Source organism: Melanerpes formicivorus, unplaced genomic scaffold (assembly GCF_026170545.1).
Source record: "Melanerpes formicivorus ecotype bairdi unplaced genomic scaffold, bMelFor1.0.p_v2 SCAF_75, whole genome shotgun sequence".
NCBI classification, from domain to species: domain Eukaryota; kingdom Metazoa; phylum Chordata; class Aves; order Piciformes; family Picidae; genus Melanerpes; species Melanerpes formicivorus.
In genome coordinates this window covers 79,354-201,249 of record NW_027142427.1, presented here as the reverse complement: position 1 = coordinate 201,249, position 121,896 = coordinate 79,354, and the positions used below count along the sequence as shown (strand labels likewise).

The 121,896-nt window shown below is 49.2% G+C and overlaps 2 protein-coding genes across 15 annotated transcripts; both read left to right on the top strand.

Moving 5' to 3' along the window:
• The first annotated feature begins 1,953 nt into the window (after positions 1-1,953).
• MOB3C (MOB kinase activator 3C) lies at positions 1,954-39,113 on the top strand. 7 transcript variants are annotated; one of them, XR_010990521.1, is made up of 6 exons: positions 1,961-2,493; positions 2,997-3,167; positions 13,488-13,976; positions 29,027-29,229; positions 35,579-35,872; positions 38,602-39,113. XR_010990521.1 is itself a non-coding variant. In XM_068163829.1 (5 exons), the coding sequence occupies exons 3-5, from the start codon at positions 13,559-13,561 to the stop codon at positions 35,606-35,608; spliced, it is 651 nt and encodes a 216-aa protein (XP_068019930.1). In that variant the 5' UTR covers positions 1,961-2,493; positions 3,004-3,167; positions 13,488-13,558; the 3' UTR covers positions 35,609-36,966. The 7 variants fall into 7 exon arrangements, 6 of the variants coding, with proteins under 6 accessions (XP_068019933.1, XP_068019930.1, XP_068019932.1 ...); XM_068163829.1 differs by lacking the exon at positions 38,602-39,113 and having other exon boundaries at positions 3,004-3,167; positions 35,579-36,966; XM_068163831.1 differs by lacking the exon at positions 38,602-39,113 and having other exon boundaries at positions 13,491-13,976; positions 35,579-36,966.
• An 8,165-nt stretch (positions 39,114-47,278) lies between these two features.
• Positions 47,279-80,598, top strand: MKNK1 (MAPK interacting serine/threonine kinase 1). 8 transcript variants are annotated; one of them, XM_068163890.1, is made up of 14 exons: positions 47,310-47,345; positions 48,335-48,399; positions 54,441-54,535; positions 59,174-59,272; positions 61,938-62,035; positions 65,053-65,132; positions 67,206-67,279; positions 68,653-68,757; positions 72,827-72,882; positions 73,471-73,566; positions 74,073-74,267; positions 75,515-75,679; positions 76,323-76,366; positions 78,519-80,598. In XM_068163890.1, the coding sequence occupies exons 4-14, from the start codon at positions 59,176-59,178 to the stop codon at positions 78,742-78,744; spliced, it is 1,236 nt and encodes a 411-aa protein (XP_068019991.1). In that variant the 5' UTR covers positions 47,310-47,345; positions 48,335-48,399; positions 54,441-54,535; positions 59,174-59,175; the 3' UTR covers positions 78,745-80,598. The 8 variants fall into 8 exon arrangements, with proteins under 8 accessions (XP_068019989.1, XP_068019986.1, XP_068019985.1 ...); XM_068163887.1 differs by having other exon boundaries at positions 59,150-59,272; XM_068163888.1 differs by lacking the exon at positions 48,335-48,399 and having other exon boundaries at positions 47,279-47,345; positions 59,150-59,272.
• The last annotated feature ends 41,298 nt before the right edge of the window (positions 80,599-121,896 follow it).

Here is a 121,896-nt window from a genome sequence, read left to right as displayed (position 1 = left end):
CTTTGCTCTGTAACCAAGCCCCCTCAGTTTTGGGCTTGTGTCCATTTTATTGTAGAGGTTTCAGTTGAAAGTTTCCTCCTGGCTCTTGCATTAGCTGTTGAGAATGAGGTCTTCTTCATAGAGCTCTGCCTCCTGCTCATGAGGTCAGGATATGTTGTGGTTTCCTGCATCTCCTGGGGAGGGGGGTGGACATTGGTGCCTACCTGGGGCCCCAGGATGGAGGTCAGCAGCATTGTTCAGCCTCTGCCTGGACTCAGGGTAGCTGTCCAGTCCAAGCAGGGAGCATCCAGTGTTAGGGACATTCCCCTGGGTGCTCCAAAAAGTGCGGTGGAGGTGCTGTCATCTCCTGAACCTGCCAGAGCAAGGCCTGGGGGCTGGTTTGTCAGCAGCCAAGAAGAGCCTGCTGGGCTTCTTGAGCTGGATCCTGTTACTTAGACCTGAGCCTGTCTGCAATGACTGGGAGGGCAAGGCTGCTATGGAGAAGGCTCTCCCTCCATAAAGCAGCTTGCAGGTCCTGGGGTGGACGTACATGCAGAGCAGAGCTTTCAGGGTTACAGCTGTTAGACTGACCTAGCTGATGAGCGTGGTGGGAAGTGGCCAGAGCTGATTTGGGCAGCTCATGCTCCCCTCCTGCCCCAGGAGCTGAGTGTGCAGGGTGCTCTGCCCCCAGGTTTTACCTTCTCTACAGAAAGATGCTGCAGGTGTGAAACGTCTCAGCCATCTCATGCCGAGCGTGGGTGAATCCTGCACGTCCTCGGTGTGTCCTTCTCCCACCCCCTGGCCCAGGACCTGCCCTTCAGTGAACATCCCAAATGAGAACAGGCCCTGAAGCAAGGAGCTGCTGGGGTGGTGCAAGCCCCAGTTCTCTCCAGCTCTGACCAAAAAGCTATCCACAAGCAGCTGCTGTCCAATGCTATGGGCCCTTCGATGTCATCTTTGCTCCTGCTAAGATGCTGCCTCAGGTGACAGTTGTTATCACACCTGCACAAAAGCAGTGCTGTGCTGGGCTTTGCACCAGCACAGAGAGAGGGAGAAGAGGAGAGCAGATGCCTTGTAGGGCCCTGGGCTGAGCTGGGCTTGTGGCTTCCTGCTCTGGGTGGCTGCAGGATAATCAGCTTCGGTTGACTGTCTCAACTTCAGACAACTTCTGCCTCAAGGGCAAGGCCTGGCATCTTCTGTAGCTAAAAAACCCATTCAGGAGGAAGGAGGCCAGATCCTGCAGAGATGCATCCCACTGGATGCACAGTCTGAATGGAGTCAGAGAGTAAATCCATGGCAGCAGAAGCAGGGGGAGCCAGGTGTGGTTCATGAAGGCAAACATTCTCAGCCTTCCTGCCTCATACAAAGGTACCCAGCAGCTGGATCTTTCTGCCATCTCAGGCTGCTGGCTTTGTGGTTTCCTTTCTCACATCCCTGCTGATTCTTATCCCCACCCTGCCCTGAGGTCCCCACCCCATCACCTACAACTGCTTGGCTGAACCTGAGTTTAACACACATTGAAGGAATGCCTAGAAACCTTTCCCTCAGTGGAACTGTCCTGGTGCCAAGCAATCAGGAGATGTTTTCAGCAGCATCTGCATCTCATCTCCCCATGACTAAGCCAGGTTGCTCCCCTGGGAAAGGCACACTGCTGTGCCAAGGAGGAGACCATGAGTGCCAAGGCTGCTCTGCTGCCTCCCTCCTCCCCCACTGCAACATCCATGAGTACCATACTTGGGGTGAACCACCAGTTTTACATCTCCACCTGGGGAGTCTGTCCCCCAGGCAGAATCCAGACCTCCACCAAGCCATCCCACGCTGGCTGGCTGCTCCTTCTCAGTGCTGAGCATGCCAGTGCAGGCTTGCTTTTGCTGAGCAGCCTCTCAACACTGCAGCCTGCTTCAGTCTCCCCCACCTCTGACTGACACAAAGTGAGTCTGCTCCCTGCAGCCGAAGTCTTTCTGGCCTTTTCCTTGCCCTCTCCCCGGCTTTTCTGTTGGGGATGGCATCCAGCTTGGCCTGGCACTGAAACCTCCAGCTGAGTTTTCTGTGTGTGTGCAGGGGGAAAGAATGAAAGCAAAAGGACTGTGCAAAAGCTGGAGGGGGAGGACACTGCAGGGTTTAGTCTCATTTCCTCGGCGTGATGCCGTCCTGTGAAATCTGGGAGCGCACCAAAAAGACCTCAGCCCCCAGGAATGGTGTGGGGAGGCCAGCGGGCCAGCTTCCCAGTGGGTTTTCCAGGGACAACTGGAGCTGCCGGCAGGGTCAGGATGTGACATCACGGCCCGGAGAAAAACGCTGGGCCCCGCGTTTCTCTAATGAAACTGCAGCGAGCGGCGGAGCGCAGCGTCTCTCCCTGCCTCTGCCAGCCCCGAGACGCCGACAGCCCCGGCGGGGAGCCTGGCTTGGGCTTTTTCTTCTTATTCCCCCCACCACACACACTGTTCCCTCGATAAGAGCAGAAAGTGCCTCGGAGGGATTTGGGGCTGGAAGCAGACAGTGCTGGGAGATGAGGTGAGTCCCGGGGGTGGAAAGAAAAGCGCCAGTGCTGCACGCTGAGGATGTTCCTGGCTGCTTTTAAGCACAGGTTGGGCAAGAGCCGGTTGGAGTTAGCCTGGGAAGGAGCGATCTTTCACCCAGCTGGCGCATGGACGCCTCTAGAAGGCTCTTCCCCTTCCTCCAGCATGTCTGGGCTCAGCTGCCAGAGTGTAAATACCCTCGGAGGCTGTTTCAGGATGCGAGAGGGTCGAGGAGCAGCGACGCTGGGGCAGGGATTAGTGCAGATGGCTGGTGGTGTGCAGAGGAACCGGGGCGGGGAGGGATGGGGGGAACCTGCCGGGGATGGAAGCACACAGTGCGGGCAGACACCACGCTCCTCTGGTGGGACAGTCCCGGCAGCAGCTCTGCCAGTGTCGGAGGGAGGGCGGAAAGCTGTGGGCGGGGGCGACTGGGAGAGAGCAAGCGGCGGAGATGGGTTTTCAGCAGCTGGCTTATCTCCTTTCGTCTCTTTCCTTGAGCTCGCAGGCCTGGAGCTCCCAGTGTCTGGGATTACGGCTCTGATGGCAGGGTAATCACCCTCGGGACTGAAGCCGGGCAGTCGGACACCGTGAAGGCCATCGGACGCGTCTTTGAAGGGCTCCCAGCAAGTCATTAGTGGCAGCAGTGAGATCCCAGCCCCCAGGAATGAGGTATTCCACAACTCCCCTGGTCCCACCGTGTGTCACTGAATGGTGAATGAACTGGGCACGCTGCCTCTAACCTGGGGAGATGGGGCTTTGCTTGGAGGCATCTTGGGCGACTCAGGCAAAAGTGTTTTGGTGCCTTTGGCGGTGGCTGCCAGGGAGCTGTTGCTTTGCTAGTGGTGGGGCAGGGAGGTAGAGCAAGGAGCAGGACCAAGGAGGGGCCAGCAGGGCAGCAAGCCAAGGTGTGTGGTGGTCCCATTCCTTGAAGCCACGTTGGGTTTGCTTCGCACAAGCTGGGGATTTCCGAGGGCCAGGCGAGCCGGGGGAAGCACCAGCACAACTTCCCTGCCGGTAGCTGCCCCGGCTGGGGACAGGGGGATGAGTCCTGCTGGTGCTCCAGGGGTGGCTGCTCTGGAGATGGGCACCTGGTGGCTGGCTCGCAGAACGCTCACACCGCTTGGGAGTCTCCGCGGCCCCGGTGGGGTTTGCACAAGGGAGGTTTGGCAGCGAGAAGATGCTGCTGAGAGCTCAGAGCTTCTCTGCAGCTCCCCCAAACCACGTGCTGGGCCTTGACCCCCCTCCCAGCATCTTGTCTTGGCTTGTTTCCTGGAATTTTCCATCATTTGGGTTATATTTGGGATCAGCAGCCAATAGCCCCGTTTCTCACAGGCAGCCCAGCTGGGCCTTGGCTCTGTCAAGAAGCACAGAAGAAGCAGGGCCAGCACCCCAAGACTTTGCTCACCAGCATCCTCCCTCTGCAGCCCCTATTTCTTAGGATGATTAAAACCAGACATAGCTATCACAAATTCTGGAAAAGAGAGGATCCATTTCTTTCCCTGAGGAAGCCCCTGCCTCAGTGGGGGTGGCTGGAGCTCAAGAATTGCTCAGGAGAAGCAGCCTTGGTCTTTGGGGTGCAAGTCCACCAAGAGGAAGCCCCGGTTCCAAAGATGTTCTAGGACAGGTTGAAGAGTAAATTTTGCACCAAGCCTTCTCTGGAGCTTGAAGGAAAGCTCAGAGACAGGCTGTTGAGTCAGCAGCCAGACAGCAGCACTTCCTAGAGCAGCAGAAAGCCAGCCGAGCCCCAGGGCCAGCTGGTTTCTGGTCAGACTGTCCATCTGGAGGCTGGCTGGCTGTTTTGGGGCTCTGGCAGATGGTGACTGAGCTGATGCCTGCCTTGCCCCTCTGCCAGGAATGGGGAAGGATAGGACTTTTGTGCTGCCAGTGGTGGGGATAAGGCATAAAGCATGGAAGCAGCTGACATCTGGGCAGCTGGAGGCAAGATGCCCTGGAGAAGCCCATGGGGCATGTGCAGGGCTGGTAGTATTTAACCTACACTTTGCTCTGTGGTACCTGAAGCTGTGTGGATCTGCACTTTTCCCCTGAAGCCTTTGGTTTTGCAGCCTCTAATATAAAGGCAGCCTGAGGAGGGAGATGAGTTTTGAAACTGGGGAGACTGAGGCAGGGAACAAACACCAGACCATGCCTGGTGCCCATCACTCTGCAGACTGGTGGTGTGTCTGACAGATTCTCCCTGCTGGGTTTCTGACAGAAGCTTATTTGGGGTCAAACCCAGGAGTTTTCTTTGGTGAACTTGCCTCAAGCCTGCAGGACCTGGTGGGGAGGCAGCTACCCTCCTGTCACTCTGCCTGCTTTCCCCTTTTGTTTCACCAGTTTCTAACAGACCTCTCAAAGTTACTTTCAATTTACAACAAAGCCTTTGTCTTGCCTTCCTCTGTGGTTTTTCAATGACAGAAAAAGCATGGAAAAAAAAACTCCAACCCCAAAAAGCTGTAGTAAAACCCAACCCTCAAACCTGAAATTAGTGGCTTAGTTTGACCCTGAGCTCACACAGAACCACAGAATGCATCAGGCTGGAAGGGACCTTCAAAGGTCATCTTGTCCAACCTCCCCCTGCAGTGAGCAGGAACATCTTTAACTAGATCAGGTTGCTCAGGGCCCCGTGAAGTTTGACCTTGAATGTCTCCAGGGAAGGGGCCTCCACCTCCACCCCCAGTGCTGAAGAGTGATGAAGTGGAGGTTTGAAGGTCTGCACATCTTTAGTTCTTACAAATTCCAAGAAAACTCAAAAAGAAATAGTAATTGGCAACCTCCAACTGCTCAGCCTGAAACTTTGCCATCACCACTGCTCTCCCCTCCTACTTGAGCAAGGACCCAAGAGCATTCGCTCTTGGTTTCATCTTTCTCTCTATCACTTCCACTTTCTGTTCTGCCTGGGAGCCTCCTATGATGCACAAGGCCCCACCACCCAGTTAATTCCCTTTCATCTCTGGACCTGCCAGCAATCCAGGAAATGAGTTTTTCACATGTCTCTCTCGGCTCCATCCCCAGCAGTGGTTCTGCAAAGCTTAACCTTGCTAAACCCAACTGAGTTTTGCTTCTGCTGCCGCCGGTGAGAACAGGGACAGGCCTTCACGGATGTGGATGGGGTCTTGGGGCCACTCAGCTGGTTCTGTAGCAAGCTCTCTGCAAAGCCCAGGCTATTTTCACTGGAGGTGTTCAGGAGGAGACTTGATGGGGTGCTTGGTTGCATGGTTTAGTTGATTAGGTGGTGTTGGATGATAGGTTGGACGTGATGATCTTGAAGGTCTCTTCCAACCTGGTCTGGTCTGGTCTGGTCTGGTCTATTCTATTCTATTCTATTCTATTCTATTCTATTCTATTCTATTCTATTCTATTCCATTCCATTCCATTCCATTCCATTCCATCCCATTCCATTCCATTCCATTCCATCCCATTCCATTCCATTCCATTCCATTCCATTCCATTCCATTCCATCCTATCCTATCCTATCCTATCCTATCCTATCCTATCCTATCCTATCCTATCCTATCCTATCCTATCCTATCCTATCCTATGAGATGGGGCTGAGCACCAAGTGTGCCATTGTGTGGCTGTCCCATGAGAAGTGGGTTCCTCTTTCCAGCCAGCAGCTCCTCTCCTCCTCTTCCTGACTGTCCTTGGCAGGGACAGAGGGTGACAGCAGGGAAAGTCTCCAGCTCCACGGCCGCCTGCTTCGTTCCCTGCCTAGTTGGATGAGGTTTGATTTGGGGCTTTGCAGATGCTTCAGAAAGGGATGTGTGAGCCTCTGGGGCGCTGGCACCACCCTGTGATGGGAACTGTGGTGTGGTGAATTGTGGTTGCAGCCTTTGCCAAGGCTCCTCTCAGGGAAGCTTTGATTTTGCACGTGGGAACCAAAGGCAGAGAGCTGCAGGCTGCCACCAGGGCACCGGTCCAGGCCTCACCAGCATGAACTGGCAGCAGGATGTGTATGGTCATGTTGTAGGAAGCTGCTGTCTAAGCTTGTAGAATGGCAGGTCTCCCTTCAGATTTCCCACCACAGGCAGTGTGAGCAGCAAGCTGGACTTGTGTGGGTCTTCTGTCCTACCCCAAGCCTCGGCAGATCCCAGCCTGATTTCCAGGAACGTGACAGCCCTGAACATTAAGCTTGGTTGAACTGCATGCTGAAGTGAAACCTTGGAACATCTCCCATTTTCCATCTCTTTGCATGGATCTGTCCCAAATACTTGGCAAGTGATGGAAGAGCACTGGTGGACGCTGGAAAAATCTGGTCTTGTGTTTGCTGCTGCTGCTCTTTTCCACCAGTTTAGACTCATGATGTGCCTGAGCCTGCTCCCAAAGGATTTTGCTTTTCTTCCCAGAAAGCAGGGGTGAGTGCTGGATCCCTGTGTGAGGAGAAACTGAGGCTTTGGTGAACTTCCAGAGCCTGTTTGCTCCAAGCTGGTATGTCCCATCTCAGCACTCACAGCTGTAAGGGCCGCAGCTATTCCAAGCCCTGGTCCTGCAGGGCCTCTGTGTAGCTCCCTCCCTGTGCTGCTCACATCCTTCCATGCCCATTGATCTCTCTGGTCAGTGAAAAGCTTTGGGGCAAAGAGGAGAACAACTCTGTTCTTTGGCACAGTGCCTCTCTCTGCTTCTTCAGATCGTAAATCCCAGGATGTGTTCTTGGCTTTGTGTTAAATTAAGTCTCTGGAGAGCATTTTTCTCCAGTAAAGTTTCACAAGGCCTTTTAATGACTTGGTAATTTGGTAGCAATGCTGGCAAGGGTCCTAAAAGCTGAACCTCTCATTGCTCCAGGGTGAGCTGCTGCCCAGGGAGCAGAGAGGCTGCGCTGGCAATCTGTGGGCTCAGGAGACAGGACTGGTGGTGAGACCCCACCTGGAGTACTGTATCCAGTTCTGGAGCCTCTATTACAGGAAGGATCTGGAGGTTGCTGGAACATGTCCAGAGTAGGGCCATGAGGATGATTAGAGGGCTGGAGCTCCTCTTCTGTGAGGTCAGACTGAGGGAGTTGGGGCTGTTCAGTCTGGAGAAGAGAAGGCTCCAAGGAAACCTTATTGTGGCATTCCAGTGTCTGAAAGGGGCTACAAGAAAGCTGGGGAGGGACTTTTTAGGATGTCAGGGAGTGATAGGACTGGGGGGAATGGAACAAAAATAGAAATTGGTAGATTGAGATTGGATATTAGGAAGAATTTCTTCCCCATGAAGGTGGTGAGACACTGGAACAGGTTGCCCAGGGAGGTGGTGGAAGCCTCATCCCTGGAGGTGTTTGCAGCCAGGCTGGATGTGGCTCTGAGCAACCTGCTGTAGTGTGAAGGGTCCCTGCCATGGGGTTGGAAGTGGATGATCCTTGAGGTCCCTTCCAACCCTAACAATTCTATGATTCTGTTCTATGATTCTGTGATTTGATGGGACACCACTTGCCAGGGTGGCACTTCACCACCCCCAAACAACCTGGTCTCTGCATGGAAAAGCCTACAAATACCTCCTGGAGCAGAGTGAATGGAGCTGAGGCCAGCAGAAATGGCAATACCGAGAGTGGTCTGTTGGCATGACTTGCCTTGCTGAGATCCCAGGGAAACCTCTGAGGTTAGATTCCAGTCCTTGTCTCTAGGGATATTAACCCAGAGGGACTGTTTGACCTCGTGGGATTGGTCCAGGCTAACATGGGAATATCTGAGTGGTTCATCCTCCATTTACCCAGCAAGGAAATGGAAGGCACAGGCTTGGCATGGTGCCTCGTGATGCCCGTCCAGCCTTGTGAGGTAGCAGGCACTGGGTGTTATGTGGGTGCTGGGCAAAGGGGCTGCTCAGCTTTGTTGGGGGTTGTGAAGTGGCTGGAGGCAGGGATGAAGGAGCTGCAGGATTCGTGGGGGCTGTGTTCATTCTGTCCTGGGGAGCTGCCAAGTGTCAGATGGGGAAATCCTGACTTCTTCTTGGAGGCACAGTTGTTTAGTTCTGCTTATTTTGATGGCTTTGTGTTTCAGCCAGAGCCTCAGCACTGGTTAGGCCACACCTTGAGTCCTGTGTCCAGTTCTGGGCCACTCAGTTTAGGAAAGATGTTGAGTTGCTGAAATGTGTCCAGAGAAGGGCAACAAAGCTGGGGAGAGGTGTGGAGCACAATCCCTATGAGGAGAGGCTGAGGGAGCTGGGGTTGCTTAGCCTGGAGAAGAGGAGGCTCAGGGGAGACCTTCTTGCTCTCTGCAACTATCTGAAGGGAGGTTGTAGCCAGGTGGGGGTTGGTCTCTTCTCCCAGGCAGCCAGCACCAGAACAAGAGGACACAGTCTAGAGCTGTGCCAGGGAAGGTTTAGGCTGGATGTTAGGAAGAAATTGTTCACAGAGAGAGTGATTGGCCATTGGAATGTGCTGTCCAGGGAGGTGGTGGAGTCACCATCCCTGGAGGTGTTTAGGAAGAGACTGGATGAGTCACTTAGTGCCATAGTTTAATGGATTAGATGGTGTTGGGTGATAGGTTGGACTCGGTGATCTCAAAGGTCTTTTCCAACCTGGTCTGGTCTATTCTATTCTATTCCTATTTCTATTCTATTCTATTCTATTCTATTCTATTCTATTCTATTCTATTCTATTCTATTCTATTCTATTCTATTCTATTCTATTCTATTCTATTCCTATTCCTATTTCTATTTCTATTTCTATTTCTATTTCTATTTCTATTTCTATTTCTATTTCTATTTCCACTCCATTCCACTCCATTCCACTCCACTCCATTCCATTCCATTCCATTCCATTCCATTCCATTCCATTCCATTCCATTCCATTCCATTCCATTCCGCTGGTGGCAGGAGAGGCAGAGATGAGGATAACAATCTCTGTATGAGGCTACAAACAGCAGGGAGGAAGAGGACCACTCCACATCCTGTTTCAGTGGTGGCAGCTCCACGTCCTGGTGTGGCAGCAGCCTCAGTTAATGACAAGTGCTTTGGGGGCTGTGTGAAAGCATCAGAGCTGCTGCTTCCCCCTTCCCTCCCACGCTGGCTGCCGAGCTGGGCACTGCTCAGCCTCATCAGGGCCAGACCCTGCTGATACCTCATCCCCAAGGGTTTCACAGCACTTTATATGTTACTGGATGAGGATTCCCATTCCAGTAGTGCTGTACAAGTATGTATGCATGCATATCTGCATATTCTAGAAGCTGTTATGCTAGCAAACTCCCTGGAAGGCTTTTTTTAGAGATGCTATCAACAGGATGTGTCTTGAATGTGGCAGCTGGGTGGGAGGACCCGGCTAAGGACTTTCTTTACTGCCTTGCTGTGCCCACAGTCTCCTGGCCTCTTCTGGGCTCTCTCAGGGCTGACTTATCAGAGATCCTTCCCCTCAGGATGGTTAGGATTCAGGATGTGATGCCAGGTCTCTCCATCAGTTGGCACTTTGAAAAGCTTGTGATCTTTTGGTTTTCTGAAGTAGAGAACGAGTTCTTTGACATGGTTGGAGGCAGCTGCTTGGGGCAGAGGAGGGAAAAGCATCCAGGAAATATCCCCCAGTCATTGCCCTTCGGTGATGAATGAGGACCACAGGGCTGGAGCTGTTAAAATCCCACCCAGCCACGTGAGCTGGGGAAAGTTTGGATGCTCCAATATTGAAGTCCTACTGCATAACATACCATGATGTCTGTGACCCCCTCTGGGGGGGTTAAAAAGCACCTCAAACCATACAGTTTCAGGTGTGGTTGTACCTGGGTTCAGCAGAGCATGGCAGGGTTTGATACCACCCTGCTGTCACCTATGTAATGGTGGCAAAGCAACACTCCAGCCTGTGGGAAAGGCTGTGGTTAGTGCACTAGCAGCATCCTGCACACTGGCCACAACAACCCCATGCAGTGCTACAGGCTGGGGTCAGAGTGGCTGGAGAGCAGCCAGGCAGAAAGGGACCTGGGGATGCCGGTCGATGGTAGGCTGAACATGAGCCTGCAGTGTGCCCAGGCAGCCAAGAGGGCCAATGTCCTCCTGGCCTGCATCAGGAACAGTGTGGCCAGCAGGAGCAGGGAGGTCATTCTGCCCCTGTACACTGCACTGGTTAGGCCACACCTCGAGTACTGTGTCCAGTTCTGGGCTCCTCAGTTTAGGAAGGAGGTTGACTTGCTGGAACGAGTCCAGAGAAGGGCAACGAAGTTGGTGAGGGATTTGGAACACAAGCCCTGTGAGGAGAGACTGAGGGAGCTGGGGTTGCTTAGCCTGGAGAAGAGGAGACTCAGGGGTGACCTTATCACTTTCTACAACTACCTGAAGGGAGGTTGTAGACAGGTGGATGTTGGTCTCTTCTTCCAGGCAGCCAGTACCAGGACAAGAGGACACAGTCTCAGGCTGTGCCAGGGGAGGTTTAGGTTGGATGTTAGGAAGAAATTCTATACAGAGAGAGTGATTGCCCATTGGAATGGGCTGACTGGGGACGTGTTGGAGTCACCATCATTGGAGGTGTTCAGGAGGAGACTTGATGGGGTGTTTGGTGCCATGGGTTAGTTGTTTAGGTGGGTTGGATTGGTTGATGGGTTGGACGTGATGATCTTGAAGGTCTCTTCCAACCTGGTCTGGTCTGGTCTGGTCTATTCTATTCTATTCTATTCTATTCTATTCTATTCTATTCTATTCTATTCTGTTCTATTCTATTCACACTGGGATTTGCACCTACACTAGGGTCTTCTCAGGGTTTTCTTCTCACAGCCTGTGGTGTAGAAATCCCTGCTGGGCATGTCCTGCTGATGTTGGGGACTTGCTGCCTCCCAGTGATGTCCACATGGGTGGAGTTTGAGGGGAGCACAGACTTTCTCTCGCTATTGAGCTGGTCTGCTGGGCAAAATAGGATCTGCACACAGCTCAGGACTAAGGTTAGAAAACATTTCATGTAGCAAGCTTCTGGCTGATAGCTGCCTTTTAAATGATGAACATGCATCCAGGTTTTGCTTGGGCACCTTTCAGTCCTGTGACTTTGGGTAGAATAGAATAGGATAGGGATAGGATAGGATAGGATAGGGATAGGATAGGATAGGGATAGGTTAGGATAGGATAGGATAGGATAGGATAGGATAGGATAGGATAGGATAGGATAGGATAGGATAGGATAGGATAGGGATAGGATAGGATAGGATAGGATAGACCAGGTTGGAAGAGGCCTTCAAGGTCATCGTGTCCAACCCATCAACCAATCCACCCCACCTAATCAACTAACCCATGGCACCAAGCACCCTATCAAGTAAATCAGTCCAGTTCCAGTGCCTGACCACTTTTGAAGGTTGAACTCGAGGATCTTAGAGGTCTTTTCCAATCCAAACAACTCTCTGATCTATATTGCTGCCTGACAGAACAAACTTCCCCTTTCTGTGAATCTTATCTATTTTTTTATCTATTTATTAACTCTTTCTCCTCCTCCCATCAGGGAGAGGCTGTTGGAGACTTTCCCTTCCCTAAGCCTCAGCAAAGCATTTAGGTCAAGGGGGCCTGGATCTCACGTTGCCTCCACTAGCAATGAGTGCAGGTAACAAAAGGCACAAGCTCAGCCTGTTCAAGACAGCTTGGAGTGGATGGGACTGCCGCCGGAGCTTCAGAGAGGAAAAGGAGGGGGGGGAAACAACAAAGGAAATACTGCAGCCCTCCTCTGTGCTGCTAAGCTCGGGCAGGAAGGGGAGAGCTCGGTGCTTTGCTGAGCCGTGACTTCCAGCCCGAGTCACCCAGAGCATCGAGCACCCCTAAAAGCTCCTGGCTGCATTGTGTGCACGCCTGGAGGGCTGGCCGCATCCTGGCACGTCACATTGTTGTGCTGGGCTCCCGTTTCCCTTCTTCGGATGCGGGTTTTGTTCCTTTGGACAAACACACGGGGCACAACAACAAAAATAATTCCCCCCCCCCCCCCCCCCCCCCCGCCGCCCTCCCTCTCCCCTTTTCCCACCGATCTCGGCGCTGGGGCTGTGTGAACCGGCAGCCAGCTGCGGTCGCAGCGCAGTCCCTGAGGCATCGCTCGCCGGCCGCCACGGCAGGGTCGAGGGTTATTTATACTGAGAAATCCCTGGGAATGAGGCACTTCCCCTTTGCCAGAAGGAAAACCGGCCGCTGGGCTGGGGTTGCCCGGGGTGGTGAACTCTGCTGGGTCTCATTGTATTGCAGGACTTCTTCATAAAAGTCCTGGAGGCAGGAGGCTGGCCCGGTGAGATCCTGGCACGCTCAGGAGGGCTTTGTTTGCCATCGAGCATGTGTGGCAGTGCTCGCCCTCTCCAGTGCCGGGAGCTCCTGTGTGAGGTGGCAGCAGCGGTAGCGGTAGCAGCAGCTCCAGTTCACCCTGGTGTGGAGGGGCCAGGGTCTTGTCCCAAATGTCTATCCTCATGTGCTGCAGGGCAGTGGGGCCAGCCAGCATCCTTCTGCAAACTCAGTCCTGTGAGCACATCCACGTGTGCAGCTGGCTTCATAGAATCAGAGAATTAACCAGGTTGGAAAAGACCTCAGAGATCATCAAGTCCAACCTATCACCTAACACCTCATGACTAACTAAACCATGGCTGCAAGGGCCACATCCAATCCTTTTGTTCAACATCTCCAGGGACAGGGAGTCTACCACCTCCCTGGGCAGTACATTCCACTGGCAAATAATTCTTTCTGGGAAAAACTTTCTCCTCACCTCAAGCCAAAACCTACCTTGATGCAACTTGAGACTGTGTCCTCTTGTTCTGGTGTTGGTGGCCTGGGAGAGGAGACCAACCCCCACCTGGCCACAACCTCCTTTCAGGTAGTTGTAGAGAGCAATAAGGTCTCCCCTGAGCCTCCTCTTCTCCAGGCTAAACAACCCTCAGACTCTCCTCATAGGGCTTGTGCTCCAGACCTCTCTCCAGCCTCGTTGCCCTTCTCTGGACACGTTCAAGTGTCTCAATGTCCTTCTTGAGGGGCCCAGAACTGGACACAGGACTCAAGGTGTGGCCTAACCAGTGCTGAGTACAGGGGCAGAATGGCTTCCCTGCTCCTGCTGGCCACACTATTTCAAACTTTGTCTTTCTCTCCTCCCAGAAGGCTCCACCCCTGAAGCCCCCAGCCTTGGATTTCACGTTGCAGCGAGCCCCTGGCCGGCAGCGCCCGCGATGGCCTTGTGTCTCAAGCAAGTCTTCAACAAAGACAAAACCTTTCGTCCCCGGAAGAAGTTTGAGCCGGGCACCCAGCGCTTCGAGCTGTACAAGAAAGCCCAGGCCTCCCTCAAGTCTGGGCTGGACCTGAAAGCGGTGGTGCAGCTGCCTCCCGGCGAGAGCATCAACGACTGGATCGCCGTGCACGTGGTGGACTTCTTCAACCGCATCAACCTCATCTACGGCACCATGTCGGAGTACTGCACGGAGAAGAGCTGCCCCATCATGTCTGGGGGACTCAAGTACGAGTACAGGTGGCAGGACGATAACAAATACAAGAAGCCAACCAAGCTGTCAGCTCCAAAGTACATGTGCATGCTGATGGACTGGATTGAGATGCTCATTAACAATGAGGACATCTTTCCCACGAGGATTGGTGAGTGTGCTCTGATTCCCCCAGGGATCAGTGCTGGGCCCCATCCTGTTCAATATCTTTATTGATGGTGTGGATGAGCGGATTGAGTCCACCATTAGTAAAAGTGCAGATGACACCAAGCTGGGGGCAGGTGTTGAACTGTTAGAGGGTGGGAGGGCTCTGCAGAGGGACCTTGACAGGTTGGACAGATGGGCAGAGTCCAAGGACAAGGGATTTAACACATCCAAGTGCCAGGTTCTACGTATTTGCCACAACAACCCCAAGCAGTGCTGCAGGCTGGGGTCAGAGTGGCTGGAGAGCAGCCAGGCAGAGAGGGACCTGGGGGTACTGGTTGGTAGTAGGCTGAACATGAGCCAGCAGTGTGCCCAGCTGGCCAAGAAGGCCAATGGCATCCTGGCCTGCATCAGGAACAGTGTGGCCAGCAGGAGCAGGGAAGTCATTGTGGTCCTGTACTCAGCACTGGTTAGGCCACACCTTGAGTCCTGTGTCCAGTTCTGGGGCTCTCAGTTTAAGAAGGACATTGAGACTCTTGAACGTGTCCAGAGAAGGGCAACAAGGCTGGGGAGAGGTCTGGAGCACAGCCTTGTGAGGAGAGGCTGAGGGAGCTGGGGTTGTTCAGTCTGGAGGAGGCTCAGGGGAGACCTGATTGCTGTCTACAACTACCTGAAGGGAGGTTGTGCCAGGTAGGGGTTGGTCTCCTCTCCCAGGTCACCAACACCAGAACAAGAGGACACAGTCTCAAGCTGTGCCAGGGGAAGTTTAGGCTGGGTGTTAGGAAGAAATTCTTCATAGAAAGAGAGATTGGCCATTGGAATGTGCTGCCCAGGGAGGTGGTGGAGTCCCTGTCCCTGGGGGTGTTGAAAAAAGGATTGGACATGGCACTTCAAGCCATGGTTTAGTCATCACAAGGTGTTAGGTATTAGGTAATAGGTTGGACTTGATCATCTCTAAGGTCTTTGCATGATGTCTGGGGTTGTAACCAGTGTGGGTTCCCCAGCCACTGGTGCACCTGAGGGTTGGTATTGCTGAACTTTGCAATGCCAAGGAGTGTGGCTTTTCCTGTTCCAGGTGTTCCTCAATGTCTGTTGCCCACAGCATTGTGGCAGATTGGGCTCATCCTGCTCCTCAAGGATGTGGAAAACAATGCTGTCCTTTTCTGTGCTTGAATGTATTCCAAGCTATTCTGCACTTGTGAGAATTGAGGGCTGATAGGTCATCAGCTTCATTGCCCTGCCTCAAGGAGTTGAAACACAGGGCTGGTTAGAAATGGTCACCACATCCCTGCAGCTCACTCTTCCCTTGACTAACCAAGTCAGTTTCATGGGATCATAGATTCATTAAGGTTGGAAAAGACCTCTAAAATCATCAGGTCCAACCATCAACCCAACACTGCCATGGCCACTAAACCATGTCCTCAAGTGCCATGTCTGGACATTGTGTGAACACCTCCAGGGATGGTGACTCCACCACCTCCCTGGGCAGCCTGTTCCAGTGCCTGATCATGCTTTCAGTAAAGAAATTTTTCCTCATATCCCACCTAAACCTCCCTTGGCACAACTTGAGGCTGTTTTCCTCTTGTCCTACCGCTAATTAATGGGGAGGAGAGACCAACTCCCACCTCACTACAACCTCTGTTCAGGTAGCTGTAGAGAGCAATAAGATCTGCACTCAGCCTCTTCTCCAGGCTAAATAATCCCAGTTCCCTCATCTGCTTCTCATCAGACTGGATCTTCAGACCCTTCACCAGCTTCATTGCCCTTCTCTGGACATGCTCCAGCACTTCAGTGTCTTTCTTGCAGAGAGGCCCCAAACTGAACACAGTATATGAGGTGCAGCCTCACCAGTGCTGAGTACAGGGGCATGATCACTTCTCTACTCCTTCTGGCCAAACTATTCCTGATGCAGACCAGGTAGATTCATGGTCCCAAGGTCTAACCCTCATCCCACCTTGCTGCTTCATTTCCCATCTTCTGTCTATGTCAGCCCTGATGTGAATATAATCACATCTTGCTGTTTATCTGAGGCACTGCCTGAGCAGAGACCTCTCTCTCTGGGATCCAGCTGCCAACTCCCAGGCTGCACAATGCATCCCTTCAAAAAACTTGGCCTTAGGAGGCTGCAGCAGCTGCCAAAGGCAAGCAGCTTGCAAATTAACCCCTCTGCTGCTAACCTGAAGCGCTTGGCAGCTGCCAGGGCTGATGTTAATCCTGCTACTGAGCTGCTTGCTTGCTGTGTGAGGAGATGAATTCAAGGCTTGGAGCTGATGCATTGGCTGGTGGGAGTGCCAGAGCCTCAGGTCATGCCTGTAAGCAGTTACTTTGCAGATGAAACTCAAGACTACTTGAATGTAAAAGAAGGTTTCAGGTGCTTCACAGGGGAAAGACATGGCTTTGCAAGTCTGCTTGACCTATTTTGTTTCCCTGGCAGAGATGAATGAAATCAGTGCAGTTCAGGCTCAGGATTTTCATTAATATGCTGGGAAACACTGAAGAAAATGGTCTGTGTGGGATTACTGACATCCACTAACTGATGTGCCCCCATTTGACTGTGCTGCTGGGGTTGCTTAGCCTGGAGAAGAGGAGGCTCAGGGGAGACCTTATTGCTGTCTACAACTACCTGAAGGGAGGTTGTAGCCAGGTGGGGGTTGGTCTCTTCTCCCAGGCCACCAGCACCAGAACAAGAGGACACAGTCTCAAGCTGCACCAGGGGAGGTTTAGGCTGGATGTTAGGAAGAAATTCTTCCCAGAAAGAGAGATTGGCCATTGGAATGTGCTGCCCAGGGAGGTGGTGGAGTCACCATCACTGGAGGTGTTTAGGAAGAGACTGGATGGGGTGCTTGGTGCCATGGTTTAGTAGTCGTGAGGTGTTGGGTGACATGCTGGACTTGATGATCTTTGAAGTGTTTTCCAACCTTATTGATTCTATGATTCCATGGATAGGGTTGGCTGATGCCTCTGGTTTCCACTTCTTTCATTTTGCCCTGGGGGCAGTTCTGGCTGAGGCCCAGGCTGGCTGTGGGCATTCAGGGGCCAACCCCCTTTTTTTAGTTTTGTTTGTTTGTTTTTCTTCTAAAGCCATTCCCAGGGTGCCCCTTAAAAGTCCCTTTGCTGCAGGGACCTCTGTATCTTCATTCTTCTCACAGGCATGTCTTGATGGTTCTAGCCTCACACGTGCATCAGGGAACTTAGCCCAGGATCCCACTTTCACATGCATGAAAGGCAGGGGAGGGAGCTGTTGACACTTTGTCATCAGTGTGTCCCCAATTAACTGTCTTTCACTGGCCTGCCTTGTGTGCTGGGTAATTGCTTGGCAGCTCTGGCATTTCAGAAGATGGAGCTGTTTGGCCAAAGGGAAATGTCACATCTGCTCGTTCCCAGAGGGCTTCTCCTCGTCGACAGGCAGGATGACAGCGGAGGGTGGGGGATGCACAGCAGGGAGGGCTGCAGGGCTCAGGTGAGCAAACAGAGATGCTCAGGTGAACAAACAGAGATGCTCAGCCTCCCTCCTTAAGGGCCAGCCCTTGGAAAAAGACCCAGGACAGAAAGCCAATCAGATCCTGGGCTGCATCAGGAGAAGTGTGGCCAGCAGGGCAAGGGAGGTGATCCTCCCCCTCTGCTCAGCCCTGGTGAAACCCCACCTGGAGTACTGCCTCCAGTTCTGGAGCCCCTATATGGAGGTGCTGGAAGGTGTCCAGAGAAGGGCCACAAGGATGATCAGAGGGCTGGAGCACCTCTCCTATGAGGACAGACTGAAGGAGCTGGGGCTGTTCAGTCTGCAGAAGAGAAGGCTCCCAGGTGACCTAATTGTGGCCTTCCAGTATCTGAAGGGGGCCTACAGGGAGGCTGGGGAGGGACTGCTCAGGCTCTCAGGTAGTGATAGGACTAGGGGGAATGGAATGAAGCTGGAGGTGGGGAGATTCAGGCTGGAGGTGAGGAGGAAGTTCTTCCGCATGAGAGTGGTGAAGCCCTGGAATGGGTTGTCCAGGGAGGTGGTTGGGGCCCTGTCCCTGGATGTGTTTAAGCCCAGGCTGGATGAGGCTGTGGCCAGCCTGATCTAGTGTGGGGTGTCCCTGCCCATGGCAGGGGGGTTGGAACTAGCTGATCCTTGTGGTCCCTTCCAACCCTGAATGATACTGTGATACTATGACAAAGGGAATAAGGTGCTGAAGTGGACACTGGGGAGATGTGAGCTGTTTTAAAGAGGGGAAAGGAACCTGATGAGGTGGTGGGGGAAGTTATTAACTTCTTGCTTTGGAGTCGTGGTGAAGCTTTGCAATATTAGCTGCAAAGCTTTGTTGCACTCCTGCTTGTGTCAGAGAAGTGCACTGGCAATGCTGACCACTGTTTCAGCTGGTGTTTCATGACCTGTGTGCATCTCAGCTTTCCCTCCTGGCCCCTCTCTGCCACGTGCAATGAAACTGTCCCATCACAAAGATTTCCCTGGCTAAGGCCACCTGACTGCAGGCAAAGCTTTCTACTTGCCTCTTTTTTAATTACTTGCTGCTTCTTTTTCCTTTTCTTAGACCCAGCAAATGTTCCCCAAACTTGCCAATGTTGCCTGAGGCTAACCTCAGCATCCTTCTTCATCCAAAAGCTACAAACCCTGAAGCAGCACAAATTCAGCAGGTCTTGCTCATGGCTGTCCTAACAGTTAAGGGAGAGGTATCTCATGGGCCAGAGGGAGGAAATCCTCCCACTTGGGCTGAGAGGCTCAGCTGGAAATGAGATAGTTCACTGTCTTGAGGGCTCCCAGGGTTCTTTGGCATGATGGTCAGGGACCTTAGAAGCCTGGCTCCAGTGACTGAAACAGAGCTGGGCTGATTGCACCACTAAAACATCTGGTCCTTCAGCCTATGCCAGAGGTGAGAGGGGATCAGAGTGACCCAGGTGACAAACAGCTTTGATTTAGCCAAGCTGTGTGATGCAGGGCTTGTACTGGCTCTATCACAAGGCTAGAGAGGCAGCATCTTCCTCATCCCTAGGGAAATTCACTTGCAGGGCTTGGTCCCACTTAAAGGCTTTGAGTATAATCCCTCCTCTGGAGCGGAAACCTGTTTGTCTGCCAGTCAAGATGAGACAAATCCCTGCATGAGGTGAGCTGTGCCACCCTGATAGCTATAAATCCACAGCACTAACAGCTTTCCCAGACAGCCAGTATCAGTTAGCATGTGCTAGCACTCTGTTTCCACTCTTCCAACCAACGTAGCTGTCCTGAAAATACATTTAAATGGAGAATAAGCATTGTTCTTAGGCAGGGAGAAGAATAAATGGTTCTACAGGTGTATTTTCACCAGCTGCTAAAACTATAACAGTAGCTCTCTTCACTGAGAGGCCACCTGGAAAACACTGTTTCCTCCTGGTAATCTTTCTGCCCTGTGGTGCCTGGTTTTAGGCAGCCGGTGCTGGACAGCAGCATGCTGGTGAGCAGGGTTGGGTGGATGGGTTTTCCAGGGCCCTGGCAAGTCACTGGCACCTGCACTGGTCAGTCCATCATCAGGGTGCTGGTTGCACAAGGCCAGATGTCCTACCTCAGCACCTTTGTGGTGGCTGAAACCTCTCCATGATTAAATCAGCGCAGACGCAGGGTTTGGACCAGCTCCAGCCCCGGAAACACCCCACGGTCCCTGCCAAATGTGCCTGCAGCTCCGCAGAGCAGCAGTCACAGGAGATTTGGGAATGGTTCTTGGAAAGCTGTTCAACACTCAAGCCCCCACCATTCAAATGTAAAACCAGAGAGAGAAAACTCAGTAGGCAATTATCTGATACTTTTCTCCCCATAACAACAGGAGAGAAAGGTTTAGAGCTCAGTTAATTGTGGCCATTTTCTCAGCTGGCTATTTTAAACAGTATTTGTCCTTTCCCCACCCCCTTCCCTCCTTCCCCCCCCCCCCCGTCTATTTTCTTCCAAAATTAACACCAAACCAGCTTGCAGCTGTTTTTAGTTTCAAACAGGGCTTTAAAAGACTTATTTTTAGAGGGGGGAGGGGAGGGGGTGGGTGGGAAAATGAATCACCCCACACCACCACGGTGGCCAAAGTGGAATCGAGCTGTAACAACAACAACAACAACAGCAATACTTCATCACCCAATTCACTGAATTCCTGCTTTTGCAGAGGGGGAAAAAATACACTTGCCAAGAAGCAAAGTAGTTTCCTAGTACTGATTCATCATGAAAAAATTACATTGGCTGGAGCATGAGTGTTAAGGAGGGGAGAGATGGCAGGAGAGATCCAAAAGCCATTCGCAGTCCCTCACCGTAAGCGCAGGCACTTTGTTACCTCTCATTTTCGTTTCCTTTACACATGGTCCCAGATGGTTTCCTTATGTTTTGAAGCAATCAGCCCAGAGTGAGGAAAACAGAGTTTTTTGGTTTGGCTTTTTTTTTCCAGAGCATTAAATCACATCTTGAGGTTTTCAAGCAAAACATCCAAGATAAACTGAAGGTGCTAATTCGTTTCAGGGCTGTGAGTCATGCTGCTCGCCAGCACCCTGGCTGTGTTGCAGGGAGTGAAATTGTACCTGCTCTGCTTAAAGCTTTTGCTCTAGCTTGGAGCATGGGTAAGGCTGTCCCTTTTCCACTCCCATGCATGGCAGCTCTGCTCCAGTCCTCCTGGGACTGAGCTGCCTTCCTGCCCTGGGGCAGGCGATGCTTCCAGCGGCTGGCTGGCTGGTCTGTGTGCAGCGTCTGGGTAGCACATGCCCGTGATCACAAGTGGAGGAGAAGAGCTGATCTGATGGATAAATCTTCTTATAGTTTCATAGTTTCATAGTTTCATTCAGGGTTGGAAGGGACCACAAGGATCATTTAGTTCCAATCCCCCTGCCATGGGCAGGGACACCCCACACTAGATCAGGCTGGACAGAGCCTCATAGCATCTTCTTCATAGCATCTGAGAGAGAGCTCACATTGCATCCTCAGGTCCCCTCCTCCTCACTCATCATGCAAGAGGAAGCAGAGAGTGACTACTGCACGCCCGATTGTGGGATGCTGCTGCTTTCTTCAAAGTTGCTGGATGAAAACCCAGTGAATTCAATGTAAGGGCAAGTTCCATGCCTTTAAATCAGCCCAGGCTGCTTTTCACAGAATCACCAAGGTTGGAAGAGACCTCAAGGATCATTGAGGCCAGCCCATCACCACAGACCTCATGACTAAACCATGGCACCAAGTGCCACATCCAATCCCCTCTTGGACACCTCCAGGGACGGTGACTCCACCACCTCCCTGGGCAGCACATTCCAATGGCGAATGACTCTCAGTGAAGAACTTTCTCCTCACCTTAAGCCTAAATTTCCCTTGGCACAGCTTGAGACTGTGTCCTTTTGTGGTGCTCTGCCATCCCCTGAGGCAGCTGGGACCAGCAGCAGGAGGATGCATTGGGATGACACTGCTGTGTCCCTGTATGTGTGTATGGCTGGGGAGGGTGAAGCAAACCCAAGAGCGTTGCCATGCCAGGGTGGTTTGTCAAAACATGGGGCTTCATCCTGCCTTTTGCCATGGCTTGCCACACTTCTGTCAACAGATCAGCTCAGCCATGCACAGTCAATCTCACCAGCCTCACCTCTTCATGTTACCAAGTTGCTGCTCCTGCTGGTTTGTTCCATGATTCACCACCTCTGAGATGAAGTCCCCCAAGCAAGGGCCACTACTGGCCCCTGAGTGCCAGTTACTGGCACACTGGCCACAAATGGACTCTCTGTGCTGCTGGCTGCAATGCTGATGTACCTGGCCCAAGCTGTCAGGGAGGTGGGAAATAGAAAAGGAGCTGCCTGCTATGATTCATGCTTAGGCAATGGGCCCCATTGCTCCCCACGTGCTGCCAGTGTGACATCTCCTAGCAGCCACTCTCTGATCATAGAATCATAGAATTGTTAGGGTTGGAAAGGATCTCAAGGATCATCTAGTTCCAACCCCCCTGCCATGGGCAGGGACACCTCACACTACAGCAGGTTGTTCAGAGCCACATCCAGCCTGGCCTTAAAAACCTCCAGGGATGAGGCTTCCACCACCTCCCTGGGCAACCTGTGCCAGTGTCTCACCACCCTCATGGGGAACAACTTCTTCCTAACATCCAATCTGAATCTACCCATTCCTGTTTTTGTTCCATTCCCCCTAGTCCTATGACTACCTGACATCCTAAAACATGTCACTTGCAGGGGCCATCAGCAATGAAATCAGCTCTTCATGAGCACAGGCCTGGCTGCTCAGTGTGAAGACAAACATCTGCAAGGGCAGGTTTGGTACGTGGCCTGTGCCCAGATCCCTGTCCCAGGGGCTTCCTGTTGCTGGGATGTGCTGGCTGCAACATGTGTCTGGCTGCAGGGAGGAGCAGGGTCCCCTTGTATGCTGAAGAGGATGTCCCACGCATTGTCTGCTGGACATCCGCTGCCCTAGCAGCTGTGACCCAGGGCAAGATGTATTCATGCCAGATCTTTAGAACTAGAATTAACCAGGTTGGAAAGGACCTTTGAGATCATTGAGTCCAACCTATCACCCAACACCATCTAATCAACTAAACCATGGCACCAAGCACCCCGTCCATTCTCTTCCTATGACCTAATAGCTAACATCTAACTGAACCATGGCATTAAATGCCACATCCAATCCTTTTTTCAACTGCTCCAGGGATGGTGACTCCACCACCTCCTTGGGCATCACATTCCAATGGCAAATCTGTCTTTCTGGGAAGAACTTCTTCCTAATATCCAGCCTGAACCTCCCCTGGTGCAGCTTGAGACTGTGTCCTCTTGCTCTGTCACAGGTTGCCTGGAAGAAGAGACCAACCCCAACCTGTCTACAAGCTCCCTTCAGGTAGTTGTAGACAGCAAGAAGGTCTCCTCTGAGCCTCCTCTTCTCTGGGCTAAGCAACCCCAGCTCCCTCAGCCTCTCCTCACAGGGCTTGTGCTCCAGACCCCTCCCCAGCTTTGTTGCCCTTCTCTGGACACATTCCAGTAACTCAACATCTTTCCTAAACTGAGGGGCTCAGAACTGGACACAGGGATCAAGGTGTGGCCTAACCAGTGCTGAGTACAGGGGCAGAATGACTTCCCTGCTCCTGCTGGCCACACTGTTCCTGATCCAGGCCAGAATGCCATTGGCCTTCTTGGCCACCTGGGCACACTGCTGCCTCATGTTCAGCCTACTATCAAGCAGTACCCCTAGGTCCCTTTCTGCTTGGCCGCTCTCCAGCCACTCTGACCCCAGCCTGTGGCACTGCATGGGGTTGTTGTGGCCAAAGTGTAGAACCTGGCACTTAGATCTTTCTGCTGCTCTCCCTAGGCTGGTCAGATGCAGCCTGTATTTTGTTCTCAGCTCTGGGTGAGGGGATAGGGAAGTTATCTAGCTCCTTAACAGCATGGCCAGTGTTTGGTGGGGCTGCTGTGGGTTGCTTTCCAAGTCATCAGCAAGCAAGGCATGACTGCTGCTGGCAAAGGCAACCTGCTCAACAGCTATCCACCCTGCTTGTGAGGAAGCACTTTGGTCAGCTGGCACAGGCCCCCATACCAAATGCAGAGTCCAGTCAAGCATCCAGAGCCTGTATTGAGGGCCAAGGCACAGGAGGTGGAGAAGTGGCTGCAGCATGGGCAGAGGAAGCAGGACCAGGTGGTCCAGGGCTGTGCACTGTGCCACTGGAGCTGGCTGTGCATCTCGGGGCGTGTGTGAGAGTGAGAGGGGTTGATGAGGGAAGAAAGAGCTAGTGCTGGACCCCACAGACCACGGCTGTGGTGGTGTCACGACAGGGCAGAGTGAGGTGTGACCTGTAGAAGCCTATTGCTGATAGCCAGCGTCCTGTACAGCCTGGCCGTGCCACACACTGACACCTTGTGATGGACACGAGGAAGAGCAGCCCAGCTTCACCTGGGAGCTGCTGCTGCTGGGTTCATGTGAAACCACAGTGAGGGGGGTAGCCCAGAAGGGTATCATAGTATCATAGTATCCGTAGGTCCTTGCAGATTCCTGATCTCTTTCCAGACCTCGTGAGGTGTAGGATAGCTCAGCAGATCCCATAGCTGTCGAGAGCCACGGGAGTTGGCCTAAATGACCTTCAAAGGTCCCTTCTGAGCCAAACTATTCTGTGATATATGCTACCTATATTCTCTGATGTAAGAGCTGCTTTTGGAGAACCTAGGATGTAGCTGGAGCTGTCTCCCCTCCAAGTCCTTCAGCTGCCAACATGTTCATGAAGACTTGCTGGTAATTCATTTATAGGAGAAGACAGTTCCTGGCTAATCCTTTTCAGAGGACAAATGTGGTGGAAGGCCACTTGTCACCATCTGCCAGCTCTGAAGGCAGGTCATCTAGCAGCACTGTCTGCACTGTAGGTGCTATCAGCCCTGGGGGTCTCAGATCCTTTTGATCTGCTGTTCACTGTCTGATCTTATTTCTTTCTCACCTCAGGACTGGGTTGAGGTTTGCTGCTTTCCTTCACTATCACTCTCGCAGTTTGGTGATAAACTCCTGGTGGCTGGTCAGGTCTGTTTTGTTCTTCCTTGTTGCCTGCTCTGATCAGAGGAGACAGCAGACAAGTGGGACAGACGACAGAGTGGAGGCAACCAATGCACTGCTGTCTGCCTGCAGGCACCTCGCTGAGTTCCTGGCAGCCACTGCTCGCCCCTGGTCCCAGGGAGACAGGCTGTTCAGAACAGTGTGTACTCCCCAGCCAGGACCCAGCAACATGCACTCCTCACAAATTACTTGCTGTGATGAAGTTGCCTTTATTAAAAACATGTTCCCTGATAGTTCTTCAAAGCTGGTCTGCAGGGGCCAGCCTAACGGCATGTCTGAGTACCCAGCTGGGTCATTAAGGCTTTTATTTGCTCAGCAAATTCCCATCCAGTGCAAAAAAAATAATTAAATGAAGGCCTTAATAAAGCACTGAGTCCTTCCTGGCTGCAGGGAGGTGAGGAGAAAGTCCTTCACAGAGAGAGTTGTTAGCCATTGGAATGGGCTGCCCAGGGAGGTGGTGGTGGAGTCACCGTCCCTAGAGGTGTTCAAGAGGGGATTGGATGTGGCACTTGGTGCCATGGTTTAGTAGTCATGAGGTGTTGGGTGACAGGTTGGACTTGATGATCTCTGAGGTCTTTTCCAACCTGGTTGATTCTATGATTCTATGAAACCTGGAGATCTCTCCCTGAGCCCTGCCCTTATCAGACTGGTAGGCAAGGATAACTCCCTGTTAAAGGTGGAATCATAGTAGTAGTATCATAGTATCAGTCAGGGCTGGAAGGGACCACAAGGATCATCTAGTTCCAACCCCCCTGCCATGGGCAGGGACACCCCACACTACATCAGGCTGGCCACAGCCTCATCCAGCCTGGGCTTAAACACCTCCAGGGACGGGGCCCCAACCACCTCCCTGGACAACCCATTCCAGGGCTTCACCACTCTCATGGTGAAGAACCTCCTCCTCACCTCCAGCCTGAATCTCCCCATCTCCAGCTTCATTCCATTCCCCCTAGTCCTATCACTACCTGAGATCCTGAGAAGTCCTTCCCCAGCCTTCCTGGAGGCCCCCTTCAGATACTGGAAGGCCACAATTAGGTCACCTTGGTGCCTTCTCTTCTGCAGACTGAACAGCCTCAACTCCTTCAGTCTGTCCTCGTAGGAGAGGTGCTCCAGCCCTCTGATCATCCTTGTGGCCCTTCTCTGGACACCTTCCAGCACCTCCATATCCCTCTTGTAATAGGGGCTCCAGAACTGGAGGCAGTACTCCAGGTGGGGTCTCAGCAGAGCTAAGTAGAGGGGGAGAATCACCTCCCTTGACCTGCTGGCCACACTTCTCCTGCTGCAGCCCAGGATCTGATTGGCTTTGCGGGCTGCAAGTGCACATTGAGAGCTCATGTTGAGCTTTTTGTCCACCAGCACCCCCAAGTCTCTCTCCTCAGGGCTGCTTTCCAGCCAGTCACTGCCCAAGTGAAGGGAAGGCAGAAGCAGATCTCCCAGACCATCTCTAAGCTGCTGCCATGGGGAAGCCATGGCTGTCCTTTGCCAGATGCTAACAGCTTTCCCAGAAAGTCTTAATGGGATCTGTAACAGCTGGCAGCAAAATGGGTCATACCGAGGTCCCTGCTGTGGGAGCAGCCTTGGGGCTGAGGCTTGCTCATGGGTATGCAGAGCAGCTGCTATGAATCAGTCTCTCAACTTCCTCTCTGTGTTCATGTGACTCTGAGCTGAGCTGTGTGTGCTCCTCCAGCTGGTGGCTGGGACATCCACTGTGGCAGGAGCACACATGCTCCTGCCTGCTCCCTGCTCCCAGCGCTGTCCATGGGGCAAGGTGAGGCTGGGCTGAGCTGAGGCTGACTCATTTCAAACCAAAGATCCTTTTCTGTTACAGTCTCAAGCTGTGCCAGGGGAGGTTTAGGCTGGATGTTAGGAAGAAGTTCTTCACAGAAAGAGAGATTGGCCATTGGAATGTGCTGCCCAGGGAGGTGGTGGAGTCACCATCACTGGAGGTCTTTAAGGAGAGACTGGATGGGGCACTTGGTGCCATGGTTTAATTGATTAGATGGTGCTGGGTGATAGGTTGGACCTGATGATCTCAAAGGTCTTTTCCATCCTGGTTAATTCTGTATTCTGTAATAATATCAACTGCTGTAATACTGAACCCAGCATCCACTGAACCCTGGCTGGTGAAAAGAAGCTCCATGCATGACGTTGGAAGGACAGATGCTGTCTGTTGCCACCCATGGAGGAGAGAATCTTGGTGGTGCTGCTGCTGCTGCTGGGAAACAAAGCTCCCAGGAGCCTTTAGGGGAAAAAAGAGAGAGTTTCATTTCCTGGTGGGAAAGATTCAAAGATAAAATTACCATTTTTATTTCAGCTAAGAGGTTTGCTGGTGCTTTCCACAGTGCCAAGTGTGTGAGCCTGGGCATGGCTGAGCAGAGGTTATGGTGGGAAGAGTCTTAAGGGGTTATGTGCTGCATTAACAAGAGGCTAAGGGAGGAGGCTGGCACAGCCGTGGGAAGAGAGGGGGTTTATTTTGTCCTTTGCAGATTTGCATTGAATTGCTCAGGGGAGAGGAAGAAACTCCAGGGAAAACAAATGTCAGTTGTTTCATTTTCCTCCTCCCAATAAAACCACTGGAGGTTTCAAAGCCATGGCTCGCTGTGAGATTTAGCCCCGGCTTGCTGACGCTGGCTGTGTCCCACCTCTGAGATTTTCACTGTGATAGCAGTGCATGTAGCACACTATCACAGTATCACCAAGGTTGGAAGAGACCTCAAAGATCATTGAGTCCAACCTGTCATCACAGACCTCATGACTAGACCATGGCACCAAGCGCCACGTCCAATCCCCTCTTGAACACTTCCAGGGACAGTGACTCCACCACCTCCCTGGGCAGCACATTCCAATGGCTAACAGCTCTCTCTGGGAAGAACTTTCTCCTCACCTTGAGTCTAAACTTCCCCTGGTGCAGCTTGAGACTGTGTCCTCTTGTTCTGGTGCTGGTTGCTAGAGAGAAGAGACCAACCCCTTCCTGGATACAACCACCCTTCAGGTAGTTGTAGAGAGCAATGCAGTCTCCCCCGAGCCTCCTCCAGGCTAAACAATCCCAGCTCTGATAAGGATGGAAATGGCTTTGTTTGCTCTATGCTTACAGCCTTGTCCCAATGTGTGGTGAGTCTCATTCTTGAACAACCTGTGGGAACATCTCAGGAAGGAACTTCATACAGCTGCAATGAAATTCCAACCTGAGCACCATTAAAGTGGGAAGTTTGCCTCCTGGTTTAATGAGGAATGTTCTGAAACTAGGATGAGGTAAAAGGGCAGAAAGTGGTTGTCTCTGTTGATGCATCAGAAGTGGTGTTTGAGGGTGTGTGGAGGGAGAAAACCAGTATGAAGCATGCTTTTGGAATGGAATGGAATGGAATGGAATGGAATGGAATGGAATGGAATGGAATGGAATGGAATGGAATGGAATGGAATGGAATGGAATGAAATGGAATGGAATAGAATTAACTGGGTTGGAAAAGATCTTCAAGATCATTGAGTCCAACCTATCACCCAACACTATCTAATCAATTAGCTATGGCACCGAGCACCCCATCCAGTCTCTTCCTAAACACCTCCAGTGATGGTGACTCCACCACCTCCTTGGGCAGCCCATTCCGATGGCCAGTCACTCTTTCTGGAAAGAATTTCTTCCTAACCTCCAGCCTAAACCTCCCCTGGCACAGCCTGAGACTGTGTCCTCTTGTTCTGGTGCTGGTTGCCTGGGAGAAGGACCAGACCCCACCTGGCTGCAACCTCCCTTCAGGTAGTTCTACACAGCAATAAGGTCTCCCCTGAGCCTCCTCTTCTCCAGGCTAAGCAACCCCAGCTCCCTCAGCCTCTCCTTACAGGGCTGTGGTCCAAACCTCTCCCCAGCTTTGTTGCCTTTCTCTGGACACCTTCCAGCAACCCAACATCTTTCCTAAACTGAGGGCCCCCCAGCCTCACTGCCCTTCCCTGGACATGTTCAAGAGTCTCAATGTCCTCCTTAACTTGAGGAGCCCAGAACTGGACCCAGAACTCAAGGTGTGGCCTACCCAGTGCTGAGTACAGTGGGAGAAATACTTCCCTGCTCCTGCTGACCAGACTATTCCTGTTTAGAGGACCAGGGCAGGTGTCTTTCTGCTGTCAGGAGGTTTAGTTCTGTTCCTGGACCTGTGTAAATACAATTTGATTTACGCTGTGCCTGCACAGGGTTGTAGGGGAACAACAGGGCAGAAGGATCCTCTGCCAGATTATTCTGGTTAGAGCCAGACTGGGACAGATGTGGCTTCCTCCACCAGATGAGAAACTTTCTCACCTACTGCAGCTCCCTGAGTCCTTCACACCACATTGGTGTGAAATTGTTGGCTGGGCAATGAGGAAGAGTGGGGGGAGAGCTAGATGGCACACTGCCCTGGTGCAGTGGTCACTCTTGACATTAGCCAAGAGAGTCCTTCCTCATCATCCATGACTGCCTGTTAAGAATGGCAGTGACCTGGAAATGTGAGCTGGTTTACTGTTTGTTTGCTTGCTTGCTTTTTACATTGTGGAATGGCTTCAAACTTGCTTCTGCTTTGCAGGTGTTCCCTTCCCCAAGCAGTTCCAGCAAGTTTGCACTAAGATCCTCACCCGTCTCTTCCGTGTCTTTGTCCATGTCTACATCCACCACTTTGACAGCATCATCAACATGGGTGCTGAGGCTCACGTCAATACCTGCTACAAGCACTTTTACTACTTCATCAGGGAGTTCAGTCTCATTGACCATCGGGAGCTGGAGCCTTTGGTAAGGATGTCCCAGGGGACAGGGAGGTGGAGGGGGTGAGAGTGGTGTGGGCTGAACACAGCACTTGTAGGTTCAGGAGAGGACTGGAACCCAAGCAGTGCAGTCACCCTCTATGGACTCTTTCAGCCACCCTGCCTTCTAGGATAGGATAGGATAGGATAGGATAGGATAGGATAGGATAGGATAGGATAGGATAGGATAGGATAGGATAGGATGGGATGGAGTGGAGTGGAGTGGAGTGGAGTGGAGTGGAGTGGAATGGAATGGAATGGAATGGAATGGAATGGAATGGAATGGAATAGAATAGAATAGAATAGAATAGAATAGAATAGAATAGAATAGAATAGAATAGAATAGAATAGAATTAACCAGGTTGGAAAATACCTTTGAGATCATCGAGTCCAACCTATCACCCAGCACCATCTAATCAACTAACCCATGGCACCAAGCACCCCATCCAGTCTCTTCCTAAACACCTCCAGTGATGGTGACTCCACCACCTCCCTGGGCAGCACATTCCAATGGCCAATAACTCTTTCTGGGAAGAATTTCTTCTTAACATCCAGCCTAAACCTCCCCTGGTGCAGCTTGAGACTGTGTCCTCTTGTTCTGGTGCTGGTTGCCTGGGAGAAGAGACCAACCCCCACCTGGCTACAACTTCCCTTCAGGTAGTTCTACACAGCAATAAGGTCTCCCCTGAGTCTCCTCTCCTCCAGGCTAAGCAACCCCAGCAGCACAGTCAAATGGGGGCACATCTTTTAGTGGATGTGCTCCAAACCCCTCCCCAGCTTTGTTGCCCTTCTCTGGAGGCCTTCCAGTAACTCAACATCTTTCCTAAACTGAGGGGCCCAGAAATGGACACAGTACTCAAAGTGTGGCCTAACCAATGCTGAGTACAGGGGCACAATGACTTCCCTGCTCCTACTGGCCACACAATCATGTAACTATCAGCTTTAGTGCTCTCAGAAAGAACTTCCCAGCAGCACTGGGGAAACCCTTCTTGAGCTTTGCCTCTGCTGCCATGCCTATGAGTCACTCTTCAGTACCCTCAGCACCACTGTAACAGTGCCTCTCTGTACTGCCTTGGTAGCTCTAATACGATTTGCACATCAAAGTGTTTCCAGACAGTTATGCCCTCGTGGCTTTCTGGGGTCAGATTTGAGCCCAAGCCTTCTCTCCACAGCCTTGAGGTTTCCTACTAGTGGACTAAGGTCCCTGCTTGACATCTCATTGTGAATTGCAATGGGGCTGCAGGAAGGCATGCCCACAGCTAGAGGCCAAGCTGGAGAGATGTCTGGAGCTCCAAGTTTCTGTGTAGCTTCCCTTGGGAAAGCGATTAGCTAGACAGAATGTGAGAGTCCCTGAAAGCAGCAGCAGTGCTGGGAAGCAGAGCCCAGACAGCCTAGGCACACACACTAGAAAATGTGCATAGTTAGTGTTGTAAGAGAAGCAAGTGTGTAACAGGCAGGGTTGAGTGTGGGCTGACCTGGGAGAGACATTCTGCAATGGGCAGGAGGATCAATAACCCAGTAGTTAGCACACTGTGATAGGGGCTGGGTTGCAGAAAAGGACATATGCAGCAGCAGAGAACCAGGAAGGGCCAAGAAGATCTTATCCCAGGAAGAGCTGAGCTGAGAAAAGTCCTGGGATGAGTATCTAGGGGAGATGGGAGCGTGGCCTTGCCCTTAAATGTTGAGAGCTTGACTTCTTGGTGCCATGGTTTAGTCATGGGGTCTGTGGTGACAGGTTGGACTTGATGATCTTTGAGGTCTCTTCCAACCTCGGTGATTCTGTGATTCTGTGTGTGATTCTTCTCTGCCTTCATTTGTCTCAGTCAATTTGCTGCCCGTCTGTGATTCTGGGGGATGGAAAGGTAATGATCTAATCAGGGAAGACCTGAATGGCAAGAGCAGCTACATGAATTACTTTGTACAGTTTGATTGTGGCCTGTATTACCCCAATGGCCCTGGACTCCAGCAAATGGCAGCTCAGTGGCATTTTGTCCCCAGTTGGTTTTCCTCACCGCTGCTCCACATGACAAACTTCTTTAGTATTGATATACAGCTCCTAGTGGTGCCATCTCCTCTTACACCAGCAAACATCAGCCAGTAATTAGCACCTCCTAGCCAAAGCACAGGCTGACATTGCTAAACAGGCTTTCAGTGCCAGTGATTCACATGCAACATGAGATGACTTATGGGTCTTCATGAGTCTGAAGTGAGCAGACATTCCTGTGTGACGTAACCACGGTTAAACTACAAGGAAATGAGGCACATTTACGACAGGTCTATTTGTGTCTCATTCCTTGGTTTGCTCAGTGCCTGGCATCCAAGCCCCAGGCAAACCTAACCACATGGAAGACCTCCTTCCCTCAGGCATGTATGAGGATGTCTGGCAAGCAGAGGACAGCTGTGTCTAGGATGCACTGCTGAGTTGAGGAAGGAAGGACAAGTTGCAGCAGTGTGAGGAGCCCTGCGAGGAGAGGCTGAGGGAGCTGGGGCTGCTTAGCCTGGAGAAGAGGAGGCTCAGGGGAGACCTTCTTGCTGTCTACAACTACCTGAAGGGAGGTTGTAGCCAGGTGGGGGTTGGTCTCTTCTCCCAGGCAACCAGTACCAGAACAAGAGGACACAGTCTCAAGCTGTGCCAGGGGAGGTTTAGGCGGGGTGTTAGGAAGAAGTTCCTCACAGAAAGAGAGATTGGCCATTGGAATGTGCTGCCCAGGGAGGTGGTGGAGTCACCATCACTGGAGGTGTTTAGGAAGAGACTGGATGGGGTGCTTGGTGCCATGGATTAGTTGGTTAGATTGTGTTGGATGATAGGTTGGACTCAATGATCTCGAAGGTCTTTTCCAACCTGGTCTATTCTATTCTATTCTATTCTATTCTATTCTATTCTATTCTATTCTATTCTATTCTATTCTATTCTATTCTATTCTATTCTATTCTATTCTATTCTATTCTATTCTATTCTATTCCATTCCATTCCATTCCATTCCATTCCATTCCATTCCATTCCATTCCATTCCATTCCATTCCATTCCATTCCATTCCAACATGCTTTTTGTATGTCACCAATCCATTACTCCTACATTCACTTAGGAATAAAAAGCTACCAAGTTCATTATTTCCTGCTGTCCATTAGTAACATCCAACCTCTGCAGCACTTCACACTCAGTGCATTTTCCTGTGGCTACTTACTCTCCCCAGCTCAAGACAGAGTATCAATGACTTGCTTTGCTCATTGCCCTTCACACTGAGCTGCACCATAGCTGTTGCTCTGGTCCTAAGTGATTTTAAGTCCTGAAGGATTCATCAGCTGGCTTGACAAGCAAGGACAGGCAGTGAGCTGCATCTGCCTTCATTTTAGTTTTGACTACAGGCTTTGGTTTTCACAAGTTCTCAAGGTTTGTGGAGAGCTGATAATATCTCAGTAGGGATGAGATGAACTGCCCTTGAGAGGGCAGTCCCTCTTGACTGCCTCATGAGCCCCATACAGCTATCCTAACTTTGCATTTAGATGGCCAGAGATAGTTCACATGAATCCCTTGGCAGAGGAGACTCCTGTTTGGAGAGCTGCCTGTTCCCTGCATGTGATTACAGAAGGCCAACAAGCAAGTGGAGGGAGCACATCTGGAGCAGGACAGTAAGTTGAGTGCTGTGTTCTGGGTTAAGCTTTCCAGATGTGGACTTTCCACTGTGGAACCTCAGCTTTCAGATTTAGGAGTAAGAAACAAAGGGAAAAAAACCTGCACCTCCCCATCCAGAAACTGTCCTGCTAGGGCCAAATACCTCAGAAAAATTACAGCGACTGTGGGATTAAGGAGTTCATTGGTTTACTTGTTTAGGTGGGTTGGATTGGTTGATAGGTTGGACACGATGACCTTGAAGGTCTCTTCTCGTCCTCTTCTCTTCTCTTCTCTTCTCTTCTCTTCTCTTCTCTTCTCTTCTCTTCTCTTCTCTTCTCTTCTCTTCTCTTCTCTTCTCTTCTCTTCTCTTCTCTTCTCTTCTCTTCTCTTCTCTTCTCTTCTCTTCTCTTCTCTTCTCTTCTCTTCTCTTCTCTTCTCTTCTCTTCTCTTCTCTTCTCTTCTCTTCTCTTCTCTTCTCTCCCCTCTCCCCTCTCCCCTCTCCCCTCTCCCCTCTCCCCTCTCCCCTCTCCCCCTCTCCCCTCTCCCCTCTCCCCCTCTCCCCTCTCCCCTCTCCCCTCTCCCCTCTCCCCTCTCCGAACCTCTCCTCTCTGAACCTCTCCAAACCTCTCCTCTCCAAACCTCCCCTCCCCTCTCTCTTCTCGTCCCTGTCTGAATCTGCCTCAGTCTCCCTTTTGTCAATCTTCTTTGTGACATGATTTCTTGTCAGCAAATCTTGGGAGCCGAGAATGAGCTCGAGCCTTTGGACAGGCAGAGCCTGTGAAAGGCAGTGATTCACCCTCTTAACAAGTGAAGGAATCTGGGGGCAGAGAGAAGCTGTGCACTTGCTTCTTGAACAAGGGCAGCAGCACTGGCAGAAGTCCAGCTGGTTATACACTGAGGCAGAGCTGTGGGGATTTCCAGAGCGTGATGAATGCCTTGGACATTTGGGGCCAGTGTGAGGAATTCACAGGCACCTTAACAGTGCAGTAGTTGTCCAGGCCCATCCTGTTTAAAGCTGCTTTTGTGTGTGGTGCTGTGCTAGTGGGCTGGGCTGGTTGCTGTTGCAAGAGGATGTCCACAGCCTTCTCACCCCCCCCCCTCTTCTCTCTCCTTCCAAACTTCCTGTTTGCAACGTGATTTCTGTGGCAGAGCATCAGCTTTTCATCTGATGGCAGGGTTCTGCACTTGAGTGACTTTGCATGTTACCCCTGCAGAGAAGGCCTGCCTTTGCCCTTCTTTCCTGATGGATCTTATAAACAAATCTCTCAGCGCTGAAGAGCTGAGACTGCAGCTTCTGTCCCCTAAAGGGCCTTTCGTGGGGTTGCTCAGGGGTCACCCTGCTTGTCTAGTTCTCCTTTTTTTTTTCCAAGAGTTGTATCCTTCCTTCTCAGCAGACCAGTCCTACTTCAGATCTATTTTGGAAGTGCATTTTATTGTGCAAGCCTTCCTCTGGGGTGCATGATGGGGTCTGTGTGCACATGCAGAGTCTCAAGCCATGAGCCTGATGAGCCAGAGAGACCCACAGATTTTTCTTGCAGCAGCAGTATACATGATTTGCAAGCTATTAGCTGAGCTCCTTAAGGCAGGAATAAGTACCATCTTCCACCAGCTGAAAGCTGGGCACCTTCCTAATGCAGCTGGCACATTGCCCTCCTGGCTAAAGGAAACAGCCTGTTAGCCTAAACAGAGCTTGCTCTTGCAGGAGGTTTCCTGTGTCCCTCTGTTATTAACAGTCATTTGCATTGCAGTGTGACTGTGGGATCCCTTACCAAAACCACAGGTCCTTTGGGCAGGCTGTTGTCACTTAGAGTGAGAGCCAAGAGCAGCTCCATGTCCCATCTCCTTAGGCAGATGCAAATGGTGTGAGAGCAGCACTGCCTTGTCTGGCTGCTCTATGGCCCAGTCAGGAACAGGACCTGCATCTTTCAACACCTCAGCCAATGTGTTCTCAAAGTGAAGGCACAGCCCAAATAACCTTGTGCCACAGAGGCTGAGGAGGATGCCAGCAAGCAGCTGCTGAGGCAGAGCAGTTGCCAGGAGGGCTGGTATGGGAAACAGAGAAACAGTCCCTGAGATGCCCATGGTCATTTCCTTGGGTTGTTTTAGGACACCTACCAAAGTGCCTGACTTGTCCCTGCTAAAACCTACCCCTGTACTCAGCACTGGTTAGGCCACACCTTGAGTGCTGTGTCCAGGTCTGGGCCCCTCAATTTAAGAAGGACATTGAGACTCTTGAATGTGTCCAGAGAAGGGCAAGAAAGCTGGGGAGAGGCCTTGAGCACAGCCCTTTGAGGAGAGGCTAAGGGAGCTGGGGTTGCTTAGCCTGGAGAAGAGGAGGCTCAGGGGAGACCTCATTGATGTCTACAACTACCTGAGGGGAGGTTGTAGCCAGGTGGGGGTTGGTCTCTTCTCCCAGGCAAGCAGCACCAGAACAAGAGGACACAGTCTCAAGCTGCACCAGGGGAAGTTTAGGCTTGAGGTGAGGAGGAAGTTCTTCCAAGAAAGAGTTGTTAGCCATTGGAATGTGCTGCCCAGGGAGGTAGTGGAGTCACCATCCCTGGAGTTGTTCAAGAGGGGATTGGACGTGGCACTTGGTGTCATGGTTTAGTAGTCACGAGGGCTTGGGTGACAGGTTGGACATGATGATTTTTGAGGTCCTTTCCAACCTTATTGATTCTATGATTCTGCACTTACTGCTTTCTTTTCCTTCCCTCCTCAATGCAGAAAGAAATGACAGAACGAATTTGTCACTGAAGCCTTTTGGCAGGTGAACTCCGCTGGCTCATCCGGACGCTGCTGGGACAAGGCACCCTGCGGTGGCAGACCTCTTCCTACGCACTTGCCCTGGGCATCTCAACTCAATGACTTTGAACACTGCAGAAGAGCCTTTTCAGGCCAGGGCTGAATCCTAAGCCTGCTGCCAAGCACCTCTGGACAGATTTACTATTTTTTCAATAGATCCTAGTCTCTGTTGTATGTCTGCTGCCTTAGAAAGCCACTGACTTACTGGAGAAGGAGGCAAGTTTGGTTGACTTTTGCACACTCTGGTTTCTAAGTCTCAATCTCCTATCTGCAAACATTTCTTCAGCCACATTGCTGGAACGTGTCCAGAGAAGGGCAACAAAGCTGGGGAGGGGTTTGGAGCACAGCCCTGTGAGGAGAGGCTGAGGGAGCTGGGGTTGCTTAGCCTGGAGAAGAGGAGGCTCAGAGGAGACCTTCTTGCTCTCTACAATTACCTAAAGGGAGTTTGTAGCCAGGAGGGGGTTGGTCTCTTCTCCCAGGCAACCAGCACCAGAACAAGAGGACACAGTCTGAAGCTGTGCCAGGGGAAGTTTAGGCTGGAGATGAGGAGAAAGTTCTTCCCAGAGAGTAATTTGCCATTGGAATGTGCTGCCCAGGGAGGTGGTGGAGTCCCCATCCCTGGAGGTGTTCAAAAAAGGATTGGACGTGGCACTTGAAGCCATGGTTTAGTTAGTCATGAGGTGTTGGGTGACAGGTTGGACTTGGTGATCTCTGAGGTCTTTTCCAACCTTATTGATTCTATGGTTCCTCACATCTAATCCAAGTCTATCCTCTGTCAGTGTAAAGCCCCTTAGCCCTCAAACCTTTCTGACCTTTTGAAAGCCTCCTATTGCTACCTGGTCTGTGCCATTATTCCGTTGCAAGGTGTCACATCTCAACATTTCCTCCCCTTCTGCTTGCAGCAGCTGGTAACTGGTGCTGGGCTCCCTGTGCCATTTTTCTTTTGACAAGAGTTGGAAGTCTTTGTGTTGGTTTTGAGGGTTTTTCCCCCCCACACACACACACTGTTTTGGGGTGAAGTAAAATCCAATAGTCTGAGCCACAGTATCATGATGTTTGTGCTTCCTGCCCTTTTTCTGGGCAAGTCTTGTATAGCAGACACAGCTGATATTTATAACCTGGGGCTTGGCCATTTTTGGGGTAGGGAGGGGATGTGGCTAGAAAATGGAAGCATGTAGTCAGCATTAAAGCACACAAGTGAATTTTTTAGCTGTCCAAGCACCTATTTGGTTGTGAATTTCTTTTCTTTACTCTTGTGTACCAGATGTTTATTTTTACATGGAAATAAAACAGAGCAAAATGGACACAAAGCTACATGGGAGGTCAGTCCAATATTTTCTGTGTAAAATAATGAGTAAAAATTCTCTTCATATTTACAGAAGTGTTAATATTTCATGACTTAATGTTACTACTTCATGGGATACTTCATTCTTCCCTGATTCATCTGGAGTGACCCAGGCATCATGATAAAGCACCCAGGTTAACTTGAAGAATGGATTTCCTCTGAGAGTTCCAGCACCACTGGAACTGGATGCCATAAGCTTGCACCTTGATGGCATTCAACAAGTCCAAGTGCTGGGTGCTGCACTTTGGTCACAACAGCCCCATGGGGTGCTACAGGCTGGGGACAGAGTGGCTGGAGAGCAGCCAGGCAGAAAGGGACTTGGGGGTGCTGATTGATAGTAGGCTGGACAGGAGCCAGCAGTGTGCCCAGTAGGCCAATGGCATCCTGGCCTGAAAAAGGAACAGTGTGGCTAGCAGGAGCAGGGATGTCATTGTGCCACTCTGCTCAGCACTGCTTAGGCCACACCTTGAGTCCTGTGTCCAGTTCTGGGCCCCTCAGTTCAAGAAGGACATTGAGACACTTGAACGTGTCCAGAGAAGGGCAATGAGGCTGGGGAGAGGCCTTGAGCACAGCCCTGTGAGGAGAGGCTGAGGGAGCTGGGGTTGCTTAGCCTGGAGAAGAGGAGGCTCAGGGGAGACTTTATTGCTGTCTACAACTACCTGAGGGGAGGTTGTAGCCAGGAAGGGGTTGGTCTCTTCTCCCAGGCAAGCAGCACCAGAACAAGAGGACACAGTCTCAAGCTGCACCAGGGGAGGTTTAGGCTGGAGGTGAGGAGAAAGTTCTTCCCAGAGAGAGTTGTTAGCCATTGGAATGTGCTGCCCAGGGAGATGGTGGAGTCACTGTCCCTGGAGGTGTTCAAGAGGGGACTGGATGTGGCACTTGGTGCCATGGTTTAGTAGTCATGAGGTGTTGGGTGAGAGGTTGGACTTGATCATCTTTGAGGTCTTCTCCAACCTTACTGACTCTATGATTCTGTGATCTGGCATGGGAAACATGCTGTGCTATGCAGTGTCTATAGCCATTGGAGAACTTAGGAATGGCATTTGATGGGGGAAGAAGGGCTTCATGGAGCATAGTAGCTCCTGTCCCAGTGCCACAGGGATGGGACATGCAAAAGACTTGGGTTTGGCCAGTGAAGCCTTTGGCCAGCTGTAGGGAGGGGTCAAGGCTGACCTATCCTGGCAGAAGCCCCACTGGCAGCCCAACAGGCTTGAGTCATGGGGGAGGTGGTGGGGATTGGCTGGTCCAAGTGGCAGCTCCTGGGTTTAAGTCTGCCCATGTGAAGGCTGGATAATCCTGGGTGAATGCTCACAATAACTGTCAGCTGATCTGGTCTGAGATATTCCTCTTCTCTTGCTGAAAGCTTGTAAATTGTAAGAGAAGATTTTCAAAGAGAGAAAAAAGAACCAAGGGGAAGCTGCTGTTTCTAAGGGTCACAAAATCTGTCCATGCTGGGAGATAACCAGGAATCCACTCAGGATCAGGGTGGAGATGGATTAACAGCACCACATCCACTCCTTGATCACTTTCTTGGGGGTGGGCTAAGATGCTGATTCTAGCAGGGAGTTTCTCAACTAAAGTTTCTCCTGAATGTCTGCAGGTTTTACTTTCTGCCTGACCAGCCAGATTCCCTCATGCAGGTCAGGGAAGGACAAATGACTCATGCATCAAGAAAACCTTGAAAGAACAGCACAGCATCCAGCTCCCTGCTGAAAAGAGACCCTGAGTCAGAGATGAAATGCCTGCAATGTGTGTGGGGGACTACTGCATGTCTGCAGAGCACACCAACAGCACATGAGGTCTCACACATGCATCCTCTGCAGATGTAGATGTGGAGGAATGGAACACAGTCCCTCAGCTCCAATGATCACAGAATCACCAAGATTGGAAGAGACCTCAAAGATCATCACGTCCAACCTGTCACCACAGACCTCATGACTAAACCATGGCACCAAGTGCCACGTCCAATCCCCTCTTGAACACCTCCAGGGACGGTGACTCCACCACCTCCCTTGGCAGCACATTCCAATGACGAATGACTCAGTGAAGAACTTCCTCCTCACCTCGAGCCTAAACTTCCCCTGGTGCAGCTTGAGACTGTGTCCTCTTGTTCTGGTGCTGGTTGCTTGAGAGAAGAAACCAACTCCCACCTGGCTACAACCACCCTTCAGGTAGTTGTGGACAGCAATAAGGTCTCCCCTGAGCCTCCTCCAGGCTAAACAATCCCAGCTCCCTCAGCCTCTCCTCGTAGGGCTTGTGCTGCTTTGAGATGCTGGGTGATGGCATCTGCTACTGACAACCACAGGGCAGGAGCAGTGAGGAGGACTGTGAAGTGAGGGCTTGTGTAGTCACTCAGTGCAGGCCACAATTTGATTGCCTCAGGGTCTCTTACAATACCTGAGCTCACCCAATCTCCCTTCCATTCAAGCTGGCTAAGGCCAGCCAATTACTGTGGCAGCAGCAAGGATCACTGGGAGAGCAGTGTTCAGATGATACCCATTGGATGCTACACGACTTCAGCAGCTCTTACAAGTCTCCTGATTCTTAAAAGTATCTGGCACTTTTTATCATAGTCTCAGTCAGGGTTGGAAGGGACCACAAGGATCATCTAGTTCCTACCCCCCTGCCATGGGCAGGGACACCCCACACTAGATCAGGCTGGCCACAGCCTCATCCAGCCTGGGCTTAAACACCTCCAGGGACAGGGCCCCAACCACCTCCCTGGACAACCCATTCCAGGGCTTCACCACTCTCATGGTGAAGAACTTCCTCCTCACCTCCAGCCTGAATCTCCCCACCTCCAGCTTCATTCCATTCCCCCTAGTCCTATCACTACCTGAGATCCTGAGCAGTCCCTCCCAAATCATGTGTTTTGGTGGAATATTAAAGGAAGTTTGGGACTTTGCAGGAACCCTGGATTGTAGGGCTTCTCTTGCAGGAAGCTGGGTCCAGATGCTGGCTGCTGGAGTACCAAGTTGCTCCATACTCAGCAAGTGGTGGCATGAATTTAACATCCCCCTGCTGAGACCACTAATCATGATGGGGAGGAAGAGGATCCATATTTTCAGGATTCTTCAACTTGTGTGACTCTTCAGCCTTTGCTAGAGGAAGAAGCTTCACTGCCATTTGGGTAAGCCTCCAGCAGCTATTTTATCATTATCTTTCAGGCAGCTGTACCACCCAGGAGCTGTCATACTGCAACAGACCTCTCCTCTCTCATTTAATAGTTTGTATCCATTGAGCCAGCTACCTGTTCACAGGATCATAGGATGTCAGGGGTTGGAAGAGACCTTTGAAGATCATCAAGTCCAACTCCCCTGCCAGAGCAGGACTATAGAATCCAGCACAGGTCACACATCCAGATGGGTGATGAAAGCCTCCAGAGAAGGAGACTCCACAACCTCTCTGGGCAGCCTGTTCCAGTGCTCTGTGACCCTCACAGTGAAGAAGTTCCTCCTCATGTTGAGATGGAATCTCCTGTGCTGCAGCTTACATCCATTGCTCCTTGTCCTATCACAGGGAGCATGTGAGCAGAGCCTGTCCCCTCCCTCTGGACCCCCAGCCCTCAGATATTTATAAACATGTATTAAATCCCCTCTCAGTCTTCTCCTCTCCAGACTAAAAAGCCCCAGGGCTCTCAGCCCCTCCTCACAGGACATGTGCTCCAGTCCCTCAATCATCCTGGTGTTGGCTGCTGCTATCCAGGGGAAAAATTCACTCCTGCAGAACATTTTGTTGTTGTTGTTAAAACTTGTTCTCTTGCTCTGCAAAGCACAGATTTTCCCACCAAGCAAAATGATAATGATGGAGAGATGTCATTGTGCTAGGCACCACTGTGCTTTATTCTGTGAAGCATTGGTGGCTTTGTTCATTTTGCATGGAGGCAAAGGAAACCATGAGCTGCAGCTGTGCATTATGAAAGATTTATGGAAAATAAAGTTATTTAAAATCCCCTTCTTTCACCACCTCCTGTCCCACCACATCTGCCCCTTTGCCACCCCGTTTCCCCCCTTTTTCCCCTCAAATCCCAGAGCACCTGGGCTCTGTTGGAGTCTCCTCCCACCCCAGGTGTGGCCACTTTGCCCTCCCCACCTACTCCTCCCCTTTTTAAGTCCCCCCAGGAAAGGCAGAAGCCCCAAGCTGAGCCCATCTGGGCTGGAGGATCCTCCTCTCATCTCTGGTGAGTGCCCATGCTGCGCACTGGGTGATGGTGGTGGTGACAACAAAGGCCGGGGGGCCTGGTGGCCCCCCGGTTCGTTAGGGCAATGATTGATGACTACTCCAATATCATCTATGGGTGCTGGCTGGGCCTCCTCACTGGGGTTGAGCCCCTCTGGGTGGTATCTTGCCTGGTTGGGGCTCTGGGATGGATGGTGGAGCAGGAGTTGTTTAGGCAGGGATGAGGATGGTGTAGAGGGAGCAGGAGCAGCTTTGGGAAGATGAAGTGGGGAGGTGGTGGGAAACAAAGACCTGGTGGCCCCAGGTTAGGTAGAAGAGCTTATGGAATGGAGAAAAGAAACAGTGAGAGGCCACCTGCACTAAAATGCTTTGGGCTATGCCCTAATGATGCAGTGAGGTAAGCATTTTGCCATGTGGCTGTCAGGTGAGCATATGTAAGAGCTGGGAGTTTCAGGGAGACTTGCTCTAGGCATCCTGGGCTGGAGGCCAGGACCAGCACTGCACTCATGGTCTACCTCCCTTGGTTCTTACTCATCCTGCAGTTTTCCAGGAGTGCTAGGATTCTCCACACTGCAGTGGGAGGAATAAAAGCTGAGGTGTACACATAGTCTCAGTCCCAGCTTAAACTAGCAGAGGGGATGTACTGGCTTTGGTAGGTACATATAGGTGGAGATAAATTTATGGAAGGCCTTGATTTCTCATGCTATGCTGAAGTGTTCTGCTGTTATGGTGACTGAGCTCATTTCTGAGGACTTCTTTCATCCCTTGGGTTGCTTCTGTAACCCATACCTGGCTTTGTTAGGAAATCATCTAACATCTTCTCTGTGCTGGAAGCAATAGCCCTGGCATGTTGTCTAAGTCCTTGCCTGACTTTGCAATCTACTCACTATTACTGCTCTCTGATGCAGAACAGGAATGCAGTGAAATGCAACTAGAATGCTGCATTTGAAAATGTCACCCCTCAGGAGTAAAAGCATCTTGTCACTTCTGTTGCTAGCAGTTGCACCCATTGCTTCTCTTTTTCCTGATGTGTGCTATGACTTCCAAATGAATGAAAGCTCCCAGGAGTTCTTACACTATCTTGAAACCAGCCCACTGCAATAGCAGCACTTAAAAAGTCCCTCCTCCTGCACAAGCCTGTAACAGCCCCTCAGTTTAAGAAGGGCATTGAGGCTCTTGAATGTGTCCAGAGAAGAGCAATGAGGCTGGGGAGAGACCTTGAGCACATCCCTGTAAGGAGAGGCTGAGGGAGCTGGGGTTGCTTAGCCTGGAGAAGAGGAGGCTCAGGGGAGACCTTCTTGCTGTCTACAACTACCTGAAGGGAGGTTGTAGCCAGGTGGGGGTTAGTCTCTTCTCCCAGGCAACCAACACCAGTCTCAAGCTGTGCCAGGGGAGGTTTAGGCTCGAGGTGAAGAGGAAGCTCTTCACAGAGTGAGCCATTGGAATGTGCTGCCCAAGGAGGTGGTGGAGTTCTAGTCCCTGGAGGTGTTCAAGAGGGCATTGGACATGGCACTTAGTGCCATGGTTTAGTAGTCATGAGGTGTTGGGTGACAGGTTGGACTTGATGATCTCTGAGGTCTTTTCCAACCTTATTGATTCCACGAACATAAGACTCTGAGAGCTTCCCTCTTTGGTGCTGATCCTTTGTCCAGCAGCACCTCTCGCATCTGAGGAGCCCAGCTGGGTAGGATGAAGATTGTCATCCTCGGTTGTCAAATGGACTTTCTGAGAGTTTTGCTCATCCCTGGCCCCAGGACTTGTGTTTTATTAATGCCCAAATAACCTCTCAACAACAGAAAGAGGTAGCACACAGTGTCATAGGATGAAACATCAGTGTCATTGAGAAGCTTGGCCGAAGAGACTCTTACTCATCCAGGTAATATCCTGATGAACCCAAGGGCAAGAGACAGCTTACCCTGTTCATTTTAGGATGAACATATCATCAAGACACCACGTGTAACATCACCAGATCTCACCCCTCTTGTCCACATTGCATTGACAATAATGGCACAGGCACCACCTAAAACAGTTCTGAGTTGTACCACTCAGACACAGCTCCATGTGTCTTGAGTGAATAGAATAGAATTAACCAGGTTGGAAAAGACCTTTGAGATAGAGTCCAACCCATCATCCAACACCATCTAATCAACTAAACCATGGCACCAAGCACCCCATCCAGTCTCTTCCTAAACACCTCCAGTGATGGTGACTCCACCACCTCCCTGGGCAGCACATTCCAACAGCCAATCTCTCTTTCTGTGAAGAACTTCTTCCTCACATCCAGCCAAAGTGGCTGTCCATGAGCCTAGCATTTGGGACAGCATGCAGTCTGTATTTGCCCTTGCACTCCTAAGCAAGATAACCCCAGAAATGGACTGGAGGGAGTTGTCCAGATTGCTTTTCATCCTCAACACTCATTACAGGTGGAAGTCACTTTGCTGCTGAAGAGCTGTTTGGGGTAGCTGAGGGCGGTCAGGGATATGCAGTGTCCTCTCAGCTTGTACAGTGGACACAAGCATCCTTCTGCTTGTTTTCAGCAGGTTTGGTTTGTTGGTCTTCTGCAGAACACGTGTTTTCCACACCCTAGGATCCCTGGGCTTTACATCACATAGATGAGGATCTATGAAACAGCTCAGGATTTCTGTCCCAATGGGCAGTGGGTTGGTACTGTGTGAAGGTGTGAGTACTCCTCATGGGTCTGTAAAATCCCCTAATGAAAAAGCAGGTTTCAGCCTGGCATTCACATCCTCAGAGGCACTTTTAATGCCCATTTGGAGAGCTTTTGCTTGTTCCCTGCTGTGAACAACTTTGCTAGGATGGGCTGCATCAGGAGAAGTGTGGCCAGCAGGTCGAGGGAGGTGATCCTCCCCTTCTACTCAGCCCTGGTGAGACCCCACCTGGAGTACTGCGTCCAGTTCTGGAGCCCCTATTACAAGAGGGATGTGGAGGTGCTGGAACGTGTCCAGAGAAGGGCCACAAGGATGATCAGAGGGCTGGAGCACCTCTCCTATGAGGACAGACTGAAGGAGTTGGGGCTGTTCAGTCTGCAGAAGAGAAGGCTCCGAGGTGACCTAATTGTGGCCTTCCAGCATCTGAAGGGGGCCTACAGGAAGGCTGGGGAAGGACATCTCAGGTAGTGATAGGACTAGGGGGAATGGAATGAAGCTGGAGGTGGGGAGATTCAGGCTGGATGTGAGGAGGAAGTTCTTCCCCATGAGAGTGGTGAAGCCCTGGAATTGGTTGTCCAGGGAGGTGGTTGGGGCACTGTCCCTGGAGGTGTTTAAGCCCAGGCTGGCTGAGGCTGTGGCCAGGCTGATCTAGTGTGGGGTGTCCCTGCCCATGGCAGGGGGGGTTGGAACTAGATCCTTGTGGTCCCTTCCAGCCCTGACTGATACTATGACACTGAAATATGGTCTCCAGGGGCAGAGATACCTCATGCTACCTAGGTGTGAATCAGAAGCTCTCCTGAGAGAAAGAGCAGGTTCATTTATTTTTCTCTTGGGAGGCAGTGGAGGGTGAAGAAAGGACACTTCCAACAAAAGAATGACACAGAAGCTTGATCCTGGAAAACGTGATTGCATAAGCCTGTCTCTGGGTTTAATCACCTAAATGAGAAGTATAATTTTCAGAGAAGCTGAGCCTGTACAAATTCCTTGAACAGCAGAGGGAACAGTACATGCTCTATGTCCTGGAAATCAGCCTAGAATAGATTGCAGGTGCTTAAATATAGACTTGAAGGGCTTGGCTGTGGGCAGATCAGAGCGGAATAATTCCAGTCAGGGCTTGAAAACATTTGGGTAGTAAAACGCAGGCCGCAGCACTGTGATACAATTGTAACACTGCTAAATCAAAACTGCCTTTGGTAATTACTTCTAATTCGCCTAACAGCCAGCATAGATGGCTCTTTTTCTCTCCTCTTTGCTGCCTGCTGCATGGGTAAAAAGCAGATGTACTTGAGAAGCTATTCAAAAACAAAAGGAAAAATCACATGGAAGAACTATCTTACAGAGGTTAATAAAAGTAATCATACTGGTTCAGGAGAAGCCTCCTTCTTCACTTTTCATGGGATTTAGTCCTGAAAGATTAGCATAACCATTTCCTAGAAGTACTGTGTCTATTTTATTAAGAACAACAATATGAAAGCAGTGTTTTGGTGCCTTTTAAAATCCACATCCCCACACTCCCCCTCCACTTTGTAACAGGCTAGATTGAAATGTAAAATTTGCCCTCTGGCTGTGTTGTGCTGTTGGGTTACTTTGCAAGGAACCAAAAGAGGCCAAAAAACAAGGATTCAAGTATATACATCTTGCTTTGAGGACAGACAGATGCCTGCTTTCAAAAGCAGATGATCTTGTGTTGTGCAAGAGTCCTTTAACCCAGCCAGAGAAGCATGTAAAAAGTACTGGATGGGAATTAAAAGCCATGGATAATTCTATTTGAAAACACACTACAAAAGTTTGAACTTCTCCCCTGAACTGATAAGAGTCCTAAGTGCTGAGAGTCTGAACCTGCTTGTGTGGATTTGAGTAACTCTTGCAGGCTATCCTTCACTTCTGTTCCAATTGAGCTACACATCAGATGATGCTCAGACCTAAGTCCTCAACTCCTCGAGGATAAAAGGTTTTGATGTATTGTGGAAATAAGTGGGCAGCTAGATGAGAGTGAAGACTACCAGTGCTTTCCTGAGAGAAAAAGGAAACAGGATTGGCTTCAACCTGGATAAGCCACCTGAGATTCATAGAGAATCTTCTTCAGCTGGGCTTATACCTTGCTAGACATCAGAGCACTGTACACACACATATGAATGCATCCCCAGGAAACTAGGTTTTAACACTTCTCCTGTTTACAGGGCAAGCTCTTCCATGCCAGCTTGTAGAGAATACCACGTGCTTTCATCCTGGGGGAGAATACCACAAATGCACCATTGCTGTTCAGTAACCCCATCCTGTTCAGGGACCTGCAGGCTTCATCTGTCTCTGCTTCTGGGCTTCTGCTTCTGTTTTCTTTGAACCCAGGTGATGCATTGGCAGCTCTCTCAAACTGTGGTGCACCTGTCTGTCCTCTTGGCACAGAACACAGCAAAAGCAGGTAGCATATGTCTTAACCTGCCTTAGACTTGCTGAGCTTGTGGCTTTGAGATCTGTGGGTATCAAGCTGCATGTCCAGACTGAAACCATACAGTGCTGGGATGCTCGTGAGCTAAAGCTCTAATTCACTAAGCTCAATTTGGCGTTTCTTATGATTCATCTGAACAGGTGAATTGAACAGCTTTGGGCAAACGTAGGCGTTGGTAACAAGTTATTGCCCTTCTGTGTGACAGCAGAGTTGAAAATTTGGGGCTCTCCTTTAAAGGCAGCTTAAGAGGCTTTCTGGGGGAGCTACGGTGTCGGTGAAGGGCTGTACCTTTTTGCCATCCACAGTCACACAATCACCATGGCTGGGAATGACCTCTTAAGATCCCCAAGTCCAAACGTTATCTAACTCCACCAGGGTTACCAATCCTTAAGCCTGTTCCAGTCTTTCAGAACCCTTTTAGTATAGAGTTTTCCCTACCATCTAACCTAAACCTGGCACAACTTGAGGACATTTCTTCTTGTCCTATCAGCTCAGCTTTATGAGGAGACCAGCACCCAGCTCGCTACAAGCTGACAGCATTTTTGTGACAGTTGTAGAGAGCAACAGGGTCTCCCCTCTGCCTCTTTTTCTTCAGGCTAAACTACACCAGCTGCTGAAGATTTATTCTCAAGAGCCGTCACCAGCATCGTGGTCCTATAGGCTCTCTGCCAAACGGCGATTACCACCTGCCAGCTGAGATGTGTTAGCACTAGGTACAGTGTCCCGACCTAGAAGCGTGCCCCTCAGGGGCACACACAAAGCTCCCCCTCCACTGCCGCCTTAAAGGGGACCCGCTCTGCCCCTTCGGCAGCGCGCTCCCCCGGCTGCCGCCCGCCCGCTCCGCGGGTGCACGACCGACGGGCCAAGACAGGTCCCCCCCAGTCCCAACCAGGGGAACTTCTCCGTTCGCGCATGCGCAAGGGGGTGTGCACCCACCGCCGGGCGCGCTCCCGGAGGGGTGGTGCCGCGCGCATGCGCGCTCCCGCTTCCCCCACCCACAAAGGCCGGGGCCGCGGTCCCCGCCGAGGGACGTCGGTGGCCGCTGTGGAGGTGAGGGGCAGGGGGGCTGCGCGAAGGGGAGACGCTGTTCGTCTCCTTCCCTCCCTGCCTCGCTGAGCTGAGGGGTAGTGTGGGAGGGGAGTCCCGAGGGGGAGCGGGCCGTGTCCGTGAGAGCTGCCCTGCCGCTCCGGCTGCGGAGCGCGGGGCTTCTGGACGGGGCTCCTCCGGGGCGTGCGGAGGAAGAGGCGCTTGACCTGCCGCAGCGGTGGCAGCCCGAGAGTGGGGTGCGGGTGGCTGGGGGCAGCTGGAAAGCGGTGAAATGCTTCCAGCCCGCCGGTCGACGGCTCTGGGCGCCGGGGTCCTCTGCGAAGGACGTGTCAATTTCCCGTGGCTTGGGGCTGGTTCTTCCCCGGAGGGTTTCGATTGCTGTGTCCCGTAAATAGTGCGTCTTGTAAAATAAAAGAGTAGTAAGTCTGTAACTCTCAGGACGGCTGCGTGCTGTTGGTGCCGCTGGAGTGGAAGAGCGGGCAAAAGCGAGTGAAGCTGTGCTGAGGTTTGATCACCAGTAACCTATCAGTTATTCTTGTAGTGGTTTTTCATCTGTCGTAAAATTGAGCCCTCAGAACCTGTGGGAACACCGGAAAAAAAATCTATCTAGACTTAGACCGTATGTTCCCTCTGTAGCATCTCTTAGCCTGACCAGGGTGACCCGAGGCAGCTCGCAGGGCACAGGAGCAGACGCAAGGCAGCGGTACGGCGCTGGCCGCAGCTCAGCCGCTGGCTCCAGCGTTTCATATGATAGCCAAAAATTAGCCAGTTCCCGTGACGCCATCAGCACTTGGTTGTGAAGCATCAGGCTGGGTTAAAAATAAACCACTCTCTGGTGTCTGTTTGTTTGTGCTTTAACAGCCTCCTGTGTGTAAAAAAGACACCCCTCTCTAGCATACAAATGTATGCCTCACGGTTAGCTTCCCAAGGCTGGTGTATGTTCTGATAGCTGTGATGAACAACAGTTTGGCATGTGTTCTCTTTTATTCAAGGTGCTGGATGGAAGCAAGGCAAAATAAACTTAAGGAGCTGAGCCTCTTCCACTGCAGTTCTGAAGGTAATTTGGTTTGGTGTTGGCAGCCTTCCAGGTAAAGTGGCTTTGGGTGTCTTTGGACACTCGAAAGTTTCTTGGTACTGAGTGTTGTCCTTACAACATTATTTCACGGCATGAGTGCTGTAGCAGTACTCCCCAATGCTTTAAAAACAAAAGTATTGGCTGCTCTGAGGAGTTTCCTCTCACCTTCCAGAACCTTCCTGGTAACAAATCTTAAAGCACTGGTGCATGTTTTATGTGACATCAAATGTGGAAAAGCAGTGGAGTTTAACAACTTACTAGTTGTAGAGTTGAAAGTACAGAGGAGGGGAAAACAATGAAATAAAAAGCACTCTTTGACCAAACATTTGGTCAACCTCTCCCACCAAGGTGACTTACTGATATGGGAGTTAGCTGTGCAGGCATTTTGCCAGTGACAGATGTCATTATCTGATGGTTTGTGGGGTGTGGAGTAAGAGCAGGAAATGCTTATCTTTTGTATGTGCAAAATCAAAAAGTTGTCTTCCAAGAAGTTTTTTCTCTTTGGTTTGTTGTGAAAACCAGCAATGGAGCTGAGTGGGGTTAGAGGAGCAATGCAAAGCTAGCCTTCTGAGAGCTGTTGATGCTAGCAGACATAGAGGAGAGTAAGCAAGTGGCCCTCAGAACTTACTTGCCTTGTGGAGCCTTAATTTAAAGCTGCTCTAAGGGTTAGAGAACCTTGGAGTAGTTGAGTCAAAGTGCTGCTACAAGGACTCTTCTCTCAGAATATGTCTGATCTTGGAGTTTAAAGTCATTTTTCGGTGAAGCTCCTACTGCACTGTGATAGAAACTCTGAGCTGGCTGTCAGCAGCATTAAACTTGTTTGACTGTACTGCTGTGTGTGGAAGGGAGGGATGAGGATCTTTGCAGCTGTAACCAGGATGTATGCCATGTTGTTCCCCACAAGGCTAACTGTGCACATTTATTTGTTAGCCCTGTGAATACACCCTATTATGTCCTCTCTTCCACATGACTGCCTCAGAGGCCTGTTGTCCTAGGACAAGAAATTAAAGGGATTACTCTAGTTTTTTTAAACCACCTGAATTCACTCTTATTTGTTATCCTTCCTTGTTAGGTCACAGCAGGGTCAGCACACTTGTCTTTGCCTTTCCAGTGAGAATGCTAACAGTTCTTTTGCTGTCATTCTGAATGCTATCTAATGCTTTTGAAGGAATGGATGTGTGTCTATTTACATGTGGAGAGCCCTGAAGAAAAAGACCTGGGGGTGCTGGTTGATGAGAAGCTCAACATGAGCCAGCAGTGTGCATTGCAGCCCAGAAAGCCAATCACATCCTGGGCTGCATCAAGAGAAGCATAGCTAGCGGGTCAAGGGAGATGATTCTCCCTCTCTGTTCTGGTGAGATCACACCTGGAGTACTGTGTCCAGTTCTGGAGCCCCTATTACAGGAAGGATCTGGAGGTGCTGGAAAGTGTCCAGAGAAGGGCCATGAGAATGATCAGAGGGCTGGAGCACCTCTCCTATGGGGACAGACTGAGGGAGTTGGGGCTATTCAGTCTGGAGCAGAGAAGGCTCTGAGGAGACCTAATTGTGGCCTTCCAGTATCTGAAGGGGGGTAGAAGAAAGCTGGGGGAGGGACTCTTTAGGGTGTCAGGTAGTGATAGGACTAGGGGGAATAGAACAAAGCTAGAAGTGAGTAGATTCAGATTAGATGCTAGGAAGAATTTCTTCCCTATGAGGGTGGTGAGACACTGGTGCAGGTTACCCAGGGAGGTGGTAGAAGCCTCATCCCTGGAGGTTTTTAATGCCAGACTGGATGAACAACCTGATGTAGTGTGAGGTGTCCCTGATCATGGCATGGGGTTGGAACTGGATAGTCCTTGAGGTCCTTTCCAACCCTAACAACTCTATGATACCATAAGATCTTATGTGTTGAAATATGTGATTTCCTCCCAACAGGAGAGGGAAAGGAGTGCTGTGTTCTTTGCTCTCCACTGAAGTTCTCCCTGTTTCCCTTGTCGTAATCACAGTGAAGTAATAAATTGGGGTGGAGGGAATCTAGTTGAAATAACTATATGTGCTGTCTTGTCAAGTGAGATCCACCCACTGCTGGAGGGTTTGACTTGGGATTTCAGCAACCCCATGCTTGGTTTGCAAGGGAAGGGCATAGCTGAGAGCACAGAAAGCTAGGACGCTGCAACTCGTGTACACAGAAGATGAAGTGGCTCTGGCTTTCTAAGGCAGAAGAGAATGAGAGGCAAGTATAAAGGTAAAGAAAAAGGTTGCTGTAACCTTTTCTGCAGAGTGAAGGGTTTCAGAAGGGTGGTGTCAACTGGGTAGGTGTTGCAATACTGCCTGTGATATGGCAGAACTGATTCTTTTTCTCAGGCTTGTTCTTTCATCAAAGCAGACTTCTCAGGCTTCCTGTAGATTGAGTGTTCATTTAAACTGTTAATGCTCCTCTGTCTTCCTGGGCAAATGTTGAAATGTTCTTCAGTCCCCCTTCCTTCATGGGTAATTCAGATAAACCAAGTTATGCTAAAAGCTTTCTTGCAGGGTGGCTGAGAAGAGTGAATTGTGGCAAACTACTGTAGAGATGAATGACCTGTAAGAGTCCTCTCATCTCAACAATTTGAAGTTAGTGTTCTTATTTAAGGCAATATAGAATGAGTATGGAAGTCTGCCTCTGGATTTGATAAGAGGGCTGCCCTAAACTGTTGGGCATTCTTCCTCTTCAAACTGTGTTTCCCTTGATCTGTTCCATTACAGGCACAATTAATCATTATTTGACACTGTCCCCCACAGCAAACTGCTGGCTAAGCTGTCAGCTCCTGGCTTGGACAGCAGCGCTCTGAGCTGGGTTAGGAACTGGCTGGAGGGCCAAGCCCAGAGAGTGGTGGTGAATGGTGCCATATCCAGCTGGCGGCCAGTCACCAGTGGTGTGCCCCAAGGATCAGTGCTGGGCCCTGTGCTCTTTAACATCTTTATTGATGGTCTGGATGAGGGGGTCGAGTCAGTCATCAGCAAGTTTGCAGGTGACACCAAGTTAGCAGCAGATGTTAGTCAGTTAGAGGGTAGAAAGGCTCTGCAGAGGGACCTCAACTGACTGGACAGATGGGCAGAGTCCAATGGGATGGCATTCAACAAGTCCAAGTGCCGAGTGCTGCACTTTGGCTACGGCAATCCCATGCAGAGCTACAGGCTGGGGTCGGAGTGGCTGGAGAGCTCCCAAACAGAGAGGGACCTGGGGGTGCTGATCGACAGCCACCTGAATATGAGCCAGCAGTGTGCCCAGGTGGCCAAGAAGGCCAATGGCATCCTGGCCTGCAATAGGAAGAGTGTGGCCAGCAGGAGCAGGGAGGTCATTGTGCCCCTGTACTCTGCTTTGGTTAGGCTGCACCTTGAGTACTGTGTCCAGTTCTGGGCCCCTCAGTTTAAGAAGGACATCGAGACACTTGTTCATGTCCAGAGAAGGGCAACAAGGCTGAGGAGAGGCCTTGAGCACAGCCCTATGAGGGGAGGCTGAGGGAGCTGGGATTGTTTAGCCTGGAGGATGCTCAGAGGAGACCTCATTGCTCTCTACAACTACCTGAAAGGTGGTTGTAGCCAGGAAGGGGTTGGTCTCTTCTCTCTAGCAACCAGCACCAGACCAAGAGGACACAGTCTCAAGCTGTGCCAGGTGAAGTTTAGGCTCGAGGTGAGGAGAAAAGTTCTTCACTGAGCGAGTCGTTTGTCATTGGAATGTGCTGCCCAGGGAGGTGGTGGAGTCACTGTCCCTGGAGGTCTTCAAGAGGAGATTGGATGTGGCACTTGGTGCCATGGTCTAGTCATGGGGTCTGTGGTGACAGGTTGGACTCAATGATCTTTGAGGTCTCTTCCAACCTTAGTGATACTGTGATCATGGGACTTACACCTTACTCTTCCTCAATGTGATGGTGGCTCTTTGAACAAGTCAACAAGGGGGTTGAAAAAAAGCATAAATCAGCAGAGAGATTGGATGCTGTTTGAGTCTCTGTCTGTTTCTCAGTCAAAACAGTGTTGTTAAAACTCAATTAGGGAAGCCTCATCAGATCTTGGTGGGCTTTTATTTGGTCTGAGTAAAAAGCTTTTGCAGCATCTGGGGGTCAGGAATATTGTTGTAATTGCAGCTGTTTAGTACCCACCTCAGTGTTCTGAGAATGCCCTGTGCCAACACATCAGCTTGGGGCTTGTTTCATCTCTTGAATTAGTTTGTGGCTACCCTTTGTGTATCCACAGAATGCTTTCTTTGAGGCTCCCAGCTGTTAATTTCTTCAGATGCCCTTGCCTGAACATCAATGCCTTGTTTGTCATTTGCTAGGAGTAAATTCACACTTACTGGCACCTGTTATCAGGAAAAGGTTTTCAGCTATGGAGTGCTTTTTTATTTTTATGCTCCTGGTTCATTAGAGCCTGTTTGGCTGCCTTCAAGACCACTTTCAAGATGGGCTTTTAACTTGGTGCTGTTGTGGCTGTAGCTGTGGTGCTCTGCCTTGGCAGAGTGCTGATGTAGGTTAAGAGCCTGATAATTCTTATCTGTTAAGAGTATTTCTGTAGTTTATATATAAACTCATTAGGGTTCTCCAGTAGTGTAACAGCAAGAACCAATGAACCTGCCTGAACCAACCTGATTCTCTTCTATGATCAGGTGACTGCCTGGTGGATGTGGGCAGGATGTGGATGTGGTCTACCTGGACTTCAGCAAGGCCATTGACACTGTCCCCCACAGCAAACTCCTGGCCAAGCTGTCAGCCCATGGCTTGGACAGCAGCTGGGTTGGGAACTGGCTGGAGGGCTGAGCCCAGAGCGTGGTGGTGAATGGTGCCACATCCAGCTGGCAGCCAGGCACTAGTGGTGCCCCTCAGGGATCAGTGCTGGGCCCCATGCTGTTCAATGTCATTACTGATGATGTGGATGAGGGGATTGAATCCATCATCAGTAAATTTGCAGATGACACCAAGCTGGGGGCAGGAGTTGATCTGTTAGGGGGTAGGAGAGCTCTGCAGAGGGACCTTGCCAGGCTGGACAGATGGGCAGAGTCCAAGGGCATGAGATTTAACACATCAAAGTGCCAGGTTCTATACATTGGCCGCAACAACCCCATGCAGAGCTACAGGCTGGGGTCAGAGTGGCTGGAGAGCAGCCAGGCAGAGAGGGACCTGGAGGTACTGGTTGATAGTAGGCTGAACAGCAGTGTGCCAGAGTGGCCAAGAAGGCCAGTGGCATCCTGGTCTGGATCAGGAATAGTGTGGTGATCAGGGAAGTCATTGTGCCCCTGTACACTGCACTGGTTAGGCCACACCTCGAGTACTGTGTCGAGTTCTGGGCCCCTCAGGTTAGGAAAGATGTTGAGTTGCTGGAAGGTGTCCAGAGAAGGGCAACAAAGCTGGGGAGGGGTTTGGAGCACAAGCCCTATGAGGAGAGGCTGAGGGAGCTGGGGTTGCTTAGCCTGGAGAAGAGGAGGCTCAGAGGAGACCTTCTTGCTGTCTACAACTCCCTGAAGGGAGGTTGCAGCCAGGTGGAGATTGGTCTCTTCTCCCAAGCAACCAGCACCAGAACAAGAGGACACAGTCTCAAGCTGCCCCAGGGAAGGTTTAGGCTGGATGTGAGGAAGAAATTCTTCCCAGAAGGAGAGATTGGCCATTGGAATGTGCTGCCCAGGGAGGTGGTGGAGTCACCATCACTGGAGGTGTTTAGGAAGAGACTGGATGGGGTGCTCAGTGCCGTGGTTTAGTTGATTAGATGGTGTTAGATGATAGGTTGGACTTCATGATCTCAAAGGTCTTTTCCAACCTGGTTAATTCTATTCTACCATAAATTCCTCCATTGTTTTTCCAAGTATATAATGAGGGGGATCTTTTCTTCGGTCAAAGGGACTGTGCTTTGTGTTCTCTACTTCCTTAGTGCAGGAATGTGCTCTTGCTGTGCGCTCACGTGAAGCCCAGCACAACAGATTCTTGCAGTGCCTTGGGAACTGAAGCACTGCCTGATGGAAGCAACAACACTTCTGTGGTTTCTGAATGTTAAATGTCATTCTGTTCCTTTTCAGCTGCAGAACAACCCAGCCCAAGCAAGAGCTTGCAGCAGGTGGTAGTACCCGAACTCTCTGCTTAAGCTTCCATTGAATTCAAAGGCACAAACAAGGTATCTTCTTAATACAAAAAGGTGTCTGTGATTTGTTCTCAGCGTGCTTCCTGTGCACTTATGTGCTTGGTTTCTAAATATATCCTTCCATCCTCTGGGAAGTGGGTTAGAATGGGAGGGGAGTTACATTTCGGTAGTGGATGGTGGCATGTTTGTATCTGAAATGTTAGGAAGCAATATGAAAAGTGAGTTAATGTGTGGATGAAGTGGAACTTGTGGTAATTGTTCCTTTTCTTTTCATGGCATTGTTTGCAAGTCTTCTGTAGGATAAGTGTTTTTGTTCCTGCCTTTGAAGGTGGTGGAAGCCACAATAGCAGAAGGGAAGGGCTGTAACTATACCTTCCCACACAGGCTCTGAATAATGTGTATGTCAAACAGTGCCTCAACACAATTACAGTGATAATAAAATACAGGACCTCAACAAAGCTGCTGCTGAGACAGAAACTTGCTTGCTTTTTGGTGCAGTATGGATTTTGCTTGCTTATCCTGTGAGCAGTGATCCTAACCTGTCTGGAGGAGACAGATCCAAATTTAAACTGTTCTCTCTCTCGTCAGTGTTTGTCAGACTGCTGGTCTGACAGCACTTTTTAGAGATCAATCTGACTCTTACAGTCAAGAAGAATGTAAGAAGTGCCCTTTATCAAAGGTTTGGCTAGTCTGCTCTGAAGGCTGAGCAGTTTTCTACTCCCACCTCCCTACACTCAGCCAGAATAGGCTGTAAAGGGGGTGGACATGTTGATGTTGGTGGAAGCTTCAGGCCACATTGTAAGATGACTTTAAAGTGACAACAATTTTCCATGATCTTGCCTGGCACTGAGGTCAGGCTGAGAGGCCTATAATTCCCTGGCTCATCCAACTGGCCCTTTTTGTGAGTGGGCACCACATTTGCCAGCCTCCAGTGAGCCAGGAGTGCTGAAAAATGATGGAGAGTGGCTTGGCCAGCTCATCTGCCGGCTCTCTCAGCACCCTAGGATGGATCCCATCTGGTCCCATGGACTTGTGGGGATCCAAGCAGCTGAGGAGAGCTCCAACTACCTACTCCTGGAACGTAGGGAAACTATGCTGCTCCCTGGTGGAGAGGCTGAGGGAGCTGGGGCTGCTTAGCCTGGAGAGGAGGAGACTTAGGGGTGACTTTATTGCTCTCTACAACTACCTGAAGGGAGGTTGTAGCCAGGTGGATGTTGGTCTCTTCTCCCAGGCAGCCAGCACCAGAACAAGAGGACACAGTCTCAGGCTGTGCCGGGGAGGTTTAGGTTGGATGTTAGGAAGAAGGTCTATACAGAGAGTGATTGCCAATTGGAATGTGCTGCCCAGGGAGGTGGTGGAGTCACCATCATTGGAGGTGTTCAGGAGGAGACTTGGAGTGCTTGGTGCCATGGGTTAGTTGATTAGGTGGGTTGGATTGGTTGATGGGTTGGATGTGATGATCTTGAAGGTCTCTTCCAGCCTGGTCAAGTCTATTCTATTCATCTTAGAACTGATGTGTCTGTGGGTTAACTTCCTTCTGAGTTTTGTGTTTGGCAGGTTGAGCTTCCTCAGAGCCCACAGTGTCCTTGTTACCAGATGCAGTCCTGCAGTTTGCAAAACACCTCAGCGTTGCTGGGATGGTTAGCTAGGCACACTCTCTCTGTGTCACCAGAAACTTGGTTGGGTGGTCTCAGAAACACAAGTGTTTCTCTGACAGCTTGAAAATCTCCTAAAGGCATTTGGCTGAGCTAAATACCAGTTTCTTGTCATACCAGCTGTTAAGTACTGGTTCATTATAACAGAGCAAGGAATGACAATGAAGCTCTGAAGACCCTTAAAGGAAAAGCTGCTTTGACAGAAGTGAACTACACCATGATGCAAAGTAGCACACCAGAAGGGTAATAAGACTCTTAATATAGCAAACATTTCATGCCTGTCTGCTAGCAAATTTGGTCAGGACTTTAGGTTGAAAACATCATTTTCCCCAGTAATTTGATTGCTGTATATTTGACTAGTGAACTTCCTGGTTTCAGGGAAGCAGTGCTCTGTAATTTAGGAATTGAGTCAGACTAAAGGGAATTAAAATAATGGAGTGAGTTGTTTAAACACCAGACTGTAAATATCATAACCAACTGGTAGGGACCAGGAGATGGTTGTGAAGAAGTGAGGCAGCTGTGGTGAGATGCAAGTCCTGACTTTTTGCTGCAAGCTCTGAAATGGTATAGAACCTGTCTAGATATGACTTGTAGGTCAGTTAATTAAAATGAGCAGCTAGAAATCAAACACCACCTTCAAGCAGCTCTCTCTCTGAGCAGCTTCATGTGTCTTTTCAAAGCCAATTGTGAGTAACTTCTAATGCAGGCTGCATTGAAATCAGGGAGAGCTGGAAGCTGCTGTCAAAAGCTAGCCTTCTCTTTATATCAAGACTGTGTGTCAGTTTGAGTTAGGAGGCAGCTGTTGCTTCAGAGGCTGGTAAAATGCATGCTTTAATATTCCTTACTGTGTTTAGAAACTTGAATGTGTCAACCATCACAAAGATTTCTCTACCACATCGTGCTGTAGGCTTGAAAATGAGGGTTTGTGGTTGTCTTGGCTGAGTGATACACTGTGTTTCACCAAGCTGGTAAAGGGGGAAAGGCTTTCCAAACAGCCCTTGTCTTAAGTTCTCAGACAGCATGTGAGTTCTAAGTGACACTCATCACAGCTGTTGCTGACAGAGATATTGACAAGAAAAATACAATGAAGCCAATAAAAAAAGGTATTGGGAGGTTGTAATATTCTTCTGCCCTGGAAATTCTGCTTTAGGAGCACTTTCAAAGCAGTGAAAGGCAGAGAGAACCCTCCACTACTCAAAGGAAAATCAATAGGAAATGTCTTTACTGTTGTTGTTTTTAGGGCTTACTCTTCTTTCATTACCAGTGTTCTCATCACTGCACTCTGTCTAGGGATTTAGTGCTTTCTGTAGTACAAGATCTTTAATTCTGAATTCACTTAGAGGTCCTCCTGGCTGTTAAATGGCTTAGCAGTGCTGGACAGGATGGTCAGGTAGTGATAGGACTAGGGGGTATGGAATGAAGCTGGAGGTGGGGAGATTCAGGCTGGATGTGAGGAGGAGGTTCTTCACCATGAGAGTGGTGAAACCCTGGAATGGGTTGTCCAGGGAGGTGGTCGAGGCACCATCCCTGGAGGTTTTTAAGCCCAGGCTGGATGAGGGTCTGGCCAGCCTGATGTAGTGTGGGGTGTCCCTGCCCATGGCAGGGGGGTTGGAACTAGATGATCCTTGTGGTCCCTTCCAACCCTGAATGATACTATGACCTGGTGTGAAGTGCTTGTGTGAGTGCAGTGTGGAATCATGTCACCTCTTTTGGAGATACACTGAACTGTGTGAAGCAGCCCCTGGCAGAGGAAAGTGTAGGGCAATGATTTTGTTCAGAGTTTCCATTAAGAATATTTGTGTGGGTTTTCTTGCTCTGACATTTATCTTGCATCAGTGAATTATCACTGACTAAGCCCTTGTAATCCCTGCAGTTTGTAATGTGGGGGGGGGTGAAATACCTAAATGCCATAAACACTGCTCCTTTTGGAGCACAAATTACCCACTGCTCTGTGTTTTAGAAAGGCACAGGTTTGCTTGTTTTGGCTTTGCTTCTTCAGGCCTTTTTGGCACCATAAACAGAGCCAGATTGCAGCTCTGACCTCTTAACTCCTGTGGTTACATTACTTCAGCAGGTAGTTTGAAATTCCCCTACACCTTCCTGCTGTTTTGGAAGCACATTTTTGTTAAGCTAACTTGAGGAAAAAAAACAAAACACCTCCTTGTAAAACAGTAGAATCTCTTGAGGGAATAGATCAGAGGGCTGGAGCACCTCTGCTATGAGGACAGACTGAAGGAGTTGGGGTTGTGCAGTCTGCAGAAGAGAAGGCTCAGAGGTGACCTCATTGTGGCCTTCCAGTATCTGAAGGGGGCCTACAGGAAGGCTGGGGAGGGACTGCTCAGGATCTCAGGTAGTGATAGGACTAGGGGGAATGGAATGAAGCTGGAGGTGGGGAGATTCAGGCTGGAGGTGAGGAGGAAGTTCTTCCCCATGAGAGTGGTGAAGCCCTGGAATGGGTTGTCCAGGGAGGTGGTTGAGGCCCTGTCCCTGGGGGTGTTTAAGAGCAGGCTGGATGAGGCTCTGGCCAGCCTGATGTAGTGTGGGGTGTCCCTGCCCATGGCAGGGGGGTTGGAACTAGATGATCCTTGTGGTCCCTTCCAGCCCTGACTGATACTATGATAATAGTGCCCTTGTGAGGGCTGTAAATCCTGTCTTGCACTGGAGCATGTGTTAGGTTGTGGGTATCACAGGTGCTTATTGACAAGGTCTTTTCCCTGCTTTGTCATACTGCTCTGTGAGAGGAGAATTCAGTATAGATGCATAGTTATTTTCTTCTGGCTTTCACATTTGTTTATTAAACCTCCCCAGAGCTGTTAATTAGTGCCCACATTGTCCTTTCAGGCTTTCCTTGAGGTTTGGGGGATAGGTGGCGGCCTCCAAAGTGATGGCAGACTGCAATGAAGACAAGCGGAGAAACTTTTGCATAGCCTAAGAACATAAGCACACAAGACTGTGTTCACTTTCTGCTAAAGAACTTGTTTGTGTGTTAAAGGCACCTCTCTGTTCTGCCCCAAAGAGATGGTCAGCAGTCAGCCTCTCCCCATAGCAGACAGTCGGAAAAGGAAGAAGAAGAAAAGAACCAGACCCACAGATCATGTCCCTGGGAAGTTTGAAGGTTGGTGGCAATTTCTAAGCTTTTAATTCTAATCATAGAATCAAACAGATTGGGAAAGCTGTCAATGGCTCCATGTCCCAGTGGAGGCCAGTGACAAGCGGAGTCCCTCAGGGATCAGTCCTGGGACCTGTCTTATTCAACATCTTTGTGGGGGACATGGACAGTGGCATTGAGTGCACCCTCAGCAAGACTGCTGATGACACCAAGCTGTGTGGTGCAGCAGACATGCTGGAGGGAAGGGAGGCCATCCAGAGGGACCTTGACAGGCTGGAGAGGTGGGCACAGGCCAACCTCATGAAGTTCAATAAGAGCAAGTGCAGGGTCCTGCATCTGGGTCGAGGCAATCCCAGGCACAAATACAGGCTGGGCAGTGACTGGCTGGAAAGTAGCCCTGAGGAGAGAGACTTGGGGGTGCTGGTGGACAAAAAGCTCAACATGAGCTCTCAGTGTGCACTTGCAGCCTGCAAAGCCAATCAGATCCTGGGCTGCATCAGGAGAAGTGTGGCTAGCAGGTCGAGGGAGGTGATCCTCCCCCTCTACTCAGCCCTGGTGAGACCCCACCTGGAGTACTGTGTCCAGTTCTGGAGCCCCTATTACAAGAGGGATCTGGAGGTGCTGGAACGTGTCCAGAGAAGGGCCACAAGGATGATCAGAGGGCTGGAGCACCTCTCCTATGAGGACAGACTGAAGGAGTTGGGGCTGTTCAGTCTGCAGAAGAGAAGGCTCCGAGGTGACCTCATTGTGGCCTTCCAGTGTCTGAAGGGGGCCTACAGGAAGGCTGGGGAAGGACTTCTCAGGATCTCAGGTAGTGATAGGACTAGGGGGAATGGAATGAAGCTGGAGGTGGGGAGATTCAGGCTAGATGTGAGGAGGAGGTTCTTCACCATGAGAGTGGTGAAGCCCTGGAATGGGTTGTCCAGGGAGGTGGTCGAGGCCCTGTCCCTGGGGGTGTTTAAGCCCAGGCTGGATGAGGCTCTGTCCATCCTGATCTAGTGTGGGGTGTCCCTGCCCATGGCAGGGGGGTTGGGGCTAGATGATCCTTGTGGTCCCTTCCAACCCTGAATGAAACTATGAAACTATAAGTCCAACCTATTACCTAATACCTAACACCTTGTGACAACTAAACCATGGCTTTGAGTCCCACATCCAATCCTTTTTTGAACACTTCCAGGGATGGGGACTCCTCCAGCTGCCTGGGCAGCACATTCCAATGGCCAATGATCTGGTTTCCCTCTGCTGTTCTCAGTTTTCCTGGCTAAGCATTATTGGGAAACATCAGAAGTTAGCATTCCTATTTTTCTTTATCCGCTGTGTTTCAGTACTTAGTCTCCAATGGCATCCTGGCCTGCATCAAGAATAGTGTGTCGAGCAGGAAAGTCATTGTGCCCCTGTACTCAGAACTGGTTAGGCCACACCTTGAGTCCTGTGGGACACCTCAATTTCAGAAGGACATTGAGACTCTTGAAGATGTCCAGAGAAGGGCAATGAGGCTGGGGAGAGGCCTCGAGCACAGCCTTGTGAGGAGTGGCTGAGGGAGCTGGGGTTGCTTAGCCTGGAGAAGAGGAGGCTCAGGGGAGACCTTATTGCTCTCTACAACTACCAGAAAGGAGGCTGTAGCCAGGTGGGGGTTGGTCTCCTCCCAGGCAACCAGCACCAGAACAAGAGGACACAGTCTCAAACTGTGCCAGGGGATCTTTAGGTTGGAGGTGAGGAGAAAGTTCTTCAGAGAGAGAGTAATTTGTCATTGGAATGTGCTGCCCAGGGAGGTGGTGGAGTCCCCATCCCTGGAGGTGTTCAAGAGGGGACTGGATGTGGCACTTGGTGCCATGGTTTAGTAGTCATGAGGTGTTGGGTGACAGGTTGGACTTGATGACCTTTGAGTTGTCTTCCAACCTTATTGATTCTATGATTCTTTTTTCTCTTCGTGGTGAAATCTGAATCCTGTTCATCACCCTTTTTTTGTGTTTTTGCTTGGTTTTGAGTGGAGGTAGTGGGTTTTGGGGGGTTTTGTTGTCTGGTTTGGTTTTGTGGTGTGTGTATTTGTTTTTTAACCATTATAAGCAGTGCTGATGCCAAATGTATTGATTAAATTGGTGTGAGCACAGATACTGGGAGGCGTTGCAAGTAAAACAGACTTCAGTGCAACGAACCTGACCAGCATAAAACTTCTTGGTGGGCAAGCAGCATTGCAAGGTACATTGCAAATCAAGCCTTCTAGGTTTGCAAGCACTGAAATTTGAATGATCCTGAAAATGCTACCTCTGCAAGTTGATTTTGTTTTTGGTATGGGAGGCATTTTCAGATGGAGCCAATTGCTTTCCCCCTGGAACAACGGTTCTGTGTGAAGTCAGGGAACAGAGATGGAGCCCTAGAAATTGCTGAGAGATAAAATGCTGCTTTTTCTGAACAAACTTCTAATTTTGAAGCTGAAGTGAAGCCTGTTTCAAATTTTTTCTGGCACTCAAAGGGAAGAAGTGAAAAATGAGGCGTAATTAAGGCTGGCACATCTACTTTAATACTGCATAAGTCTATTTTCTGTGTTCATTACCAAGGGAATTCTTTCAGTTGCTGTCAGAGAGATGCTCTTCAGATGAATGGCTTGACTTGATGTTGTTCACTGAAATGTTTTGATTAACATGTCCCTTCTGCTGGCTTTCTTTGGCAGACTTGTACAAGCTGACTGCTGAGCTGCTTGGGGAGGGAGCATATGCCAAAGTTCAGGGTGCTGTCAGCCTCCAAACTGGGAAAGAATACGCAGTGAAAGTAAGTACAGAATAAAAGCAACAGCACTTCTGTCTGTCATATGCCTTCTTACCACTAGTATCAGTGAAGGCCTGTAATGGAGTGGGTGACAGAGAAGCCTTTTAGAAGGTTTTTAGAGAAATAGAATAAACCAGGTTAGAAGAGATCTTCAAGATCGTTGTGTCCAACCTATCATCCAACACAACCTAATCAACTAAACCATGCAACCAAGCGCCCTATCGAGTCTCCTCCTGAACATCTCCGGTGATGGTGGCTCCACCACCTCCCTGGGCAGCCCATTCCAATGGGCAATCACTCTCTCTGAAGAACTTCTTCCTAACCTCCAGCCTAAAACCTCCCCTGGTGCAGCCTGAGACTGTGTCCTCTTGTTCTGGTGCTGGTTGCCTGGGAGAAGAGACCAACCTCTGCCTGTCTACAACCTCCCTTAAGGTAGTTGTATACAGCAATAAGGTCACCCCTGAGTCTCCTCTTCTCCAGGCTAAGCAACCCCAGCTCCCTCAGCCTCTCCTCATAGGGCTTGTGTTCCAAGCCCCTCACCAACTTTGTTGCCCCTCTCTGGACATGTTCTGGCAAGTCAACCTCCTTCCTAAACTGAGGGGCCCAGAACTGGACAGAGGACTCGAGGTGTGGCCTAACCAGTGCAGTGTACAGGGGCAGAATGACCTCCCTGCTCCTGCTGGCCACACTGTTCCTGATGCAGGCCAGGATGCCATTGGCCCTCCTGGGCACACTGCAGGCTCATGTTCAGCCTACCATCAACCAGCACCCCCAAGTCCCTCTCTGCCTGGCTGCTCTTCAGCCACTCTGACCCCAGCCTGTAGCACTGCATGGGGTTGTTGTGGCCAATGTGCAGAACCCGGCACTTGGATGTGTTCAATCTCATGCCGTTGGATTCTGCCCATCTGTCCAGCCTGTCGAGGTCCCTCTTCAGAGCCTCTCTACCCTCCAGCAGATGAACTCCTGCCCCCAGCTTGGTGTCACCTGCAAATTTACTGATGATGGAGATGATGCTTAAAACGAGCCTGCTCTGTAACTGTTGAGATATCTGTCATCTGAAGTATTGAGAGTGAACTGGCATTTTGACCAGTGGCAATTTGCAAGCAGTAAATGACTGTGGTGCTTGGATCACAGGTCAAGCTTTCCTCCTGTCCTGATTTGGTTGTAATTCTACCAGTTGTTCTCTCTGCTCATGCAAGGGGCAGAATCATTATCTGGCATGCTCTACCAAATTCATGCAAGCTGTTGAGAGTGCTGCTCCAAGTTCAGAGAGCAGCAGTGTTAATGCATGTGAAAAGCTGTCTCTTAGTTTTTAACAGAGGTGACTATTAGGTAACACCATTTTATTGAGGTCCTAAGGCCCACTTAGATATCTGTGGTTATCCTGAGTCCCCCTTCTAACTGCACACACAGAGGAAAGGCTTATGCCTGACTCTTGTTTTTGCAGAAACCCTAGGCGCAAAATCTTAATCCCCTTTAAAAGCCCTCTAGTCCTAAAGCTGCTGTAGTTGTGTAGACCTTGTAGAACAGTTGAAGCTGAATGTCTGGGATAAATAAACAGCTACCTTATCAACTAGCCTTCATCAGATTCCTAGGTAGTACTGGTGAATGGCTACACATTATGTACCAGAGAACTCTGGCTGTGAAGGTGAGCCCCATACTGGATACAAGGTGGTGGTAGCATTTGTAGCAGTTTCATCAGCTTGCAGTTCATGTCCTTGTTCTCTTTCAGCCTCTGTGTGTGTGTGTGAAGGAAGGTGACTTCTGATGGCACTGCAGAGAGGCTCTGGGATTGACTATATGTTTTCTTTAACATGTTAGGTCCTGTTACTTAGTGCCCCATCCAAAACTGCAAGGAGACCTAGTGCCATGGTTTAGTTGATTAGATAGTGCTGGGTGATAGGTTGGCCTCCATCTCTAAGGTCTCTTCCAACTTGGTTTATTCTATTCTATTTACAACTCCTTTCTGTAATTGATGGAAATGTCAGGTCTAAGGTGGAACACAAAACCATTCTGTCCTGTTCTTGACTGTTCAGTGGCTGATGTGACTCAAATCTATCCTTGTTAGAACTCAAAAGGATTTCCTTTTCTGCATGCTGCAAGAGTTAAGATGATGCAAGAAAGATCTTGTGGTAACTGCTCAGTGACTTGTGTCATGTGTGGCTTTTAGTTCCTTTCTTTGCTTCCTGTCCTCATTTCTCTTGTCCTTTGGACGCCTTCCAGAGCTCTGCTGACACTGTAAATGACAGATGAGAAATCAAACAAAGGTGGAGTGTTACAGTATCACTAAGGTTGGAAGAGATCTCAAAGATCATGGAGTCCAACCTGTCACAACAGACCTCATGACTAGACCATGGCACCAAGTGCCACATCCAATCCCCTCTTGAAGACCTCCAGGGATGGTGACTCCACCACCTCCCTGGGCAGCACATTCCAATGATGAACGACTCGCTCGGTGAAGAACTTTCTCCTCACCTCGAGCCTAAACTTCCCCTGGCACAGCTTGAGACTGTGTCCTCTTGTTCTGGTGCTGGTTGCTAGAGAGAAGAGACCAACCCCTTCCTGGCTACAACCACCTTTCAGGTAGTTGTAGAGAGCAATGAGGTCTCCCCTGAGCCTCCTCTTCTCCAGGCTAAACAATCCCAGCTCCCTCAGCCTCTCCTCATAGGGCTTGTGCTCAAGCCCTCTCCCCAGCCTTGTTGCCCTTCTCTGGATATGAACAAGTGTCTCAATGTCCTTCTTAAACTGAGGGGCCCAGAACTGGACACAGTACTCAAGGTGTGGCCTAACCAATGCAGAGTACAGGGGCAGAATGACTTCCCTGCTCCTGCTGGCCACACTATTTTTGATCCAGGCCAGGATGCCATCGGCCCTCTTGGCCACCTGGGCACACTGCTGGCTCATGTTTAGGTGGCTGGCATGCCTGAGAGTCAAGCTTGAGATCAGTAATCTATTTCCAGAGCTATGTGCACGGTTTCCTGCAGTAATGTTTCAAGTTTAAGCTCTAACTCTTCCCGCAGATCATTGAGAAAAACGCTGAGCATAGCCGGAGTCGGGTTTTTCGTGAAATAGAGACACTCTACCAGTGCCAGGGTAACAAGTAAGTACACAAGCTTCTGCTTATTCATTTAAAATGTCATGGGTTTTTCTTTTCCCCCCCCCAGTTTTAACCTCATAGGCCTTGTGAAGGGTCTGGAGCACAAGCCTTATGAGGAGCAGCTGAGGGAGCTGGGTTTGCTTAGCCTGGAGAAGAGGAGGCTCAGGGGAGACCTTCTTGCTGTCTACAACTACCTGAAGGGAGGTGGTAGCCAGGTGGGTTGGTCTCTTCTCCCAGGCAAGCAGCACCAGGACAAGAGGACACAGTCTCAAGCTGCACCAGGGGAAGTTTAGGCTGGATGTTAGGAAGAAGTTCTACCCAGAAAGAGCGTTTGGCCATTGGAATGTGCTGCCCAGGGAGGTGGTGGAATCACCATCACTGGAGGCGTTTAGGAAGAGCCTGGATGAGGCACTCAGTGCCATGGTTTAATTGATCAGATAGTGTTGGGTGATAGGTTGGATTTGATGATCTCAAAGGTCTTTTCCAACCTGGTTAATTCTGTGTTCTGTAACCCCTCTTTGTGTGTGACTAGTTTGAGGAGCTTTGCAATAGTCTCCTTAAAACCATTTGAAACTTGGACTTGACCTGTTCAAAATAAGAATTTCCCCTTCCCATATCTGAAATCTAGGGGAATATTTACAAATTAAAAGTGTCATAACTTGATAACAACCAGGTCAGCATAGCCTGAATGTGCTTCAGCGATGCACTGCTTCTGTCTGAAGGAGGAATTAACATTTGGACACTCCCTGGTGATTTCACCCTCAGCAAAAGCTGACCAGCTTCTCTTGAAAGGAACAGTCTTGCCATTCCTTTCCTCAATGTGTGGTTTGTTCTCCTTTTTGTGTGGGCCTCCCTGCTTTTTGCCACTGGAGCTATTAGGTCAGCCAGAAGCTAATTTCATTTTCATCTGGATGTGTGCTGACTTTGTATGGCCACAGGATGAAGCAACATTAAAGCTGCTGCTTGTGTCGGGGGGGGGGGGGGGGGGGGGGGGTGGGGGGGGGGGAAGAAAGGGAAGGGTTACACAGCCAGTCAGAGCATGCTCTGGGATCAGTTGAAGCTGATTCTGCTACTACACCTTTAAATATCTCTGTTAATGTAGGATGAATACAACAGCTGTTGGTTATACTGCAGTTGTGTGGCTTATGTATCATTTGTGGCCTTTATAGATATTGGCTTTTATATAAATTCAGTGTAGCACTAAAAACTTGTTTATCAAACTCATAGGTTGAAGTTGGTGCTCTAGAGAAGCAGATTAAATCTTTCTTTGGGGTGTAGTTAGAATCAATAAGGTGGGAAAAGACCTCAAAGATCATCCAGTCCAACCTGTCACCCGACACCCCATGACTATTAAACCATGGCACCAAGTGCCACATCCAATCCTTTCTTGGACACCTCCAGGGATGGTGACTCCACCACCTCCCTGGGCAGCACATTCCAATGGCCAACAACTCTGTCAGAGAAGAACTTTCTCCTCACCTCAAGCCTAAACTTCCCCTGGTGCAGCTTGAGAGCAGTAGTGTAGCTGATGGAAGAACTCAAGCTCTTATGACTTGCATGTTGTGTACTGCATGTACAGAAAAACCTGAGTTACACACTTGATTATTCTCAAGGCAGTATGGGGTGTTTGTGCTGCAAAGGCTGTACACTAGCCAAACAGGAGTTAGTCTAAAACTGGAAATGAAGGTGCTGGATGCAACAGATGCCTCTCTCCTTTGAGCCTGGTGATTTCCAGAGAGAGAGAGAATGCCAATCTAATTGGTTTTTTTTTCCTTCTTGCCTTAAGCACAAATGCAATGTCCTGAATTATTGAATGCAGCCTCTTACCAGTTATCTCCCTGTCAATTGAGAAGTAACAGGACTCTTTCACAGTCCTGTCTGAGGCTGGTGTTGGGCCTGTTTTCCCCCCACACTTAAATGTCATTGTGAGTTGGAAACGTGGTTTTAATGCGGTAGGCAACGAAAGCGACTTGTGTAATTAGAACTCCTGGTTACTTCTGGCACTCTCTAATTATCCTTGCTGAAACTCTTGATTTGCTCTGTGCCTGCTCTTCAATTTCTTTCTCTTTTTTAAAGGAACATCTTGGAGTTAATAGAATTCTTTGAAGATGACACAAGATACTACCTTGTCTTTGAGAAGCTGCGTGGAGGTACCGTGCAGTAACTGTGCCTTGGCTCACTGAATCATCCTGGTGGTGGTTGTCTGTGTTTAAAAGCAGCAAATGAAGAACTTCTTTTAAATGCTTCAGGATTTTAAAATATAGTAGTAGAGAAAAATAATACACAAAGCATTAAGTGTAGTTGTTCTTGATGGAAATGGAGAGTAAGCTGAACATGAGCCAGCAGTGGGCAAGAAGGCCAATGGCATCCTGGCCTTTGGTTCTCCTTTAGCTTTTCTTCTGCATCTCTGTGTCAGGAATAGTGTGGCCAGCAGGAGCAGGCAAGTCATTGTGCCCCTGGACTCAGCACTGGTTAGGCCACACCTTGAGTCCTGTGTCCAGTTCTGGGCCCCTCAGTTTAGGAAAGATGTTGACTTGCTGGAAGGTGTCCAGAGAAGGGCAATGAGGCTGGGGAGAGGTTTGGAGCACAAGCCCTATGAGGAGAGGCTGAGGGAGCTGGGGTTGCTTAGCCTGGAGGAGAGGAGACTCAGGGGTGACCTTACTGCTGTGTAGAACTACCTGAAGGGAAGTTGTAGCCAGGTGGGGGTTGGTCACTTCTCCCAGGCAACCAGCACCAGAACAAGAGGACACAGTTTCAAGCTGTGCCAGAGGAGGTTTAGGCTGGAGGTGAGGAGAAAGTTCTTCCCAAAAAGAGAGATTGGCCATGGGAATGTGCTGCCCAGGGAGGTGGTGGAGTCACCATCACTGGAGGTGTTTAAAAAGAGCGTGGATGTGGCACTTGGCGCCATGGTTTAGTTGATCAGATAGTGTTGGATGATAGGTTGGACTCCATCTCGAAGGTCTTTTCCAACTTGGTTTATTCCATTCTATTTACAACTCCTTTCTGTAACTGATGGAAATGTCAGGTCTAAGGTGGAAGCTTTAGAATACAGTTAGTAACTCAGAGTACCTTCAGGAAAGGGGGAACACATGATATCAGGTATTATGCATGATCTTAGTGCAGCATTGATACACTCTAGTAGCATTTTCTTCTTAGTCATTCCCCTGTTTGGTCTGTGGAAGTTGCCTGCTGAGAGAGGCTGTTTGAAATCAGAGAAGGGAAGCCAGAGATGTGTGATACTTGGCACTAGCTCATCATTATTTTCTGAGGTTCTTTTCATATGAAACCACAGGTTTGTGACACTTCAGTTCCTGCCAGCCAAGCATAGTAGGACAGTGGCAGTTGCAAATAGCACTTACAAATCACTTCTTGCCCTGTGCATAGTGAGGTCAGGTCTCCCTTTATGGCAGACCAGTAATGACTATTACATCTTTTTTTTCCCCTTATAAAAGCAAAAAAGCCTGTTCTCAGCCCTGCCAGCATTGAGAGTAAGGTTTTTCCATGTCACCTATTGCTCTATCAGGTTCAATCCTGGCCCATATACAAAAGCAGAAGCACTTCAATGAACGAGAAGCTAGCAAAGTGGTGAGAGACATTGCCTCTGCTCTGGATTTTCTTCACACAAAAGGTAAGAGAGGAGAAGGCTGTCTCCATCTTTAGTTGATATTGTACAATTGGGTCATGGGGCACATTTTGTCTGTAATTAGTTGGGTTTTCTTCACACAACAGTATGAGATTTAACACATCCAAGTGCCAGGTTCTGCACATTGGTCACAGCCACCCCATGCAGTGCTGCAGGCTGGGGTCAGAGTGGCTGGAAAGCAGCCAGGCAGAGAGGGACCTGGGGGTACTGGTCAATGGTAGGTTGAACATGAGTCTGCAGTGTGCCCAGGTGGCCAAGAGGGCCAATGGCATCCTGGCCTGTGTCAGGAATAGTGTTGCCAGCAGGAGCAGGCATTCCGCCCCTGTACTCAGCACTGGTTAGGCCACACCTTGAGTCCTGTGTAGACAACAAGAAGGTCTCCTCTGAGCCTCCTCTTCTCCAGGCTAAACAACCCCCGCTCCCTCAGCCTCTCCTCACAGGGCTGTGCTCAAGACCTCTCCTCACCCTTGTTGCCCTTCTCTGGACATCTTCAAGAGCCTCAATGTCCTCCTTAAATTGAGGGGCCCCACAGGACTCAAGGTGTGGCCTAACCAGTGCTGAGTACAGGGGCACAATGACCTCCCTGCTCCTGCTGGCCACACTGTTCCTGATGCAGGCCAGGATGCCATTGACCCTGGCCACCTGGGCACACTGCTGGCTCATGTTCAGTCAGCTATCAACCAGTACCCCCAGGTCCCTTTCTGTTAAGCTACTCTGTAGTTCTTAGTTCCCCTTCCCCTGAACCAGAGGGGAATGATTCATTAAAATGGCTTTAGAGCAGCAATCCACTTTGCTTCTTGTTGGTCCAGTGGGGCCATGGCTTGCAGAATCAGCTCCAGCACCCCCTTTCCCTTTGTTATTCCCTTTGTGGCTCTTCCCTGTGACATTAAAATAATTAGCAAGTAGCATGCAGCACACTAAAGTAAACAGGAAATTAAAGCAGCTTTATTGCACAGCTTAATGGTGAAGTGCTACATCTAGATGCTTCAAAAAAAAAAGGAAATGCAAGGAGGACAACTTATTCTTCTGCCAGTCATTTAAAACCCTGCTGGATGATAATGCTGCCTTACACCCACTTGGAATCTGTGTGCTTTATTGCTAATAATCCACTGGAGGAGTGTTTAAAGGCAGTTGTTTTCTCTCAGTGCTGTGTGCAGCTGCAAAAGAAAATGTTATGCAAGCAGGCATTTGAATTCAAGCAGCCATACAAAGCACTGTTGGGTTTCACATTGCAAGCCAAGCTAGCTGTTGGGAGTTCTGTCAGCCTTGCTGGAAATGTCAGTGTGGGTCACCCTGATGGATTCATTACGCCGTCTTCCCTGCATAAGCAATGAGAGCTGCACCATTACCAAAGCTCTCTGATTCCTTTAGATCAGTGCTAGCCTATGCTGCTGATCATAGTGTCATAGTATCAGTCAGGGTTGGAAGGGACCACAAGGATCATCTAGCCCCAACCCCCCTGCCATGGGCAGGGACACCCCACACTAGATCAGCCTGGCCAGAGCCTCATCCAGCCTGGGCTTAAACACCCCCAGGGACAGGGCCTCAACCACCTCCCTGGACAACCCATTCCAGGGCTTCACCACTCTCATGGGGAAGAACCTCCTCCTCACATCCAGCCTGAATCTCCCCACCTCCAGCTTCATTCCATTCCCCCTAGTCCTATCACTACCTGAGATCCTGAGCAGTCCCTCCCCAGCCTTCCTGTAGGCCCCCTTCAGATACTGGAAGGCCACAATGAGGTCACCTGGGAGCCTTCTCTTCTCCAGACTGAACAGCCCCAACTCCTTCAGTCTGTCCTCATAGGAGAGGTGCTCCAGCCCTCTGCTCATCCTTGTGGCCTTTCTCTGGACATGTTCCAGCACCTCCACATCCCTCTTGTAATAGGGGCTCCAGAGCTGGACACAGTACTCCAGGTGGGGTCTCCCCAGAACTGAGTAGAGGGGGAGGATCACCTCCCTCGACCTGCTAGCCACACTTCTCTTGATGCAGCCCAGGATCAGTGTGCACTTTGCGGGCTGCAAGTGCACACTGAGAGCTCATGTTGAGCTTCTTGTCCACCAGCACCCCCAAGTCTCTCTCCTCAGGGCTGCTTTCCAGCCAGTCACTGCCCAGCCTGGATTTGTGCCTCGGTTTGCCTTGACCCAGATGCAGGACCCTGCCCTTGGTCTTGTTGAACCTCCTGAGGTTGGCTTGTGCCCACCTCTCCAGCCTGTCAAAGTCCTGATGGCAGATTTCAAATCCTGTCTTGAGGAGTGTGCTGAAGGGAAGACACTAGAACTCACTCCCCCAGAATTTGGTGGGAGATTTTTCTTTCCCATGCTCTGAAGCAGTATCGAGTGTGCTTGGAGTGCAATTCTTTTAAACAAGGCTGGAGTGCAGTTAAATTACAGCCAAGATGCTGCTTTGATTGGATTTTCTCTTCTCTTCTTTTTTTGGCTTCTCATTTTCTCTTTTCCCCATTACATTTGATTATATTAAATGGAGAACTTCCAGAAATTGTTTAGGCATTTGAAGAGCTGCTTTGACGGTGCAGAACCGCCTCTGTGTGTGAATTGCATGGAGAGAGAACTCTCTGCTTCCCTGTTGGATTTGCGTTACTTCAATAGCAGCTGAATGAATGAATGAAGAGGCCCTTTGGTGCTTCTCCTTTAGCTTTTCTTCTGCATCTCTGTGTCAGGAATAGTGTGGCCAGCAGGAGCAGGGAAGTCATTCTGCCCTTGGACTCAGCACTGCTCAGGCCACACCCTGAGTCCTGTGTCCAGTTCTGGGCCCCTCAGTTTAGGAAAGATGTTGAGTTGCTGGAGTGTGTCCAGAGAAGGGCAGCAAAGCTTCCACATCTTCTCCAGGGCTTGCATCCGCCTTGCAAGCTCCACCTCATCAAAAGGCACCACAGGGGTTTGGAGCACAGCCCTGTGAGGAGAGGCTGAGGGAGCTGGGGTTGCTTATCCTGGGGAAGAGGAGGTTCAGGGGAGACCTTATTGCCATCTACAACTACCTGAAGGGAGGTTGTAGCCAGGTGGGGGTTGGTCTCTTCTCCCAGGCAACCAGCACCAGAACAAGAGGACACAGTCTCAAGCTGTGCCAGGGGAAGTTTAGGCTTGAGGTGAGGTGGAAGTTCTTGCCAGCAAGAGTGATTGGCCATTGGAATGTGCTGCCCAGGGAGGTGGTGAAGTCCCCATCACTTCAGGTGCTTAGGAAGAGACTTGATGGGGTGCTTGGTGCCATGGTTTAGTTGATTAGGTGGTGTTGGATGATAGGTTGGACTCGATCTCAAAGGTTTCTTCCTACCTGGTTTATACTATTCTATTCTAAATGCTTCCTTAATAGATCCTAGGGCCCTGCAAGCAGTACCAAGCATTCCTAGTAAAAAATGCCTGGGAATTCAAGCCAGGTGTGCAGAAAGCAAGTACAAGCTTCACTGAGACTGATGTGGGTGAGTTGATTAGATGGTGTTGGATGATAGGTTGGACTCAATGATCTCAAAGGTCTTTTCCAACCTGGTCTATTCTATTCCAACCAAACTCTTTAATTGTTCTGCTGTTTCAGCCATGAGTACTTACCTCACCATTACAGGGGATGGTATTTTCATTAGTATCTTGGGGGGGTAACTTTGTGCCTTGGGTATTGTCTGTGCTGGAAGGAGTTCAGCAAGCCACCAACTGATCCATCTGGAAAGGAGAAGATTACTGTAGAAGGCACAAAAATCTTTTGCCTATACTGTGTGCACATGTAAACTTTACTGCAGGCCAATCATCTTGATGAACTGGGTTTAATCAGCATGAGTAACTTGGGCTAAGGCAAAAAGCTCCAGTGGTAGCAGGTCCTTATTTGCTTGGCTGACTCTCACATTCATTTTTAAGGATGATAAGGGTGTAGCAGGTTGCAGCAGGGACTCTTAATTGCAAAGTGTGTCTGTTAAATTATTTGCAGTGTCATTAAGGGGTGTGTGTGTGTAGCAAACTCAGGCCTAGAATACCTCCTAGGCTACCTGCTAATGAAGAGAGCTAATGATGACAGTATCTCCTCTAACAAACACTGTACTCTTGTTTAGGTATTGCACACAGGGACCTGAAGCCAGAAAACATCCTGTGTGAATCTCCAGAAAAGGTGCTGCTCTGGACTCTTAACCTTCTGAGGAGTACTTTTGGACTTGGCTTCCAAAAACAGCCTTCTGTCTTCTCTTGAAAACCTATCATGGAATCATAGGAGAGTTTGGGTGAACCCCTTAGTGACCTTCAACTAAACCTGGCAGAACTGAGGCCTGAAAAAAAAGACAGACTCAATTTTTCTTTGAGCTGTAAAAATGTCAGCATCTGGCTAAGAGATCAAGCCAGGAGTTCTCAGAGTGCATGGCAATTGGAAGTTGGCAGCTTCTCTGTTCTGAGGCAGTACCCAGATGGACAAGCAACAGTTTCCAGCTGATCCTGCTAGGTGTTATTCCCAAACTGCCCCAATGTGTACTGGCATTTACTAGCCCAATAATGTGACAGTCAGGTGCTGCTTGCATGGGAGTAACTGGGGCAGGTGAGGCAAATGCAGGGAGTGGATTGTAGGTCTAAGAGTCAGGATTTCCCCAGCCCTGCTGCTAAAACAGCTTGTGTTCTGTCCTGGGCTTTTCACATGGTGCTGTATTCATGTATGTGTTGGTTTGATTCCAGTTTTCAGGACCTCTTGCTGCTCTCTCCTTGGTTTTAGATATCACCAGTGAAAATATGTGACTTTGATCTTGGTAGTGGGGTGAAGCTGAACAGTGCCTGTACCCCAATAACGACTCCTGAGTTAACAACACCGGTAAGAGACCTACTGAGGCTTTGTGTTTCTTTTCCTCTTCTACCATAAACCACTTTTATCTCCAAAGGGCTTACTGCCCCTTGCATAAAGCACCTCCTACAATATACTTACTTACTGCCTGAAAAGCCTGATAGCTAATGGATAAGATCTGAAAGATGCAAATGAATGTTTTGACTCTGCATGGAGGAATCTTAGGTTCCCTATGGAACAGCTTATGATTCTACTCAAAAGCAGTAGATTTCTGCTACTCAAAAGCAGCAGGAATTTTTTTCCTGGGATGCATGCTCACAAGATGCTACAAAGCTGTTGGCAATTCCTCTAACCTGAGCAAAGCAGCACTTTTGATTTGGCCTCACGAAATGAGAGACGCAATGAAACTGCACTGGTTCCCAATGCCTGATTCTGCTTGTGAACCAAACTGCCTACTATAAAGAATGAATGATAAACCTGAATCTTGTTTTGGTTTGACCCTTGCTTTGAAACCTTGCCTGAACTCTCTTCCCTAGTGTGGGTCTGCAGAATACATGGCACCTGAAGTGGTTGAAGTCTTCACAGAAGAGGCCACCTTCTATGACAAGCGCTGTGATCTTTGGAGCCTGGGAGTGATTCTCTACATCATGCTCAGTGGTTACCCCCCTTTTGTGGGCAACTGTGGCACAGACTGTGGCTGGGACAGAGGGGAAGTGTGCAGAATTTGCCAGGTGAATGTGCATGCCCTGGGTGGATGTGGGGAGAGCATGAACTGAGGGTGTGAGACTTGCTGTAATGGCAGCAGTGAAGGCCTGCTTGTAAGCCTAGCAGCTATCTGGGAGGATAAGCTGTCAGAGAGGAGTGAGGGTGATAATGTAAAGTTAATTGAGGATATCTCTTGGTTGGGCAGAAGCCCCATCCCTGGAGGTTTTTAAGGCCAGGCTGGATGTGGCTTTGAGCAACCTGACCTAGTGTGAAGGGTCCCTGCCCATGGCAGGGGGATTGGAACTGGATGATCCTTGAGGTCCCTTCCAACCCTAACAATTCCATGATTCTCCTCCCAGTGTGAGATCTCAGAACATCTTTTTCTCTCACCCCGCAATCCTTCTGTATTCTGTAATTCTTGATCTGATTTGTGGTGGTTTCCACAATTCCTCAGATAAAAAGTTAAGCCCTAGAAGAGTCTTCACGCAGGGGCCTGAATTTATTCATTCTACGCACTGTGCACATCGGCTGCACTGTTATGGTGGGGGTGGGGGGAGGTGTTTACAGCAGATAGTGTGTCATGCCCCTCTTGGGATGTGCTGAATCACACTGTAGAGCTGTCTGTCACTCCCCATTGACTCCATAAAGAGACTGGATGGTTTCAGTTGTCACCCACCACATTAGGCAAGTGAGAATAGAATAGAATAAACCAGGCTGGAAGAGATCTTTGAGATCGAGTCCAACCCATCATCCAACACCATCTAATCAACTAAACCATGGCACCAAGTGCCACATCCAGTCTCCTCCTAAACACCTCCAGGGGTGGTGACTCCACCACCTCCCTGGGCAGCACATTCCAATGGCTAACCACTCTCTGTATGAAGAATTTCTTCCTAACATCCAGCCTAAACCTCCCCTGGCACAGCTTGAGACTGTGTCCTCTTGTTCTGGCACTGACTGCCTGGGAGAAGAGACCAACCCCCACCTGGCTACAACCTCCCTTCAGGTAGTTGTAGACAGCAATAAGGTCTCCCCTGAGCCTCCTCTTCTCCAGGCTAAGCAACCCCAGCTCCCTCAGCCTCTCCTCACAGGGCTTGTGCTCCAAACCCCTCCCCAGCTTTGTTGCCCTTCTCTGGACACCTTCCAGCAACTCAACATCTTTCCTAATCTGAGGGACCCAGAACTGGACCCAGGACTCAAGGTGTGGCCCACCAGAGAAGCTGCACTCTTGTTGCTATTTGAATTAAATAATTCTTTCTCCCCTCTCTACTAGAACAAGCTTTTTGAGAGCATTCAGGAAGGCAAGTATGAGTTTCCTGAAAAGGACTGGTCCCACATATCCCCAGAGGCCAAAGATCTCATCTCGAAGCTGCTGGTTCGTGACGCCAAGGAGCGGCTGAGTGCTGCTCAAGTCTTGCAGCATGCCTGGGTTCAAGGAGTACGTATGCCCCTTGCACATACAATGTTGCTTTTAAACACAAAGGGCTGTTCTTCTTCCAAAAGTGACAAACAAGCTGTTCCCCATCCCTCCCTGAGCTTGTAATAGGGTCATTTTGTGGTTTACTGCTCAGACCTTGATTAATCAAGTGTAACGTAGGAGCTTTATTCCTTATCGAGCTCTCTGTGGTAAATATTTGGATGGATTTGTCAAGCTTTCAGTGGTTCTGTTTGTTTGTTAATGATTGCTCTGTGTATTTTAAATGGCTTTCTTGTGAATAGCAGGCACAGCAGTGCACAAATGGCTATGTTACTCTTTAATGCAGTAATGCAAAATGCTGGTGGGTAGGATTTGGAAAGAACAGCCACGTCCTCTCTTGCTTTAGTTCCCTGCTCAGGAAAGAAGGGATGGACCCTCTGGAGAGCTTCCAGAGCTCTAGTCTTATACCTGCAGAGTGGTGTCCTCTTGTGAGGGGACACAAATCATGAAATACCCAGTTGTAAATGCACAGTGAAGCACTTTTTATGCCACATCCATTAGTTGCTCTAAAAAAATTGGGGTGGTTGCCTGGATATTGTCTCTTGGGCAGGGTTGGTTCCCAGCTACTAATGCGTGGCTAAATTTTCTTAACTGCTTCTTCTAGCAGGCTCCTGAAAGGGGATTACCTACTCCTCAAGTTCTTCAGAGGTAAGTAGTTGGCTGTTTGTAAACTGGGCCAAGAGTCATAGTATCATAGTATCATTCAGGGTTGGAAGGGACCACAAGGATCATCTAGTTCCAACTGAATCACTGAAATCATTACTGAAAGAATGGGGAGAGGTAGGGGGTGCCAAATTGTGAGGGTAAAGATCCCTGCTTGAGAGTGGAACTTCATAAATGTACAGCACTGATGTTTGTTAGGTTTTTTCTTTCCCCCTAGAACATCAGAAAATACTAAAGCTGTGATTTTTCTTTATGATCTAACCTTGCTTGGTTAGGGGGAAGGCATTGGAGCAGATCCCTGTGGTGCAGCGCTAATCTTAGGCAGGAAATAATGATGGTTTCAGCAGTTTGCTGCCCAGGAGGTTTTAAAAAGGCATAAAGATGTGTGTTATCCAAAGAGACTATTTTCTGATGGGTGGATAATGGTCTTCATACTCATGCATCTGACTTCCATTGTAGCTGGTGGTAATCACAGTATCAATTTAAATGTGAGCAGGGCAAGCCTCGCTTAAAGTGATTTGATGGCAGATGCTGTACGCCAAAGAGCCTGAGTCACACATCTGTTTCTATTTGTGCCTCTGCCACTGGTGATTCCAGGTAGCTCTTTGCATCAGAAATGCTTTCCCCTAAGCCAGGTGTGCAGGTACAGTGGGACTGCTGTTCTCTGGAGGAAGACTATGGTATTTATACTCCTTTACACTGGTCCATATTCCTTTTGTGCATGTAGTGCAGCCAGGGATCATTCTTTAGACTGGTGACAAAGGCTTTAAAGGATGGTGGCCTGCCAAGGCACCTGCTTTCCCCATTTCCTCCAGTATTCAGTCAGCAAGTCACAAACCTCAGCCAGTTTCATCAGCAGAGGCACTTTCAGTTGTTCATGTGGAGTTGGAAATGCTACAACCCTGAGAACGAGCTACACAGCCCTTGTACAGCAGCAGCACAGGTCTGAGCCATTCTCAAACATGGCACAGGAATGAGCATCCCCACTTCTGCCTATGCTCTGACTGTTCCCTCCTATGAGCTGTGCTGCCCTACATGCCTATCCTTTTGTAACATGTAGAAGTTAAGCATGGTTTCTCAGATGGTTTCCTGGCTTTACATAGTGGCCTAGAATGTTAGGGGTTGGAAGGGACCTGTAGAGATTGTGTCCAAGCCCACTGCCAAAGCAGGATCACCTAGGGTGGGCCACACAGGAGCACATCCAGGCAGGTTTTGATAGTCTGCAGCGTGCACCAGTGCTCTGTCACCCTCACAGTAAAGAAGTGTCTCCTCATGTTGAGGTGGAGCTCTCTGTGTTTCACCTTACACATCAGAAGTTCTTGGCAGAACAAGGTCTAGAACTGTGGCTGTTTCCAGAATCCCAGAGTGGTTTTGTTGCCGCTCCTTGCAAGGAGGAGGGGTGCAGATATTTCCCTGCTGTGTCAATGTTTTGATAAGAGAAATAAACTGCCTGGGAATCATAGAATTGTCAGGGTTGGAAGGGACCTCAAGGATCACCTAGTTCCAACCCCCTTGCCGTGGTCAGGGACACCTCACACTACATCAGGTTGCCCAGAGCCACATCCAGCCTGGCATTAAAAACCTCCAGGGATGAGGCTTCCACCACCTCCCTGGGTAACTTGTGTCAGTGTCTCACCACCCTCATGGGGAAGAAATTCTTCCTAGCATCTAATCTGAATCTACTCACTTATAGTTTTGCTCCATTCCCCCTGGTCCTATCACTCCCTGACATCCTAAAAAGTCCCTCCTCAGCTTTCTTGTAGCCCCCTTCAGATACTGGAAGGCCACAATGATGTCTCCTTGGAGCCTTCTCTTCTCCAGACCGAACAGCCCCAACTCCCTCAGTCTGTCCTCACAGGAGAGGTGCTCCAGCCCTCTGCTCATCCTCATGGGCCTTCTCTGGCTGCATTACGGCACCTCCAGATCCTTCCTGTAATAGGGGCCCCAGAACTTGAATGCAGTGCTTCAGGTGGGATCTCGTAAGTGTGGGAGTAGAGGAGGAGAATCACTTCCCTCGACTTGCTGGCCATGCTTCTCTGGATGCAGCACAGGATGCGATTGCCTTTATCACGGGATGAGTTTAACCAGGTGAAGCCTGCTTGTTGTAACTGCTTTGTCCTTTATTTCCCCTTGGCAGGAACAGCAGCACGAAAGACCTGACCCTCTTTGCCGCTGAGGCCATCGCCCTCAACCGCCAGCTGTCTCAGCACGAGAACGAGCTGAGCGCCGAGCAGGAGAGCGTTGCCCATGCCGTGTGCTCCATGAAGCTTTCCCCGCCGTCCAAGTCTCGCCTCGCCAAGCGCAGAGCCATGACCCACGCCACCAAAAACAGCGACTTCCAGCCAATTCCCCTGGCCTTTTAAACTTCCTTCTGGGTTGTGTTGTTTTTTATTGGCAAGATCAGTCTGTGTTCCTGCTTGGATTTGCAGCGCTCATGAAAGCTGCTTTGCCTCTGACACTTCAATGATGAAGCTTGCTCTTGTGCTGTGACCTGTAAATTGAAGGGGACAGCTTTTAACGGGGATGTGTTTTGGGGTGGTTTGGGGTTTGGCTTTTTTTTGCCTGTCAGATTTGGTGCATTAAGATAATGTGTCTGATCTTTTTTTAAACTGGAGGAGGAGGGGGTTTTGCTGCTGGATTACCTGAGGTGATAAGTCACTCAGCTTTCCTTGTTTTACTCTGAGAAGAGCATGCTTTAAAATGCAAACCTAAAAGCATCAGCAGAAGCCCCTTCCCTGCTTGGTCTAGCAGAGCATCAAACCTCTGCCTGTCTGTGGCTTCTCTCCTTGATGGCACATCTTGCGTGGTGCTGCCGATGCTGTCAGCAGCAGGGACTGTTTTCAGCCAACAGCAGCCTCCTCTTTTACTGTCGACTCAGGAACTGGAGCCCACCCAGCCATCATCTTCATCACCTTCACTGGGTTTAGATGGTGTGAGGATGATGATGGGAAGGTGCAGGGATTGCTCAGGCTTGTAGGGATGAAAAGGGACCGGGTTGTTTGGGGGTTGTTGTTTTTTAACCTGTTGATAGTTTGGGTGTCAGAATGTGGGAGGAAAGCTGGGAGTGTTGTTTCTTTCCCTGGCATCTTTTTTTGTTGTTAACTAAAATCTATTCCATGTCTTCTCTTCTCTTTTTTCCCAGTTTTTAAAGCTTTTTTGGTTGTTGTTTAACTCTGTCCAGCTTGTCCCCTTCTGACAGTTGCATTAAGTCTGATAACCACGGTACTAAGCAGACTGTTAACCAGATGCTAAGTATAAACTGTTACATTCTTTTCTGGGCAATGCTACCCTCAGTTAGAGCTTCCTTACTGTAAACTTGTGGGTTTTTTTTCCAGGTCCTTTTGTGTGTGTGTGTGTTTATTTTCCAGGCCCTTTTGTGTGTGCTACCTGGAGTTCTTAATGTGAATGGACAAGCTTCGGTGAATTGTGACGTGAGGATCATTTGGGGTTGTCAGATGCAGAGCTACATCTGGACAAAAAAAATGGTGCTGCAGCTGTTTGTGTTCTGCCTCTGGCAGTGATCTTGGGCTGGGTGCCTAGGTTTTTACTCACAGTTTTAGTACTAGGGTGCACCCCAGGGGTCAGGGATAACTGGGGTGCCTAGATTGTTACTTGCAGTTTTAGTACCGCGGTGCGCCCGGGGGTCAGGGATAACGGGGAAGGGTAAGCTGAAGGCTTTGAGTGACCAAGGTGGCATGTCCACGGAGAAGGACATGGATCTCAAGCACTTTCTGAAATGTAAGCTGTGAAAATTAGGCTGCTAAGATGTCCAACGTGATGCACCTTAAACTTGCCATCCATTTCTGAAACCCTTTGCCCCAGGGCATTGTGTGCAGGGTGGAGGAGACCCTCAAGCACCGGCACCAAGCCTTCCCCAGCAGAACGAAAGAGGGGACAGGGAACAGGCACATGGAAGTTGAAGGCTGAAAGCTGAATGTCTTTGCATGGCCTCTTCAGAGTGGTTTTACCTTTATCTTTTAGCAGTGTGCATACAGCTATTTTTATACAACAGTCTGTATTTTGTGACTAATATTAAAGTTATTTAAAAGCCTTTTATACAGCCTGCCAGAGGACAGATACAGAATGTATTTTACTTGGTTATTAAAATGCTTTTAAGTTATGGATTTAACACGTTTGCCAGTACTGGGTGGTGCTTTCTTCCCCCCCCTCCCCCCTTGCTTTTCAGTGACACAAAAATAAATGCACTCTTACTTTTCTGTGTGGTGTTGGATTTAACATGGTTTAAATCTCTGAAGTCTAAGAACTCTAAGTCTCTGGAGGGCTGAGCCCAGAGAGTGGTGGTGAATGGTGCCACATCCAGCTGGCAGCCAGTCAGTAGTGGAGACCCCCAGGGATCAGTGCTGGGCCCTGTGCTCTTTAACATCTTCATTGATGATCTGGATGAGGGCATTGAGTTGATCATCAGTAAATTTGCTGACGACACCAAGCTGGGGGCAGGAGTTGATCTGCTGGAGGGTAGAGAGGCTCTGCAGAGAGACCTCGACAGGCTGGACAGATGGGCAGAGTCCAAGGGCATGAGATTTAACACATCCAAGTGCTGGGTTCTGCACATTGGCCACAGCAACCCCATGCAGTGCTACAGGCTGGGGTCACAGTGGCTGGAGAGTGGCCAGGCAGTGAGGGACCTGGGGGTGCTGGTTGATGGTAGGATGAACGTGAGCCTGCAGTGTGCCCAGGCAGCCAGGAGGGCCAGTGGCATCCTGGCCTGCATCAGGAACAGTGAGGCCAGCAGGAGCAGGGAAGTCATTGTGCCCCTGTGCTCAGCACTGGTCAGGCCACACCTTGAGTCCTGTGTCCAGTTCTGGGCCCCTCAGTTTAGGAAGGAGGTTGACTTGCTGGAACGAGTCCAGAGAAGGGCAACAATGTTGGTGAGGGGTTTGGAGCACAAGCCCTATGAGGAGAGGCTGAGGGAGCTGGGGTTGCTTAGCCTGGAGAAGAGGAGACTCAGGGGTGACCTTATTGCTGTCTACAATTACTCGAAGGGAGGTTGTAGCCAGGTGGGGGTTGGTCTCTTCTCCCAGGCAGCCAGTACCAGAACAAGAGGACACGCTCTCAGGCTGTGCCAGGGGAGGTTCCAGCTGGAGGTCAGGAGGAGGTTTTACACAGAGAGATTGCCCATTGGAATGGGCTGCCTGGGGAGGTGATGGAGTTGCCATTGCTGGAGGTGTTCAGGAGGAGACTGGCTGGGGTGCTTGGTGCCATGGGTTAGTTGATTAGGTGGTGTTGGATGTTAGGTTGGACACGATGATCTTGAAGGTCTCTTCCAACCTGGTTTATTCTATTCATACCTCTCCCATTGCTCTATCAGTCTCTGGAGGCTCCTGTGATTTCATCTTTCTTGAGCTAAAAGGAAGGTGTGACTGAACAGAGGAGGCTTGAAGGGATCCTGTGATCCTTTTGACCTTTATATCATAGTATCAGGGTTGGAAAGGACCACAAGGAACATCTAGTTCCAACCCCCCTGCCATGGGCAGGAACACCCCACACTAGATCAGGCTGGCCAGAGCCTCATCCAGCCTGGGCTTAAACATTTCTAGGGACGGTGCCTCAACCACCTCCCTGGACAACACATTCTAGGGCTTCACCACTCTCATGGTGAAGAACTTCCTCCTCACCTCCAGCCTGAATCTCCCCACCTCCAGCTTCATTCCATTCCCCCTAGTCCTATCACTACCTCAGTTATATGGGATCATATAACTGAGGGCCATGAGCTTGGGTCCTTCTCTGCATTGTCACACTTCCATGTTTTCCCTTTTGATTTGTGCATAAAGCCAAAATCCTGAAGGTTGGTCAGGAATGGTGGTACAGTACAAAATACTCCTCTTGGATGGAGCCCTGATGCCTTTGCAGAGTTCAAAAGTCTAAGCAGCAGCATTAGTGTGGAAAGGTGACCAGGAAGCATGAATGGTCCTGCTTGCCCAGAGGATGATGGGGGTCTGGTAGACCTGCTCAAACATTGGTAAGTGGCCCTGTGCAAAGTCTGCTGCCATTCCCTAGTGATAGAGTGAGGTAGTGGAGCAAAGACCGAGGCTGCCTTGGGTGAACTAGCGGTCTGGACAGTCAGTACTTCCATTTCTCTCCAAAACCCATGGAAAGTGAATCCAATGCATGCCTTCATTAAGGGGGGATTACAAGAAAGCTGGGGAGGGACTTCTGAGGGTGTCAGGGAGTGATAGGACTAGGGGGATTGGAGAAAAACTAGAAAGGGGTAGATTCAGATTGGATGTTAGGATGAAGCTCATCCCCATGAGGGTGGTGAGACACTGGAACAGGTTGGCCAGGGAGGTGGTGGTAAACCTCATCCCTGGAGGTTTTGAAGGCCAGGCTGGATGTGACTCTGAGCAACCTGATCAAGTGTGAGGGGTCCCTGCCCAGGGCAGGGAGGTTGGAACTAGATGATCCTTGAGGTCCCTTCTAACCCTAACAATTCTATGATGCTTTGCAATGAGGAAGAAACCAGCTTGTTCACCAGATGTATGTTCCCTTTACAAGAGGGCTTGGGAAGAAAGAGTGAAAATGTCCCCAAGCAAACCTTAGTTTGGGGATATTCATGCCATTACCTTCAGCTAGTGGAATTCCAGCTCCAGGTGAACAAATACTTGAGTCTTGAAGGTGCCTGCATGAGAGGAGACCACTTCAGCTGTTGGATATATGCAGTACAGAGGATTTTAAACACTGGCATGTGAAACATTGGAATCAGCCAGCAGAATGTGCACTACATGGTTAAACTTCTCAACAGTTATGACAGCTTTTTCTGCTGATGGCTCAAGGCCCCATCTGGCTCTTGTGATGCTCTCAGCTGCCTGACGATGTTGCCAGCAGCCGCCTCCACATGTGACCTGTGTTAGAGCATCCTTCCTCCCTACTGGTACATGCTTGTAAACTCATCTGCTCGGGCCTTGAAGCTATGAGTTTGAGCTTTTTACTGAAGAGCTGAAAATCTGGGCAAGCTTTTCTTTCTGCAAGGCAGTGACCTCTGTCAGGAAGGCAAGCAGCAGGTAGTGGTAGATGCCAGAGCTGCTTAATGCTGGGAGAACCTCCTCAAGCAGGAAAGGCATTGATTAATACCTGTTGTTCTGCTCTGAGGTATAGCCTAGTCCTGACTGCCTCTTGCAAAGTAATTTTTCAGTTTGTTTGAAGGTCTGTGGCTTAGAATTTGTAATGGAGTTTGGGAGGGGAAGGTTTTGCCAGTGAGGTGGGATGCAGTATTCCACGCTGCTCTGTGAGGCTCGTGCCTGGTGCAATCAGCTCGGTCCTGTGTGAAACACGTTGGGGTTTGCTTCCTTTTCCAGTGAGGTCTCAACTGAGCAGGGATCCCAAACCCTGTGCCAGGCCCTCTTAATTTGTCCTTGTCTGTCCTTCAAAGCAAATCTGCAACGATTCACATCAAATGGTTTTGTTTGAACTGTGCTTGAAAACCCTCTGCTTCCCTTTGCCTGGAAAGGAGGGAGAGGTTAACAGAGCACAGGAGACCTTGCAGCTGTGGTAAGGGAGTGATGCTTCAGTGACACATGTCTTGGATCTTTCTTTGCCTCAAAAAGAGAAGTCAAATTCAGCTCATAGTCCAACAGTCTTACCACAGGTGCCTCTTTCCTTCTGATCTTTCAGTGAGAGTTTCACTTTCTTTGTGTTTTCATGGTATCATAGCTTGGGTTGAAAGAGACTTTTAAAGATATCTTGTTCCAACCCCCCTGCTGTGGAAGTTTTACCCCCAGTAGACCTAATTTGCTAGGGCTTTATGATGCTTTTTTCCTGTCAGTGGGGAAGAGGCACTTGTTTCTAAGTGGGAAGTTGCTACCTCCAGAGACTCTGATCTGTGCTTTTGAAGTAGTGCTTGGTTTGCTTTTGCCTGAATGTCTCTTGTTCAGGCAGGCTGGATCACAGGATGTCAGGGCTTGGAAGGGTCCCCAGGAGATCATCAAGTCCAACCCCTGTGCCAGAGCAGGGCCATACAATCTAGCTCAGGTCACAGAAGAATGCATCCAGATAGGTCTTGAAAGTCTGCAGAGCTGGATACTCCACAACCTCTCTGGGGAGCCTGTTCCAGTGACCCTTACAGTAAAGAAGTTCCCCCTTGAGTTGAGGTGGAACCTCCTGTACTGCAGCTTTCATCCATTGCTCCTTGTCCTATCACAGGGAGCAAATGAGCAGAGCCTGCCCCCTCCCTCTTGACATCCAGCCCCCAGATACTTATAATCATCTATTGAATCCCCTCTAAGTCTTCTCTTTTCCAGACTAAGCAGCCCCAGGTCCCTCAGCCTCTCCTCACAAGGCAGTGCTCCAGTCCCCTAATCATCCTTGTAGCCCTCCATTGTAGAATGTGAACATGAGTCCATTGTAGAATCTCCCTGACTCCCCACTGGAAAGGGCTGAATCTGTGTGCTGCCTCTTTTCCTCTAGTTACTGGTGATAACATACACCAGGAAGCCCATGTGGGCTCTCTGGCTTCTGGAAAAGGTTAAGGGGCTGCAGAAAATGTCTTTTTGATGGAGAAAGGGGGTGGGTAAGGCAAGAAGTGACTTTCAGGCACTACAAAAAACTATGTTCTGAGCAGTAAAGAGCAGAAAAGCAGCTAAGCTGGGGTAGGTTTTGTTGTTTGTTCTAAATGCCAAATAAGGTATCATAGTATCATTCAGGGTTGGAAGGGACCACCCCCAGGAAAATTCTCCTTCCCCTCCCCAAGCTTTTCCTAGGAAGTGAGCAAGCAAACCAAGGAAAAGGCATCATCTTGGCTAAGGGGGAGAAACTGCAAACAAGTGGCAACCAAGTAGCACTAAGGTCAAAGAACCTCCTTTCTGTGCCCTTAGGAGCCAGTGGCATAGGATGCTCTGTAGCAGTGTGGCCAGGTGGCCAAGGAGGCCAATGGCATCCTGGCCTGGACCAGGAATAGTGTGGCCAGCAGGAAAGTCATTCTGCCCTGTACTCAGCAGTCCTGTGTTCAATTCTGGGCTCCTCAATTTAAGAAGGGCATTAAGATACTGTGACATGTCCAGAGAAGGACAATGAGGCTGGGAAGAGGTCTGGAGCACAGCCCTATGAGAAAAGGCTGAGGGAGCTGGGGTTGTTTAGCCTGGAGAAGAGGAGGCTCAGGGGAGATCTTACTGCTCTCTACAACTACCTGAAAGGCAGAGATTTTAGCCAGGTGGGGGTTGATCTCTTCTCCCTGGCAACCAGCACCAGAACAAGAGGACACAGTCTCAAACTGCACCAGGGGAGGTTTAGGCTGGAGATGAGGAGAAAGTTCTTCCCTGAAAGAGCAATTGGCCATTGGAATGTGCTGCCCAGGGGAGGTGGTGGAGTCCCCATCCCTGGAGGTGTTCAAAAAAGGATTGGATGTGGCACTTGGAGCTATGGTTTAGTTGTCATGAGGTGTTAGGTATTAATTGGACTTGATGATCTCTCAGGTCTTTTCCACCCTGGTTTTGTGATTTTATGATCTTGCAGGCTGTTATGTGCAGCAGTTCACAAAATACATTCAGCCCTGTGCTTACCAGCGTGGCTGCTGCATTGTTGGCTGCATAAAAGGAAGCTCCTGTTTTCCATGGTGTGATATTTTCTTCTGCTCTCTCCCTTCCCCACGTGTTTATCGAGTCCTTCATCAGGGGTGGGAAGGCGCCGTTATTCTGCGGAGGGCCGGGGGTGGGCTGGCTTTCAAGGCAGAGAGCAGCTTGCTTCATGTTCAGAAAATAATCATTTTCCTTAGGCCACTCCAGTGGCAGCAACAGGCTTCAAATTTAGCTTCCATGGAAACACACTGCCATGGTAACTGGAAGGCCTGACACTCCTGAAGAAATGTTTGCTTGTACCCTTTCCTTCCTCCTTTTGTTCTGTTTCCCCTGCGAGGTGTGTGTTCGGTTACCCCTGCCGGCTCCGGTCGGTGCATCTAAGATGCTCCCAGCGCACAAAATGCACTTCCCTGGGGAGAAAACAATAAAAGTTATAGAAGTGAGGGTGGCATTTTGCTGGCATTGTGAGCCCTCCCCTCCCAAAATAAAAAGGCTGGAAGGAGATGTCTCTGAGCCACACGTTCCCTTCACACAGGGAAGAAGTCAACACACGCACACAGGAAATAAAAGCCAAGCGAAAAGCCAAACCACCAGCAAAACACCCCCAATCCCAAGCACCAAACAAACCCCAACCAAACTAAATGAATTGTGTTAGATTATTTTTTTTGGGGGGGGCTGGCTGGCAGGGTCAGTTTCAGGGACTTAGACCCCGTGCAGCCAAACATCTGTAATGCCGAGGACGGTGAGAACGGACTCACAGAGTGGAAGGCAGCGTTTTGCTGGCTCCCATCCAGCTGATTAATTTGATGCTGGGCTTTCTGTCCCTGCCTGTCACAGCTGCTTTCACACCAAGGTTGGCTAGCAGTCTGGCAGGGTGACAAGCAGCCCCAGTTCAAGAACTTTGCTCTGATTCAATATGGAGTGGGAGGGAAGGGAGAACAGAGCCTCCTGAAATGCTTTGCGAAGCAAGAAGCCGAGAAAGGGCAGGACTTCGGCATGGCAGAGGCTACAGGGAGCTTGGAGTCTGATGCTTTTTGTTCATGCTTTCTGCTGATCCAGGACAAAACTCATGACCTGGCCTGGCACCACATCCAATCAAAATCCTATGGCCAGTTATTAGGCAATGCCATGCATGTGTGTGGGTGTGAATCTTACTGCCTCCATTATTCTCTTACCTGAAGTCATCACTCTCTGGACTTCAGAGACTTCTGCTCACTTGCCTTGAGAATCATAATGCCTGCACTCAGCACTAGGCTAGGCTAGGCTAGGCTAGGCTAGGCTAGAATAGCATTGAATTGAATTGAATTGAATTGAATTGAATTGAATTGAATTGAATTGACCAAGTTGGAAAAGACCTTTGAGATCATCGAGTCCAACCTATCAACACCATCTAATCAAATCAACCATGGCACTCTGCTCCAGGGAAAGCAAAGCTGCCTCCTTTCTGTTCTGCTCTGTATTTTTTGTTCCCTGGCTTTTCCCTATTCTTCCTCCAGATGATGTTCTCCTTGCTTAGCCAGAAGTGTTGTTGCAAGAGTTCCATGGCCTCCACAGACCACTGTGGAAATAAATAGTGAAACAACTTGTGGAGCTACACAAGTAGAAGAAGCAGGAGAGCAGACACAAAATGTGTCACAGATTGGTGAACTGGGAATGGGAGAAGGGTAAAGACTTATCCTCTTCAGTTAGCTGGGTTATAAGAATAATCTCAGCATAAACTCTTTTCAGCTCTAAAAGGGTTGGTGGGGGCAGTGAAAGACACACCTTTGTGTCTTGGTGTTGTTTTGCATGGTTTAACTGCAGCTGGCTTGAGCAGCCCATGATGTTGTTTTTGTGGCTGCTGTGCCTGCTGTTATGTATTAGAAATTAGAATTGCCTTTAGAATCATGGAATCCATAAGGTTGGAAGAGACCTCAGAGATCATCGAGTCCAACCTGTCACCCAACACCTCATGACTACTAAACCATGGCACCAAGTGGCACGTACAATCCCCTCCTGAACACCTCCAAGGATGGTGACTCCACCATGTCCCTGGGCAGCACATTCCAATGGCTAACAACTCTCTCTGTGAAGAACTCTCTCCTCACCTCGAGCCTAAACTTCCCCTGGTGCAGCTTGAGACTGTGTCCTCTTGTTCTGGTGCTGGTCGCTTGAGACCAGCCCCCTCCTGGCTGCAACCTCCCTTCAGGTAGTTGTAGAGAGCAATAAGGTCTCCCCTGGTACTGCCTGCTAACTTTGGGGATGTAAGAGCTGCAACAACCTTCTGTTGTGTGCAGAAACAGCTGTTTGCTGGAGGTCTGGATGGATGGCCCAGCCTGTCATTAAGCTTTGCTGAGTGCTTTTGTCGCTGATACCAACAACCCAATTGCTGCTGGTGATGATGGATGAAGTAGGCTGGTTTTCCCTCTCTAGAAGAGGGGAGCTGAATGAAAGTGGGGGTTGTACTGGGCTGAGACACCAAGTGATGTTGGAGAGGGATGGGCAGAAACAGCTGCAGCCAACACTATAGGGATGATCTAGGAGTTAGACAGCTTTTGATGAGTGGCAAGTGAGTAGCATGTTTTGTCTCTGTGTGACATTATCTGTGGGGGCATGCTGTTCTCAGAGAAAAGTATATATCCTTGCTATGGAAAGCTTTTATGAAAGCAAGTGCCTTCCATGCTCATCCTAAGCACTGAGCCTGGTACAAAGCTTCCAACCGACTCCAGCCAGTGTCGGTCCTGTGCTGGCTCATTCCCTCTTGCATTGAGCTGTGTCATATCTTTGCTGCTCTACAGAGCAATCTTAACCTCTTTGGGGTACTTTCAGGCTGTGTTTACAGCAGACTGCCAATACTCCTCAAGATAAGTGGGGGCTGCTGACCAGAACATGCTGTTTGTTGTGTTCTGTGAAAGGGTTGTGTGACTCCTAGCTAGGGAAAATCCCCTTTATTCCGATGTGTTCTTCCAGCAGCAGCTGGGCGCAGCTTTCCTCCTGTCCTGCCTTAAACTGTCTCACGGTGCTATCATGCCCTGCAAAGCTATTTCTGTGGTGTTTCATCAGAGCAGAGCACTTTCTCATTTCTCTGCCTGTTCTCAACTTCATTGCAGTGCAGGAAGGGGCCTCTGTAAAACTTTTCCCTGTCCTGAGACATTCACTTCAAGTTTTACTTGAAACTGGAACAAGATTCATCTCCTGGTCGAAATACCAGGAGGGTCCTCTGAGGTTTGGGCGTCCCATTTCTTTTCATTTGGAGTCTAAACCTCTTGGGCAGCTTTGCAAGACTTCACCCTGCTATTCATGCCCAGTGTGCTACTGGAGCATCTGATTCCCTCCCACAGTAGCGTGGTGGGAAGCCAGCAGTGATTATCTGTATTAGCAGCTTGAACACAGCCCCAGGGCTAGGGTGGAAACGCAGCACACTCTGTCTGATCTGAACTGGAAACTTCTCTGGCATGTCAATAAGGTCCACTGCAGTCTCAGGCTGCAATTGTGAATGTATAAAGGAAGGGATCAGATTAATTGAGCAGCCGTGGGAGTGTTCAATTACATTGGTTGCTGATTGATTGCCCTTTCTTTGTCAGACCATGTTATCACACTTCTTGATGCCAGAAGCATTGCCTGAAGTCTGTGGAGCAGGACAGCCTCTGCTTTATCCAATGGCAAAGCCAAACATGCCTCCAGATGAATAGCTTCTCCCCTGCCACCTTGATTTTGTGGAGAAATTAATCAGAGCCTCAACTAAACATTTGAATCCATTTTGGCCAGTTTGCTTTGATTCCAAAAAACCTGGGGTAATGGGGAGGACTGTTAGGAAATCAGATGGCAGCTTTGCCTGTTCCCTTCATAGAATCACAGGATCAACAAGGTTGGATAAGACCTCAGAGATCATCAAGTCCAACCTCTGAAGTATTCAGTATGGATGTGTTGTCTATCCTCAGTGTAGCAGTGTAAATGCACACCACACACTGTCATCTGAAACTGATCCTGTTAGTATTTTGGTGTTGTGGTTTCTTTCCACACACAACATCCCAAGGGATGATGAAGCTAGGGGTCCCTGGGGAAGACACTAGGCTGCCACTGAAGCTGCTCCATCTGTTCAGCCCGTGTCTCGTGGCTTCCTTAGAGCTCTTTGCAGGGCTGGAATTGATATGCCCTCCAGCTCAATCTGCCTGCTGGAAGTCAGGACAACTCACCCTTCCCACCTTCAAAGCCGTGTATGGATAACCTTAGAAGTCAGGGCTGTTGTGAAGGCTGGAGGAGCGCCTGGAGGGAACACTGTCTGAGCACACCGGTAGCCATGCTCTACCCTTCGGTTCACTCAGTGTCCTCCTCTTGTAATGAAAATGTCTCTACTTTTCTGGATGTTATTCCATCTAATCTCATTCCTTCTCAGCCCTTGCATGTGCAGGCAGATAACACCAAGCCCTTTGGGTGGAAGAAGCCCCCCATATTGGCTCCTGCTGTGTGCACTAAGGTGTGCTGCTCTCTTACACACTAGCACTGATGCTTCCCAGCTCCTCATCAATCCCTTGCCTGACTGTGCTAAGATTTCTCTGGTGTCTTGGTATTTGCAGCCACTAACTTGCTTCTGCATAACCAGACCTTTCTTTCCCTCTGAGAACAACAGACCAGAGGTTGAGTCTTCACTCTTACAGCAAAAATTCTAGTCACTCCCATAGGGCATTGCTACCTGCTCTTGAATTTCAGCCCTGGTACATTACTGAGGTGCAGAATTGTTCTTGTGATATTCTGGTCCTCTACTAACTGATGGTTCAGTGTCATCATCAGCTCTCACTGCCTCAATCCCTTTTTTTTCTCTCTGGGTCATCTAAGTGCTGGGTTCTACACATTGGCCACAACAACCCCATGCAGCTACAGGCTGGGGTCAGAGTGGCTGGAGAGCAGCCAGGCAGAAAGGGACCTGGGGGTACTGGTTGATAGTAGGGTGAACACGAGCTAGCAAGCTAGCAGTGTGCCCAGGTGGCCAAGAAGGCCAATGGCATCCTGGCCTGGATCAAAAATAGTGTGGCCAGCAGGAGCAGGAGGTCATTCTGCCCTGTACTCAGCATTGTTTAGGCCACACCTTGAGTTCTGTGTCCAGTTCTGGGCTCCTCAGTTTAAGAAGGACATTGAGACACTTGAATGTGTCCGGAGAAGGGCAGCGAGGCTGGGGAGAGGTCTGGAGCACAGCCCTGTGAGGAGAGGCTGAGGGAGCTGGGATTGTTTAGCCTGGAGAAGAGGAGGCTCAGGGGAGACCTTATTGCTGTCTACAACTACCTGAAGGGAGGTTGTAGCCAGGTGTGGGTTGGTCTCTTCTCCCAGGCAACCAGCACCAGAACAAGAGGACAGAGTCTCAAGCCGTGCCAGGGGAAGTTTAGGCTGGAGGTGAGGAGAAAGCTCACAGAAAGAGTTGTTGCCCATTGGAATGTGCTGCCCAGGGAGGTGGTGGAGTCTCTGTCCCTGGAGGTGTTCAGAAAAGGATTGCTATAGCACTTGAAGCCATGGTTTAGTTAGTCATGAGGTGTTAGGTATTAGGCAATAGGTTGGACTTGATGATCTCTGAGGTCTTTTCCAAGCTGGCTGATTGTATGATTCTAAGCTGCCATGTGTCAACTGGTCCAGCCATTGGCACATAGAAGGCTTCTCTCTCATGGGGGGGGTTACACAGAGTCTTTTTCATGCAGTAAGAACATCCACACAAGCTATTACTGCAGAATCCTCAGGGTGAGCTGTTTCCATGCTGAAAGCCTGTGGCTGGATAGGGAAGATTTCCAGCACCACCAGATCCTCACAAACTGCACGTAAACAGATGCCTCACATTATAGGTTTGGAAATATTCCCCCTGTGGGCTTCTTCATGATCAGTTCAAGACAGCAACAATACAGTCCAATATCTGAATTATGAATGCCAGCCTCTGCCTGCTGCTGTGCAGCCATTCAGCCTTGCCTTGAGTTCCTCGGATGAGTTGAATCCCAAACTGAGTTTAGAGGAATGCTGCCAAGCTTTGCCAACAGCACCAACGTTAATAAGCTTCCCTTCCCTCCTCCCTCTTCTTGTAGCTTTCTATTCTTCTTCTTCTTCTTCTTCTTATTATTATTATTATTATTATTATTATTACCATTAAATGTTTTTGTTATTGGCCATGTTTGGTTGGTTTGGTTTTGTTTGGTTTGTTGGTTTTGGGGTTGGTTTGGGTGGTGGTTTTTTTTTGTTGTTGTTGTTTGTTCTGTTGAATAATTTAGCTAATAGGCTGGCACTTGAGTGCTTGAGAGCTGTGCTCCCTAAGGAGGGAAGCAGCTTGCCAACTTTTTATCCTTCCAGCCATTTGAGTGCAAACCCAACATCGTTAACAAATCACCGCGGAATAGCCCTGGAAACGCAGAACAAAACATTGTTGTTTCAGCTTAAGTGGGCAAGGAAGGAGGAACAAATAGCATCGAAGAAGCCCAGGCCGTGCATGGGAAAGCAAAGTACAAAAGTGAAGTGTGCATGGAAGGAAGGGCTATCCTGTTGGACTCTGCTGGCCACACTGTTCCTGATACAGGCCAGGAGGACATTGGCCTTCTTGGCCACTCTGGCACACTGCTGTTCAGCCTACTATCAACAAGTACCCCCAGGTCCCTTTCTGCCTGGCTGCTCTCCAGCCACTCTGACCCCAGCCTGTAGCACTGCATGGGGTTGTTGTGGCCAATGTGTAGAACCTGGCACTTTGATGTGTTGAACCTCATGTCCTTGGACTCTGCCCATCTGTCCAGCCTGGCAAGGTCCCTCTGCAGAGCTCTCCTACCCTCTAAGTGATCAACTCCTGCCTCCAGCTTGGTGTCATCTGCAAACTTATTGATGATGGACTCAATGCCCTCATCCAGATCATCAGTAAAGATACTGAACAGGATGTGTCCCAAAACTGATCCCTGGGGGACACTACTAGTGCCTGGCTGCCAGCTGGATGTGGCACCATTCACCAATGATCTCTGAGCTCAGCCTCCAGCCAGTTCCTAGCCCAGCACAGAGTGCTGCTGTCCAAGCCATGGGCTGACAGCTTGGCCAGGAGTTTGCTGTCGGGGAGGGTGTCAAAGGCCTTGCTGAAGTCCAGGTAGACTACATCCACATCCTGCCTACATCCACTAGGCAGTCACCTGATCATAGAAGAGAATCAGGTTGGTGAGGCAGGACCTGCCCTTCCTGAATCCATGCTGGCTGGACCTGTGTCTTACAGGAGCTACTGTGCAGACTTGGCTCCAAGAGGTTGTCCTGATCCCAGGAATCATGTTTTCTAATTCCTTTCCAGTTATGTGTAAGCATTTATACAAACTGCAGAGCTCTGAGCTGAATGGTAGAGCTGAGCAAAAGCTGGCGTTGTTGAATTGAGCTAAACTGGCTTAATTGGAAATGAAAATCCCACTCCTCTGGCCAGTCACTGCTATCAAAATGCCCTTTGAAGCCATAAGGCTGAGTTAAATCAGCCTTGCTGCTGTATGGACACTCAGGGAACTGCACCAAATTAGAACAGTTAAAGAGCTGACTTGTTGTGTTTGCTTGCAATCAGAGCCTGGAAAATGGAAACTGAGATGAGCAAAAATGATGACAGTGGAAACCCAAAGGAAAACTGACACAATGAATAACTCAGGTCCCATGGAGTATTGCTCAGAATTGGTCCTCAGAGAATGCAGCTTTGGAATGTTGCTTCTGGAAGGCAGCCCCTCTTTTGTTTGCATGGATGTGTCCCTGGGCACCTTCCTCTCTGCCTCTTACTTGTTTATAATCTATCTCCTTGTCCCTGGGCACCTTCCTCTCTGCCTCTTACTTGTTTATAATCTATCTCCTTGTCCCTGGGCAACTTTCTCTCTGCCTCTTACTTGCTTATAGTCTATCTCCTCTTTCACATCAGTTTTGATTGTTTCTTAGACAGTCCTTCCACTGTTGGTGGCAGGAGGCAAAACACCCTTTTACTTTGAATAGCAGGGGTAGATGCGACATGAAGCCAGATGGCTGCCAATATGAGCAACTGAGGATGCCTGCACATTATTAATTGCAGATGCTGTTTTTGCTGTCAGAGGTCATGGGAGAGTTCCCATCAGCAACTAGGAGCAGATGGATGAAGAAGGATATGTCTTGGTGGTGCATGACTAAAATCCACTGGGATGGGGTGTGCTCACGCAGGGCTAAGAGCCTCTCTTGGACAGTGAGACTGGGAATGGATTTACTGTAGACTGCCTCTAAAGGTGATGGCCAGGAGTTTGCTTTGATGCACCACTGTGGTCCTGCTGCATTTGGTTGAAGCTGAACTGATTAGCATTGTTTCTTCTTGTTCTTTATTTACTGTTATCCTCTTGCTGCTGCACTGCATTGCTAAAAATACCTAAACCCATATCATCTTCTGAGCTGTTTCCTCTGCTTGTTCTTGTTCCAGGCACAAGCATCCATCTCTAAACACCTATCTCATCTGCCCAAATTAAGTCACTGCTTCAAAGCAGAACTGCACCTTTATGGACTCTGTTATTTTGTAATCCTGGATTAATAAAATCATAAAACAGTCAAGGCTGGAAGAAACCTCTGAGATCAGGTCCAGCCACTCAGCCGCCACTCAGCCTCCAGCTCACGACAGCACCACAGCTGCTAAGCTGCTACCACTAAACTACCTCCCTCAGGTATCAGTACCACATCCATGCATCTTTTACATACCTCCAGGGCTGGTGACTTCAGCACCTCCTTGGGCAGCCCATTCCAGTGTCATTGGACACCTGCTGCTGGCTCCTATTCAGCCAGCCATCAATCAACACCCACAGATCCTTCTCCACTGAGCAGCTCTCCAGCCACTCTTCCCCAAGTCTGTAATGCTGCACAGGCTTATTGTGGTCCAAGCGCAGCATTCAACTCAGCCTTATTGAAGCTCATACTACTGGCCTCAGCCAACTGTCCAGTCTGTCTCCTCCTGTGGTAAGGAGAGGCCTGGTACTGAAGGAAGTGGTCAAGTTTGGTAGTTGCTGAAAGGAAGGGTTGATAATTTCATCATCCTTTAAACTGGAGGTTGGAGCATCTTGGCTTCTTGCTGAGAATTGGAAGGGCTGTTTTGGGTCAAGGTAAATCATATCTAATGCCAGCTTGTTCCTGTCAGTAGCCAGAAGGAGATAGGATAGGATAGGATAGGATAGGATAGGATAGGATAGGATAGGATAGGATAGGATAGGATAGGATAGGATAGGATAGGGTAGAATAGGATAGGATAGGATAGGATAGGGTAGGATAGGGTAGGATAGGATAGGATAGGATAGGAATAATAGAAAGAATAGAATAGAATAAACCAGGTTGGAAAAGACCTTTGAGATCATCAAGTTCAACCTATCATCCAACACTATCTAATCAACTAAACCATGGCACCAAGCACCCCATCCAGTCTCTTCCTAAGCACCTCCAGTGATAGTCACTCCATCACCTCCCTGGGCAGCACGTTCCAATGGCCAATCTCTCTTTCTGGGAAGAACTTCTTCCTGACATCCAGCCTAAACCACCCCTGGCACAGCTTGAGACTGTGTCCTCTTGTTCTGGTGCTGGTTGCCTGGGAGAAGAGACCAATCCCCACCTGGCTACAACCTCCCTTCAGGTAGTTGCTGAAGGAAGACATGGAATCTGGACACTTTTCCTGCTGGTACCTCTCAGCCTTTGGCAATCAGCAGCTTAAGGACTTGTGAACTGGAAGTGTGTTGCGCCATCAGCAAAAGGCAGAGGTTAGAATAGAATAGAATAGAATAGACCAGGTTGGAAGAGACCTTCAAGATCATCATACCCAACCTATTATCTAACCCACCTAATCATGTTTGTCCTCTTTATGAAGCTTAAGGAAGACTTTCAGTTCCATATTTTCTTCCTGTCTAGTTCACCCATGACACAACACTCCTATAGCCTCGTGTCTCAGAAGGCAGGCTGGGTTACAGCCACAGCTGTTCTGGATTCAGGATGTTTCAGGGTGGGTCCTGTAGGTGATGAGTTTTGCTGTGTGTGGTCTCCTTAGGCTGTAAGTTTGCAAGCTCCCTTCTGGATTTGCACTGATGGGACCAGTTTTGGAGTTTGGTGTTCTGCCTGTGACCTCTGCATAGAAAATTGTGCTCCCCAGGTATAAGGAAACAACAGCAAAAACTAGATAAACACTCAAAAAGAGTGCCTTCAAAAGGACCCTTTAATGAAACCAAGTTGATGTAAACCAGTGTAGCTTTGTTGATGATGTTGTGAGAACTATCCCAGTTCAGAGCAGGAGAGGAGCTGACTTGTCGCTGGGGACAGAGTAGTTGGAGAGCAGCCAGGCAGAAAGGGACCTGGGGGTACTGGTTGACAGTAGGCTGAACATGAGGCAGCAGTGTGCCTGCCCAGGTAGCTAAGAAGGCCAATGGCATCCTGGCCTGCATCAGGAACAGTGTGGCCAGCAGGAGCAGGGAAGTCATTGTGCCCCTGTACTCAGCACTGGTTAGGCCACACCTTGAGTCCTGTGTCCAGTTCTGGGCTCCTCAGTTTAAGAAGGACACTGAGACACTTGAACATGTCCAGAGAAGGGCAGCAAGGCTGGGGAGACGTCTGGAGCACAGCCCTATGAGGGGAGGCTGAGGGAGCTGGGGTTGCTTAGCCTGGAGAAGAGGAGGCTCAGAGGAAGACCTTATTGCTCTCTACAACTACCTGAAAGATAGAGATTTTAGACAGGTGTGGGCTGGTCTGCTTCTCCCAGGCAACCAGCACCAGAACAAGACAACACAGCTTCAAGCTGTGCCAGGGGAAGTTTAGACTGGATGTTAGGAAGAAGTTCTTCCCAGAAAGAGAGATTTGCCATTGGAATGTGCTGCCCAGGGAGGTGGTGGAGTCACTGTCCCTGGAGGTGTTCAAGAAGGGATTGGATGTGGCACTTGGTGCCATGGTTTAGTAGTCATGAGGTGTTGGGTGACAGGTTGGACTTGATGATCTTTGAGGCCTTTTCCAACCTTACTGATTCTATGGTTCTATGAAAAGTGTATTCCCCAAAGACAAGCATTTTTTTCCCCCCTTGATGTCTAGTTACAGCCACAGATGCACTATGTGTTTCTCTGCACATGTTTACACATACAATTGCTCTAGTTCTGAGCCATGGCTATTTCCTATCTGTTGTGATCTGACTGGAGCTAAAAATTAAAATAAAGATTAGATTAGTTGCCATGGAAGCAGCTCCCCCTGCCTCATATGACGCACACATTCTGTGAAGCAAAGGAGCACATATCAATTTACACTCTTAATTTTTGGGACACTCAGGGTTCAGCGCTTCCCAGGAGGTCCTCTGATGACAGCAAGTGATCTCTCCTTGTTTCCACTCAGCAGGCTTATCCTCTTCGACTATTTTTTTGTCATTCAGAAGAGCTCCAGGGCTGCTGCTACCATGGCTGAGTAGAAATGGAATGGAACAGAATGGAATGGAATGGAGTGGAGTGGAGTGGAGTGGAGTGGAGTGGAATGGAATGGAATGGAATGGAATGGAATGGAATGGAATGGAATGGAATGGAATGGAATGGAATGGACTGGACTAGACTAGACTAGACTAGACTAGACTAGACTAGACTAGAATAGAATAGAATAGAATAGAATAGAATAGAATAGACCAGGTTGGAAAAGAACTCAGAGATCATCAAGTCCAATATATCATCCAACACCGTCTAATCAACTAAACCATGGCAGTAAGCACCCCATCCAGCCTCTTCCTAAACATGGAATGCGATGGAGTGGAGTGGAGTGGAGTGGAATGGAATGGAATGGAATGGAATGGAATGGAATGGAATAGAATAGAATAGAATAGAATAGAATAGAATAGAATAGAATAGAATAGAATAGAATAGAATAGAATAGAATAGAATAGACCAGGTTGGAAAAGAACTCAGAGATCATCAAGTCGAACTTATCATCCAACACCATCTAATCAACTAAACCATGGCACCAAGTGCCCCATCCAGTCTCTTCCTAAACATGGAATGGAATGGAATGGAATGGAATGGAATGGAATGGAATGGAATGGAATGGAATGGAATGGAATGGAATGGAATGGAATGGAGTAGAATAGAATAGAATAGACCAGACCAGGTTGGAAGAGACCTTTGAGATCATCGTGTCCAACCTATCATCCTATACCACCTAATCAAATAATCACAGAACTGTGGAAATGTTCTGGTTGGAAAAGGCTTCTATGATCATCAACTCCAACCCAGTCTTGTGCTAAGCCATGGCCCTCAGCATCACATCTCTGTGGCTTTTAAACACCTCCAAGGGTGGGGATTTTACCATCTCTGTGGGGAGCCTATTCCACCGCTAAGAATCATGAGGGGTTTGGAGAACAAGCCCTATGATGAGGGGATGAGGGAGCTGGGGTTGCTTAGCCTGGAGAAGAGGAGACTCAGAGGAGACCTTATTGCTGTCTGCAACTACCTGAAAGGAGGTTGTAGCCAGGTTGGGGTTGGTCTCTTCTCCCAGGCAACCAGCACCAGAACAAGAGGACACAGTCTCAAGCTGCACCAGGGGAGGTTTAGGCTGGAGGTTAGGAAGAAGTTCTACCCAGAAAGAGAGATTGGCCATTGGAATGTGCTGCCCAGGGAGGTGGTGGAGTCACCATCATTGGAGGTGTTTAGGAAGAGACTGGATGGGGTGCTTGGTGCCATGGTTTAGTTGATTAGATGGTGCTGGGTGATAGGTTGGACTCGATGATCTCAAAGGTCCCTTCCAACCTGGTTAATTCTATTCTATTCTATTCTATTCTATTCTATTCTATTCTATTCTATTCTATTCTATTCTATTCTATTCTATTCTATTCTATTCTATTCTATTCTACTCTACTCTACTCTACTCTACTCTACTCCTATTCTATTCTATTCTATTCTATTCTATTCTATTCTATTCTATTCTATTCTATTCTATTCTATTCTATTCTATTCTATTCTATTCTCTCTCTGTTCACTTGTTCTCATGTCTGTGCAGCAAGGTTTTAAATGTTCCTGCCTCCTGTTGGAGGGAAATAAAGAGCCTCGAGCAGATGCAGTCAAACTAATGATGTCTTACGGTGCGAGATCTCACTTGTTACATCTGCCAACTATCAGATCTTTTAAGGTGTAGCATGAGATGAATTATTGGGTCCACAGGAGAAGAGCACATGAAGAGATAATACACTTGACTGCAGCAGATTGCTGCTGTGTGTCTGTGTACTTTATGGGGATAATAGGTCTTTTTGATTCTTGCTTGCAGGCACGTATCCATGCTGTCTTCTGACCTGCATCTTTGGACCTGTCTCAGAATGTATTCCAGAGCTATCACCAGTCTGTTGTGCTCTTTGTGCTGCAAGATGTAACAGTTATAAGCCTACTAGTAATGAAAGGGTGAGAAGGGAGGGTCTGGAGGATGTCCCCCACTCCCTCTCTCCACTCTTCCCGCAGCTTTTCTTATCCATTGTTCCCTACCACTTTTTGTCTTGGGCTCCCAGGCAAATTCACTAAAAACTCTTATCTGCAGGAACACCGTCTTACCTCAGGTGCTAATTAGTTAGCTAGTTCAGCCACAGACTGGGCAAACCACAGACATCTTGCAAAGGGGAAGTGGAAAACAGGTTTAACACAGCCTTTTCCCCTCTCTATCTGTGTTGCTTGTAAAAAATTACTCTCTCTCCTCCACACGTAGTGCACTTCTCTTCCTGCTGATCTGTCTAGCAGTTTGTGAACCTGCCTGATAGCACAATTCAGTCTTCCTAGCTGGAAGCCCAGCTCAGCATTTCTTGTTGCCTTCCCCAGGGGTGCAGACTTTGGCACCTGCTTAGAATGGAATAGAATTAACCAGGTTGGAAGAATCCTTTGAGATCATTGAGTCCAACCCGTCATCCAACACCATCTAATCAACCAAACCATGGCACCAAGCACCCCATCCAATCTCTTCCTAAACACCTTCAGTGATAGTCACTCCATCACCTCCCTGGGCAGCACATTCCAGTGGCCAGTCACTCTATGAAGAACTTCTTCTTAGCATCCAGTCTAAATGTCCCCCGGCGCAGCTTGAGACTGTGTCCTCTTATTCTGGTTGCCTGGGAGAAGAGACCAGCCCCCACCTGGCTACAACCTCCCTTCAGGTAGTTGTAGACAGCAGAATTGCCTCAAGCTCCCACTTTGCTTTTAGAAACCAGAAGGAGCAGAACTGAAAGTGAGAGGAGGAGGTTACTATCACTTCGGGGAGCTGGAAACAGCTTGAGTTTTGTCAGCAGTGTGGCCAGGACTGTAGCTAACTAGTCTGTTTCTAAAGTTAGGATGAGGAACCATGGGCTCTTGTGAAACATCAACTCAGCTGTCATGGAAAACCCGTCAGGAAGAACTTTCTTTGTGGCAGGGGTTTAACATGCTGAAAGAGGACAGAATGTCCCAGTTTGCACGGGAGAGGCAGCAGTATAGTTTGACATGTCTGTGTTGTCACAGCTGTAAGAACAGCAACATATTCTAGTCATAATTATATGAATTATAGTTGCACTGCTGTTTGTGTGAAGGTTTCCAGAGAAGAATACAGATTTTTTTCCCCCTATTGTTTTGTTTCCAGACAGAAGCTGGAGGCCTGGCAGGGGCCAAGTCTACAATGCAAGAACAGATGTGCTGTGATTCCTGTAACATAATAAAATACCCACTGGGTTCTGAAAATGCAGTCCCTGTAAGCAATAGTCTTCTTCTTCAGACTGAATCCCTAGAGGTTTTGGTGTGCAGAGAAGGGCAACGAAGTTGGTGAAGGGTTTGGAACACAAGCCCTATGAGGAGAGGTTGTGGGAGCTGGGGTTGCTTAGCCTGGAGAAGAGGAGACTCAGTGGTGACCTTATTGCTCTGTACAACTACCTGAAGGGAGGTTGTAGACAGGTGGATGTTGGTCTCTTCTCCCAGGCAGCCAGCACCAGAACAAGAGGACACAGTCTCAAGCTGCACCAGGGGAGGTTTAGGCTGGATGTTAGGAAGAAGTTCTCTACAGAGAGAGTGATTGCCCATTGGAATGTGCTGCCCAGGGAGGTGGTGGAGTCACCGTCATTGGAGGTGTTCAGGAGGAGACTTGATGGGGTGCTTGGTGCCATGGGTTAGCTGTTTAGGTGGGTTGGATTGGATGATAGGTTGGATGCGATGATCTCAAAGGTCTCTTCCAACCTGGTCTATTCTATTCTATTCTATTCTATTCTATTCTATTCTATTCTATTCTATTCTGTTCTGTTCTGTTCTGTTCTGTTCTGTTCCGTTCCGTTCCGTTCCGTTCCGTTCCATCCCGTTCTGTTCCGTTCCATTCCATTCCATTCCATTCCATTCCATTCCATTCCATTCCATTCCATTCCATTCCATTCCATTCTTTCTCTAGCATCTCTGACTTGAGCCATGGACACAGACACTTCTTCTGGGAACTGCCTTGTGTCTCACTACCTCCAGTTTCAAGAAAAGAGATGGGATACTTAATTTCCTTCTGTCTCCTTGTTTGATGTGGAACAGGCAGTCTTCAGGGCCTCAGCCTGTGTGTTTGTATAACCTAACATTGTGGGATCGTTCCTTCTTCACTCTGGTTGTAACAAAGAGTGGTGGTGAATGGTGCCACATCCAGCTGGCAGCCAGGCACTAGTGGTGTCCCCCAGGGATCAGTGCTGGGCCCCATCCTGTTCAATATCTTTATTGATGGTCTGGACGAGGGCATTGAGTCCATCATCAGTAGGTTTGCAGATGACATCAAGCTGGGGGCAGGTGTTGGTCTGTTAGAGGGTAGGAGAGCTCTGCAGAGGCACCTTGACAGACTGGACAGATGGGCAGAGTCCAAGGGCATGAGATTGAACACATCGAAGTGCCTGGTTCTGCACTTTGGCCACAACAACCCCATGCAGTGCTACAGGCTGGGGTCAGAGTGGCTGGAGAGCAGCCAGGCAGAAAGGGACTTTTAAGGAGAGACTGGATGGGGCTCTTGGTGCCATGGTTTAGTTGATTAGATAGTGTAGGGTGGTAGGTTGGACTCGATGATCTTAAAGATCTTTTCCAACCTGGTTAATTGTATTGTATTGTATTGCATTGCATTGTATTGTATTGTATGCTATGCTATGCTATGCTATGCTATGCTGTGCTGTGCTATGCTATGCTATGCTATGCTATGCTATGCTATGCTATGCTATTCTATTTTATAGCAGTGTCAGTACTAAAGATATACTCCTGTACATAGCTCAGGACTGTGGAGAACCCCTCTGGCTTCACACTGCTTATTGAGCTTGCTGTTTCTCCTTCCAGCCCTTGCTGCTCAGCTCAAACCCTGAGTGCAGTTCCTGGGGAGCACTGCCATAGGTTTCCTGGCACTTTGCTTTTTGGCATTTCCATGAAGATCTCCCTGCTGGCTTGTTCTCTTTTCTTCTTTCCAGTTGCTAGGGCCTTGCTGCTAATAGCTAAAATAAGGTGCCAGCTCTGGAGGGGCAAGGTCCTTTATTCTACAATGCTTTTGCCCTGGCTAGGAGAAAGCAGGTGCTGGTGTCATAAGCGGGAAGAATGGGCTGTCTCTTAACACAAGTGCTCTATTTATGGACTGTTAAGGACTCCCTCAACTATGCAGAGTTCTGGATGTCTCCTTCTGGGAGCTACAGAAAGCATTGTCTCTTCTGGTTATGGCTTATTACCAAAGAAAGCTGCTGTGGAACAAAGACTTGTGCCAACGTGTGTCTTGTGTTGATGCAATTGCCTGTCTTGTGTTGATGCAATTGCCTTGGCTGCCTAAGCACTGAGCATTTACAGAGCAGTGTCGGTCTGCCCTGGCCTAGACCTTCTCATTTTCAATCTAGCTTCACTTGACAGCAGCCAACTGCTGCCCTTCCTTCAGCAAGAGCATTTCTGCTTCTCTGCTTAGCAACCTCCCTCCCAAACTGCCTGGGAAGTCTATAAACTCTTACAGAGCCAGAGCCTCTTCTGCTCTGAGCATCACAATACTTAGTGTAAAAAAAGGTGGAACAAGTGGACAAAAACCTGAAAGAAAGCCTCCTTTGAGTAAAATGTCATTTGTTCAAGCTGCTAAAGCTGCTGCAGGAAGGATGATGCCTGCCTGCTGTCTTCAGTGCCTCACCTTGGTACTTGTGTTGCATTTTTGTCTCACCAGATTAGGAAACCCTGCTCAGCTGCATCCAAGCTTGTGCCTTAAGGAAAATGAGTGGAAGGAACAGATTTGGAGACTGCAAAGGGCTTGGAGAAGTTTTTCCTGCCACCCCAAGGTGGTCTTGGCACATTAATGGGGTCAGTATGTGTATTTTTATCTATTTGAATCAATAACTGACATGTCTTTATAAGCTGTAGATCCATGCTCAGTTGGTGTGTGGTCTAATAGAGAGAGAAAAGGAGGACAAAGCATGGTAGGGGTGAGGGGAAATGGATGGAAAAAAGAGCAGTCTTAGTCCTCAGCCCTACTTAAGCCTAGCAGTGTGATCCAGTGCAAGCCACTTCATCCCAGCAATGCAAAAAATGTCCAAAGGGGTTTCACAGAATCACAGAATCTCAGGGGCTGGAAGGGACCTCCAAAGCTCATCCAGTCCAACCCCCCTGCCAGAGCAGGATCACCTACACCAGATTGCACAGGAACACATCCAGGTGAGTTTTGAATATCTCCAGAGAGGGAAACTCCACAACCTCCCTGGGCAGCCTGTTCCAGGGCTCTGTCACCCTCACAGGGAAAATAAATTTCCTCATATTTACCTGAAACTTCCTATGCCTCAGCTTCCACCATTGCCCCTTGTGCTGTCACTGGGCACCACCCAGCAGAGCCTGGCTCCATCCTCTCAGGACTCACCCTTTACATATTTATAAACACCAATGAGGTCACCTCTCAGAAGAAATTCTTCCCAGAAAGATAGATTGGCCATTGGAATGTGCTGCCCAGGGAGGTGGTGGAGTCACCATCCCTGGAGGTGTTCAAGAGGGGACTGGATGTGGCACTTGGTGCCATGGTTTAGTAGTCATGAGGTGTTGGGTGACAGGTTGGACTTGATGAGCTCTGAGGTCTCTTCCAACCTTATTGATTCTATGATTCTAAGCTAAAGAGCCCCAGCTCCCTCAGTGTCTCCTCATAAGAAGATGTTCCACTCCCTTCATCATTCCTTTGTGGCACATCTGAGTTGCCTGTCAGCTTCTTTTGTGTGGGCTTGATGGTGTCCTGAAAGATGCCCACCACGGTGAGCTTACAGGACCTGAATGCGGGATGCAGTTGCTGGCTTGGCTCACCAGAAGCAAGGGAATAGGCAGCAAGATATATTTGTTTTCCTACATGTTATCCCTTACAGCTGCAGCCCCTTACTTCACCTCCTGCACCAGCACTGTTTCAGTAGTGTAGAAAAGGCTGTCTTAGTGCAGCCACGCTCCCTATCTCTCTGCCTAATCTTCCCCATTTCAAATGGCATTCAGCTTTCCCTTTGTTTTGCTGCTCTTCTGTGGCCCAAAGAGTCGAGTCTTTGTGTCCTTTAGCCTGAGACTTTCCTGAGCAAATGTAATCTAATGCTTGCAGCAGGCTTTCTCAGGCACAGTGTGGTGTGCTTCCCAGTACAAGCTGTCTCTGTTGGCTCTGAGCTGCAATAACAGCTATCTTTAATCATCTTTCTTGTTCAGTTTGTAACAGGCAGCCTAACTACAGAAGGGGAACTTGAGACTATTCCTAGCCCACAACTGGTATGATCCCAGGCTGGCATCTATTTCCTACCTCTTTGCAGTAATTAGTTGGTGGTGAAACCTGAGTGGAAGTTGTCTGGCCTTAGGGAGATGATGTTTGCTTCCTCTGACGGATGAAAACAGGAGAAGAGTGGGTGCAAAACGCTGGGTCACACTGCTCTCACAAGACTTACAAACAGCAGCTCATCTTCATCCTGAAATAAGCACTCACAAAGACAAAGCTTTCTGGGTGGGAGATGTCAGCTGCAGTGGAATGGAATGGAATGGAATGGAATGGAATGGAATGGAATGGAATGGAATGGAATGGAATGGAATAGAATGGAATTAAATGGAATAGAGTAGAGTAGAGTAGAGTAGAATAGAATAGAATAAAATAGAATAGAATATAGAACAGAATGGAATGGAATGGAATGGAATAGAATAGAATAGAGAATAGAATGGAATGGAATGGAATGGAATGGAATGGAATGGAATGGAATGGAATGGAATGGAATGGAATGGAATGGAATAGAATAGAATAGAATAGACTAGCTGGAAGAGACCTTTGAGATCATCAAGTCCAACCTATCACCCAACACCATCTAATCAACTAAACCATGGCACCAAGTGCCCCATCCAGTCTCTTCCTAAACACCTCCAGTGATGGTGACTCCACCACCTCCCTGGGCAGCACATTCCAATGGCCAATCTCTCTCTTTCTAGGAAGAACTTCTTCCTAACATCCAGCCTGAACCTCCCCATGTGCAGCTTGAGTCTGTGTCCTCTTGTTCTGGTGCTGGTTGCCTGGGAGAAGAGACCAGTCCTGGGAAGAGTTCCTGCCTTCTGAATCAGTGATCAAACAGTCCAGCACAGCAGGTGATGAGTATCCATTTCATCTTCCTCTGCTTTCTAGTGCCAGATTTTTACCGAAACCAGTCACAAAGTCTTCTTCACACTAACAGCACATTTCCCCAGGCAGCTGTCCACCTCCAGAGGCTCAGATTAATAGTGGCTGCATGTGAAGTGAAGGCAAGAGACCTATGCTGGGCTGAAGAAGGCTCAAAGTGGAGAAGAAAGGAAGAAATTATGCTAGGACAAAGGACTGATGAGCCTTTGAGAGCACTCAAGTCTAGCAGGATGGGATGGGATGCTGTTATGGGATGAGTGGTCTCACTAATGCCCAAACTGTCTTCTTCCATCCCTGCATCCACAATCAAAGGGTTTGCTCTGGCTGGAGGTGATGGAAACTGCTGGCCACAAAATGGTCTTGCATCACCAAAAATCAGGGAGAAGGTGCAGACAAAGAGGGCTTCTCCCACATCTGCAGAGTGCCAGGCACTGGGGATTGCACCTGGGAGTACTTGGACTGTGGGAAGATTTCAGGAGCCTAGATAGGGTAAAGGGCTGGCAGGGGCACCATGTATTGCCTGTAGCCCTTTGCTTTCTGTAGACTGACCCGTGGGCAGGCTGAAAAGTTTGTTGTTTGACAGAAATTGCTTGTGGTGCACTAAAGTCTGTATTTGCTCTCAGCAGCACCTAGAAGATCTGTGTAAGTGCCTCATGCAGCAGGATGAGGACATTATCCCAGTGGGAGGCCAGCCCTTGCAGTGCTGGAGCCACGGGGCTCCACTCCCAAAAGCACAAAAAGTAGCTAGAAAGAGTGTTCTGAGAAGGGTCTAAAACACAGCTTAGCTTGCAATGAGGCTCTCTACCCAAGGGAATTTTACAGAAAGCAAAACACAGCAGGAGAAAGTGGGAGACAGGGATCATTTGGTGTCCCCCAGGGCCCCATGCCCATTAATAGCTTTATCGATGACCTGGACGAGGGCATTGAGTCCATCATCAGTAAGTTTGCAGGTGACACCAAGCTGGAGGCAGGAGTTGATCTCTTACAGGGTAGGAGAGCTCTGCAGAGGGACCATGACAGGCTGGACAGATGGGCAGAGTCCAAGGGCATGAGATTGAACACATCCAAGTGTCGGGTTCTGCACATTGGCCACAACAACCCCATGCAGTGCTACAGGCTGGGGTCAGAGAGGCTGGAGAGCAGCCAGGCAGAAAGGGACCTGGGGGGTACTGGTTGACAGTAGGCTGACATGAGCCAACAGTGTGCCCAGGTGGCCAAGAAGGCCAATGGCATCCTGGCCTGGATCACGAATAGTGCGGCCAGCAGGAGCAGGGAAGTCATTGTGTCCCTGTACACTGCACTGGTCAGGCCACATCTTGAGTCCTGTGTCCAGTTCTGGGCCCTGCAGTTTAGGAAGGATGTTGAGATGCTGGAAGGTGTCCAGAGAAGGGCAACAAAGCTGGTGAGGGGTTTGGAGCACAGCCCTGTGAGGAGAGGCTGAGGGAGCTGGGGTTGCTTAGCCTGGAGAAGAGGAGGCTCAGAGGAGACCTTCTTGCTCTCTACAACTACCTGAAGGGAGGCTGTAGCCCAGAGGGGGTTGGTCTCTTCTCCCAGGCAAGCAACACCAGAACAAGAGGACACAGTCTCAAACAGCACCAGGGGAGGTTTAGGCTGGAGGTTAGGAAACAGAAAGAGAGAGTGGCCATTGGAATGTGTTACCCAGGGAGGTGGTGGAGTCCCCATCACTGGAGGTGTTTAGGAAGGGATTGGATGGGGTGCTTGGTGCCATGGTTTAGTTGATGAGATGGTGTTGGGTGATAGGTTGGACTTGATGATCTCAAAGGTCTCTTCCTACCTGGTTAATTCTATTCTATTTTGCAAAGTGGCCTGAAGTGAATCTGTCTCTCACTCCTGAGAGAAATGTCCTCAGGCACTGAGTGTCTAACCTGTGATGTCTGCTAGGTGCCCATGGGTGCTCAGTGGGGCAATTAAGGCTTTAGCAGGTGTTGGAAGCTGATAACTCACTGTGGATTTGTTTTCCAAACGAACTGAAGCCTGTTCTGCTCTAAGTCATGCCACTCTTCTGCTACAAAACATCTAAGCAGCACAAACAACTTTTGTTATTGATGTTTGGGGATTGTAGCTGTCCTTGAGTGTCTAAAGCAGGCTGAAAACTACACTTTTTCTTCAGGATAGAAGATTTTGGTCTAGAGTCCTGTTTTTTTGTGTGAGCAAGATGCTCTCAGTCGTGGTAGCTGCTCAGGGTTCTTGGTGGGTTTTGTGCTGATTCTGATTTCCTGCAGCAGCTGCAGGAGGCTTTGGGGATCAGTGGCTCTAGCCTGGCATGCTGTCACTGGCCCCAGGCTCTGTGGGGTCCCTGTAGTCATTTCAAGGTTCCATGGTCTCTGATGTGAAGCTGGGAGCTCAGCCCTGCTTAACCCATATGTCTACTGGCTGTGGCACCTGGTGCTAGCCCTTGGTGGAAAGCAGGGATCCAAACTCTGCAAGAAAATCAGATCAGGTTCCAGAAACCTTGCTTCTTTTGGGTGAAACCTTATATGGTTTTCTTGGTGAAACAAGAAACTTCTGATCAGTTGTGCTACTCACATCTCCACTTGAGGAACTGTGCTGCACTGCAAACCTGGAGGAGAGAGACAGCTCCCTGCCTCAAATAACAACAAGCTGCCCCAGGGGAGGTTTAGGCTGGATGTTAGGAAGAAGTTCTTCCCAGAAAAAGTGATTGGCCATTGGAATGTGCTGCCCAGGGAGGTGGTGGAGTCACCATCACTGGAGGTGTTTAGGAAGAGACTGGATGGGGTGCTTGGGGTGCTTGGTGCCATGGTTTAGTTGATTAGGTGGTGTTGGATGATAGGTTGGACTTGATGATCTTTGAGGTCTCTTCCAACCTGGAGAAGAAACAGCAAATGGCTTGGATAGGCTGGAGAATGGGGTGAGAAACTTCATGAAGTCCAACAAGGGCAGGAGCAGGGGAGGAAGAACCCCCTGCAGCAGTCCAGGTGAAGGGTGACCTGCAGGAAAGCAGCTCCATAGAGAGGGACCTGGGAGTGCTGGTGGACAAGCTCTCCATGAGTCAGCAATGTGCCCTCACGGCCAAGAAGGCAAATGGTCTCCTGGGGTGCATGAAGAAGAGTGTGGCCAGCAGGTTGAGGGAGGTTCTCCTCCCTCTGCTCTGTCCTGGTGAGGCCACATTTGGATGAGAGACACCCAGTGAAGCTCATCTTTCAATTTACAGCTCACTGGACAGTGAGGAGAAGGCTCGGAACAACATCTCTCCCATTCCAAGCATGGTAAATATGACTCTGCCTGCTCATTGCTACAGACCCATAGCTGCAGTGCTGCAGAAACAGTGCTCTGAAATGCCTGGGCAGATGCACATGCCTAATGCTGGGTCCAGCTGGATAGGATCTGCATAGGTCTTAATTGTTTTCTGGCCAGGTTTCCTTCAGAACTGAGGGTTAGATGGTGCTGTTTATGTGTGCAGCTCCCTGCTGTGCTCTTGTTTCTCTTATCTGCCCTGAGAAGTGTCCTGCTCTTGCCCTTCCTCCATCCTGCCTCTGGCTCTTAGCCCTTCCAGCTGGGTACAGTTGGAAGGGCTAAAATCAAATGTCCATTTGACTTCTTTTCTGGTAAATGAACACTAGATCAAAATCTAAATCAATGGCTGTGGAGCTTCTGCAGCAATGTGTGTGGCAAATCCCTCTGCCTTGGAGGCACCAGAAGCCTGTGTGAATGCTTTAATACCTTATTGGTGTAATACTAAGCCCCACAAAAATTCCTGCCAACCCCAAAGCTGCTTCTCTCCACCACGTTTTCTCCTCCTGCCTGTTTTGGAGAGCAAGGAGAGCCATTGGAATGTGCTGCCCAGGGAGGTGGTGGAGTCACTGTCACTGGAGGTGTCCAAGAGGAGACTGGATGAGGCACTTGGTGCCATGGCTTAGTCGATAAGATGGTGTTGGGTGATAGGTTGGACTCGATGATCTCAAAGGTCTTTTCCAACCTATTCTATTCTATTCTATTCTATTCTATTCTATTCTATTCTATTCTATTCTATTCTATTCTATTCTATTCTATTCTATTCCATTCCATTCCATTCCATTCCATTCCATTCCATTCCATTCCATTCCATTCCATTCCATTCCATTCCATTCCATTCCATTCCTCTCTTTCTCTCTCTCTAAGCAGGAAATTCAAAGTGTCACACTTTCAGCAGTGAAGAAAAAGGCTGCACAAGACAGGACATCAGGAAGCAACAGTGTCTGTAGCTCAGGCAAACTTTGGAAGATAGACAGGAGTGCTCAGGGATTGGAACAGGCGGCCCAGGGAGGTGGTGGAGTCCCCATGGGTGGAGGTGTTCCGGAAACGTGTGGTCATGGCACCTGGGGACATGGTTTAGTGGCCGTGGTGGTGTTGGGTTGCTGGTTGGACTGGATGATCCTGGAGGTCTTGTCTCTTCTCGTCCTCTTCTCTTCTCTTCTCTTCTCTTCTCTTCTCTTCTCTTCTCTTCTCTTCTCTTCTCTTCTCTTCTCTTCTCTCTTCTCTTCTCTTCTCTTCTCTTCTCTTCTCTTCTCTTCTCTTCTCTTCTCTTCTCTTCTCTTCTCTTCTCTTCTCTTCTCTTCTCTTCTCTTTTCTCTTCTCTTCTCTTCTCTTCTCTTTTCTCTTCTCTTCTCTTCTCTTCTCTTCTCTTCTCTTCTCTTCTCTTCTCTTCTCTTCTCTTCTCTTCTCTTCTCTTCTCTTCTCTTCTCTTCTCTTCTCTTCTCTTCTCTTCTCTTCTCTTCTCTTCTCTTCTCTTCTCCTTCCCTTCCCTTCCCTTCCCCTTCCCTTCCCTTCCCTTCCCTTCCCTTCCCTTCCCTTCCCTTCCCTTCCCTTCCCTTCCCTTCCCTTCCCTTCCCTTCCCTTCCCTTCCCTTCCCTTCCCTTCCCTTCCCTTCCCTTCCCTTCCCTTCCCTTCCCTTCCCCTTCCCTTCCCTTCCCTTCCCTTCCCTTCCCTTCCCTTCCCCTTCCCTTCCCTTCCCTTCCCTTCCCTTCCCTTCCCTTCCCTTCCCTTCCCTTCCCTTCCCTTCCCTTCCCTTCCCTTCCCTTCCCTTCCCTTCCCTTCCCTTCCCTTCCCTTCCCTTCCCTTCCCTTCCCTTCCCTTCCCTTCCCTTCCCTTCCCTTCCCTTCCCTTCCCTTCCCTTCCCTTCCCTTCCCTTCCCTTCCCTTCCCTTCCCTTCCCTTCCCTTCCCTTCCCTTCCCTTCCCTTCCCTTCCCTTCCCTTCCCTTCCTCCTCTGCCCTGCCCTGCCTGCCCAGCCCAGAGTCAATCTGCTGAATTGCTGTGGACACAAAACTTGGCAGCAAACCCATGTACTCCTGTGCAGCCTTTCCCTATGAATCCTCCTGGCTTGCACTGCAGGTTTTATTAATGCTTTCTAACAAACATGCCACTTGTGATCCAGCTGGCCAGCCAAGTGCTATCTGGGGAAATTTTACTGCATCAATTTTTTTCCCAATTTCATTTCTGCTGCAGCCAAGTCTTCCTCTACTGCCTCCCCACAGAGACACTTCTGCCACTCAGGAGTGTTAGGGTCAGCTTTATGTTGTCCATAAAACTGGGTCATTGTCAACTCAGTCCCCTCTGCTCCTCTTGCTATTTTTCTGACCATTCAGAGGGCTGGAGGCTTGGAGCAAGGTGCAGAGCAGGAGAGTCTGTGGCTGAACAGATAAGCCAGGGTGGCATAATTAAGCATGGGTTGCAGAGGGTGAGCAAGGTGGAGATAGACTGTGCCATACCAAAGGTGCCCTGTGAGTGTTAGGGCAGAAGCAAGGAAGAAAAGGGCATACCTCCTCATTTCCTAAATCACAACATGCTTTCCCCAGTGCCTATCAGGCACAGGAATCCCTCTTATGGGTGATGTGCTGATCAGCAGGAGCTGAGCAAAATTTCCTGCTCAGGAAGGAAATGATTGAAACTCTGTGTATGACAGCCACAGGGAGGCCTTGAGTTTGCAAACTGCCTTTTGTCTTGTAGGAGCCTCTCCAGGGGCCCCTCCAGTGTTTACCTGTGGGGATCTGTGAACCTTGAGGGCTCTGATCCTTGGCTCCCTGTTAAGACTTTGCTGGAGCTGCACATGGGCAAGTTAGATGAGACAGTCATCTCTCTCTGTACTGCACTTCACAGAATCACAGAAAGTCAGGGGCTGGAAAGGACCTCAAAAGAATACCCAGTCCAATCCCCCTGCCAGAGCAGGGTCACCTAGAGCAGGTCACACAGGAAGGCATGAGGCGAGTTTTGAATATCTCCAGAGAGGGAAACACCACAACTCTCCTGGGCAGCTTGTTCCTGTGATCCATCACCCTCACAGTGAAAAAAGAAATGTTCCTCATGTTTACAGGAAACTTCTTATGTCTCAATTTCCATGCAGTGCCCTTTGTCCTGTCACTGGGCATCACCGAGAAGAGCCTGGCTCCATCTTTTGCTGTCTACAACTGCCTGAAGGGAGGTTGTGGCTAGGGAGGGGTTGATCTCTTCTCCCAGGCAACCAGCACCAGAACAAGAGGACACAGCCTCAAGCTGTGCCAGGGGAGGTTCAGGCTGGATGTTAGGAAGAAATTCTTCCCAGAAAGAGAGATTGGCCACTGGAATGTGCTGCCCAGGGAGGTGGTGGAGTCACCATCACTGGAGGTGTTTAGGAAGAGACTTGATGGGGTGCTTGGTGCCATGGTTTAGTTGATTAGATGGTGTTGGGTGATAGGTTGGACTTGATGATCTCTGAGGTCTATTCTGTTCTGTTCTGTTCTATTCTATTCTATTCTATTCTATTCTATTCTATTCTATTCTATTCTATTCTATTCTATTCTATTCTATTCCATTCCATTCTTGGCACTCACCCTTTCTATAAACATTAATGAGGTCACCTCTCCATCTCCTCTTCTCTAAGCTGAAGAGCCCCAGCCCCCTCAGTCTCTCCTCATAAGGAAGATGCTCCACTCCCTTAATCATTTTTGTGGCTCTGCACTGGACTCTCTCAAGCAGTTCCCTGTCCTCGCACTGAGGGGCCCAGAACCCGACACAGTTGTGTATTCTTAGACCTTCTGGATGATCCTTGGCTGAGGCAAAGGAGTAAACTGGACACAAAATGCCAGAAAGACAGCACTCTGGCTGGACTGAGGGGTGAACAGTTTCCTTAGCAGTGAGAATGTTGCTGTGCTATGGGGAATGAATAGCTACACCTGAAGTAATGCTCATACATTCCCCAACATTGATCCAGCCTGGCTTGCAGGGCTCAGGCTTGGGAAATATGCTTGAGTGGTTAGAAGGCATAAATTACTTTCATTTAATTATTGATCTAGTCTGTGTCTCCAGAAGCTGGGATCACTGTGTTACTGACTCAGGGATAAGGTGCACTTGCACACAGAGCTGTGTGAGAAATGCACATACTCAGTACTTTGGCTTCCTGTTCTTTCTGGGAGGCAGGCACCATTTCCCACTGAGATGAGTAGGCGTTGTATGGGCCCCATCAGCCGGCAGAAAATCTCACAGGGAAATAAAAGTGCACTTTCAGTCCTCCCAGCATCAAATTGCACCCATCTGAATGCACAGAGGAGTCAGCAGATGATTTCTCCCACGTGGAGACGGGGATGAGGGGAACATTTGCCTCCAATTGTATAGAATGGGGTTAAACATGGCAAACAAGCAGCTGAGACTGCAATCCGTCTGTGCCTGAGGACAGCAGGAGCAGTGCATGGCACAGATAACAGATCAGCCTCCTCCTGTGTGAGCTGATGGAAGAAGCCTGGAGCCAGAGAATGGAATGGAATGGAATGGAATGGAATGGAATGGAATGGAATGGAATGGAATGGAATGGAGTGGAGTGGAGTGGAGTGGAATGGAATGGAATGGAATGGAATGGAATGGAATGGAATGGAATGGAATAGAATAGAATAGAATAGAATAGAATAGAATAGAATAGAATAGAATAGAATAGAATAGAATAGACCAGACCAGGTTGGAAAACATCTTGGAGATCACCGAGTCCAACCTATCACCCAACACCATCTAATCAACTAAACCATGGCGCCAGGCACCCCATCCAGTCTCTTCCTAAATACCTTCAGTGATGGTGGCTCTACCATCTCCCTGGGCATCCCATTCCAATGGGCAATCACTCTCTCTGCATAGAACTTCTTCCTAACATCCAGCCTAAACCTCCCCTGGTGCAGCCTGAGACTGTGTCCTCTTGTTCTGGTGCTGGTTGCCTGGGAGAAGAAACCTACCCCCACCTGGCTTCAACCTCCCTTCAGGTAGTTGTAGACAGCAAAAAGGTCTCCTCTGAGCCTCTTCTCCTCCAGGCTAAGCAACCCCAGCTCTCTCAGCCTCTCCTCATAGGTCTATGCTCCAAACCCCTGTGGTTCCTTTTGGTGAGGTGGAGCTTGCAAGGAGGATGGAAGCTCTGGAAAAGATGTGGAAGATGAGCCAAAGAGATGCTTCACTGCCAAAGCAATACCAGCTCCTTTTGTAAGCAATCTGAGAAGTGAGGTGGCAGAAGGTGTAGGCTGGGGGCTGCCATGGTTTAGTTGATTAGGTGGTGTTGGGTGATAGGTTGGACTTGATGATCTCCGAGGTCTTTTCCAACCTGGTTAATTCTATTCTATTCTATTCTATTCTATTCTATTCTATTCTATTCTATTCTATTCTATTCCATTCCATTCCATTCCATTCCATTCCATTCCATTCCATTCCATTCCATTCCATTCCATTCCATTCCATTCCATTCCCTATAATTATAGGTTGGACTTGATGATCTCTGAAGTCTTTTCCAACCTTGCTGATGCTAATTCCATTGAAGAAATTATGACAGCAAGGTGCTGGCTAAAAAACTTGCTTAAGGATCTAGAAGAGATGTGCTTAATTATTTAGAGAGCAGATATGACAAGTCATTGAGTCTCTCCACTTAATGAGTTAACTGTTGTGAGCAGGCTCCTTCCAGCGGTTGGTGTGAGTGCTCCAGGCCCTTCTGGAGGCAAAGGAAAACACATTAGCTGAAAGCTCTCCCCGAGGTACTTAATGAGGTGCCCCTCATTAGCTGAATCGCTACAGCTCCCAGCCTGCTCCAGTCACACAACAAAATTGCTGCATGGTGCTGCTGCTCACACAGTTCAGCTCATAATTGGAAGGGGATGGGAGTGTGTATAGCCTGCAGCTGAGCTGATGGCTGGTGCGAGGTTACTCCATGGGCTCATCACTTGTGAGCATCTTTCCCAGATTCTGAGAAGAGCTAAGAACACCAAATCACAGTCTCAGGCTGCGCCAGGGGAAGTTCAGGCTGGAGGTCAGGAGGAAGTTTTACACAGAGAGAGAGTGATTGCCTATTGGAATGGGCTGCCCGGGGAGGTGGTGGAGTCGCCGTCACTGGAGGTGCTCAGGAGGAGACTTGACAGGGTGCTTGGTTAGATGGGTTAGTTGATTAGGTGGTGTTGGGTGATAGGTTGGACACGATGATCTTGAAGGTCTCTTCCAACCTGGTTTATTCTATTCTATTCTATTCTAAATCCACTCAGAATCCAGCAGCAGCCTGGGTTTCTTTAGAGGGATTAAACACTGTGCTGGCTGGGCAGGGACTGCATGGCTAGGAAGTGTAATTAACAGCAGGTCAGAACTGCACATGAACCCTAAGCAGAAGCTTTGATCCCCATCCCTTTCCCTGAGGAGGCAGGGAACTTCAGTCCTCATCTGACCAGAAAGCTGAGGAATTCCTCCATACCCCTTGGTAACTGCCTGGTCTTTCTTAGAGGAATTACTGCTCAATTAGAGAGCTCATGTGAAAAATGAGAAGGACTCTTGTGCTGAGAGGAGATAATTTTACTCTTTTTATTCCTCCTGCTGCAGAAGCATCCAAGGTATTTCCACTGCTTGGGTTTGCTTATTTTTCTTCTCTCCCTTAATCATGTTTGCAGCATCCCAGGCTTTTCAGAAAACAGCTGGTGAATTCATTCTATATCCAGACACATTGCAGTATTTTTGGAGCAGTCTCTCACTTGCTGGGCATGATAAAATGGTTGCAAATCCAGCCCTGGCTTCATTAGGTCCTGCAGATCTTTCCCCAGCAGTGTGCTGTGGCACTTCCCTTCAGCCTGGGCTGCCTCTTTGTTGATTGCACAGTTGAATTGTCAGGATGTTGGATGCACAGTCTAGTGGCTTTTTTCCCCCTGTTATTTGCTTAAAATAGTGGTGAGCAATGCTAGGCACTGCCTCTGCTGCCTAAGGAAGAGGCAAACCATGACTCCTCATGCAGGCAGGTTGTGTCCTTACTTTCTTGTAATGAATGGTTCAGTGAGGAAAAACAATGGAGGCCTTATCTTCCACAGCCCTTAGAGAGACTGGGTGCTGAGCTGATGGCTGTTCAAAAAGGGACTGGACATGGCACTTGAAGCCATGGTTTAGTTCTGGTGTTGGTTGCCTGGGAGAAGAGACCAACCCCCTCCTGGCTACAACCTCCCTTCAGGTAGTTGTAGACAACAATAAGGTCTCCCCTGAGCCTTCTCTTCTCCAGGCTAAACAATCCCAGCTCCCTCAGCCTCTCCTCACAGGGCTGTGCTCAAGACCTCTCCCCAGCCTTGTTGCCCTTCTCTGGACACGTTCAAGAGTCTCAATATCCTTCTTAAACTGAGGGGCCCAGAACTGGACACAGGACTCAAGGTGTGGTCTAACCAGTGCTGAGTACAGGGGCACAATGACTTCCTTGCTCCTGCTGGCCACACTGTTCCTGATGCAGACCAGGATGCCATTGGCCTTCTTGGCTACCTGGGCATATATACCATACTTTTCATGGCATCTAATGATCATAGGATATATTTTTTTTGCTCCTCTGAATACTGCATTTGAAGGCAAAGGCATGGCTACCATATGCACCTAACCTCAAGCCTATGAGAAGCAGTTTCTGGCTTCCAGTGGGTAGTTAAAGGGTCTGGTGTGGGGTGTGTGCATGTCTATGTCTGCTGTAGACAAACACAGCACTTCTGGTCTGTGCTGTCTGAAAACTGAATTCATCCTGCCAGCAGGTACTTTGAGGGAGGGAAGAACCCATTTGTTGTGCCTGATGGTGACATTGGGAGGGTGGTGTAGGAAATGAGAGGCAGAAAGATTAAGTGTGTTAGGACAGAGGCTTTGCTGCAGAGCTAATGAGTTGGAGACTTAAACAGATGCTTCCCCAGGCTCTGTGTAAGACAAACCTTGTGCAAGCACAATGATGCTAGGCACTGGTTGACGTGATGACCTTATAATCACTTCATTTAAGGATGTGATTAATGGTCTGTGCCATGTTATAACTTGATACCCCCTATGGAGGCTGCAGACATCTGCTCTCCACCAGAGGGTAAATATTCAGAAGGGAGCTTCCTGCAGACCTTTTTTCATAGCTCACTGAAGGCACTGCCACAACTTTGATGAAGTTATGTGGGATCTGGCTGAACCACAGGAGGATTCAAGCAGTCTGATTTGTTTAATCCAGCCTGCAGTTCAGGAGATAAAATACCCACTGAAAAGCTTTCCAGACCTTCACATAAGGACAAATATGGACTCCTAAGTCTGGTCATTAACCTTCACTTAAGTCTTGCTTATTTTGCTGCTCTGTGGAGTTAAGGACTCACCTTGTGAAGTACTCTTCTATTATACTGCACATTGAGTCATTAAAGGCCCAAGTGTTTTTGCAAGCCACAGAACCTATGATATAATTGCTATTACAGAAACATGGTGGGACATCATTGGAGTACTGCACTGGGGGGTTACAGGCTCTATAGGAGAGACAGGCAAGGGAGAAGAGGAGGAGGGGTGGCCAGAGAAGGGCAACGAGGCAGGGGAGAGGTCTGGAGCACAGCCCTATGAGGAGAGGCTGAGGGAGCTGGGGTTGCTTAGCCTGGAGAAGAGGAGGCTCAGAGGAGATCTTATTGCTGTCTACAACTACCTGAAGGGAGGTTGCAGCCAGGAGGGGATTGGTCTCTTCTCCCAGGCAACCAGCACCAGAACAAGAGGACACAGTCTCAAGCAGCGCCAGGGGAAGTTTGGGCTCAAGGTGAAGAGAAAGTTCTTCCCAGAGAGAGTTGCCATGGTTTAGTAGTCATGAGGTGTTGGGTGACAGGTTGGACTTCATAGCATCACAGAATCAACAAGGTTGGACTAGACCTCAAAGATGATCAAATCCAACCTGTCACACAACACCTCATGACTACTAAACCATGGCACCAAGTGCCACATCCAATCCCCTCTTGAACACCTCCAGGGATGGGGACTCCACCACCTCCCTGGGCAGCACATTCCAATGACAAATGACTCTCTCTATGAAGAACTTTCTCCTCACCTCCAACCTAAACTTCCCCTGGCACAGCTTGAGACTGTGTCCTCTTGTTCTGGTGTTGGTTGCATGGGAGAAGAGACCAACCCTCACCTAGCTACAACCTCCCTTCATGTAGTTGTAGACATCAATGAGGTCTCCCCTGAGCCTCCTCTTCTCCAGGCTAAGCAACCCCAGCTCCCTCAGCCTCTCCTCACAGGGCTGTGCTAAAGGCCTCTCCCCAGTCTCATTGCCCTTCTCTGGACACATTCAAGTGTCTCAATGTCCTTCTTAAGTTGACTTGATGATCTTTGAGGTCTCTTCCAACCTTATTGATTCTATGACTCTATGATAACCTTTCAAGAGACCAAACCTGTCCAAAATCTTAGATATTTTACAAGGACATGAACCACATCACCCTGACATTGCTTATCAGCACTGCCTGTATTTCCAGGTCTTAATCATCCTTGTAGACTGTGTGTTGCCATGTGAAGCCTCACCCTTGGCTGAAGACCACTGGGTGAGAAACAAAAGCATCAGCACCCTAAGCAGTGACAAGGACCTGTCTCCTCTTCAGGCACAGACACCATATGTTGATAATGTTGAGTCTGACACCCTTCAAAGCTAGATTTTCCAGGAATCCAAACTGGCTGGAGTAATTTGATGTATGTTGATGGTAATTAGTATCTCTTGTGGTCTGGCATGCTACGATTGGACCATCAGGAGGGAGTAACAGGCACACATTAAGTCTCGTCTTGCTGGCTCACAAGGCAATATCAGGTCTATTCCAAAGGGATTTTGGTCTCCATGACCAGGGACAGGTTGAATGGGGACACCCTCCCTCTGGGGAGGGGATTGGAGCACAAGCCCTATAAGGAGAGGCTGAGGGAGCTGGGGTTGTTTAGCCTGGAGAAGAGGAGGCTCAGGGGAGACCTTATTGCTGTCTCCAACTACCTGAAGGGAGGTTGTAGCCAGGTGGGGGTTGGTTTCTTCTCCCAGGCAAGCAGCACCAGAACAAGAGGACACAGTCTCAAGCTGCACCAGGGGAGGTTTAGGCTGGATGTTAGGAAGAAGTTCTTCCCAGAAAGGGTGATTGGCCATTGGAATGTGCTGCCCAGGGAGGTGGTGGAGTCGCCATCACTGGAGGTGTTTAAGAAGAGACTGGATGGGGTGCTTTGTGCCATGGTTAAAATGATTAGGTGGTGTTGAGTGGTAGGTTGGACTTGATGATCTCCAAGGTCTTTTCCAACCTGGTCTATTCTATTCTATTCTATTCTATTCTATTCTATTCTATTCTATTCTATTCTATTCTATTCTATTCTATTCCATTCCATTCCATTCCATTCCATTCCATTCCATTCCATTCCATTCCATTCCATTCCATTCCATTCCATTCCATTCCATTCCATTCCATTCCATTCCATTCCATTCCATTCCATCTCTACCAGGAGTTCTTTTAAAGAAGAAGGCATAATGTGGATCTCTGATGAACTGCATTTGAAATCATGAGGTAGGGCTGCTGATGGGCACAGGATGTGGTGAGTTTTTTGCTGTCCTTTGGTCTGATCTGGCTAGCAGAGAGGACCATGATGTGACAGAGGAGATTGCACTGTGAATGTGCCTCCTGGGTGAATAAAGCTGCATAACTTCAGCCCTGTCTTCCCAGTGAAGCTGCCTGCTAATGAGTTTGCCAGTGGGAACCCTTGAGAATTAGACCCAGGGGATGTAGTCCTCCCTCCTAGGCAATTAAAAAATATTTGCCCCTTGCTGATACCTGACCTGCAGATTTCCTCCTGTTTGAGAAAGCTTCATAAAAAATTACTGTGCTGCTTGAGTAACAGGGCAGCCGCTTTGCACAGAGGTTTCCTATCTGCTAACTTCCTCCAGCTCAGTATTCCCAGAGGGTGTCACAGGAAGGAGAAACTTGCTTGAAGATCTGGAAACCTTTTTCATTTGCTTGTTTGTTTGTGTAAAGGGGTTAAAAATGATCTCTAGATTATTGAAAACAAAGCCACCAAACAAACCATGGAGTAGATCATCTGATCAGAGGGTAGAGGCAAAGGCTTGGTGCCGTGCTTTAGTTGATTAGATGGTGTTGGGTGATAGGTTGGACTCGATGATCTCAAAGGTCTCTTCCAATCTGGTTAATTCTATTCTATTCTATTCTATTCTATTCTATTCTATTCTATTCTATTCTATTCTATTCTATTCTATTCTTTCCATTCCATTCCATTCCATTCCATTCCATTCCCTATAATTATTGGTTGGACTTGATGATCTCTGAGGTCTTTTCCAACCTGGTTAATTCTATTCTATTCTATTCTATTCTATTCTATTCTATTCTATTCTATTCTATTCTATTCTATTCTTTCCATTCCATTCCATTCCATTCCATTCCATTCCATTCCATTCCATTCCATTCCATTCCATTCCATTCCATTCCATTCCATTCCATTCCCTATAATTATTGGTTGGACTTGATGATCTCTGAGGTCTTTTCCAACCTGGTTAATTCTATTCTATTCTATTCTATTCTATTCTATTCTATTCTATTCTATTCTATTCTATTCTATTCTATTCTATTCTATTCTCTTCTATTCTATTCCATTCCATTCCATTCCATTCCATTCCATTCCATTCCATTTCATTCCATTCCATTCCATTCCATTCCATTCCATTCCATTCCCTATAATTATTGGTTGGACTTGATGATCTCTGAGGTCTTTTCCAACCTGGTTAATTCTATTCTATTCTATTCTATTCTATTCTATTCTATTCTATTCTATTCTATTCTATTCTATTCTATTCTATTCTATTCTTTCCATTCCATTCCATTCCATTCCATTCCATTCCATTCCATTCCATTCCATTCCATTCCATTCCATTCCATTCCCTATAATTATTGGTTGGACTTGATGATCTCTGAGGTCTTTTCCAACCTGGTTAATTCTATTCTATTCTATTCTATTCTATTCTATTCTATTCTATTCTATTCTATTCTATTCTATTCTATTCTATTCTATTCTCTTCTATTCTATTCCATTCCATTCCATTCCATTCCATTCCATTCCATTCCATTCCATTCCATTCCATTCCACTCCAAGTGTCAATGATGCTGGAAGTCAAGCTGAAGTGCCTGTTCTGTCCAGACCCCAAATCCCAAGCAGTGTGTCATGAGGAGAATTCTCTATACCTTTCTCAATCTGTCTCCCTGTAGTGTCCCGTTCTGATTTCAGCTTCCTCATGACTCTGTGTGGGAGTCTTGGCAGGAGTCCAGCATGCAGGAGAGGTTAGGTCCCTGTAGGTCACAGAGCTTTGAATGGAGGAGCTCAGGGAATTCAGCTGGGCTGAGTGCTCTACAAGCACATGGTGAGAAGCTGCAAGCCCCCTGAGAAGATGTCATCTCAGGTGGAAGTATGGAAGTACAGATATTCTGCCTACAGTCTTCAGCTAAAATGGTCAGCCTGGAGAAGAGGAGGCTCAGGGGAGAGCTCATTGCTGGCTACAGCTACCTGAAGGGTGGTTGTAGCCAGGAGGGGGTTGGTCTCTTCTCCCAGGCAACCAACACCAGAACAAGAGGACACAGTCTCAAGCTGTACCAGGGGAAGTTTAGGCTCAAGGTGAGGCGAAAGTTCTTCCCAGAGAGAGTTGTTAGCCATTGGAATGTGCTGCCCAGGGAGGTGGTGGAGTCCCCATCCCTGGAGGTGTTCAAGAGGGGATTGGATGTGGCACTTGGTGCCATGGTTTAGTCATGAGATCTGTGGTGACAGGTTGGATTTGATGGTCTTTGAGGTCTCTTCCAACCTTGATGATTCTGTGATTCTGTGTTTAACTGGGGGTTATTTGAACCCTGTTCTGAAGATGTTGGTGTATGGCTTGAGCAGGCATGGTGATGAGAGCATCCATTAACTAATCTGGGAACAGCTGGCCCTGATGCTTTAGGTCATGAGGATAGTGCTGTGCATGATGAGGAAACTCCCAGGAAGAGCAGAGTGAAAACAGGAACTGTGCCAGATGAGATGCAGAGAGTGCTTTGGATATTACAGTTGTCTTGAGGGAGATGAGGCATGAAGCATGGCTGCCAAGTCTCTCTGAGCAGAAAAGCCAGGTTTGGTCTGCATTCAGAAACAGCAAAGACTTCATCCCTGTCATGCCAGGACCAGGTTAAAATCTACCTTACCTA

Bases quoted from the DNA above. Each gene is read 5' to 3' on its own strand.
- MKNK1 (XM_068163883.1), top strand. From the start codon at position 48,342: ATGGAAGCAAGGCAAAATAAACTTAAGGAGCTGAGCCTCTTCCACTGC. The intron at 62,036-65,052 runs GTAAGTACAGAA...CTCTTCCCGCAG, and splicing joins GGAAAGAATACGCAGTGAAA to ATCATTGAGAAAAACGCTGA. The intron at 73,567-74,072 runs GTAAGAGACCTA...TCTCTTCCCTAG, and splicing joins CTCCTGAGTTAACAACACCG to TGTGGGTCTGCAGAATACAT.
- MOB3C (XM_068163829.1), top strand. From the start codon at position 13,559: ATGGCCTTGTGTCTCAAGCAAGTCTTCAACAAAGACAAAACCTTTCGT. The intron at 13,977-29,026 runs GTGAGTGTGCTC...TCTGCTTTGCAG, and splicing joins CATCTTTCCCACGAGGATTG to GTGTTCCCTTCCCCAAGCAG. The intron at 29,230-35,578 runs GTAAGGATGTCC...TCCTCAATGCAG, and splicing joins ATCGGGAGCTGGAGCCTTTG to AAAGAAATGACAGAACGAAT.